Below are 144179 nucleotides of genomic sequence, written 5' to 3' on the forward strand. Positions count from 1 at the left end.
ATCTCAGGTGTGCTGCTGGGAAGGGTGACTTGCTATCATGGGGAAGGCAGCAGTGTTCTCTCTTGCTGAGCCTTGACAAGGTTTGAGCCCTCCCCAAGCCCAAGGTTGGTTTCTATACCCACTGCAATTCAATCTTTTCCAGAAAACCTACACACTTTTACAGGTCGTAAAAGGGCCCCGCCGTCCTGCGAGGAGAAAGGAGAAGATTCCACTTTGTTATTATTATTATTATTTTGAGACACGTTCTCGCCCTGTTACCTAGGCTGGAGTGTAGGGTGCAATCATGGTTCACTGCAGCCCTGACCTCCTTGACATCAAGTGACCCTCCCACTTCAACCTCGCTAGCTGGGATTATGGGCACCAGCCACGATATCAGGCAAATTTTGTTTGTTTCTTTTATAGAGAAAAGGTCTCTCTATGCTGCCCAGGCTGGTCTCAAACTCCTGGCTTCAAATGATCCTTCCACCTCAGCCTCCCAAAGTGCTGGCCTTGGTCATTCTATAAAACAGCACCTTTCATTGCCAGCAGAGATGGTTTTCAAATTTCCAGCCATGGAGCACAGCCTTCCAAGGAAGGACCCGTTGGAAGCAAAGCGTGTAAGCCAGCTCGTGCTGGGCTGCCCTGTCTGGGTGTGCTGGCCTGGAGATTAAAGCCCAATTTAATCTTCTTCTGCACCCTGCCATCATCAGGTGGCCTGGTAGTGGTGAAGCCCTAGGGGACAGTTTGATTGTGACAGGTTGAAATTTAACCTGAATGTTACAGGTTAAAATTAAGGCTCTTCCAGGGGTTTAAGGCTGCAGTGAGCTATGATCACACCACTGCATTCCAGTCTGGATGACAGAGACAGACCCTGTCTCAAAAAAAAAAAAAGAAAAAAAAGTTAAAGCTCTTTCACATGCCCCTCAACACTCAACACTGTTTACAATCTGGCCACAACCATTGCCCACCCTCCACCCCAGCCCATGGTCCACCCACATCAAAATGTGCCCCTGTAGGGTTACTGCCTCTCTCCTGTTCCCAGATTCACCCATCAGGGCTCTGCTCAGATGTCACCTCCTCTGTCATTGCTTCCTCAATGCTTTCTCCAGTGCCTTGTGTATATCTGGAATACAGCACCATTTACTCTGTTTTCTGAGGTCGGTTTCCCCCACCAGATCATGAATTCCTTCAAAACAGGAACTGGGTCTTACTGTTGGAATGTTTAAGGGATACTGGAAGAACACTTGAGTGTTGGGGGATGGGGATGGAGTTGAAAGAGGAAGCCTGAGCCTCATGGAGCTGACATCCTGGAGAGGAGAAAGACAGACAATAAACACGATAAACAAGAAGGGGGGGTAGCTTATTATAGAATGATCAGTGCTGTGGAGAACAAGCAGAGATGGGACAGCGAGTGTGTGTTGGGTGGGAGGAGGGCATTTCAGTTGCAAAGGGTGGTCAGGGAAGGCCACCCACGATGACCATGGGTATCAGCCTGAAGGTAGCAAGGGGGAGAGCAGTGTGGCTATTTGGGGGTGGGGGCATAGCAAGGTAGATTATAAAAAGTGGTCAGATTCTGGACATATTTGACCTACCATTTCCATTCTAGGAATTTATTCTAAGGAAATAGTTGCACAGTTGGCAAAGCTGTAGCTCGCAGCAATGTTCATCACAGCTTGTTCGTGATATTAACTTTGTAGAAAATATAAATTTACAAAAATGGCAATCTCATTGAATAAGTTATGCAATAATGAAATATAACATTATGTATCCACTAAAATAATAATGTAGAAATATGTTCATTGATGTGAAAGATGGTCACTTGATATTATTAAATGAAGTAAAATGAAAATGTAAAATATTTCTAATTTTTATTTTTAATTGTGGTAAAATACACATAATATCAAATTTGCCATCTTAATCTTTTTTTTTTTTTTTTTTTTTTTAGACAGAGTCTTGCTCTGTCGCCCAGGCTGGAGTGCAGTGGCGCTATCTCGGCTCACTGCAAGCTCTGCCTCCCGGGTTCACACCATTCTCCTGCCTCAGCCTCCTGAGTAGCTGGCACTACAGGCACCCGCCACAACGCCCGGCTAACTTTTTGTATTTTTTTAGTAGAGACAGGGTTTCACTGTGTTAGCCAGGATGGTCTCGATCTCCTGACCTCATGATCTGCCTGCCTCGGCATCCCAAAGTGCTGGGATTACAGGCGTCTGCCACTGCACCCGGCCCATCTGAATCATTTTTAAGGGCAAAGTTCAGTAGTGTTAGGTACATTCAGACTGTTGAGCAACAAGTCTCTAGAACTCTTTTCATTTTACAAAACTAACAGTCTGTACCTATTAAAAACTCCCAATTTCTTCCTCCCGAATTATCTGGGGACCACTATTCTGCTTTTGTCTCTGTAAGTTACTCTACACTAGGCATCTCATATGAAGAGGATTATGCCCTATTTGCCTTTTTGGGACCAGCATATTTTACTTAGCATAATGTCCTCAAGGTTCATTCATTTTGTATCATGCATCTGAAGCTTGTTCCTTTTTAAGACTGAAGAATATTCCATTGCATGGATATAACGCATTGTATTTATCCATTCATCCATTAATGGACATTTAGGTTGTTTCTTCCTTCTAGCTATTGTGAATAATATTTCTATGAACAGGGATGTACAAATATCTATTTTTAATTTTTTTTTTAAGACAGAGTCTTGCTCTGTCACCAGGCTGGAGTTCAGAGGCACAATCTTGGCTTACTGCAACCTCTGTCTTCCCAGGTTCAAGTGATTCTCCTGCCTCAGCCTCCCGAGTAACTGGAACTACAGGTGCAAGCCATCATACCCAGCTAATTTTTGTATTTTTAGTAAAGACAGTTTCACCATGTTGGCCAGGATGGTCTTGATCTCTTGACCTCGTGATCCACCCACCTCAGCCTCCCAAAGTGCTGGGATTACAGGCGTGAACCACCATGCCCGGCCTATCGTTAATTTTTTGAGTAACCATCAACCTGCTTTCTAGAAAGGCTACATTGTTTTACATTGCTATCAATAGTGCACAAAGGGCTGGGCGTGGTGGCTCACGCCTGTAATCCCAGCACTTTGGGAGGCTGAGGCGGGTGGATCACAAGGTCAAGAGATCGAGACCATCCTGGCTAACACGGTGAAACCCCATCTCTACTAAAAAAATACAAAAAATTAGCCGGGCATAGTGGTGGGTGCCTGTAATCCCAGCTAGTCAGGAGGCTGAGGCAGGAGAATGGCACAAACCTGGGAGGTGGAGCTTGAAGTGAGCCGAGATCACACCACTGCACTCCAGCCTGGGCAACAGAGAGAGACTCCGTCTCAAAAAAAAAAAAAAAAAAAGTGCACAAGTGTTCCTGTTTCTCCCCCTCATCACCAACACTTGTTATTTTCTGGTTTTTGATAATAGACATCCTAGTGGGTGTGAGGTGGTATCCCATTGTAGGTTTGATTTGCTAGAAATGCATTTTTATTGTAGAAATTATTGGCAATCAGTATACGTGGACTGGCTAAAATATTTTATAGAGACATTCCCAAAGATAAAAATAATATTCAAAGATTCCATTAAAAGTAAGCAAAGGACACAGAGACATTCCTCCAAAGAAGATATTCAAATAGGTGATAAACACAAGAAAAGATGCTTAACATCACTAATTATTAGGTAATGCAAATCAAAACCACAATGAGAAACAATTTCACACTCATTAGGATGGCCATTCTAAAAAAATAAAAAAAACAAAAAACAAAATAGCAAGTGTTAGTGAGGATGTGGAGAAATCAGAACCCTTGTGTACTGCTGATGGTAACGTAAAGTGTTGCAGCCATTGTGGAAAACAGTGTGGTGGTTTCTCAAAAAATTAAACATAGAATTACCATATAATCCAGCAATTACACTTCTGGGCATATACTCCAAAGAACTGAAAGCAGAGACTCCAACAAATATTTGTATACTCATATTTATAACCTCTTTATTCTCAGTAACCAAACAACCCAATTGAATTGAATTGAATTGAATTATTCTAAATTTGAAACAACCCAAGTGTCCACTGACAGATGAATGAACAAAAAAAGTGGTATGTGTATACAATGATATATTATTCAGACTTAGAAATGAGTGAAATTCAGACGCATGCAGCAACATAGATGAATCTTGAAGACATTATGTTAAATGAAATACGCAGGATGCAAAATGACAGATATTGTATGATTTTGATTATATGAGCTACCTAGTAGTCACATTCATAGAGTCAGAAAGTAGCGTGGTCGTTACCAAGGCTAAGGGAAAGCGAGGATGGAGGGTTACTGTTTAATGATTTCAGAGTCGGTTTGGCTTGGGATGTTGAAAAAGTTCTGCAGCTAGATCGTGGTGATGGTTGCAGAACAATGTAAATGTACTTAATGTCACTGAACTCTATGGTTAAAATGTTACATTATATGTTATGCATATTTTACCACTATTTTAAGAAAATCTGTTTAAAAAAGGAACCTCTTCAACTCATCTGAGGAGACCAGAAGTTGCAGTGTCTCTCACATTCTCAAGACTTAAATTTTGTCCTTGGACTATCAGAGTTAGAATAATAAAGTCTAATCTCTACATTGTCCAGCTGAAGAAATAGTGGCTCAGAAATATATCTGTCTTGGGATATCAAATTATGTCAATTTCTTGAGCACTTAATTATGTGTGATGGTTAATTTTATGTATCAACATGGCCAGGTTATAGCACCCAGTTGTTTGGTCAAACATCAGTCTAGATGTTGCTGTAAAGATATTTTAAAAGATATGGTTAACATATAAGCCAGTAGGCTTTGAATAAAGCAGATTACCCTTTATAATGTGTGTGAGCGTCGTTCAATCATTTGAGGGCTTTAAGAAAAATAACTGAGCTCCCCTAAAGAGGAACGGATTCTGCCTCCAGGCTGCATTCAGTCTCAAGACTGCAATAGCAGCTTCTTCTGGAATTTCCATTCTGCTGGCCTGCCTTGCAGATTTTGGACTTGCCAACCCCCACAATTGCATGAGCAGATTCTTCAAAATAAATCTCTTTTATTGGCTCTATTTATCTGGAGAGTCTTGACTAATCACCATAGAAAGGGCCGTGTGGGATGTACAAGTGGTTCAGACCTGGCTTTCAGGCCTTTTGACTGGTTCAACATCCACTTACCAACCAGACTCTAAACCAGAGCAATTGTTCGCTTCACAGTCATGTCATTCATAACATTGCTTGTGAATAAGTGGTTTTCCTGACACATTCGGCTTTTGGTGTGACAATTTCAAAGCACCATAAGCCAAAACCAAAATTAAACCCTTTGAATTTACTATTCTTCCCACTGTGCCACACTGCTCCTCTTAGGAAATAGCCTCACCAAACTTAGGCAGTTTATTGCTGACACGTCCCATCTGTTGTCCTCACAGTGTGAATGCCATGTGTTCGTCAAGTTCACTTGGATTTCTCCCACACACTCACACTCTGTATTCTGGGAATTAAGCTGAGGAAAGTATCCTCTTCCTCACCAGCAACTGCTAGAGTCAGCTTCCTTTAGTAAACAATGTCGGTGCAGTGAATGTTCTCAGTAAAGCCCTCTGGATGCGTTCTTTGCCTGTGTAGAGCCAAAGAAAAATAGCTGAAATGTGCAATCTCAGCATTTTTCTGTCTACTATTATCAGTGCTTAGTCTCTTCCGTGGAGATCCTGTGTGGGGATGGCTACGAAACAGGATAAATTTTTTGTCTTAAAAAATGAGCTGATATTACATAATGGAAATTATATATTGGTTAGGATTTCAGCTCCTATTCCCTTCTCCATGAGCTCCATTATACCAAACCAAACAAAGCAAAAAGGAAACACTTAAGGAAAAAATTTGAACAATTAAGGTTTGGGAGACACACACAACTTTCTTTGAATTCACTTAATGTTGCTTTTAAACAAGAACAGCTTTTTGATTACATCTTTCTGATTGCAGTCCTCTTTCTCTCTTCCATGATGACCACTAGCTCCTGGTTCAGCCATGGGTGATGGAGCCACTGGCTTAACAGGGTTCTCAAAGGATAAAAGGAGACACTCAAACCACGGGATTGAGAAGACTCGATGAGCCAAAAAGCAAAGTCTGTTTCAAGTAGCTAAGAGGTGAATCACATTTGCAGAAAGCAAAGAGAACTGGAAGTAGGAATTGAAAAGCTGGGACACAAAGCTAGAATTTAGGATGAATCAGATAAAGTGACCAGCTAGAATGCACCCTCGTTTTCCTAGCTTAACTTTGCGGTACATGCATTTACTGTAGAGTAGAGGGCTTTTTGAAGAATGAACAAAAGAAAACTATTCTGCTTTCCTTATCTTCTCTGTAATTTCCTGCTAGTGCTCCCACCCTTGGCTACCACCCACCCCCATACTAACCCAATCAGTAGACTGGCAAGACTCATTCCTCATGCATTATTTAGAGCGCACGCTGGTGGTGTTAGAACTAGGTTAGGCAGCTGTGAAAACCTAGAGGCTCCCTTGCGATTCTGATTTGCCTTTTTCTGATTCAACTGTGTTGTTCCCTTGTGATGTTCCCCAGAATCCAAAGTGAAGCCTTGGGATGATTCCTGTAATTTTTTTTTAAGGCGAAAAATGTCCCTGCGATAGAGATGTGAGACCAGCTGTTAAAGTTTATGTGAGAATCTGTTTTTAGGAGACAAAATGTATCCAAGATACATGTAAAAGTTGAAGAGAGAAGACAAAACAACAATGATGAACGTGTGGAAGACAGGACAAAAGGATATTGAAGCTGGGAAAAATATGATGAAGCCCTTCAGGCTTTTATTCCCAAGATACTTGTGATGAGATCCCATAGAGCTGCTAAACGGGGATTATAAATTTGGCTTTAAACACTTTAGAAGCCAGGCTAAAATGGGACCATATAATAAATTATGTGACTGGGGGAGGGGTGGTTAGAAGAGAAGTACTACTGCTCTTGAAATAGAGATTAGAGAAAAATCCATTCTCCTACCACCCTTATCACCCACTCACAACTCTCCCTGGGGAAAACATGAAGACCACAGAGGGTGACTGTAGTGGTTTATGCCTATAATCCCAAGACTTTGGGAGGCTGAGGCAGGAGGATTGCTTGAGTCCCAACCTGGACACCAGAGCCAAATTATCCAGGGGTGGTGGTGCATGCCTGTAGTCCCAGCTATTTGGGAGGCTGACGCAGGAGGATCACTTGAGCCCAGGAGTTTGAGGCTGCAGTGAGCTGTGGTCATGCCACTGCACTCCAACCTGGGTAACAGAGTGAGCCCGTCTCTAAAAATAAAAATAAAACAACACTACTGTGCAGTAGTCTTTCTAAGCACATTTTCTAATGTTCTTACAACGTAAGCATCAACCTTCTCCAAAGGCTGGGACTGTAGGGATACGAGATGATAGGCTTGCCTTCAAGAATTTTCTGATTTAATGAGAAGGGGGAGTATGTTATTATCTATTTGATGGAGGGGATTGAATTGATGGCTCTGGGTGCAAATTTCTGTAGCAGAGAGATTTTTCCACATTTGAAGTAGGGTGCACATGATCTTTCTACAGTGCAGTTCTGCACAGAGACCTGCAGCCACTCCAGGATGTGTCTTCTGGAAAACACGAAGTGGCTAAGAGAGAAATGACCTGTGAAAGGGATCAAATGTGCCTCTGTTGGGGTTACAATAATTCATACTTATGAGAAAAGCGTGAAACCCATGAAACCAGATCGTGGCTCCTCAGTGAAGCATGGAGAACAGCATTAACTCCCAGAGAACAGATCACAGGGAAAGGCGGAGTGAAAGGCTGATAGCCCATGTCCCAGGACTGGGGACAGCAGCTGCATCACAGAAAAACACTAGAAGCTTGCCTGGGAGATGCTGCCCTACTGCAGAAGACACATTCCTTCAACATCAACAACAGCAGCGTCTTGCTGGGATAAAGGACAGAGGAAAACAGGGGAGGAATTTATTCCAGGGAAACTTTCTCGAGTGAGTAGCATCGCATTTATTTCCCCCATGGCAAAGTGCTTTTCAAATTAGCAACCGCACCTGGCTAATTTTTATTTATTTTATGTTTTGAGATGGAGTCTTGCTCTGTCACCCAGGCTGGAGGGCAGTGGTGCAATCCCGCCTCACTGCAACCTCCACCTCCTAGATTCAAGCGATTCTCCTGCGTCAGCCTCCTGAGTAGCTGAGACTACAGGTATGTGCCACCAGGCTTAGCTAATTTTTATTTTTATTTTTTTTTAGAGACAGGGTTTCATTCACCATGTTGACCAAGCTGGTCTTGACTCCTGACCTCAAGTGATCTGCCCATCTCGGCCTCCCAAAGTGCTGGGATTACAGGCGTGAGCCACTGCACCTGGCCTTAACTAGCTAATTTTAAAAATGTTTTTAATAGAGATGGGGGTCTCACTATGTTTCCCAGGCTGGTCTCGAACTCCTGGCTTTGGTCTCCTAAAGTGCTAGGATTACAGGCATGAGCCACCATGCCCAGCCTATTTTTTATTGTCATTTGTCTGGTTTTGCCCTAGATACCCGGGTTAGGTAAATACTGGTACAGATGAAAAATATTAGTATGTTCTAGAAGCAGCTCTGGAATGCCCCAAAGCAGGAATAATAGCCAGCTCCTGAGTGTCAGTGTAAGTTGGGTATTTCCATCAGGGTAATGGAAACTTCACATTACAAACAGCTGCAGTTCCATCCTTGCCCCCTTCTACCACCATCCTCGGGCAGAACAAGTGGCAGCTAGGAGCATCAGCATCCTACGTTGGCCCCCAGCAGGACAGAGTGGCTTCTTTTCCTGGCCTCGGCTTTTCTTAAGTGATTTCCTCCCAGTAACTTGCTATTCCCCCTGGGAGACTGGCCAGGCTTCATTCTACCTAGCGCCCTTTCTTCCCCTTTTTTTTTTTTTTTTTTTTTTTTTTGAGAGGAATCTCTCACTGTCTCCCAGGCTGGAGTGCAGTGACACGATCTTGGCTCAGTGCAACATCTGCCTCTTGGGTTCAAGCGATTCTCCTGCCTCAGCCTCCCGAGTAGCTGGGATTACAGGCACCTGCCAGCACACCTGGCTAATTTTTGTATTTTTAGGAGAGACACGGTTTCACCATGTTGGCCAGGCTGGCCTCAAACTCCTGACCTCAAGTGATCCGCCCGCCTCGGCCTCCCAAAGTGCTGGGATTACAGGCATGAGCCACTGCGCCCGGCCAGGAGCACCCCTTTCAAATACAAGCAACCTTGCTTTCTGTCCTCTTCCTCTTCCCCAGCTTTCTAGGGCTATTGCAATTCTATGGTAGACAGATTCTCACTGGAATCTTCAGTCATCCCACTTAGGATGTAGTGTTATGCATGCTGGATGCACAAATGTGACACCTGTTAGGTTGGGGCCGCCTGGCTACTGGCTCACCCTGTCATGCTCAGTCGCATCGATTTATTTTTATGGTTATCACAGCACTTAACATTGTTGGAAGTTATCAATTACCTTGTATGTTAATTCACTTACAAGTTTACTGTCTGTTTTCTCCCTCTAGAATAGAAAGTCCACGAGACCAGTGACCGTGCTTATCTCATTGACTTCTGTATTTTCAATGCTTTGAACAGTATTTGGCACATATTAGGTACTCAATAAATTTTCTTGTTGTGAATAGAGGATATACTACATTCTATTTTATTTTCTGTTCATTTATTTATTTTTGAGACAAGATCTCACTCTGTCACCTAGACTGGAGTGCAGTGGCGTAATCACGGCTCACTGCAGCCTCCATCTGCCGGGCTCAGGTGATCCTCCCATCTCACCCACCGGAGTAGCTGGGACTACAGTCTCACACCACCATGGCCAGCTAATTCTCATTTTTGTTTCTGTTTTGTAGAGACAGGGTCTGGCTATGTTTCCCAGGCTGGTCTGGAACTCCTGAGCTCAGGCGAACTTCCCACCTCTGCCTTTCAAAGTGCTGGGATTACAGGTGTGAGGCACCACACCCTGCCAGGATATAGTAAATTTTAAATCAGAGAACTTAAAGAAATACAACTCTACTGAATGCTGCAGAGAACTTAGAGCGGACAAAGGTCACCAGGAGCTGGAGAGCTGAGGAAACAGGCGTGCAAAGGTATAAAAAGGAGCTGAGGGCAGTGGTTCTCAAAGTGTGCCTCAGACGACTGTGGGGTGGTATCCCTGAGACCATTTCAGGGAGTCTGTAAGGTCAAAACTACTTTCATAATATTAGGATACTATTTGCCTTTTTCACTTATCTTTACATTTCCACTGATGGTGCAAAAGCAAAGGCTGTACTTTCAGGGGTCGTTTCTGTAGTTCATTAATACAGTTTTCTGAGCATGTAGAGCACGAAAAAAATAAAAAATATATATATTTTACAAAGCAAAAGGGGGTAAAACTGCTGTCATTTTAGCATGGCACCAAATTATTACCACACACTTATAATAAAATTAATGTCAGTTTTACTTAAGAATATCCTTGATACATTAGTACAAATTAATTTCATTAAGCCTTGACCTTTATGTTCATATCCATTTAATATTCTGTGTGGCCACATGGGAAAGGCACAAAGCAATTCTGCTGAACAGTGAAGTATATTAGTTTTCTTCAGAAAAAAAACACTTGGTAATTGAATTGTGAGTTAACCTAACCTTTTTTTTTTTTCATGGAACACTGTTTTTACTTTAAATTACGTAAGACAAACTATGGTTATTTTACGCTTAAATATTTCATAAACGCTTCCTCAAAAATGAATAAAGTGAGATTGTCACCTCAAGTAAAATAACAAAGAGTATTTGCTGCCAAAGATAAAATCTGAACTCAAGAGAAAATAAGAACTATAGAAAACTTATATCTATCACAGTGAGCTTGACAGCTTCCTTATAGAGATTATTCTGATGAGACTGGTGGTAATATTGTTAAAAATTATTTTTGATGTTGTATAATAAAATATGTTGAAATTGGAAGATCTATATAACTCAGTGACCCAATATCTTCCAAATGTTACAAAATCATGCATAGATAAAATGTATTCAAAGTGCAAAATAAATCAATGGATTTCCTGTAACAGAGGAAAAACTCCATTGTTAAAGTTGCAGAAAACTCCATTATTGAGGTTGCAGATTCCACACTGAAATTAACTTCTAAGAAACTAGTACTTACTGAACTTAGGTATAGTACCACACGGTAAGCACCAATACCTAAAAAAGCTATTAAAATATTTCTCCCATACACAGAGGCTAATTTTTCTTCACGAACTTCCACTAAAACAAGTTATTACAACAGGCTGAGTGTAGAAGCAGAGTGGCTATGAGAATCCAGCTGTTTTCTATTAAGCTAGACATTAAAGAGATCTGTAAACTGTAAATGACATCACTCTCCTCACTACATTTTTGTTTTGTTTTGGAAAATACATTTTTCATAAACTGTTATTTATATTAACATGTAATGCATTACTTTTACTTTTATATGAATAAATAATTTAAGACTTTCTCAGTATTGTTATTTTATTTTGAGGTGCAGTCTCACTGTTGCCCAGGCTAGGGCGTGGTGGCACGATCTCAGCTCACTACAAACTCACCTCCCAGGTTCAAGCAATTCTCATGCCTCAGCCTCCCAACTAGGTGTGATTACAAGCGTGCACCACCATGCCCAGCTAATTGTTTTAGTTTTAGTAGAGATGGAGTTTCTCCACGTTGGCCAGGCTGGTCTCGAACTCCTGACCTCAAGTGATCTGCCCACCTCGGCTTCCCATAGTGCTGGGATTACAGGCGTGAGCTACCACGCCCAACCCTGAGTATTATTTGTGAATATAGTAAATGTCAATAACCCAGACTTAAAAACTGTTGTGGGGTGGGGGGAGGGGAGAGGGATAGCATTAGGAGATATACCTAATGCTAAATGACGACTTAATGGGTGCAGCACACCAACATGGCACATGTATACATATGTAACAAACCTGCACATTGTGCACATGTACCCTAAAACTTAAAGTATAATAAAAAAAAAAAGCCATGTGGAATCCTCAATTTGTAAGAAAGTAGGTGGGTTCTGAGACCCAAATATTTGAGAACCTCAGATGTAGATTAGGCCTAAGAAAACTCACCAGTGGCTCCACTGTAAATGAGGCATTTTCTTCTCACTTTTCTTTTTGAGGCCCAAATCCGCACAAATTAAACAAAATAGAACAATTAAATGGGGCCGAGCGCAGCGGCTCATACCTGTAATCCCGATGAGAGGTGACAGCTTGCTGGCACTCCTCACAGCCCTCGCTTGCTCTCGGTGCCTCCTCTGCCTGGGCTCCCACTTTGGTGGCACTTGAGGAGCCCTTCAGCCCACCGCTGCACTGTGGGAGCCCCTTTGTGGACTGGCCAAGGCGGGAGCCGGCTCCCTCAGCTTGCAGGGAGGTGTGGAGGGAGAGGCGCGAGCGGGAACCCGGGCTGCGCGCGGCGCTTGCGGGCCAGCTGGAGTTCCGGGTGGGCGTGGGCTTGGTGGGCCCCTCACTCGGAGCAGACGGCTGGCCCTGCCGGCCCCGGCAATGAGGGGCTTAGCACCCAGGCCAGCGGCTGCGGAGGGTGTACCGGGTCCCCCAGCAGTGTCAGCCCACCGGCGCTGCGCTCTATTTCTCACCAGGCCTTGGCTGCCTTCCCACGGGGCAGGGCTCGGGACCTGCAGCCCGCCATGCCTGAGCTTCCCAGCCCCTCCGTGGGCTCCTGTGCGGCGGGAGCATTCCCGACGAGCTCCACCCCCTGCTCCACAGCACCCAGTCCCATCGACTACCCAAGGGGTGAGGCGTGCGAGCGCTCGGCGCAGGACTGGCAGGCAGCTCCACCTGCAGCCCCAGTGCAGGATCCACTGAGCGAAGCCAGCTGGGCTCCTGAGTCTGGTGGAGATGTGGAGAACCTTTATGTCTACCTCAGGTATTGTAAACACACCAGTCAGCACCCTGTGTCTAGCTCGAGGTTTGTGGGTGCACCAATGTACACTCTGTGTCTGGCTGCTCTGGTGGGGCCTTGGAGAACCTTTGTGTCAATACTCTGTATCTAGCTGATCTGATGGGGACATGGAGAACTTTTATGTCTAGCTCAGGGATGGTAAACGCACCAATCAGCCGCCTGTCAAAACAGACCACTCGGCTATACCAATCAGCAAGACGTGGGTGGGGCCAGATAAGAGAATAAAAAGCAGGCTGCCCGAACCAGCAATAGCAACCCACTCGGGTCCCCTTCCACGCTGTGGAAGCTTTGTTCTTTCGCTCTTTGCAATAAATTTTGCTACTGCTCACTCTTTGGGTCTACACTGCTTTTATGAGCTGTAACACTCACCGCGAAGGTCTGCAGCTTCACTCCTGAAGCCAGCGAGACCACGAGCCCACCGGGAGGAACGAACAACTCCAGACTCACCGCCTTAAGAGCTGTAACACTCACTGCGAAGGTCTGCAGCTTCACTTCTAAGCCAGCGAGACCACGAACCCACCAGAAGGAACAAACTCCGAACCCATCCGAACATCAGAAGGAACAAACTCCGGACGCGCCATCTTTAGAACTGTAACACTCACCGCGAGGGTCCGTGGCTTCATTCTTGAAGTCAGTGAGACAAAGAACCCATCAATTCCGGACACATCAACACTTTGGGAGACCTAGACAGGTGGAATGTTTGACTTCAGGAGTTCAAGATCAGCCTGGGCAACATGGTGAAACCTCATCTCTACAAAAAATACAAAAATTAGCCGTGTGTGGTGGCGTGCCTGTAGTCCCAGCCACTTGGGAGGTTGAGGTGGGAGGACGACCTGAGCCCAGGGATATTGAGGCTCCTGTGACCCATGATTCTGCCGCTGCATTCCAACCAGGGCGACAGAAGGAGACTCTGTCTCAGGGCAAAAAAAAAAAAAAAAAAAAAATTATATGTATATCTATCCCTGAAAGAAACGGCTAATATTTACTGACTGGTGTGTCTTCGTGCCATAGAACATTGACTGTCTCTTTTTTTTTTCTTCACATGCAGAAAAGAGGCTTCATTAAGAAAAAAATAGGGAGCGCTTGACGAATTTGCGCGTCATCCTTGCGCAGCGGCCATGCTAATCTTCTCTGTATTGTTCCAATTTTAGTATATGTGCTGCCGAAGCAAGAACACAACATTGACTCTCATTTTCACTTCAGAACTATTCTGGAAGGCAATAGTTAATCAGTCCCATTTTGTTAGAAGAAGGAAGAGGCTCAGAACAGTTACGTAAGTTGCCCAAGGTTACAGAGCTAGTAAGTGGATAATACCCCCATAGGTTTTCTCAGCATTTCCCATGAGACCAGGATGCATCTGATGATTATTGGAAATATTTAGGTACAAAATACTTTCGCCTAAAGTATAACCACAATTGAGTTAAAATATGCCTTTGATTTGTTTGAATTATCCCCATAACTGCCTTGGTATGGCTACTTTCCTGGGCCGGGGAAAACAATGGTATCACAGAGGTCCCCAAATTTCCTGCAGAATTCTATAAACCAGCTGGGTCTCTCTCTAAACTTCTTGGTATAAATCCTCTTCCAAAGGAAAAGGATGGTTGGAGTTATTTTTTTTTCTTTTCCTTCTGTTTTTGTTCTGGCATTCTTTTGTGAGTATGGAACTGATTACTAAATACGGTCAAACAGCTTGAGACAGGCTTCCTGTGTGAATGTGAACAGTGCTGATTTCCAGCCTTGCGTTTGATATGTTATCTGCGGCAGCTGTGCCCGACGTTGAAGTTTCAGATGGCTTCCTTCAATTTCCTGTATTGTTATAATGGTGGCTGTGTGTGCACATGTGCACGTGTGGACAGAGAAAGCAGTGGAGACAGAAGAGACGATGTTTCCCTGGGTTTACTTGGATTTTGTGAAAGGTTTTTAGTTAGATATTGAGAGGGCCACATGTTTCAATGGAAAGAGCCCTGGTTAGCAAAAATGAAGGCCCTCTCTTGTCTGCCACTAATTGCCTGTGTGGTTTTTGGCAAATATTTAGTTCTCGGGCCCAATTCTGCTTCCTTATAAGGCCTCTTCCAGCTCAGAAATTTTGTAACTCTGGTTTCTACTCAAAGCTTCACTTTCCAACTCCCCACTCCTGGCTGTTCTAAAACGTTTGTTTTTCCTCCTGATTTTACTTTTCAGCCCTTTTTTGTTCTCCTCCACTTTCCATTACTATCCCATAGCCTTTTGGATTTAAGTTCATCTAGAAAAGTTCTTCCTTTCTCAGCTCTTATTTTTCAGCTGCCGTTGTCTCTGAAAAAAATATTACGAATGGTCGAATTTATCTTGGAAAGAAGATCCAGAATGTGTTGGCTTCCTGTTTTGTTCGTGAGACGTCTAGAGCTTGGAGATTGGACTGTGGGTCAGGATTCCCCACTAAGCCTTATGTGAGATAGCTCAGAGCTGCTGGGCTGGCAGTCACTTTTTTATCTCTGCTCTATTTTTATTAAACACAATTAACTTTAAATATGCAGGATAGGCCAGGCGCAGTGGCTCACGCCTGCAATCCCAGCACTTTGGGAGGCCAAGGCGGGAGGATCACAAGGTCAGGAGTTCGAGACTAGCCTGACCAAGATGGTAAAACCCCGTCTGCTAAAAACACAAAATTTAGCTGGATGTGGTGGCGCACTCCTGTAATCCCAGCCACTCAGGAGGCTGAGGCAGGAGAATCGATTGAACCCGGAGGCGGAGGTTGCAGTGAGTTGAGATCCCGCCAGTGCACTCCAGCCTGGATGACAGAGCGACACTCCGTCTCTCTCTCTCTCTCTCTCTCTCTATATATATATATATATACATGCAATAAAATATAAATATATATGTGCAGGATAATGGCATATCTAATTCATTTGCTTTTATGGCGCAGTATGAACGTTTAAATGGAACCCGGAAATGAAACTAATCGTTTTTCATCAGCTTCTAGTCCCACGCTAATGGCGCCCCCAGAGCCTCCACAAGTGTGTCTAGCGCCATCTGGTGGTAGGATTTGCTGATGCTTTGCTGCCTGATGGACAGACAAGACAGTGCTTAATGAAGAAAACCTGTTGACTGAAATGCACGCAGAAACTTAAAGGACTGGTGACATTTGCAGCAGATGACTCAGTAGCCCAAAAGTTCAAATTTGTTATTAAACATGCAAATTTGTGAAAGTTACAGAATCTTTGGGACCATGCAAAGTGAAGATTGATAGGTGTGTGCACTTTAGGCATGAGGCATGTTCAGTTTGTAACTTGGTAGTGAGATGTTTGTGTTCTTAGTACGGAATGCAGGTGTTGTCTGCTGGTAATTTATGCTCCTGTGCAAAACATGGGCAAATTGATCAATTTTTATCAATCTCATTTCATCTTGTTCTCATCTGTAAAAGATCATGTCTAAGGACCCTTACAACGCTTTAAAAACTTTCAAAGAACCTCAAACATTGCAGTATTCTGATTTCCTCTAGTGATTGCATGTGTTTCACATCCATGCTTTCTTCCATCCTCCAAGAGTTTAATGTTAACAGGAGGTGTGGAAGTAATACTAAGAATTGTCATTTATTGGATGCTGCTATGTTTGTTATATTATCTTAGGTAGTTTAACATTTTTAAAATTCTGGCTTACAGAACTCTGCAAGATAAGTATCACTGAGCTCATTTTACAGATAAGGAGTGTAAAGCTTATCGCACTCTGCTTTCCATGTTTACAAATGAAAAGATAAACGAGAAACAAGGAAGAAATATGCTAATTGTCTTTATAATTCAGCACAACACCATTTACAGTGCATTTACAGCTCAGAGTAATTTGCCACTTTCCAACAATACAAAATGTCAAGTATGCAAGCCACATCATTGCTGTATCGTCACATACTGATAAAGCTGCTGCCGTACTGCAATTGTAGGAACAGTTTTAAAAATGCGTTTTCCAGGGAGCCAGGGGGAAACAAATATTGCCGAGAGCAGAGCTGGTATTTCACAGATCTGTTTTCCGTGAGCTGAGGAATGAGGAGAGGTGGAGTGACAGGCCTTCGAGTGTAATTACCATGTCCCAGATGCTGATGCAAGGATGGCGAGTGGCAGAGGACTATTGGCAGGTGTCTCGGGCATGACACCACAGCATCACTCTGTTTCTGTTGACCGGTTTCTTTGGCTCTTCCTTTTAAAAGTTGGGCATCCTTTCCCAAAGAGTGCTCTGTAAGGCATTCATACATTTTATATGGAAAATAAAGATTTTGAGTGAAATATTATGACAAACAAGGGACTGAATACAGTTAAATGGGTTTCTTTGCTCTAGTGTAGGACTTCTTGAAACCTTTCATGTTTCAATGTGTACTTTTAACATAATTTATAAATTAAATGTATTTTATTATGTAAATTAAATACAGGTGATAGGGTTTGGCTGTGTCCCCACCCAAATCTCATCTTGAATTGTAGTTCTCATAATCCCCATGTGAGTCGGGAGGGAACTGGTGGGAGGTAATTGAATCATAGGGGTGGTTAGCCCCATGCTATTCTCATGAAAGTGAGTTCTCACGAGATCTGATGGTTTTGTAAGGGGCTTTCCCTGTTCTCTCAGCTTTCGTTCTTCTCCTTGCTGCTGCCATGTGAAGAAGGATGTGTTTGCTTCCCCTTCCACCATAATTGTAAGTTTCCTGAGACCTCCCCAGCCATGCAGAACTGTGAGTCAATTAAACCTTTTTCCTTTATAAATTACCCAGTCTCAGGTATGTCTTCATTAGTAGTGTGAGAATGGACTAATACAACAGGTCAAGGTTAAATAATTCAAATAACCCCGATAGCTGGAGATAAGGCAGAAAATGTAACTCTTCTCCCAGAGCTAGGAATCCTTTGACTTAACTATTTTAGCAGACTTGTGTGTATGTAAATTTCCAAAAAATATCCTAGTAGCATCACCTCGCTTATGTGGCATAGCGCATTAAACCTGATGAATGTTGAAATAATGCGCTGTAGATGTCAAACAGCAGCCCTGGTCCACGCTTACATAGGGCAATAACGAACTCAGTAGCAGCTGCTCTTTTGAGGAGGGCTTGTGCTCTCTAGGTGGTACACCCCTCCTGCCATCCCACCCTTAGGTCACCCACCTGGCTCCTGAAGGCATTGGGGTTTGTTTCCAATGGTTGAAATGAATGATCAAACCAACACTGACTTGATATCCAGGCAGGATTTCCTATATCATAGATATTAGTCATCAAAATTTTAGGGCATAAATCATATGTTTCAGAAGTCTATAGAGAATTCCGAGGCTGCTAAACATTTGGGAAAATTCTAGACCAGGATGCATTGCATCTTACCATTTTTTTGTTTTGTTTTTTGTTTTTTGAGATGGAGTTTCGCTCGGTCGCCCAGGCCGGAGTGCAGTGGTATGATCTCAGCTCACCACAACTTCTGCCTGCCGGGCTCAAGCAACCCTCCTGCCCCAGCCTCCCGAGTAGCGCCCACCACCACACCCGGCTAATTTTGTCTTTTTAGTAGAGATGGGGTTTCACCATCTTGGCCAAGCTTATCTTGAACTGCTGACCTCGTGATCCACCCACCTCGGCCTCCCAAAGTGCTGGGATTACAGGCATGAGCCACCGCGCCCAGCCGCATCTTACCGTTTTAATAGCAACATCTTTACTTTGTGCCTGGAAATTTACATGCAGAAACTTGATGAATCCTCCCAGCAGCCCTATAAAGGTTGGGGCATGTAACATCTTTGATGTGTGGAAGATGAACTGAGTCAGAGAGTAGTTAAGCAACTTTCATCCCTACACAACTTCTGGAATCTCTTAGTGACTCCTACTATTTCCCCTAGTTAGCATTTGATTCTATCCATGAGATCTGCTGTCAGAACTTCAGCTGATCCTGATGTAGCCTTACTGACCTATGGAATTTACCTTCATTCTCCAATGCTCACCTCTCATTAGGACCCGTGGGTCATTGCTCTGAGCATGACCCACTGGGACAAGTGTCTGTGTCAAACTTTGTAAGACGTTTCTATATTAAGATATAAAGAGAAGCAGAAGGCCAACTTTTATGTACACTCTGACTTCAGTTATGGGAAATGCATGGAAAAGAAGGCTGGAAGGAAAGACAGTGATGACATTGCATTAGAGTTGTAGGGCAATGGATTTTTTTTCTATTTTCTTAGTTTTATGAAATATGGTATATCAGTTATTAAATGAGAAAGGTTTACCTTTTTACTAATTTAAATATTTCTTTCCCAAAACTGAAATACATCTATCAACTTAGATGGTTACCATGCAATATCACAAAATATGCAATAGTCTTTTTTTTTTTTTTTTTTTTTTTTTGAGACGGAGTCTTGCACTGTCTCCCAGGCTGGAGTGCAGTGGCACTATCTCGGCTCACTGCAAACTCTGCCTCCTGGGTTCACATCATTCTTCTGCCTCAGCCTCCTGAGTAGCTGGGACTACAGGTGCATGCCACTATGCCCGGCTAATTTTTTGTATTTTTATTAGAGATGGGGTTTCACCATGTTAGCCAGGATGGTCTCCATCTCCTGACCTCGTGATCTGCCCATCTCAGCCTCCCAAAGTGCTGGGATTATAGGCATGAGCCACCGCGCCCAGCCAATATGCAATATGCTTTAAAATAGTTACCATTTATCAATTGCTTAATAATTGCTAGGTATCTTACATATGTAATCTTGAATCCCTGTAAGAACGGACCAAAGCAGCTATTATCATTATTATCATTTTTGAGACGGAGACTCACTCTGTCGCCCAGGCCGGAGCGCAGTGGCACAATCTCAGTTCATGGCAACTTGTGCCTCCTGGGTTCAAGTGATTCTTCTGCCTCAGCCTCCTGAGTAGCTGGGTCTACAGGTGCACACCATCATGCCTGGCAAATTTTTGTATTTTTAGTAGAGATGGGGTTTCACCATATTGGCCAGACTGGTCTAGAACTCCTGACCTTGTGATCTGCCCACCTCGGCCTCCCAAAGTGCTGGGATGCAGGCGTGAGCCACTGCGCCCGGCCCAAAGTAGCTATTATCATACATCTTTTGAAGCTGAGGAAACCAAGGCCTAGAGATGCGCAGTGATTTTTTCCAAGAACACGTTGCTGGATTTACATGGCCAGGCTCATCTTACTTCAAAGTGATCATCATCAACTAATCATTCATCTGGTAGAAACTTATTATTTCCATTTTCAGGGTACCCAGAAATTTTGTTACTCTATCAAGATCACAGGAAGACTGTTTGAGACATCACCAGAATCTACAGCTTCTGATGGTGCTCCTGGGTTCAGCTTCTAGCTTTACGAGTGTGCCAGCTTGTCTCCAAGATGGTGCCTGTGAGCCCTAAATTCCTGGATTGATGCTCTTGCCTAGTCCTCTATTGTATCATATCAGGGTTGTTCTGATTAACCAACAGAACACAGCAGAGGTGATGGCATGTCACAAAGTTAGGTCATAAAGTACATCATGGCTTCCATGTTGCTGGCTTCCTCTTGGATCACTTCCTCTGGAGGAAACCAACTGTGTGTTCTGAGAAGATTTAAGCAATCCAGGGAGAGGTCCACATGGTAAGGATTGAAGGCCACCAGCCAACAAACATGCTGGTGAGGGATTTTTAGAAGCAGGTCCTCCAGCCCCAATCAGGCCTTCAGATGACTGCATCCCACATTGACTCCAACATTGTGAAATGACACTGAGTCAGACTCATCCAGCAAAACCACCAAACTCCTGACCCACAGAAACTGAGATAAATGTTGTTTTAAACCACAGAGTTTTGGGGGTAGTTATTTACACAGTGATACTTAATTGATAGACATTGCAGATAACTTGTCTCTTTAGTCCACAAGACTTTAGACAGAGAGGAACTCTAGTTGAAGATCTGTTCTTAAAGAACTACACCTGGTCAGGCACGGTGGCTTATGCCTATAATCCCAACACTTTGATAGGCCGAGGCAGGATGATTGCTTCAGCCCAAAAGTTTGAGAACAGCCTGGGAAACATGGTGAAACCCCATCACCACAAAAAAAAAAACTTTAAAAATTAGCCAGCCATTGTGGTGTGTGCCTACTTGGGAGGCTACTTAGGAGGCTGAAGCAGGAGGACTGCTTGAGTCCAGGGGTCAAGGCTACAAGTAAGCTGAGATTGCACCACTGTACTCCAGCCTGGGCAACAGAGTGACACTCTGTCTCAATTAAAAAAAAAAAAAAAAAAAAAAAAGAACTACAGAACTACACCTAAGAAGACTTCTCTGTATTGGGATCTGATTTAAATAATTACATCTTGGACTTCAAACCTGGACATCTCACACAAGTTTGAGACTTTTGGGAGGAGTTGAGAGGAATGAGAGTATTTCACATGTGGGAGAAATAGAAACAATTTGTGGCCAGATGGTGGACTGTGATGATTTAAAATACGTCCACAAATTATTTAACATTCCTTTCAAAAGATGGTACCTAATTCCCCGCCACCTGAATTTGGGCTGGTCTTAGTGACTCCTTTGTAGTGAATAGAATGTAGAAGTGATCATGTGTGATGTCAGAGACTAGGTCATAAAAGCGATGGTGTCTTCCGGCTTGCTCTTACTCTTGGATGATCTGCTCTGGGGAGAGTTGTGAGTAGGCCTCCAGCCCACAGCCATGTGAGTGAGCCTTTTGAAGAGTGGATCTTGCAGGCCCAGTCAAGCCTTCCGATGACTGCAGCCCCAGCCAACATCTTGTGAGATCCTGAGTCAGAAACCCCCATTAAGTCACTTCCAGATCCCTCAGTCTCAGAAACTGAAGAAAAAAAAAATGTATGTGATTTTAAACCCTAAATTTGGGACGTAATTTGTTATGTTGCAATAGATAATATGTCTGATATGGTTTAACTGTGGCCTCACCCAAATCTCACCTTGAATGGTAGCTCCGATAATTCCTTCATGTTGTGGGAGGGACCCAGTGGGAGATAATTGAATCCTAGAGTGTTTTCACCCGTGCTGTTCTCATGGTAGTGAATAAGTCTCACAAGATCTGATGGTTTTATAAGGGGAAACCCCTTTCGCTTGTTTCTCATTCTCTTCTCTTGTCTGCTGCCATGTGAGACATGCCATTCACCTTCCACCATGATTGTGAGGCCTCCCCAGGCATGTAGAACTGTGAGTCCATTAAACCTCTCTCTTTTTTTTTTTTTTGTAAATGGTCATGTCTTGGGTATGCCTCTATCAGCAGCATGAAAATGGACTAATACAATGTCATTGCTGAAAATTTACCTCATAATATTTTCATATTTGGATGAGAAAAAAGATTTTGGATAAATCCAAGCAAACTCTTTTCACCCTAAGGTAACAGAAACAGAGTAATTTGCCTCTATTCTTGCTCGTATTTTGTCCAATATAAGCCCAGAAATGCCTTTTGTCTTTATTGTCTGATTTTTTATTGCAGAAATTTATTTATTCAATCACTATATTTAGTTTAGACAAGTTTGCTATAAACAGAATGTTCAAAAATTTTTTTAAATATATATTTTCCGAATAGCTACTTTATCATGTACACTGGGCATCCAGAGACTATAAAGATGAATGAGGTGCAGTTCTCATCTTCATGGAATTTAATCTTTTCATGGACTATTAAATAATTAAAAAACAATAATATATATTAAAGTACAAAACGATATATATTCATATATTCTAAATTGTCTATTACCCTTTTACTCCTGTCTTTTCAGCTTAGCCCTTACAAGTGAATTCTTTGCTAAATTTTAAGTACATTTTATTAAAAAAAAATTTTAGAGATGGAGTCTCTAAAAAGAGTTCAGACTGGTCTTGAACTCTTCACCTCAAGCAATCCTCCAGCCTCAGCCTTTCAAAGTCCTGGGATTACAGGTGTGACCTACTGCACCCAGCCCATTCACTTATTTAAAGTTGAATATACCACCAGGTGTGGTGGTGTACACCTATAGTCCCAGCTACTCCAGCTACTCATAAGGCTTTGGTAGGAGAATCCTTTGAGCCTAGGAGTTCTGGGCTGCATTGCAGCCTGGGAGACAGAGCAAGACCCCGTCTCTTAAAAAAATGTATATATATTATACAAACACAAAAGCTCACATATCAAAGTGTGTACTCCTGAATTGACACAGTGACACACCCATGTATCCACACAGTGACCCACCCCTGTATCCACAATTAGATTTGGGAGCAAAACATTACCCAGCCCATATCCTGAGGAGCTGTTATTCTGCCTTCCATCGCCATACAAAAATTTTGCCAGTTTTTGAAATTTGTGAATGGAATGATATATGTGATTTTTGGTTTGGCTTCTTTCACTTCAGTTATGCTTTGAGATTTACTTTTGCTGTTCAGGGTAGCAGTAAATTCCCATAGCTCTATTACATTAAATTATGTGAATACGCTTACATAAATACTCTTTTCCATTCTACTATTGATGGATAATTCGATGATTTCCAGGTTTGGGCTATAATGAAAAGTACTGCTAGGAACATACATGTACATATCTTTTGGTAACATAGAACTCTTTTTATCTGGTCTACACTGGCAGTAGAATTGCTAGGTCCTGGCGTACTGTCTTAGATTGGACTTTTAGCTCAGCTCTGTCTCCCTCTCTGTGTCCTTGCTGTCTGGCTTTGCGGTATCTCCTATTAGTGGAGTTTCAAGTTTTTCCACATCTTGTTCCACATCTGCAACAACATTCGATATTATAACACTTTTTTTATTTGAGATATTCTTGAGTGTTTTATTATCTACTTTTTACCTAGCTTTTCTCCTGTGCTTGATAAGTCTGAAGGAATTACAGAGAGAGAGACCGTGTAAAATATAAACTGTTTCTGAGTCTGAAATAGGATGCATTAGAAGATGTAACAACTTGTTTGACAGACCCTTGTTCTCCCCAAACAACCAGATTTGTCCGAATTCCTACCTGGTTACCAAGTTGTTAGTTACCAGTTGTTTGTTAGTTGACTAGTTAGTATCAATTCAGCATCAGTCGGTTCTGTATGGATGTATATGTATATATGTAAGATATATACTTAAATATATATCTTATATATATTTATATATAAGGAGATATATATATATATATATTTTTTTTTTTTTTTGAGACGGAGTCTCGCTCTGTCGCCCAGGCTGGAGTGCAGTGGCGCGATCTCGGCTCACTGCAAGCTCCGCCTCCCGGGTTCTCGCCATTCTCCTGTCTCAGCCTCTCCGAGTAGCTGGGACTACAGGCGCCCGCCACTACGCCCGGCTAATTTTTTTTGTATTTTTAGTAGAGACGGGGTTTCACCGTGGTCTCGATCTCCTGACCTCGTGATCCGCCCGCCTCGGCCTCCCAAAGTGCTGGGATTACAAGCGTGAGCCACCGCGCCCGGCCTAAGGATATATATTTAAACGTGCTGATGGCGGGGTGTGATGGCTCACACCTGTAATCCCAGCACTTTGGGAGGCCAAGTTGGGGGGATCTCTTGAAGCCAGGCATTTGAGACCAGCCTGGGCGACATAGTGAGACCTCCTCTGTACAAACAAACAAAATAGCTGGGTATAGTGGCACACACATGTAATCCCACCTACTCAGGAGGCTGAGGCAGGAGGATCGCTTGAGCCCGGGAGATCGAGGTTACAGTGAGCTATGATTGCATCATTGCACGCCAGCCTGGGCAACACAGCAAGACCCTGTCTCTGAAAATAATAATCATAATAATAATAATAAATTGTCCTGGGCAGATGAGGAATTTGATTCAGCATCTGGCTTTTATTCTCCAGAAGAGGGCAGCCTTGTTCCAGGTTTTGTCTGTAGGCCTCCCTGCAGACACCTCCCCACCTCCTCTGTTTGTTAAAGGGCATGCTTTATTTGTTAAGCACACTACAGCCTCCTGGGCAGCCAGGTGGGAACTTGGGAGGTATTTTTTCTCTTTGTTCTTTCTGGCTCTCTAACCAGATTCTAGTTAATTCCACCTGAGGTCTGGACGTGTCCTAGTTTCATTTCTAGACCTGCTGTCCCAGCTCCCTACTGTGTCTCTCAAATTCATGCTGCAGACCCCTCAAATCTCAGACCCTGCCCTCCCCTTCCTCACCTTCTCTCTTTTCCAGAGGAATTTTTCCAAAGCATGTGCTCAAAAACGTTCAAAGGCTGTCTAGCATTTGAAGAAATAAATACGTGTGATTAGGTTGAAGTCTAAATCCCCTGGTGGCATTCTTGGCCCCTAAGAATCAAACTGCAATCCGCTTCTCCACTTTCCTCTACTTGTGCTGCCCTCAAAAAACCCACGTTTCTGTGGAGTGAGCAGAACTAGGGTTTGAACAACTCTAGGTCTAAGTCCAAATATAAAGCTCAATATCTTTACTTTCCATCCACAGGACCGTGGCAAGGAACTTAACCTCTATGAACCCTGGTTTTCATATCAATAGATGGGGCTCAGTGGTACCTACCCCTCATGGTTGGTGTAACAAATAAACGATGCTACGAATGTGAGAGTTCCTGGCATAAAGTGACTACATGATAAATGGTACTATCATTCTCATCATCATCAATTTACTTAATTTACTCTAAGCTTCGCTTCTTCTCATTGTCCAAATTCCCTGCCCTACTGAGATTTCATCTTGTGAGGTCCAGCCTTGTGCACCTCCTTTATGATAACTGTCTTCCTTCCCTGGGGTCCCAGTGTTCACTGCTACTTCTGAGCACCCTCTTTCAGAGCCAGGTAAAAATTCATTCACCCAAGTTTACTGGGCACCCCCAACAGCACCAGCACTATGCCAGGTACTGTGGGTACTACAGTGAAAGAGGCAGAGAAATCCCTGCCATGGTGACAGGTATACTCTGGCAGAGAAATATGCTTAAATAAATAAATAAATAAATGTGTGTGATGAATTTCAAAAGCAAATTCACATAACTCTGGGACCACAGAGCAGGAAAATAACTTAGTGTCTCTTCTATATTAGGGGCCGGGGCCCCAAAGGCTTACCTCGGAAAGGCACATCGAAGCTGAGATGGAAGCATGATTAAGTCAGGCCAACTGAGGAGTGGAATAATATTCTAGAAAGAGAGTCAGGCCAACTGAGGAGTGGAATAATATTCTAGAAAGAGAGAACCGTGCCCATCTTATCTGTCCTGCCAGTTTTAAATTCTCCAAGATCAGACACTGAATTTTTTTCCCATAAAATCTCCAACAGCACCTGGAAAGTCCCTTGGCTATAGGAATTGTTCAGAAATTGTTGAACAAAAAATGCAAAGAAATGGCAGTTTTTAAAATTGAAGTTTTTAAAACGATAGAGAAACAAGCTCTTTCTGTTCCTGTGTTTTCTGTTCCTTTCTCGGGGTGGTTACATATTTTGAGTCCCAAGATGATATGGTAGTGAAAAACTCTAGTTCTTCACAGATTGCTTCTTTTGAGGGCCGAGAGCTCACAAGATGATGGCCTGGGTGAGGGTTGCTTCAGAACAGCTTTTTACCCCCTGAAGCAGGAGAGTTCTTCCTGTGTGAGGTGTGCTTTATCCATCACACTGAAGTTCCTTCCTTAGCTAAACAAAGGAGTTATAGGGTTGAGTTAGACACCCTAGCAATCACCTTCTCCTGGAGTCATCTTATTTCATGGAACTTTGGGGTCCAGCTACATTTCTTTTAATGAGAAATTTTAGTTGCCTCTGGGGTGGGGACAGTGATGTCCCATGTAGCAAGAACCAGGCCTGTGGAAGTGGCCCCCCTATGCAGTTTGAAGGTGGCAGCTCCACTCACTCCGTGCCAAGCATGGACACAGGAATCCTCGCCAAGTTTCCCAGGCAGGCAGGCCAGTGCTCAGGCTCAGCGCCACATCCGGGGCTGTTCCAAGTCACGTTTCTTCCACTCCTGGGCAGCGTCTGGGGGTCACAGCTGCAAACAGCTGCTGGCTAGTGGGGCTGTTCCCATCCTCCCCTCAATGCAGCAGCCTCCCTGGGTAAACCCTCTGAGGGCCCTGGCCTCTCAAAGATGGGTGGAGTTCACTGCAAAATGGCTGTGAGTTCTCTTCTTGGAGCAAAAGACCTCTAACAGAGGCCTGCCTACCCTGATTTTTCAGGGGTGGGATGTTGGCAAGGAAGGGATATCTCTATCTCAGCTTACCATGCCCTTCATTTTCAGTTATTATGAGCTGTTTCTTTGCAAGAGAAATAAAAACTTGTAACTGATGGTCAGATATCATTCACTGGTGGTTTTCGTTTTTACGCTTGGACGATTAACCCCGAGGACCAAGCCCACATGATTAGTTTTCATCAGTATTCACACAAAAATCTAGCAAATAAATAAAAACATATTATTCACACCTGAAGTCTCAGAGAAGGCTGAGAGAGGGGACTTGGATCTAAGGGCCTGAGAGGAGAGGTTATCTCCTAAGAGGAGACTTACGATGCAGGAAGTCAATGAAGCTGGGACATGACCCTCCATTGCCAGCTGATCCCAGGAGCTGAGTTCCATCAGCCAGGGCCAGGACTCTTCCTCCCCACAACGCTGAAGACAGGCAGGGAGTCAGTGGTGGGCGGGAGAGCTCTTCTGTTGCTCATTTACAGTAGGTCCTTTAAAATGGCAAATGACTGTTTCCGGAGGTCAGGGGTGGGGTGACATGGAGGATAAAAATACTGTGGTCCCTCAATATCCATGGGGAGCTGGTTCCAGGACGCCCTGGGATACCAAATCCATGGATGCTCAAGTCCCTGATGTAAAAATGATGCATAGCATTTGCATATTACTGACACACATCCTCCTTTATATATTAAATCATCTTCAGGTTCCTTATAATACATCACACAGTGTAAATAGTTGTTATACTCTATTGTTTAGGGAATAATGACAAGAGAAAATGTCTGTACGTGTTAGCACAGACACAATCTCCTTTTTTCAAATGTTGCTTGAATCTACAGAGGTGGAACCCAGGGATCTGGAGGGAGGACTGTGCTAGATAGAAAAGTGACTGGAGCTGGAATGGCCTTAGTCAACTATCCCTCTTAACAAAAAATTGGTAGAGACATAAGGGAAAAACTGTGGATGATGCAGAATGGATTTTTAATTGCTAAATTGTAAAGGTGTAAAACGAGTAGTGCTGTAAAATACCCTAAATGCAAAGGGCGTATGGTGAAGGAGAAGATCAGCACGGAGCTGTGGGATCAGGGGCATTTCTTTGAAGATGGGACCTGAGTGGGCTGCAGTGTGACAAAGATCTGGATGGATGTATAGGACAGATACCTGGAGGAATGCAAACACAGGTGTGTATGGAGGAATGCAGAAAGAAGCATATGGATCTGGTTCTTGGCTTTGCAAGTCACTCCTTCTCGGAGTCAGTGGCTCCCAAGATTTCTGGTATCCCAAGCGTCTGCTGCTTTTCCTAGCACACACGTGCACTTGCATGGGGATTATCTTCTGTGCCTTGCATCCGGGATGGGGTGGGGAGTGAAGTGTTCTGACGTTGACACTTTCCTTCTGATTTCACCCATTGAGAAAACTGTAAAACCCACTATACATCTGTTAAGTATATAATTTTAAAGCTAAATTTGTGCTTAGATATTTCAAAAATGGAAAAGGAGCACGAAGATGGACGAGATGGCTTCTAAAGACAATAGCTAGCAGTTTTTAAACTGGGAGGTTTCTGGCAGACTACAAAGCACAGGACTGAGGTCTCACTGATTCTTGCCAAAAGGTCAGCACGGAGTGTATTTTATTGGTGATCATTTTTGTCTTTCAAGCAGCCACCTGAGGGCCAAACTGATGCTCAGGGAGGTGGAGTATCTTCCTCCATCACAGGTGAGGAGCCGTCAAGCTGCCCCATGACAGGGCACCATCTGCTGCAAGATTGCATCCCCTCTAAGTGGCATGAGAGCCACAGCAGGGAGGGCACAAATCCTCCCTCGCTCCACACCCCCATGCTGATAATGAGCTGACGAGCTGCAGATGGAGCAGGTCAGGAAAGAGAACAAACTTCCCTACCTCCCAAGCAACATACAAAAATGACATCCTTTCTAAATTAGGATCACATTTGCACGCATCCACTTTTGGATAGTCTAATACATCTTTATTAATCTCAAAATATGTCTTTTTGGTCAATGACATTCTTTTAATAACCATTAAAGATAATCTATTATTAAATGGTTAATTTTGCTTCCCTTAGATAAAGATAACAGAATTCAGATACGAACTTGCCCCATTCTGTTGAAGTGTACTGAGAGCTGACTGTGTGAACTGAATAATGCTTGTCCTGTACAGAATGGAGAAGAAAAGCAAAGTTTTGTTCACCTGGGAACACTTTTTTACAATACATTGATACCTAACTTAAATAATTGAATACATATCATAAACATACAAATTACACCATTTAAAATATACTTACTACAAAAAGATCCTGAACATTATTGGTTAATGCAAATAAAATTTCTTCACATTGTTATAAAAGTCAAAATATTTTACATCAATTTGTGCTTTTAAAACTATTGCTAGCTCCCCCTGGGAAAAGCCAAAATAACTGTATATTGTAGGAAAAAGTTTTTGCAATTTTGACCCAAATACACATATCAACACAAGAAGAGGCACACTAACATCTAATAATTGTTTTAAATTTCCCTGACACAAACAAACAAAACCTATTTATTCAATGAAATACATTTCTATGGTAATTGGTAATTTGATGTTTTCACTCGTTCACAAAAGAACTACTTTTTCTTGGTCACTAAAGACAGCAAACACTAGATGTCTAGGAATATGTATACATGTGTTATATATATATTTACGTACATACATATTTAAGAGAGCATATAAAGAAAATAGGACAGTTTGCACATACATATTCAAAGCCTCTCAGAAATTCCACTTAGGTCCACATTAGTGAGCCTTAATGTATTGCCAGCGTTCTGTGTAAATAACCAGAGAAGTAAAACAAACTTTAGCAGTGGAGTCCCTCCTTGTACATTAATAGAAAATCTAGTTAGAAGTGGTATGATTAGCTCATAAGAGGTCAGGAGTTCAAAACCAGCCTGGCCAACATGGTGAAAGCTCGTCTTTACTTAAAAAAAAAAAATACAAAAATTAGCCAGGAGTGGTGGCATGTTCCTGTAATCCCAGCTATTCAGGAGGCTGAGGCACGAGAACTGCTTGAACCTGGGAGGCAGAGGTTGCAGTGAGCTGAGACTGCACTACTGCACTCCAGCCTGGGCAACAGAGTGAGACACTGTCTCGAAAAAAACAAAAAAAGAGGAAAGAAAAGAGAAAAGTGCTTATCACTTAACCTAATTCTTTCTAAGGGAATGTAAATGTACCTTCTTCAGGGAATTCAACATCAAGGTACACTGGCTTAACTGCAGTGACTCACTTATTTTTCAATGTAGAGGTAATATTCATAGACAAATCAATATTCCATGTGGAGAAAATGTATTTTTCCTGTGGATGAATTAATGATTAATTGGGTTGGAGTAAACTTTACTTTCTGCAGCTCTAGTATTTATGCGTCGAATGAAGATCCAGTTTGACAATCAGCTCTTACAAATGGTCCATCAGATTGGTCAGATATTCTACAGCTCCACTCCCTCCCAGATAAGGTCATTGATTATCTGTGTATAATCAATTGGGGAAGACCCACATCAAGAGAGGACAGAGTATGTGCTGTAACTGAAATGATTGACACCCCTGTTAATGTGTCGTAGACCGTAGGATCCCTGGGGAATTAAAAATAGGACAATTCAGCTAGAATCTTCTGTTTCATCAACTCTCTTTGGTTTCTGATTGTGCTCTCATGCTGAGCCCTTTTTATTTGCATTACAATTTCAATCCTTGGTTGGTGAGAGTTCTTTTTAAATGTTTGTGCTTCAGTGTTGTAGACAACTGAGGTTGCAGATATGGAGTTTATACTATCAAAACAATCATCAAATAATCAAAATAATCATAATTTTGAGTTAAGATTGGAACAAGAGCAGTTAAGCATTATGGTTGGTTGAGGGTCTGTTAATGCTTCTCTGATTCCCTTCCACTTCCGTGGTTTTCCCATCTGCTGGACGGGTGTATAATAACACTTACCTCATATGCCTCTTGATGGAATGAAGCCTGTATCGTGCATTTTTCTTTGGAGAAAGATTACAATTATGGCATTTGAAACCCAAGTATATATCCAGGGAACGTGGGAATTACTTGTCATTATGTAATTTCTTATGAAAGCTTTGTCTAAAATAGCAGATTGCAGAACAGAAAAAATCGGATGCAACTGCAGGAAATGAGACTGAAAAATAATTCAGAGTTAGTTTATGAAGGGCCTGAATGCCATCCAAAGGAGTCTGCATTTATTCTGTAAGACACATTATTTTCTGAAATATATGCCACAGAACACTTGTGCTACAGGATGTTAATACGTCTAGGGCAAGCTAGATTAAGTCCAAGCTTTACGGTAGTCCTTAAATATGCTAATGTTCGTCGTGATTCTCTAAGGGAGGGTTGTTTGTTGTTTTTCTCAAACTAAACAATATAACTTGGTAATAGGCACACAGGGAATATGAAGAATGTTTCAGCTTGGCACCTTCAGGTCAGTTAATTCTAATATTCTGGGTACCTTCAAGATGCCAGATAGTCATTACCTTGTATCATATGTATCCAGCACACAGCAGGGCTTAGTAAACAAATGGAGTGAATGAAATATCTGAATAGTCCTCAGCTGCCTTACTTATAAAATGGGACAACAATAATATAATTGTTGAAAATTTGAAGAGTTGGAGAAAAGTGGTCCCAGAATATTTTGCAACCAGGAGCTATTTTTTAATTCAAATCAAATTGAAACAGATTTATAAATGAAAAAAAGATAAAAGGGAAAATATGTAAGAGAGTACTATTGAATTATTGTCTAGCTGTTTAATCTTTGCTTAACTTTTCCAAAGCTCATTTGGAAAGGGGATAATCACGCTTACCTTGAAAGGCTGTAATGCTCTGCCAAGCAAATGAGCTGGGCCCAGGGTTGGGAGTATAAGGTGCTGTGGTTAAGAGCAGAGGCTAGGAGCAAGACCTGGGTTTGAATCCCAGCTCTGCCTCTAGCTAAATGTGTGATACCTACTATGTGTATAACCTTAAGCAGTTTAATTTCTTTCTGCCTCAGTTTTCCTCATCTGCAAAATGGGAACAATAAGTATACTTATCTTGGAGGGCTGTGGTGAGGACTGCATATAAAATAATGAATGTTGCATTTTTTAAAAAATCCTTTTATTACTCTTTTTTAACAAACAGCCCCAGGGACAGGGGACCAGGGGAAGAGGGAGGAGGGGAAGTGAGGCTCCAGCCCCACAACCCCTTCCCCCAATCCCTTCCCCCTTATATATTTATAATCTACATACAAGCCCCGGGGGTAGGGAGCAAGAGGAACTCCCTCAGCGGAGTCACAACAGGTCCCAGTGTGTGATGTTCCCCTTCCTGTGTCCATGTGTTCTCATTGTTCAATTCCCACCTATGAGTGAGAACGTGCGGTGTTTGGTTTTTTGTCCTTGCAATAGTTTAATGTTGCATATTAAGAAAAGTTCACAGCTATTCTCATTTCAGATTTTCTATGTAATAGGAAAGAGATGCTGAGGCCTGCCCTAATTTGTTCTTCTTTGACTTCAGCTGCTTGGCTGATGTTTGGTTCCCATTTCCTCCTTCCTCCAAAACTGGGTGCTCACAGCTCATATTTAACCTGTGCCCTCCCCTACCAAGTCCAACTACTGAGTTAGAACTTCTGTTCTCCTCCAAACTCATATATATGTATTAATTTCATTTAAAAATCCACCAGTACTTTTTTTTTGGCCACTAATATCCAGGGGCATTCATTTTCCTAGCTGGTTTATATTTGGATGGTTTTTTCTCTGGATTACTCCAAATTTTTGCCTGTTGAATTGATGGTCACTTAAAAGACAGAGGAATTATTGCCATGTAGAATTTGGAAGGAAATAGAAAGGCAAACGAGAAATAAGAATTAGCACTATTCTGCACGGAGATCTGTGATGAGAAGAGAGAACCAAACCAAACTCCAAGATGTTTGTGTAGCTAGTTTGTTAGTTACTTTGATATGCCGATGTCATATCATCACTATACTGGCAATTGGAAAAAATTTAAATAGGTGCTTGAATGATTCTCACTATAACTTTATTTTGATTCCATCCTTTGTCCACGTTAATGCACTTTCTCCCAAATCCTTTGAAGATTCCGTGGAATTTCTCAAATACACAGTGAGGCATCAGGAAGCCAACAAAGTTTTGTTTTGTTTTGTTTGAGATGGAGTTTCACTCTTGTTGTGCAGGCTGGAGTGCAATGGCACAATCTCAGCTCACTGAAACCTCCGCCTCCTGGGTTCAAGCAATTCTGCTGCCTCAGCCTCCCAAGTAGCTCAGATTACAAGCATGTGCCACCAACCCTGCTAGTTTTTTGTATTTAATAAAGACGGGGTTTCACCATGTTGGTCAGGCTGGTCTCAAACTCCTGACCTCAGTTAATCCACCCATCTTGGCCTCCTGAAGTGCTGGGATTACAGGCACGAGCCATCGCAACCAGCTGCCAAGCAAGTTTTTAAGAATCCTCCAAAAACCCCTCAAACTCTCCCTTCTATTTCAGATAGTGGGACTCTGTGCTGATGCCAGCAAGTAAAGAAGAAAGAATAAGAAAGACACTGTGTGATCTAGTATTAATAAGGAAGTAAGTGATCAAATTATTCCAGCTAGATCAGTAGAATCTATCATCAAGCAAGTTGAGGCCGACAGCATTCACAAATCAACTGTCTACATTTATACTCACTGATGACTTGTGTTTCCTTTTGAGGACAAGTAAGCTTTTTAAATGATCAAGATGTTTACATTAGTTTTGCTCTTCAATGGCTTTTTAAAAAAAAATCCAAAGGCAGAAGTTAAATTTAAAAGAGATTTCCATGTGACTACCCCAAAGAGAGATTATCAATCACCAAGTTAAATATTTGTATACAAAATAATATCTGGATGCATAGATTCTTATGTTCATCAGATGAAGAGTAAAAGACTTATTACTCACCATGCTTTATTTACACCCCTGTCAAAATTACATGAAAATATTTCTCTCCAAAGAACCATTCTAGAGAACCCTTTCATACAAAGTGGTGTGTGCACATCTAAGAGGTTGCTCAGACAGTTTAGCTCAAAGGCTAAAGAGTCTAGTAAACTGAGTTCCACCACGTCATGACTTTTAAGTGGTAGGCTACCACCAGAAAGAGAGGACTTCAAGTGCAGATTTCTAGCAGCAAGGCCAGGATTAAAATCCCATGTGACAGTAGGCTTCAGAGAGAGGAACAATCCATTCATAATTCAAAGGCCATCAAACCCGAGTTCTAAGAACGTTTTTGACTATGAGAATCTTTTCTTTTTACCAAGAAAATCCCTTACAGTCATGGTTTAATGTCCTGAATTAAGAAATAGAAGAGGCCGGGCGCGGTGGCTCACGCTTGTAATCCCAGCAGTTTGGGAGGCTGAGGCAGGCGGATCACGAGGTCAGGAGATCGAGACCATCATGGCTAACACAGTGAAACCCCGTCTCTACTAAAAATACAAAAAATTAGCCGGGTGCGGTGGCTGACTCCTGTAGTCCCAGCTGCTTGGGAGGCTGAGGCAGGAGAATGGCGTGAACCCGGGAGGCGGAGCTTGCAGTGAGCTGAGATCGCGCCACTGCACTCCAGCCTGGGCGACAGAGGGAGACTCTGTCACAAAAAAAAAAAAAAAAAAAAAAAAAGAGAAATAGAAGAAACCAAATTAATTTTTAATTTATACTCCACTTATATATGTTTTCAATCATCCACTACTGCAGGATGTACCCTGAACAGTACAAGTCGTATGCATCATTTTCACCAGACAACTTCATCTACCAAAATGGTGATAACACAATCTTATTTTGAAGCCAAAAGAGAGTTATAAACATCAGTCGTTTTCAGATATGCTTTAAAAATAGTTCTTTAAGTTTGTTCAAAAGTAACATCATTATTTTAAGTTATAGCACAATCATTAAAGGAAAAAAGAACCCAAGAACAAATGAAATTCATTATTATTTTAGTTACTTTTAGTGGAAAAAATAAAACAAGGTTTGGATTTTCATCCAGGATAAAGTAAAATGACTCTTGTCAGATGTCAATTTTCTCATTAATGAACTACTTGAGACTGTACTCCTGGGTCAACTTATTTCTGCTTCTTCTGTCTCTAGACCTGTCTTAATTATATTTTTGTCTCAGGATCCATGACATAGATTTAAACAGACCCATGGGCAAATCTAAACAGTGACCACACAGTGTCCAGTCTATTTGTTTCTCTACAAAGTGACAGAAATTCAACCTTTAATCAGTAGAAGTTGATTCTACCTAAATTCCTAATATAACTAATAAAATGTAGTCATCTTCAATAAAATAAATGCCCAGATACTATTTTAAAGGATACAGCAAATCCCAGTCATACCTCTACCAAGGCTAACTATGCTGTACCTTAATTTGTTTGTTCTCAGAGCTAAAATCAGTGCTTCACCTATATTCTCCTTTCCTAAAGAGTCCGTCAACGCAAAAGAAATGCCTAGTTCTTGATGCAGACTCATCATTAGTCAATCTTGGTCTTGGATATTCATGCTTCTAAAAAGCATGATTGATAACAATCTTGCTAATAAGCAATAGTAATATCAATCTTGACTATTTATGCTTCTAATAAGATTGGAAGAATACCACTTGGGTACTTGCATATAACTCCTAGTACCTACATACTCCACTCCTTACAAGCTAACAATGCCTTTATTATTATTACTATTATTATTATTTTGAGACAGAGTCTTGCTATGTTGCCCAGGCTGCAGTGCAGTGGTGCAAGCATAGCTCACTGCAGCCTTGAACTCTTGGGCTCCTATGATCCTCCTGCCTCAGTCTCTCGAGTAGCTTGGATGACAGGCATGCACCACCACAACTGGCTAATTTTATAGAGATAGGGTCTTGCTATGTTGCCCAGGCTACTCTTGAACTCCTGGGTTCAAGTGATCCTTCCACCTCAGCTTCCCAAAGTGCTGGGATTACAGGTATGAGCCACCATGCTCAGCCTAACAGTGCCTTTAAAAACCTCCTGGGCTACATTGAAAACCTTATTATCACATGTCAACTTACTTTGAAGCAAGTTTGCTTATAATTTAGAAAAGTCCTTGTAACACTTCTTGGTTCTCTCCACTGTCACTCAGTTTTCTGAAAACTTGAAGTAAAAGCAAGGCCTTGGCAACAAGATAACTCATCACATGGTTCAATGTATATCTGTGCAATGGATCAAGTTTACCTAGTATCTTGCACACTGCTCTCAATTATAAGCTGAGAACCAGAAATTATCCCCTCACTTTATAAAAATACTGTTTTAAAAGATTATTTAACAGCATAATCTTTTTAAATTGATGTGTAATACTGAAAAACACTATACATGTACTTTATCTCTCAGGGGTTAAACAAAATCTGAGCTGTACTGAAGGGCATTTTCTGTTGCTTCTTCAGATCTTTTATATTAACATTTAAGCACAAATACCCTTTGTCAAGTACTTTCAGTGCCAGGATCTGTGCTTATTCAAAGATAAAAACAAAAACAACCAAATAACTAATACTCTCTGCAGACCAAAGCATAAATAGATTAACAAATAACACTGAATGCAAATTCAGGTAACCATATCAAACCTAGTGAAAAGAATGTGGTTCATCTTTTGGAAGAGTTGTCTAAAAGGATCCAATCAATCACAACTTCCCTTTTTCTCTGCAATGATACACCAGTTACCATGATCATTCCCAGAACTCAGGATACGGAGCTCTGACACATTCTCCTTAAGCAGACTGCAGAGCTCCCCTTCTCGAAACACATGGTAGTAGCGCATAAAGGCTCTGGAGTCCAAAATGTCAGGCTGTGGATCTTCGACAGACATTGTATCATCTGGGTTGGAATCTGTGGAATCGACTGCAGAAATCCTTCTCAATATTTTAGTAGCAGAAGGATTATCATCTTGTAAGTTACCTGCATCCGCAAAATTCCCACTGGTATTAGTGCTATCCAGAAAATTTCCCCCTCCATTTCTCCTCATTTCTCCTTGATGGTCTCCATTTAAATGCTTCAGAGTGCCTGGTGCTCTCAGCCACTCCAAGTGTTTTCGAGAAGAAGATTCCACAAACACTTCCTCATCTAAGCTTTGCTCTTTTGTTGAAAATGGCTCTTGGTGATCAAAGTCTAAACTAGAGTGTCTGGAAGGCTGGATTGTTACAGTGCTATTGGCCCAAACTTCTGTGTTCTTCAAGGGTCTTACTCTTTCAATTTGCTTCCTCAGAGTCGATTCATCCAAAGATCTTGAGAAAAACCAGGAACGAAACGATTTTCCTAATGTGCCGTAGAATCCATATTCTTCCTCGCCTTCCTTAGAAATATTTGCAAAACAGGTTCTTGCCATAGGAGGTTCATAGTCCACACTGTGGGACCGTTTTGAACCACACTGCTCTTTAAAACAAACAGAACAGCTACACTCAGAGCAAGGAGGATGGTAGGGATGGCCTCTTTCTGGGTGTCCACACTGTCTCTTCCTCCCAGACTGGCTGGACTCTGAGAAGAGCTGGGAACACAGGGCCCTGTTCCATGGAACAAGCACGTCTTGCTTCTCAAAGCGACGGTTCTTTTGTTCCATTGCCCAAACGTAAATCATCAGCTGGCCTCCAGGAACTAAGACCCTGGCCATTTCTTTTATTGCTCTGATTCTTCTTTGTTTTGTAGAAAAATGATGTATGACTGAAAAAGACAAAACTAGATCTCAGTGTGTATGCACATACATAAACCCACACACGTATATACTGGTGTTTACCATATAACAATGATGAAATTTTGACATCTAATAAAACCTTCTTATTTCCTCCATGGCAACGATGATGACAGAAATAGCACAGGCCTGATTTTAGGAGAAACATAAATTTTGGCTTTGGCTCCTGTACTTTAATATTAGATGGCTGATCTTGGGCAAGATATTTAAGTTCTATAGATTTTAAGTTTCTTCCTCTATAATAAGAAGTCTAGAGTCCATAAATCCATAAAGTCTCTTCCAGTTCCAAAATACTATGGATTTTTTTTAATCAGGATGGTCAATGTGAATTACTAAAATTTGAAAGGGATATTAAATGTTCCCTTTGAATTCTATGAGGTAATTCATTGTTTTAATGAATAATTTGTACTTCTAAAGCAATAGCTGAGAAGTAGAGAAATATGTTAAAGACTGTTTCTCTGTTTAGATAATGCAAAGATCAGCAGCTCACCCCAAGTCCAATTGGTTGCTTATAATAAAGTATAAAATAGTTGTGTCTATTTAAAAAATCAGTGTATAGGTCATCATTTTACTTCCAATTTCTGCAAAGTCAAAATGAGCTTCAAGTAAGAGTGCCTTTATCAAGTCATAAGTGTGTTATTAGGCATAATTTTTTCCGCCAATAGAAAGTGCTAGTCTGTTAGTTCTTGAGGGAGTGTAATCACAGTATTTTGTTAAGAGAAAACTTCAAATTATTTCTCCCTACACAGACCCACCAATATATCAGGGAGGAAATTAATCTCAAGCAAAGTTGGAAGACTCCTGTTTGGATATGAGCTGTGAGGGCAGAGACAGAGACTGAAAGCGTTGCTCTAATGGTCAAAATAATCCAACTGTTACTGGTGATTTTAGGCAAACTAATCTTCGTAGTTTAACTGCCACAGAGACATATTAAATACCAAAAATGGGGTTTGCGTACAGATCAAACTAATAAGGAAATGCCACTCAACAGATACATTTTGTATCATTAGCAACCAAGTTTTCATTCCTATCAACAGCACACAATCCTTGGTATCTCTACCATGCAGCAATGTAAGGAAGCCAGCGGTGTGAGGGTGAAATGAGTTTGAAGAACAAGACACCAGTGTATTTCATTCTGCTAGCTCTTTCGGTAACTAGTTTTGTGATCTCTGACCACTCGCTCTATCCTGCTGGCCTCAGACTGCCGCCACCCACTCCCCAAAAGAATAGTCCTTTAATATGGCTCATTTGAAAGCTACCTTTCTAGAAGTAGAGTCCTGATTACTAAGCTAAGGAGGTATAGCAGTCAGGACTGAGAAAGACTCAATCCACTGCTAATGCTCACATGTATCCGTGGTTACTAAGAGCCATTAATATCTCCTGTGCCGCGTGCAGTGGCTCATGCCAGTAATCCCAGCACTTTGGGAGGCTGAGGTGGTGGATCACTTGAGGCCAGGAGTTTGAGACCAGCCTGGGCAACGTGGCAAAACCCCATCTCTCCAAAAAATACAAAAAACTAACTGGGTGCAGTGGTGTGTGCCTGTAGTTCCAGCTACTCAGGAGGCTAAAGTGGGAGGATCATTTGAGCTGGGGAGGTCGAGGTTGCAGTGGGCCATGATCATGCCACTGCAGTCCAGTCTGGCCAACAGAGTGAGACGCTGTCTCATATATATATATATACACACACACACACACACACACGTATATATGTATGTATGTATCTCCCATAACTTGCACCTAATTCACTTTGGAGCTTCTTCTATGGGTGTATTTTCTGAATACAATCCATCTTCATTATTCATGGATTCTGTATTTGCAAATTTGCCCACTTGATAGTCAATCGTCCCCAAATCAATACTCCCCAAATTGTAATCCCCCAAATCAATACTCCCAGACTTTCACAGTCATTCGCTGATGAATGCAGAAGCGCAACTTGAGCCTCTCAATGCATGTATTCCCGGCTGAGATGAAACAAAGCAATGTTCTTCCTTCTTATTTCAATTCTAATACTGTAAACAAGGGTTCTTTTTGTGATCTATTTTGTGCCACATTTTCTGCATGTTTGTGCTTCTTGTTGGTGATTTTGCTATTTGAAATCGCCTCCAAACAAAGTGTTGAGGTATTATTTAGTGCTTGTAAGCCTTGGAAGACTGTGATGCACTTTACAGAGGAAATATGAGTTAGATAACTTCGTTCAGGCATGAGTTGCAGTGCTGTTGGCGTGAGTTTAAAATGAAATAAACTGTCTTTAAACAGAAACACACATAAAACAAGGCAATATATCGTTCAGCTGACAAAAATGTTGTGACCAGAGGCTCACAGAAACCCAATCCTGTATGCCTCTTGGGACTCTATATTCCACTGAATGTATTAATTCAGTGTTCACAGAGACTTTATAGAACATTACTACTGTAGATAATGATAGTTGACTGTATTTTTTGGGGGGTGGTATAAGACCAATAAAATACCCATTAAAATGGGACTATTTTAATAAAGTAGTCTCTTTTCAGTAGAGTCATACATCAACATTCAGAATTTTATTGGGCTTCAAAGTATGTTTTTTTCTTTGTTGTTGTTTTTTTTTTGTTTTTCTGAGACAGGGTCTTTCTTGCTCTGTCACCCAGGATGTAGTGGCTCCATCTCAGCTGCAGCCTCTGCCTCCTGAGTTCAGGTGATTCTCCTCTCTCAGCCTCCTGAGTAGCTGGGACCACAGGTGTATATCACCACACCTAGCTAATTTTTGCATTTTTTATAGAGATGGAGTTTTGCCATGTTGCCCAGGCTGGTATCGAATTCCTGGGCTCAAGCGATCTTCCTGCCTCAGCCTTGCAAAGTGCTGGGATTACAGGCGTGAGCCACCACGCCTGGCCAAGTTTTTTTTTTTTTTTTTTTAAGAAACTCCTTATTTATTCATTTATTAATGCCTAAGTGACCATTCCTTTCTCATCAGATGTTACAGCATAATTTCACCCAGGAATATCAGTCTTTTATATTGTGTTTTATATTTATACTTAAAGTGTAATAAGTAACAGCCTTTAAGCCAAATGTTCTTAGGAAAAAAATAGCTGGCCAGGGATGGTGGCTCACACCTGTAATTCCAGCACTTTGAAGGGCTGAGGTGGGCAGATCACTTGAGCTCAGGAGTTCAAGACCAGCCTGGGCAACATAGTGAAACCCCATCTCTACCAAAAAATAAAAAAATAAAAAAAAATTAGCTGGGTGTGGTGGTGCGTGTCTGTGGTTCAAGCTACTCAGGAAGCTGATGTGAGAGAATCACTTGAGCCTGGGAGGCAGAGGTTGAAGTGAGCTGAGATCACGCCACTGTACTCCGACCTGGGTGACAGAGTAAGACCCTGTCTCAAAAAAAAAAAAAAAGAAAAAAAAGCTTACAAATGATTACTTCATTACGTAGTAAATGTATTACACATGCATACATATACATACTCTATTAAGAAACATTGTAAATGTATCTAAAATGGGAAGTGAGAATATATTTATCTGAAATATCAATGTCTGGAAACTATATTTAATTTTTAAAAGTCCTTTTTGTTTAAAAAATCATAATCACAACTTGTAAAGGCAAAAGTAGTACTCAATATATGTATCCTAAAGCAATATTTTCCTGCTGAGAGCCCTGACAGTAGGTAGGTTGAATTCAGTTACTGGATTCCAGATTCAGATGAGAAGTTACTCACAATCTCCTTTAATGTCTTGTTATATCTTGATATTTTATCATTTATTGACATTTAACTTTTCAACTCTCACCTCTCTAACCTTCAGCATTCAGAATCTACAGGTTTACGGTAAAGCAGGCTTCTTTAAAATATCAGTACGATTGACATTTTGGGATAGATAATTCGTTTTTTTGTTTTTTAGATGGAGTCTTGCTCTGTCGCCCAGGCTGGGGTACAGTGGTGTGACTTGGCTCACTGCAACCTCTGCCTCCCGGGTTCAAGCAATTCTCCTGTCTCAGCCTCCCAAGTAGCTGAGCCTCAGGCCTGCGCCACTATGCCCGGCTAATTTTGTATTTTTAGTAGAGACAGGGTTTCACCATATTGGCCAGGCTGGTCTTGAACTCCTGACCTCGTGATCCGCCCGCCTTGGCCTCCCAAAATGGTTAATTCTTTATTGTGGGAGCCCACTTACTAGATGACATTATACATACACATATACAAACATCCAGTTGCGACAATTAAAAATGTCTCCAGACATTGCCTATGTCCCCTGGGGTAAGGGGGAAGGAGCACCATAACCCCCACTTGAGAAGCACTAGCCTGAAGGGCATTGTTGATTGCTGCTATGTTAATACGCCACCACTTTTCCCTAGGATGTTTATCAGACTATTTCAAAGGTAAGTAAAACAATGTTTCTTTTTCTAGTCTGCCAGCAAATGAAGGCATAACCAGGTATGATGCTTATCTCACATTATTGTTAAAAGATGTGGAAAAGCAAACATATATATACATATATATTTCTTCCTGTTAAGCAAGAAGTGCTAACATACAGAATTTTAAATAGAGAAGTAAATATATACGGACATAAGAGAGACAGTCTATTGAAATTTCTCATAGTATACTTCCTTTTATATATATTATTTATATTTATATATTTATATATTTATCATAATATAGGTACTTATATATGTAATATAATACGAGAAATTTCAATAGATATGTCTCTTATGCCTCATTTTTAGTTATATAAACACATATATAATGTATATAAATATATATTTCATATTTATATTTATATATGTGTTTATATATATATGATTTTCAGGGACAGGGTCCCTTATGTATGTTATATATACATATATGTATAAATGATTTTTAGGGACAAGGTCTCACTATGTTGCCCAGGCTGGACTCAAACTCCTGGACTCAAACGATCCTCTCACCCCAGCCTCCCAAAGTCGCTGGGACTACAGGTGCCCGCCACCATACCTGGCTACCATAATATAGTTCTAAATGTGAAATCGAACTGAAAATAACCACATCGCATTAATTCATAGTTACAGATCATAAAAACGCGTGCTGTTTTTCCACTCAAGGAAACATTTTTAATTCGAAGATGGTAACTAGGTGTGCTCCATTTTCTCTGAGGGCAACGCATGAGATGTAAACTGAAAATAGAGGACTTAGCCAGATATGCTGGCTGTTTCCCAAGCATAGGAAAGCTGATCTATATCCCCTTCCTTCACCAGTGGCTCAGTGGCATGGTCTGGATGTAGGTGGCCTTGAAGACTAAAACGAACTTAGCCTGGGCATGGTGGCTCATGCCTGTAATCACAGCACTTTGGGAGGCCAAGGTAGGTGGATTGGTTGAGCCCAGGAGTTCAAGACCAGCCTGGACAATCAGGCAACCCCATCTCTACAAAAAATTTAGAAAAAATTAGCCAGGCATGGTGGTGTGTGCCTGTAGTCCCAACTACTGGGGAGGCTGAGGCAGGAGGATAACCTGAGCCCGGGAGGTCGAGGCTGCCACTGCACTCCAGCCAGGATGATAAGAGTGAGACCAAGAAAAAAACTGGTCTCACTTTACGCTAAACCTGCAGATTCTAAATGCTGTAGGTTAGAGAGGCAAGGCATGTACACTTGAAAAGTTAAATGTCAACAAATGATAAAATATCGAGATGTAACAAGACATCTCAAAACAAATTGTCTCAAAAAATAAAAAATAAAAAAAATTCTTGAATCATTAAAAAAATCCAATAACAATTTGAAGGTTTAAATAGTTAAAAAAATAAAAAATACAATGAGTGTAGACAAAAGAAGAGCAAAGAGTTCACACATTTCTTTGACTTTTTATTTTATTTTATTTTATTTATTTATCTATTTATTTATTTATTTGAGATGCAGTCTCACTCTGTTGTTTAGGCTGGAGTGCAGTGGCATGATCTCGGCTCACTGCAACCTCCTCCTTCCGGGTTCAAGCAATGCCCTGCCTCAGCCTCCCGAGTAGCTGGATTACAAGCGCTCACCACCATGCCTGGCTAATTTTTGTATTTTTAGTAGAGATGGGGTTTCACCATCTTGGCCAGGCTGGTCTTGAACTCCTGACCTTGTGATCCACCCACCTTGGCCTCCCAAAGTGCTAGGATTACAGGCGTGAGTCACCGTGCCCGGCCCATTTCTTTGACCTTTCTCCAATTTCTAGTTAAGTGGAATGACCAAACCAAAACCTTTTTCCACTAAAGATTCAAAGCATTGTATAGTGTTGCTTAATTCAACAAGGTTTCCTTCTGGTTATAGACTGAATGTTTGTGGCCTCCAAGGCCCATATGTCGAAGCCCTAACCCCCAGTATGAAGGTATTAGGAGGTCAGAAATTTAGGAGGTTTAGATGAAGTTGTGAGAGTGGGCCCCCATTATGGGCTTAATGGCCTGTTTATAAGAAGAGACCAGAAAGCTTGCTCTGTCTCTCTCTTTCTCCCCTTCTCCTTCCAGTCTCCTGCCACATTCCACGTGATGATACAGCAAGAAGTAAGCCATCTGCAAGCTGGTAGGAGGGTCCCTACCAGAACCTTACCCTGCTGGCACCCTGATCTCAGATATCCAGCCTCCAGAACTGTGAGAAATAAATGTCTGTTGTTTAAGCCAAGTCTATGGTATTTTATTATAGCAGGCTGCAAAGGCTAAGACAATCCTCTTAATGCTTACAACCAAAATGGATCTAATAGTTTCAACTGCAAATAAGACTATCAGAGAGCGAGTATCCATGGCAACCATCTCTTGCCAGTCCTTACTAGTTCCAAGGTTACGGCTTCCAGGTCTGCCTCCCTCACCATATGAAGAAACAGTCCCCACCTAATGTTGGATAAATCAATCTTTCATCTATTTTAGGAAAAGAGCAAATCATCTTATTCTGCAATTTTATCATGAATAACTCCATTTTATAAAAGATCATCTTTCTTGGATAAAACTTGTTATTCAAATAGTATTTTTGTTTTGTTTTGTTTTGTTTTCTGAGATGAGTCTCACTCTGTCATCCAGGCTGGAGTGCAGTGGCCTGATCTCAGCTCACTGCAACCTCCGCCTTCCAGGTTCAAGTGATTCTCCTGCCTCACCCTCCTGAGTAACTGGGACTATAGGCACTTGCACCATGCCCGGCTAATTTTTGTATTTTTAGTAGAGATGGGTTTCACCATGTTGGCCAGCCTGGTCTTGGTCTCCTGACCTCATGATCCACCCTCTTCGGCCTCCCAAAGGGCTGGGATTACAGGCGTGAGCCACCGCACCCAGCCAAATAGGTTGATTTTTAAGAGTGTATTAGGACAAGTAATTTGCTTTGCAAAATATTTTTCCATTGCAAAACAAACAAAAAAACCTTGTCATAGGGTTCCATTAAATATCAAGTTTCCCTGCATATTTAAATATGGCAGGTGTCATGTATTCTTTACCTGCATGTATTTCAGGCATGCATTTTTTCCCCCATTTTTTGGCATGTGTGTTTTCTGGGCACACTTGTTGGGAGGATATGAGAAACACATTCCCTAGACTCATGAACAATCTTCGGCAGTAAATGAGCAGAGTGGCATTATAAAAACAATGCAATCCAAGACCAGATGGGACCTATCTTCTCCATGAACTTGAGTACCAGTGAGTGGCAGATTGGTCCAGGTGACATTTAGTGTGTTAGCCCTAGAATTCTCTGTTAACAAAGGCCACTATTTTGGCCTAAAAAAAGGTAATATAACTTCTGAAAATCTACTTTGCTTTGGATGAATCTGGCTTCATTTAAATAAAATGAAGTGCTATTTTCAATGAGTAAGATTCCTCTAATCCTTTCTTACTCATAAATAAAAGAAATTGGAATGAATCATAAAAAAACTGCAATAACAATTTGAAGGTTTAAATAGTTAAAACAATCATATGTGCCATAAATACATTTTGGAGTTGAGTCAAATCACTCAAGTAGTTGAAACAATTTTTTTAAATTAGATAAAATAAATTACATTGACATTTCTACACAGAACGGATGTTGAGTCATGAGAACGGACTAAACCATGTCAATTATTCTCATGGCAAAGGGTGAATGTGTGATCCGGCTGCCTTACCTCCTATGGAGATGATGGCATCGAAGCCCTCATCCCTAAAGGGGAGATTAAGGTTGTCACATACCATGGCTTCACATCCTCTATCCCGGGCAATCTCTACCAGTGGCCCACAGTAGTCACAGCCCACGGTATGTACCTGGCTGTTCACTTTAAGATACTTTCCAGTCCCACAACCTATAAGAGAAAAACCTGCGTTACATGCTATCCTCAATGGAAAGTGTGAAATAGTTCGTCTCATAACAAGAAATATAATTAACTTTTTATATATATTTTTTGAGACAGAGTCTCCCTCAGTCACCCAGGCTGGAGTGCAGTGGCGCGATCTCGGCTCACTGCAACCTTTGCCTCCCGGGTTCAAGCAATTCTCTTGCCTCAGCCTCCCGAGTAGGTGGGATCATAGGCGCGTGACACCATGACCAGGTAATTTTGTATTGCTAGTAGAGACGGGTTTCTCCATGTTGGTTAGGTTGGTCTTGAACTCCCAACCTCAGGTGATCCGCCCGACTGGGCCTCCCAAAGTGTTGGGATTACAGGCGTGAGCTACCGCGCCTGGTCAACATTTTTTTTTTTTTAACTAACCAAGATAGAATACAACATGGTGTGAAAGTATTCACAAAAGCAAAAGAAAAGCCTTCAGCAAATACTTACATATTCTCATATAGAAGAGAGAAAGGCAATAGGAAAAAAATAACATTTATTGAATATTTAATGAGGTAATGTCCACAGGGGGTCAGTACACTGGCGCAACCAAGGCACGTTAGCTGGTCCACAGCAAGAAAAATAGTTCTAGTATCCCAGAGACCGTGTGTAGCCTCTAAGCTCACATCCATATTTCATTGTGTATATACGCATGTTACGGCCTTTATTCTCCTGTTGTCTCTCCAAAGATTCTTACCACTTGCTGACTGCAAAACAGACAACTGTCAACAACTTTTCAATTATTTATGCACTAAAACATGCCTTTCAAATTTTTAAAATTTGAACTTGAATTAGAAAAGAATTTTTAACATTGTTTTTATCCAATCTCTATTCATTGCTACATTTAAAATGATCTCTATGGGTCCAGTATACAACTCAGATTATAAAAGCTACTTTTTTCTTAAATAGACCATTTTTTTTTTTTTTTTTTTTTTTGAGACGGAGTCTCGCTCTGTCGCCCAGGCTGGAGTGCAGTGGCGCGATCTCGGCTCACTGCAACCTCCGCCTCCCGGGTTCACGCCATTCTCCTGCCTCAGCCTCTCCGAGTAGCTGGGACTACAGGCGCCCGCCACCACGCCCGGCTAATTTTTTGTATTTTTAGTAGAGACGGGGTTTCACCGTGGTCTCGATCTCCTGACCTCGTGATCCGCCCGCCTCGGCCTCCCAAAGTGCTGGGATTACAAGCGTGAGCCACCGCGCCCAGCCTTAAATAGACAATTTTTGATATTCACTTTCCAGCAGCAGAGACCTAAGTAATTCAGGATTTACAAAGCCCAAAGATTCAGATCATTGAGGTCTTACTGATGTTATGATTGAAGAAGGTAGTAACATGAATGAATAACCACCTTGAAACAAAGCCTTCTACAATCTAATACTGAGTATTATATTCTACCACAGATATGTAGTCTAATTCCTTTCCAGAAATATTAAAAGAAATCATTACAGCCTATATTTGTACCTATTGGCATTACCTATAAAATTTTTCTACCTGAAAAAATATCTACCACTGTTTAAAGATGATTAGTTTGCTGCTTCTGAAATACATCAGGACACTAATAATCCCTCCTTACTAGGCACTTTCAAAATTATTATGATACAATAAAAGCAAACTTAAGATTCATTAATGCCAGCTGAGACAGTGGAGAATATATTAATAAAAAATAAAATTTGGGGTCTGGCGCGGTGGCTCATGCCTATTATCCTAGCACTTTGGAACGCCGCAGCGGGTGGATCACTTGAGGGCAGGAGTTCGAGACCAGCCTGGCCAACATGGTGAAACCCCTCTCTACTAAAAATACAAAAATTAGCTGGGTGTGGTGGCAGGCACCTGTAATCCCAGCTACTCAGGAGGCTGAGGCAGAAAAAATCACTTAAATCCAGGAGGTGGAGGTTGCAGTGAGCTGGGGTAGCATCACTGCACTCCAACCTAGGTGATGACAGAGTTAGATTTTGTCTCAAAAAAAAAATAATAAAGAAAAAAGAAAACAATTGCAGCATTATTATTTCCATGTAAATGTGACCATATTATTTCTATGTAAATGTTTCTAAGACACAGTCGTGGTCTTAGAAACACCTTTGATCTCATAGCCACGTGGTTCCCAATAATGCTTATGAGAAAAAGTACCCACTATTTGAAGGCAATCATGGGGAAAATATAATTCACAAAGTATTTTAAAATTAAAATCCTGTGTATTTCAAAAGACGATGGTCCCATTTTAAGAAAAATAACCTTGCAACTCATTTGCTTTTTCATTGGCTCGAGGGATACTTTAGGAGAAATGAAAGGGAAAGTTACTTCAATGATATTAATAAAATCAGACTCATAGATCTTTAGAATGAGGAGGGCCTGTTCAGAGAGCATTTTGTAATAAGGAGGAAACAGAGGTCTTTTCTCCCGACAACGCTTCTAATGCCCTAGAAGTCTTGATTTGCTCCTATTCATTTCTAATGGCATTCATGTCTAAATCTTGAATTGAACGAAAAATGAATTTTAAATATTTTTTAATCCAATCTATTGTCTATTCATCAAACAGCTGATGATTTTAGCTAAGTGGAAAACCTAGCGACAAAAACCATTTCCTTTAGAAGACAGTCATATTATCATCTGTCTTTTCTTCTGCTCATCCCTTTGAACTTCTTTCTTTTTCATTTCTTTCTTCTTTAACTTCAATTTTATTAAAATGCATCTTTCATTTTGGAATGAAAACATGACCGTATTTATTGAATAGTTTAAAAAATGTATATAGTACAAAATTCAAAAGATACAAATTGGCAAAAAGATATTTACTAAAGATGTAGTTGTTGATTTGCACAGAGGTATTTAAGGAATATTATTTGTAAGACTTTTTTTTTTTTTTTGAAATAGGGTCTCACTATGTCACCCAGGCTGGAGTGCAGTGGCACCATCTCGGCTCACTGCAACCTCTGCCTCCCAGACTCAAGCTGTCCTCCTACCTCAGCCTCTCAAGTAGCTGAGGCTACAGGCATGTGCCACTATGCTCAGCTAATTATTTTTATTGTTGTTGTATTTTTTGTAGAGATGGGGTTTCACCATGTTGTCCAGGCTGGTCTTGAACTCCTGAGCTGAATGATCTGCCCGCCTCACCTCCCAAAGTGCTAGGATTACAGGTGTGAGATACTATGCCCAGCCTATTTGTAGTGTAATTTGTACTGGCAAAATACAACAAACAACATATGTTAAATGTTAATATGGCACTATTAGCATAGAATTCTAGGCAGCTTTTAATATTGGGTAGCTCTATAATAAATATAAATATGGAATGATTTCCTCAATATATTAAAAGTATAAAAAAACCTAGGTGTATAATTATAATTGTTTTTATAGCATACTACCATTAGTGTAACCAAAAAAGGGAAATTACCCATCACACACTCACAGACACAAATATGCTCATATTTACGGAAAACATCTCAAAAAGATCATACAAGAAGCTAATAGCATCAGAGGCCTCTCGTGTGGGTTGCTTGGTGTCAGGGACTGGGTTGGGAGAAGCTTTTACACTATGCATTCTTTTGTGCTTTGTTGCCAAACCGTTATCAGTGGGTTACCTATTAAAATACTTTTACACATTTTGAACTATTTGTTCACATCCTTTCACTGTTTTTCTTGTGACTTGTAGTTTTCCTTTTTTATTCTTTTGAACTTAATTCCTTTTGTTTGATGCTCTGAACCTTTTAACCAACATCTTACCATTTCCTACACCTACCCCACCCGCTTCGACACCCCAGCCCCAGGTAACCACCATTTTTATCTCTCCTTCTATGAGTCCAACTGTTTTAGATATCATAAATAAGTGAGATCACTGGGTATTTGTCTTTCTGTGCCTGGCTGATTTCACCTAGCATAATATCTTCCAGGTTCCTCTGTGTTGTCGCAAATGACAGGATGCTGGTCTTTTTTTACAGTGATATTGAAGAATGCTTAGTAGATTAAAAAAATTACCTGCCGGGCGTGGTGGCTCACACCTGTAATCCCAGCACTTTGGGAGGCCAAGGCCGGTGGATCATGAGGTCAGGAGATCAAGACCATCCTGGCTAACACGGTGAAAACCCATCTCTACTAAAAATACGAAAAATTAGCCAGGCGTGGTGGCGGGTGCCTGTAGTCCCAGCTACTAGGCAGGCTGAGGCAGGAGAATGGCGTGAACCTGGGAGGCGGAGTTTGCAGTGAGCCGAGATAGCGCCACTGCACTCCAGCCTGGGCAACAGAGCAAGACTCTGTCTCAAAAAAAAAAAAAAAAAAATCTAGATTTCTATGACATGTGTTGCAGATATTTTTACTTAGTTTGATTTTGGTCTTTTGAATTGTATGTCTGCTAGATTTTTGTCTTGTGGAAGTTTTCCATTTTGATAGGGTCAAAGTTACCTGTCAATACAGTTAATCGTCATAAATTACAGCTTCCATATTTGCAGTTAATCTACCTGCTGAAATTTATTTGTAACCCCAACAACAATACTACAGCCTTGCATGACCATTATTAGACTTATATACTCACAGTGCAGCAAAATATTTGAGTCACCTGAGACCCACATACCCAGCCTCCTTTTTTCAGCTCCCATACCGTAATTAAGTGTCCTTTCCATAATCTACTTAGGGCTACAATTTCTCCATTTGTACAGTTTTTACCGGTGATTTTGCTGTTTCAAATGGCCTAAGCCTGGGGCTGAAATACCGTCCAGTGTTCCTGAACATAAGAAGGCTGAGATGTCTCTGATGGACAAAATATATGTGTTAGATAAGCTTTGTTCACGAAAGAGTTATAGTGTGTTGGCCGTGAGCCCAATGTTTATGAAATAATGATATACAGTAAACAAGGTGTCTTTAAATAGAAACACATATGCAACAAGCTTATACATTGGTAAATTGACAAAAATTTTGTGACCTGAAGCTTACAGGAGCCTAATCCAATATTTCCCCTAAAAACAATGATTCAGTATTTGCCAATTCAGTGTTTATGATACATATATGAAATGTAAGTACTGTGAATAATGGCAATCAACTGTATATTCTTTTATGATTTCTTGTTGTGTGTGTATCATACATAGGCATTTTGCCTCTGAGAATATTTTAAATACAATCTAGTTGTCATTTAGTCCTTTAATGAGCTCATTTTCTTATACTTAAATCTTTGCTTCATTTGGAATTTATTTTGATGCAAGGTGTGAGAAAGTAACTCTCTGATTATATATGTTGTTATCGCAAAGCCATTTACTGAATACTTCCTTTTCCCCACTGATTTTAAGATCCTGGTACGTGGCTTACTTAGATTATAGGTGGTAAGAGTTCCAAACTCACTGCACATTCTGAAACTAGATTTATTATTTTTTAATTTACATGATAGAGATATTTTTCAAAGACTCCCAATTTCCATGTGACATGCACCCCTTCCCCAGATTCCACATTACTCATACCATCTTCAGCAAGCCACAAGTTCTGGTATGTCTGTTTCTCTTACCAGTATTTAGAATGAATATCAAACTAGACAGACTTTGCAACTACAGACTTACGACTCATGGGTGCAGTCAGCATGCAATTGCTAGAACGCAGTTTTAGGTGGGTAAGCCTTGAGTGAGATTCCAACCACATCTTAAGTCTTAGTCCTAGATCTACTAAGCTGTGCTTTACCAGTTCTTGATTTAGGAGCATACTGAACCAACGTCCTCCAGACAAATAAGTTATTATTAAAATACTGTCTAATTAAAGATACACTCCTATAATGAAACACCTATAGAATAATTAAAGGAAAGGACCCATGAGATTCATAAGATATTACTGGACCTCTTCCATAATCCCACAATTCTATAGAAGGCATGTGAGCCACCCAAAGTGAGCCACCAGCAGAGAACACGTGGCAAATGTGAATATCTTTAAATTTACAGCAGTCGGTTTCACAAGCCATCATTTCCATCCTGATTTATTCAATCAGTGTCAGCTCCGTTTTGGTGGAGGATGTACACAAAGGCCCTGAAAAGCCACTGTCTAAATGTAAAGTTTGAGGCCAGGCACGGTGGCTCAAGCCTGTAATCCCAGCACTTTGGGAGGCCGAGACAGATGGATCACCTGAGGTCAGGAGTTCGGGACCAGCCTGGCCAACATGGCAAAACCCCGTTTCTACTAAAAATACAAAAATTAGCTGGGCGTGGTGGCGGGTGCCTGTAATCATAGCCATTCAGGAGGCTGAGGCAGGAGAATCAGTTGAACCCGGGAGGCGGAGTTTGTAGCAAGCTGAGATTGCACCACTGCACTCCAATCTGGCTGACAATAGTGAAACTCCATCTCAAAAAAAAAAAAAAAAGTTTGAGAAAGTTTTTTGTTTGCTGCTGACTTGACTGTCTGAGTTTCTGCTGTACAATAAATATTCTAGGTACTGGCATGCCAAGGGTGCAATTTCAAGATTCCTGTTAGAACAAAAATGAAAAATGAATCTGAAAAGCAAAGGCTCAATGGAAGGTATTTCATGCTACATGGCCCAATGCTGGGTTACCTATGTCAGCAATGAGGCTGCCTGGTTACCTATGTCAGCGATGAGGCTGCCTGGCTTCTGCTCTTGCAGGAACTGGCGGACACGAGGCCAGGCTTTGCTCTGCAGGTCGCTGAAGTAAGGGGCTGTGCTCTCGTACACATTGTGCACATGCTGCTTCTCCAGCTGGGCGGCTTCATGATCCATCCTGGAGAAAACAGGACCAACCCAAGGCATGCAGGTCAGCCTATGCATCATAGACGGCTGAAGGAGGATGCAGATTTCCTAAAATCTGGAACCTAAAACTGCAAAAGTCGTGCTGTTTACACACTTTCTTATAAGCTGCAAAGAACAATACCTCCACTGTAACCTTGCCATAGTTGCCAAAAGACTAGCAAATGCATGGTTTTTATCTGCTATGTTAAAGAAAACAATGAGCTAATTATTTGTTTGAGAATGAGCTATTTATTGTGTAATAAGTTCCTGTACAAGATGAATTCTTAATTTTGGAAGCATAGCCAAAATTCTTACCAAATGGTTTACTTTGGATAAGACCACTGTATGATGCTAAATAAATTTCACAATTTCATAACAGGTAGCTCACCATATCAACCACATAACAAAGCCCTGTTAATTCTCCCTTTTTAGTGTTTTGGTTCCAGCCATGTCTCTATATCACTACTGCTTTCATTTTAGTATAGGTGCCCATTTCTTTACTGAATTACTTCAAGAGCTGGCAAACAGTTCTCTTGCCCTTGAATGCTTTTCCCAATTTCAATTACATCATAATTATTTTTGTAAAATACAGGACTGGTTGTGTTGCTTCTTATTATTTATTTTTAATTTTTGTGGATACATAGTAGGTGTATATATTTATGGAGTACATGAGATGTTTTGATACAGGCATGCAAGGCGTAATAATCACATCAGGGAGAATGGGGTGCCCATCACCTTGAACATTTATCCTTTATGTTACAAACAATCCAATATACTCTTTTAGTCATTTAAAAATGTACAAATAAATTATTTTTTTACTAGAATCACCCTGTTGTGCTAGCAAATACTAGGTCTTATTCTATTTTTTTGTACCCATTAACCATCTCCACCTCCCTCCCACCTCCCCACTACCCTTCGCAGCCTCTCGTAACCATCCTTCTACTCTCTATATCCATGAGTTCAATTATTTTAATTTTTAGCTCCCACAAACATGTGAGAACATATGAAGCCTGTCTTTCTGTGCCTGACTGATTTCAGCTAACATAATGACCTCCAGTTCCATCCATGTTATTGCAAATGACAGGATTTCTTTTTTTTTTTTTTTTTTTTTGAGATGGAGTCTCGCTCTGTCGCCCAGGCTGGAGTGCAGTTGCATGATCTTGGCTCACTGTAACCTCTGTGGCAAGTTCCTCCAGGCCGTGGGCAGGTCTAGAGGTGCTGTCTGGGAGCCAGGGACTGGAGTCAAAAACCTTAGAAGTCTACTTGGTGTTCTATTGTACTGTGGCTGAGCTGGCACTCAAGCCATGAGATGCAGCCCTTCCCACTCTTCCCTCCCCTTTCCAAAGACCCCTTCCCTACTGTGGCCGAGCTGGTACCTAAGGTGCAAGGCAAAGTCCCCTTTCCTTGTCCCTGCACTTTTCTTAAGCAGGAGTCTTGCCCCATAGCCACCACAGCTGGGAATGTGCTGAGTCTCATCTGGAGCCAGCAAGACTCAGAGTCTCACCCAAGGCCCACAACGTACTACTTGGGTATCACTGCTGGTTATTCAGGGCCCAAGGGCTCTTTAGTCAGAAGGTGATGGGTCCTGCCAGGACTAGGTCCTTCCCTTCAAGACAGCAGGTTGCCTTCCGGCCCAGGGTGTGTCTAGAAATGTCAACTGGGAGGTAGGGCCTGGACAGAGGGCCTCAGGACACTCCCTGGGCCCTATCCTACCGCAGCTGAGGTGGTATCCAAAATACAAGACAGAGTCCTCTTTATTCTTCTCTTTCCTCTCCTCTCCTCAAGCAGAAGGAAGGGCTCTCTTTTGCAGCCAGGAGCTGTGCAGCCTGGGTTGGGGGAGGGGTGATGCAAGCACTCCCTTACCAGCCCTAGCTGGTGTCTTAGTAGGTGGCGTTCCCTCCTCCCCACCTAGTCCACGGGCTCTGAGGCCAGTTCAGCAGGAGGACTCACCTAGGAGCTGCAGTCCTTGTGGCCTAGACTGCCTTTCAAGTTTATTTAGTACCCCAGATCCCTTTAGCCTACAGTGGTGAGGCCTGCAGGCACTCAAGTTCAGACTGCTGGGATGTGCAATTCCCCTCTGGCTAGGGCTGATTTAAATGCTCCCTCTGTGGGCAGGTGCTAGCTGAGTTCAGCCACGTGGTTTTGCTTTCTACTGTGACAGGGCAGCACTGAGTTCAATACAGTGTTTCACAAATGCAGCGTTCTGCCTCCCCTAAGCACATAGTCTCTCTCCATGCCACATGGCTACTGCCAGGGGGTTGGAGGAGGGATGGCATGGGCAATTCAAGACTGTCTTGCTCACCCTCTTCAGGGCTTCCTTTACTGATATGAAGTCAAAACCAGGCACTATGAGTGCTCTCCTGATTTTTGGTTCTTATGTAGGTGCTTTTTTTTGCGTGTTAACTTTGGTCCTTGTCGGGAGGGTGGCGGAGCGGGGACACACCATCAGTGGAGCTTTCCATTTGGCCATCGTGCTCCACGCTACCCCCTCAATTCTTACCTTCAACTTCTTCAGAGGCATTTTACAGCTTGTCCCATTGGGTTCAGCTGGCTTAGGCAGGCTCATAAGGCTCTTTCTGATCTGGCCTCACCAGACCTCTTAAGGGTCATTTCTCACCATCTTTCCTCAGCATTAGCCATAATACCCAATGACCCATTGTTTCTCAGCGGTGGCACATACGCTCTCATCCAGGGGCCTGAACAGATGCTGTGCTTTCCCTGGCTAAATTCTAGTCATTCTTGGAAAAGGCATCACCTCCTCCAGGAAGGCTTCCCTGACCTTCAAGGCAGGATAAGGGCAACAGGAAAGGAGTAAGAAAAGCACAAGAGCAGGTCCCGTTTTGGGCTTAACCCTGTAATTATTCTATTCTATTTTGGCATGTGAGTGAGTGGTATCCCAGGGAAGTGGCCAGGGCTTGGGTTGTGGCTTTTACCTATCAGTATGAAAGTATTTTCAATCATTTAAGAACCCATTTGGCCCTACTGATGGCTATCAGCTATTGCATCCCATGCATACCTCTACAGGGATCACGGAGTCCTGTAATCGTTGAATTTAGATAAGATATTTTTCTCTGGCAAAGTCTGCTGGAAGACCCTGGAGAACAAAGACTTGTCTTGTTTAATACTGAGTCCACAGCACTTAGGACACAGCAGACCCCCAGCAAATGATCAAATAAATACACATAACGAGAACGGAATCTGGCTCTGAGTACAGAGGGTAGTATTGGCTTTGGTTAGCAGAGGGAGTGATCACCCTGAGGAGCTGGGGGAGGGAGGGGACCCTACACCTGCAAACTGGCAGATGGGAGTGTAACTGGAGAGAAGATACTGTCCCTGGACAGCCTCTGTCCCAGCACCTCTACCCCTATCCTGGGGAGTGGGAAGTACTTGGGTAAGATGGTATCTGCCAAGTTACTTCCCTGTATGGAGAGAGACTGTCAGATTATGCAAATATTGTTTCTTATTTGCTCACCCACCAGTTTTAGCATCTACCAGTGATTCTTGCCCCAATTATTACTACAAGTATCACCAAATGATGATAATATAATTCCATCATTCCTTCCGTTTCAAGGAAGCGCTGTTCAGGATTTACTCTTAAAATGTAATAGGTTGTCTTTAATCAGTATGAACCAACCCACAGCCCCTGCAAAAAATCCTAGCAAACTCCTAACTGTGTATAAATCTAATTTGTGAGGTCTGACTAAACTTCCACCCAAATTGAAACAGCTTATGTTGCACCTTCAACTGAAATTTACAAAGTAAACATATGGCTGGCTATAACTGCCCACACAAGAGAAAAACAGAAACACTGTGTGCTTTTCATTTAAATCAAAATCTCAGTAGATTTTAGTCTATTTACGTTTCCCCTTTCTCAAGGAGTCAATCAAGCAATAAAATTTAGAGAACACTAGAACAAGTAAGTTTTTCTTTATTGCACTTGCAAATGTTAAGCAGTAACCGACATAAACTGGGTTCCTTGCAATATGCAGTTTAAAAGTGACTCCAATTTCAAGCTCAGAATTTGTAATATCTGAACAGCACCCCCTGAGATCTTTCCCTAAGTTTTCTATGGCCTCTACTATCAAGTAACGTAAGAGTTATTTTTAAGTGTATAAGCAATATGAATCCATTTTGTTTTTCTGATATTTTACAGTTAACTTTATAAACACTGCAGATTTAAATTTCAAATGCTGTGGATTTAAATTTCCTACAATAGTTTCGACATGAATTTTATGTATACAAGCAAATTCCTTGTGAGTTTGAAAGTGTGACTAAGGTAATAAGACTAGTACTAAAACAAGAGCATGGGATTCCAGATGAAGCGAGAGATAAAGGGTTTGGATTAGCCAGGATTCCTAATCTGTGTGCTGTCAAATTCCAGACCCATAAAATAATCCACATAAAAAGTCAGTGTTTAAAGCCTCACATTGTGACCCTCCTTTGAGATTCAAAATGCACACCAGCACACTACGAGTTTTGAAAAATCTTGGAGAAAAGAGTCCCGATTGATGTTTTTAAAATCTGGCTTTTTTCTCAGAATTATTGGGTCTGTAATACTCTTTCTGTCTTTAAACACCTCTTGTCTTTTTAGGAAATAATATTCTGCAGAAGACAGTTTGGAAATGTTAATTTAACGTTTTCCAATTTAAGAAAGTCCCCAACACAAAGGAAGCATTTTTCCTGAGCATTCTTTTCCATTCATGTAGTTTTAGCGAAGTATGTTATCTATAAATCATAACTTCTAAGATGGTTTATAAAAGACTAAAAGTATGAGATGGTAAACATTTTAACTAGAAAGTCAGAAGGATGCGCATCAGAGTTGCTCATCACTGTCCATCCAAGAGAACCTGCTTCTGAGCGTTGTGCCTCCTCTTTCCAGGGATCCCCGCCTCACTGAGTGGACCCAGGTTGAAAACCAGACCTACAGGGAACAAGTCCATGGGTGAGACTGACCCAATTTTGAGACTTTGAACTAAAAGACCTGAGTAGTCAGATGACCGCACGTGGTTAGTTGCAATCACTTGGAGTCTGTGTTAGGGAGTCCATTTTTAGCCATGCACATACGGATGAACCAAAAGAATATTTTTCTGCAAAATAAATGTAGCTGTAGGGAAAGAAAAACAAGGTGAGAATCCGTGATGCTTCATAACACGGCGGGGGGGAAAGGCAGAAGGACTGGGGAAGTCCAGTAGACGATATTCTATTTCTAGTCCCTATGTGGGCTCTAGACAGGGTCTCAGGGTCACTCAACTCCAAGAAACCTGTTCATTTTAGAGTACCAGCCTTGCGTCCTGAGGTACTTCATTTCCTAACCTTGTATCTCAAATGCATACCCTGTTCTAGCCCTAAAATATTCTTCACTTGAACTCATTTCTGTTTCTTACAACCACACCTTTCCCAAGGCAGGCAAACTGCTTTTTTAATTAACATTTTGAAATGATTATTTTACACTTTAAATAACTAGTGTGCAAGGATGCTGACACATAACGTTGTAATATCTTACCTTTATTGCTACTTTTCAAGCAACTTGTAAAGCTTACAATGTAATCTTGAAACAAACCCCCAAAACTGAATGCTAACAATCAAAAGAAGTCGTGAATATGATGACAAAAACATAAATGAAACTGAGTAGACAAAGATACAACTAACTTTGCCAGGGGGAAGTTGATGTAGGCACAGCAGAGGAGACCTCAGACATTGAATCATCTTTGTTCCTTCCCTTGCCCCACAAACTCTGCCTATTTCTAGCATTTATTTCTTGGAGGATGGAAGAGAGGACAGAAAGTGACAGAAAACTAACAGGAGAGTTAGTGGCCTGGCATGTTTCCCAAGGCTAGAAAAACAAAGAGAAGGACATTGGCAGTTCCTGCTTCTAGCAACAGGGTTCTATTGAGAAGTCACAAATGTTTAGTTTTCCTGCCCTGGGCATGTGATTAGGCTAACATTTTTCTACCTACTTGAATTCAGGTAAACCCTATGTGACTTGCTATAGCATAAATGTCATCTGAAAAGATCAGGATTACCCCAGTGTGTTGCTTCCCAAGTTCCCTATCCCTTATGTCTGCAATGAAATGTTCCTTATCCTGGAGGCATCAGCCTGGGTCCTCAGAGCTCTTGATGGAGAGGTATCATGGGTATTCTAATCCCATCCACCAAAAGGAATAAACAGCTCCGTTCATCATATGAACTGCAGAATATCTAGATCATGAGAAAGTAAAAAGTATACATCAGTTTTTATTAGATGGCAACTTGTTACCATTTACGTTTCCCCCTTTTTTCTTTATAAAGATTAAAAGTTTTCTTTCTTGTAGGGATATATTATAATAAAATTGAGGGAAAACTGGATACAGTTTTGCACCCTACTTTTTTGAACTTAATACTGTGAGCCAAGTGGCAACTTCTACCTACAGTCTTCTCCACCTTCTCAAAGAAATATAACCTCCACACTCCCTAATTCCACAGCACTTGAAATATATCATGTGCTGTAAAGTATTATAATGGCTTAAGTATTTCTACTAGATTCTGAACTTCTAAAGAAGAAACAAGATTTCATACACATCTTTGGTTAGGCCATAGTATCTAGCACTGGGCCTAAATGTAATAGGTCTAAATACGTTTAGTGAATTCATGAATGACAGAACTCTAGCCAATTAAACAATATTTATTTAAAAATTTTAAATCATATTTTAACAGTTTTATTTAGGTATAATTGACATATAACAAACTGCATGTATTTAAAGTATATAATTTGATGTTTTTATGTACATATGTGTGTGCGTATGTGTGTATGTAAGTGTGAAACCATCAAGACGCTCAAGATAATGAACATATCCTTCCCCCAATAAATCACCCCTCCCATCTTCCCCCACCCTGAACAATCTTTCTTTTTTTTTTCTTTTCTTTTTTTTTTTGAGACGGAGTCTCCCTCTGTCACCCAGGCTGGAGTGCAATGGCATGATCTTGGCTCACTGCAACCTTCGCCTCCCAGGTTCAAGCGATTCTCATGCCTCAGCCTCCTGAGTAGCTGGGATTACAGGTATGTACCACCACGCCTAGCTAATTTTTGTATTTTTTACTAGAGACGGGGTTTCACCATGTTGGTCAGGCTGGTCTTGAACATCTGACCTCATGATCCACCCGCCTTGGCCTCCCAAAGTGCTAGGATTACAGCGTGAGCCACTGCACCCAGCCCCTGAACAATCTTTCTTAATGCTATGTTTCTGGGTAAAGAAACAGGGATAGAGAGGTGGACATTGACATATATATCCAACAACCACAATTTCAAAGGGAACTTTGAGTTTTTGATGTGTTGACAAATAAAAGTAAAAAGGTTTTTTCCCAAGTTTTTCCAACTTCTTAGTGATCACTGGAAAGCTACGCACATATTCACACCCAGAGGCAAATAGCAAAAATATTCCGAGGAACTGAAAAGGCTTCCAGGGAAAAGGTTTTTCTACTGCCTCATCAAGGAGATAAGACTCTGCACTTGACCCACAGGAATCTAGTGAACTCTCAGAAGGCTTTGTTTTGTCCCCAAGAGTGGGTCCTTGTCCCCAGGGAGGAGGTGCTATAACTAAACGTCCTCAGGACGGTGCTTTTTATACCCGCTTCTCCTAAGAAGTTAGCACAGAGACCGGGGTAATAGGCTATAAGCACTTAGCCCTATCATCAGAAGGGATTTCTCATTTGTTTGTGACGGGAACTTCCATTACCTCTATCTTGAGTTTCTTTCTGTACCACAATTTTCCCTGTAGTGAGTCCTCTATGTTTTAGCTCAATGGAAAACACACGTGGCTTTAAAACAGTTCTTTCTCCAAATACTGACATACATTTATGAATTAAAACCTCTTTCTATCATATAGAGCAATAAAGCTTTTAGAGGAAAATACAGAACATCTTCATGACCTTGGAGTAAGTAAAAATTTCTTACAAAGGGTCATATAAAGTGCTAACCATAAAAGGAAAAGTAAAGTAGACTACATTAAAATGAAGACATCATGAAGAAGGAAAATTCAACCCAGAGTGTGAAGAAGTATTCATAGTACATACCATCAATCCCTATATTAGTCCATTTTGTGTTGCTGTAAAGGAATACCTGAGGCTGGGTAACTTATAAGGACAAGCAGTTTATTTGGTTCACGCTTCTGCAGGCTGTACAAACATGGCACCAGCATCTGCTGGGATCCTAGTGAGGCTTCAGGAAGCTGTTACTCATGGTGGAAGGTGACTGAGGAGCACGTGTGTCACAAGGTCAGAGAGGGAGCAAGAGAGAGGGGAGGAGATGCCAGGCTCCTTTAAACAACCAGCTCTCGTGAACTGATAGAGCAAGAACTCAACCATTACCACGAGGAGGACCCCAAGCCATTCCTGAGGGATCCACCCCCATAACTCAAACACCTCCCAATGGTCCCCACCTCCAACATTTGGGGTCACATTTTAACATGAGATTTGGAGGGGACAAACATCCAAATGATATAAGTTCCATAAATATCATATTAAAAGGGAAGTCCACAAAAGAATACACACTGTAGGATTCCATTTATGGAAAGTACAAAAACATGAGCCCATAGATGGATCAGAGAAAGTAAAAAATAAAATAAAATAAAGAAGGTAAAAAAACAGATAAAACAAATGTGGGCCATTAGAAGTGGGATAGAGGCTGCCTGGGTTAGCACCTGGCAGGGAGCACTGGGGGTCGGGAGGTGGTCCTGGGGTGCTGGTAATGTTCTGTTTCTTGATCTGGGCTTGGGTTACATGAGGGCACTCAGGCTATGAAAAATTCATTCACTTATTTGTACATTTATGACATATGTACTTTGGTCCACGTATATTTCAATTAAAACCCCCTTTTGCTTTGAGGCAATTGCCTGTTATGTACTTTAAACCATGTTAGGGAACTTGAAACTGAGCAGAGTATCCTCTCTCATCTGTGTTCTGCCATTCCCATGAAGGATGAATGCCATCCAGCCAGTGCCTTCCAGGCAGCTAGAAACTGGAGATCACTGGGTTGAAAGTTCAGGTGAAATGTCAAAGCAGTATCCCCATTCAATAAGATTATGTCACAGTATGTACAGAAACTGCTCAGAGAGTTTTAGCTCAGAAGAAATCTAACTGAAGAAATAAGTAACTTAAATGAGATAATGTCCAATGCCAGATTATCCAGTAACCAGCCAAGAATAGAGTCCATTTGCTTCACTAAAGAAGTTGTTTCAGTTAGGGCAGCAGGTAAGTGACTCATCAGTATGATGAGAGGAAGGAAATTCATTTTACCTACCTTATATTTGTGATCTTAATACACGTTGAATAGCTTTACTCAATAACTCAAAGTGAAATTAAGGATGAATTGTGCCAGCCACAGCTTCCAAGTAGCACAACTATAATAATGTATGAGGATTACTGATCTCAATAAATAGATGGGAACATAAATTGTGTAAAGGTCCAGGAAGGAGGCTACATGATCCTCAGCTTATAGTAGCAGGTAGTTGCTATTGATGCTTACCTTCGTTCTCTAATTATCTTGCTGTTTCATGGTTACTGTTACTCGTTAAGACAATTCTCAGTTACTTCAGTACCTTATGAAAAATGTATGGACAAGTTAGTGTCCTCATTTATTACTCTCATGTGGATCATCTGTAATATTTAGTCTACTGTTTATGTGGCTCTTTATATGTGCAGTTATTGGAAAAATCTGCTGAGCTTTTTATTCTGCAGAGAATAAAGTCTGTCTGAAAAATGTTATAATATTTATAAGCCTTAGAACCTAAGACAACAAAGACTTGGGCCTAACTGGTATCTGGGTGGTTAATCTCCCGAAACACACACAACTAATAGAAGAATCAGTGTTCCCTCCAAAAAAGCCAAACCCAAAACAAAAACAACACAAAGAAGACAAAAATATGTATCAGTAAAGTTTTCTTTATAAAAATCAAGAAAAGGATCAAGACAGAATTACAAGGAAAAGAAGAAAGAAACCAGGGGATGTGAAAGGAGAAGAAACGGGGAAATCAATATATGTATTGAATGATTATCATGCAGTTCATGTATGTTAGTGCAAAGAAAGCCAGAAACGGAGAATAAGGAAAGCACACAAAGAGCTAAGAGCTATAACTTAATACATATAAAGAATAGAGACAAGAAAAGAAAAGGTAAAAAATATATAATTTTATATATATTTGTTTATATCTACTCCAATTACCACTCAAACTAGATTTATATAATCAAATATCAATTGCTCATATAACTTTTTACACATTTATCACTAATGGAAATTACATTTGGACAACTTCTAACTGCAGCTGAAACTTGCTTGAACCTTTGTGTTAAGAAACTAAAATCCAAAATAATGCCAAAGGATAACAATTCTTGCTCTAGAAAGTCTAGAGTTGTACTGTGTTGCAGTTTATTATGTTCATTTCCACAGTATTAGGAAATTATTAAAAAGGGAAATTTTCATGAGCCCTCTGTGTGTGTAGGCTGACACATCTTCAAATGAATGCATGAGAAGTTAGGAACTGCACCTTGGAACTCAGCCTAGAAGCGTAGGCAAGATTTGAAAATGTTCTTTTCAGCCAGGCGCGGTGGCTCACGCCTGTAATCCCAGCACTTTGGGAGGCCAAGGCAAATGGATCACCTGAGGTTGGAAGTTCGAGACCAGCCTGACCAACATGGAGAAACCCCGTCTCTAGTAAAAATACAAAAATTAGCCGGGCATGGTGGTACATGCCTGTAATCCTAGCTACTCAGGAGGCTGAGGCAGGAGAATTGCTTGAATCTGAAAGGCGGAGGTTGCAGTGAGCCGAGATTGCGCCATTGCACTCCAGCCGGGGCAACAAGAGCGAAACTCCGTCTCAAATAAAATAAGAAAATGTTCTTTTATTGTCATTTAAATTGCACTTGCAAGAAGAATCAATTCAAGGGTTCCCCAAAGGTGGACAAGCCACTGTGCTTTTAAGGTTCTCTTAGCCTGCTTTTCAGGGAAAGTAGCAAACTTGAGAATTCCAACATAGCTAAGGTATAAATTAAGTCACCTTGGGGCACTTGATGTGTTTGAAGAGCGGACCGCTACAGAAGGGAAGAAAGGAAAGGGAGAAAGAGAAAAGACACTTAATCCATGTAGCTAGAGGGATGCAGGCATAAAGGTATTGCCTAGTCAATACCTTCTAGTCAGTATCAGTATCTTCTTAAAAAATAAAAAAGCTTCTAGTTAATATCAGTATCTTTTAAAAAAAATAAAAAAGACATTAGTTTGAAAGAGCAGAGGGTCCATCAGAGGTAGCAGTGAAAGGAATTGTGGAGATCTAAGATTCTGGGGAATATCTGATCCGTTCCCAAGCCTAAGACCATGCACACACATATGACCACTATTTGCAATCGCAGATGTTTTAGAGATTAAAATACTTTTAAAATCCTCTGTTTGTCCTCTGTTCCTTTGGGGAACTGCATCTCTCTCAGACCCGAAGTGTCAGCGGGGCCTGCCAGGCACACTGACAGTGGCAGTGGGGTGGGCACATGATCCAATCTTGGACAGTTATTCTCTCTCGCCTGGGAAATTGACAAGAGGTTGGAGCAGAACTGCTGATGGCTCAGCCCTGAAGAAAAGATCCTCATACCTCATCCCAAGTTGTAACTTTCCCGAGGTTTGGTTTCCAGCAGTTCCTTTTATTGTGCCAGCTACTTAGGCACTCCCAACAAATCCTCCTTCTTGCTTTAGTTCATTTTGACATGTATAGCCAAAGGACTAAAGTATTACAAACTTGAATGCTTCTTCACAACCACAGCATGTACCCCAGTGGGGGCCACAGTGAAAGAGATGTACCATGGCCACTAGGGTTGCCAACAGGACTCATCACAAATGGATGAAGAGACTCTTGTTGGAGCAAAAGAACCTACTGAGATGGCAATGTGCTATTGGAATGCCAGCCTAGAAGATCAAAGTTGTCACAGTGCTGGCACCTTTGCCCCCTTTCTGTCTTTCTGTTTGTACCGCCATCCCCTAGTATCTCAGCTAGTCTAACTGGTCTGTCTGTTCCTCTTGCTGTCTCTGCACCCCCCACATCTATCCCCTCTAATATATTCATAATGATGGGAGTTGGCAACACAACCTTCTCTGTTAATGTCCACTTGGCTGGAGACACGACAGATTCCTGTAGTAAAAGGTAACTGCGTAGACCACATAGCACGCGTGCCATTCCTGTTTTACTGGCTAAAATTCATGATTTTTCTTCTATGAATTCAACGAAAGTTGGTTAGAATCTGTATTTCACGGCATTGCAGGGTTAATTTTTCTAAACAACCCATTGGATAATATTCACTCCTTCTTGAAAGCCCTTCACGGGACAGCACCTGCACTCCTCAGTCTGTCATGAAAACCCTCCCTGACCTGGTCCAGTCCACTTTTCCAGTCTTATATCCTGAAACTACAGTACCTCAAACTCTCAGCTCTACCCACACAAATCTACTCACTTTTTCCCGAGTGAGACTTGCTCAGGACCTTATTCAGGTCTTTGCTGAAGCCAGAGTCTATCCTCTCTCACCTGCAATGTTCTCCTATTACTTCCTCCTGCCAAAATCTTCCGGTCTGCAAAGTCTAGCACAGTTTCTTCCTCCTGCATAAAGGATTCATGGATAACTACAGATAAAAATCATCCAACCCAGGACTTATTATTATTATTATTATTATTGGAGATGGAGTCTTGCTCTGTCTCGCAGGCTGGAGCGCAGTGGCACCATCTCTAAACACTGCAACCTCCGCCTCCTGGGCTCAAGCAATTCTCCTGCCTCAGCCTCCTGAGTAGCTGGGACCACAAGCGCACGCCACACGCCCAGCTTGTGTGTGTGTGTGTGTGTGTGTGTGTGTATTTCAGTAGAAATGGGGTTTCACCATGTTGCCCAGGCTGGTCTCAAACTCCTGAGCTCAGGCAATCCGCCTGCCTTGGCCTCCCAAAATGCTATAATTACAGGTGTGAGCCACTGTGCCTGGCCCCAGGACTTCTATACACTGCAAATTTATTATCTCTATCACTCTTGGGGCATTTTTCCACATACTGTCATGAACTTTCAGCTCTGTATATGTTCCCAACTAGATGATAAGTTTTTGGAGGGCAGAGATGGAAATGTGGTGGTTTTATATATCTATATCTATGTCTCATCTGTACATCATGGAGCCTAGGATAGTGCAGAACACAGAGAGTCACTCAATAATTAATTGTAGAGCCAGTGAATCAAGGAGCTGTTTCTTAGCTCCCTCTGCAAAACAACAATACTTTACTCTGTACGAGCTGGTCCTTGACTCTTTGGTCATAAATCCTAAAGAGCCAGCTGTGAGTCAATGGGCACTGGGAGGAAAGCAGAACTAAGACTGAGCTTTTCCAGTTTTATTTTGTGTTTTCTGATTTGCTGCCCCAGAGGTCTGTTGTTGTTGTTTTTGAGACAGTCTTGCTCTTCTCGCCTAGCCTGGAGTGCAGTGGCGCGATCTCGGCTCACTGCAACCTCCGCCTCCTGGGTTCAAGCAATTCTCCTGGCCCAGCCTCCCGAGTAGTTGGGATTACAGGCGCCTGCCACCATGCCTGGCTAAGTTGTCCATTTTTAGTAGAGACAGGGTCACCATGTTGGCCAGGCTAGTCTTGAACTCCTGACCTCAGGTGATCCTGCCTCGGCTTCCCAAAGTGCTGGGATTACAGGCATGAGCCAACGCACCCAGCCAGTCTGTATTATAGGTACAATCTAGGCATACAATGGTCACTTTTTCATAACTAAAAAGAAATACAAATATTGGAAATGGCTCTCCTATTGTAAATGCCACAGAAGACACAGAATTAAAAAAGACAGAGCATAAAATTCTGCTTTAAATTTCAAAGACATACTTAAACTACAATTCTAAAGTGAAAATGCAAGTTGGTCAGAACAGTTAAAAGACAATTTATATTATAAAAAAGACCTGATTACAAAATGCATAGCTTTTTAATTTTACTTTCTTTTTTTTTTTTAAATATCTCAGGAAATCTTTTTTTTTTATTATTATTATACTTTAAGTTTTAGGGTACATGTGCACAATGTGCAGGTTTGTTACATATGTATGCATGTGCTGTGTTGGTGTGCTGTACCCATTAACTCATCATTTAGCATTAGGTATATCTCCTAATGCTATCCCTCCCCGCTCCCCTCACCCCACAACAGTCCCCGGTGTGTGATGTTCCCCCTCCTGTGTCCATGTGTTCTCATTGTTCAATTCCCACCTATGAGTGAGAACTTGCGGTGTTTGGTTTTTTGTCCTTGAGATAGTTTGCTGTGAATGATGCTTTCCAGCTTCATCCATGTCCCTACAAAGGACATGAACTCATTATTTTTTATGGCTGCATAGTATTCCATGGTGTATATGTGCTAATTTTACTTTCTAATACATGCAACTTCACACTTAACATCTATATATCATTTCCAAGTACAAATGATATTGTAAACTTTTGTGTGATAAAAATCTCATTTACAAATATGTTTAAGTCCTACAAAAGTATTTTGCTTTGTAAAAATGCTAAATATGTTCTTATAATTTTTACATACCCTGTACAACTACTTTCAAATACTGTTTTCCACCTCGTGCAAAAATAAATTCCAACTTACTTTATATCACATTGTCATAAATTTAAAATTATAGGGACTGGGAAGAATTAGGTTCACTGAAGATGCACATTGCTAAAAACACCTCAGGGTATGTGAGTTGCAGAAGGGCTGAAAGCTACTAACCTGAGTCATCCTGTGATTACAGGAAAATTACCTCTTGTCTTTGTGAATCACGGCAGTCTCCACCTCCAGAGAGTGACAGTTGCTTCTCATAACTTTCTCAATGTGTAACGTAAATGAAAACTTGTAGGAGTGAAATGAAATAGTGCGGTCCTTCTCATGATAAACCACTTGTGTGAGTCTCTGAAGGGAGCACAGGCCCTATCAGGAAGAAAACAAATACTAAATCTCATTTCGCATGATAAATATATGGAGCCAGCTACAGCCCAGGCTGACTTCCTGACCTATGAATAAATTACCCAGCCAAGTAGGGATTAGAAAGAATTGTTAATATATGGAGTGTGCCAGAATTATAAGAGCAGTTCAAATCAATAGGCCAATAAATCAATTCCTAAGCTTTCTATAAAACATACAATACTTTCTCCTAAAATTAAATTGAACGATTTCATCTTGTTCCGGGGAAAATTGCTAACATTGAGAGTCATCTCTGATTCTAGGGGCTTAATTAAATGTATACTACCTAAGACAATGTTACTAAATTGTACTAAATCATTCCAGTACAATTGGACTGCTCAATATTTTCCATGTTACCAGCTACTTTCATGTCACTTTGATAAGTACTCGCAGTTATTCATCATTGTTCACATTTTTCTTCTTCATAAGAGTTTGTCATGAAACCCATCAAAAGGCTTTTGGTTATTCAAAAAATAATGCACAAAGAACCACTTTGTAATATAGAGGTCTTGTGATATACAATGAGATCCCGAGAGATGCCTGATGTGATAGGAAAAGCCCATCCTGTAACACCTTGGACCCTAATTGCTTGTCTGCAAGTGGGGTGAATGGACCATAATCTATGGCACCACATTGCCACAAACCGTACTCCTTATTACACCCAGTGATTCTCACGATGGCAGGGTGCGTGTGGGTTTTCTACTCAGAGATGCACGTGCCTTCTCCCAACATTCCCCTACACCAGCCCCACCCTAGTCCTGGCCCCTATTTAAGAATCATTGATCTGGATGTGCTTTGGAAAGCTTCTCTCTAGTCTTCAGAACGTGCCTATAGATTTTAACCCCAGCTACGTCTCACTCATATTTAGGCACATGATCTGTGCCATTGAGAGCCACAGAAGCTAACTTTTTAGAAGTGCATTTAAGAAGCATTTTGAAAGAGCTACCAAAGCATCTTATCTTTCCTCATGCAATTTTAGAGCCTGCTTTAATTATAAGAGAGATGATGTTTGCTAACTGAGTCCCTATGACAGGGTGAAGCTAAAGACTCTCCATTCGGACTTACCCTGCCAGGCTCTGACCTGGGCAGTTGACTGTCATCAGACAATGTGGTTGTCTATGTGCCTTTCCTTCAGGCATTTGTGCCTAAATGTGTTAGACCCCTCAGATAAGCCACCGAAGGCAAAGTCTTCAATGCTCCCATCAGTAAAAGTACCAATGAGAAGAAGAATTGTAGCTAGCGTAGAAGTAGGAGGCATATGTGAGCTACCTGGGCAGGAGGCTTGTCTATATGCCCAAATCAGGCACCCAAAACACCTTCAAATATGACTGATTTTGCTTCATTTTCCTAAATTAGGATCCAAATTTGCCTCTGTCTAAAGTGCATGAATCATATCACCTTCTCCAAGAAGTTGCTGGGCAAAGATAGAATGGGGTCGTATATACCTAAAAGGAGTTGAATTCCAGTTGAGTCTTTTTATTAAATCAGTCATATTTAGTATTGAAAGAAACACATTTCTTCTTCTCTTCTCTTTGACTAAACCGGAGGCCATCTTCTAGGGAAAGGTCTGTATCTTAAACCTTCTGAAATGAGCCCTGCGTGTATTTTCCTGGGAAGAGGGTCAGCACCTCAAACCATGGCTCAGGGGCAAAGCCAGATTTTTGAAAAAAAAAAAAAAAATTTCTGTATTAAATTAAAAATACACATTCATCTTTTCAACAAATATTAACTGAATCTCTGGCAGATGTAAGGCACTAGGGACAGAGATAAAACAGCTCTCGCCCCATTTGGGACCCCAGAATTTAATATTTGAAGCGCACAAATAAATAGAAAATTAAAGAGTAATAGAACTTTACTTCTGGGATGGATACATCCTGAGCTAATGTGATTCCCCAAACTCATGCCTTGCCTTATTTAATACCAAAAATCAAGATTATTTGATATAATCATCTAAAAAATAATAGAATTGATATGGTTTGGCTGTGTCCCCACCCAAATCTCATCTTGAATTATAGTTCCCATAATCCTGATGTATCATGGGAGGGAGCTGGTGGGAGGTAACTGAATGATAGGGGTGGTTACCCTCAGGCTGTTCTCATGATAGTGAGTGAGTTCTCACGAGATCTGATGGTTTTATAAGGGAGTTTTTTCCCTTTTGCTTGGCACTTCTCCTTGCTGCCGCCATGTGAAGAATGATGTTTGCTTCCCCTTCCACTCATGATTGTAAGTTTCCTGAGGCCTCCCCAGCCATGCTGAACCATGAGCCAATTAAACCTCTTTCCTTTATAAATTATACAGTCTTAGGTATGTCTTTATTAGTAGCCTGAGAATGGACTAATACAATAATCATATATTCATACAATCATTATAAAATAATCATTTTGTGTCATTGCAAACTATTAAGCATCATGGACCTTTAGGTCACTTACAGTGTTCAAAATCACAATGTCAATACCCCTTATCTGGTGTGATGAATGTTATGATGTGGGTGTGCACCGGTGCTACAGGAGCACATAGGCGACTAATCCAGCCTGGAGTGGGAACGGGGAGTGAAGGCTCCCTCAAGGGGCTGACACCCAAACTGAAGTTCAAAAGATGAGTGGGGTCAGCCAGGTGAAAAGGAGAAGTGGGTGAATCCAGGCGTATGAAACAGCATATGCAAAAAGAAAGACACAAAGCCAATAAATGAATAACAACAGCAATAACAGCAACACACGCAGAGAAATATATACAGATGGTCCCAGACTTATGAAGGTTTGACTTTATGATGGTGTGAAAGTGATATACATTCAGTAATAATTGTGCTTTGAATTTTGAATTCTGATCTTTTTACCAGGATAATGACATGCGGTGGGATCCTCTCTCACAATGCTGAGAAGCCACAGAGAGCCACATCTCCCAGCTGGCACACCATCATGAATGTAGAAAACTGAGATGCGACAGTGTTCCTTTTGCCAGGTGATTTTGCCCAGCTGTCGGCTAATGTAAATGTTCTGAGCACGTTTAAGGTAGGCTAGGGAGGTAAGCTATGATGTTCTGTACGTTAGGTGTATTAAATGCATTTTTTTTTTTTTTGAGACAAGGTATTCATTCTGTTGCCCAGGCTGGAGAGCAGTGGCACCATCACAGCTCCTGCAGCCTTGACCTCCCAGGTGCAAACGATCCTCCTGCTTCAGCCCCCCCAAGTATCTGCGACTATAGGCGTGTGCCACCACATCCTGCTAATTTTGTTATTTTTGTAGAAATGGGGTCTCCCTACGTTCCCCAGGCTGGTCTCAAACTCCTGGGCTCAAACAATCCTCCTGCCTTGGCCTCCTGAAATGCTGGGATTACAGAAGTGAGCCACTGCACCAGGCCTAAGTGCATTTTTGACTTATAATATTTTCAACTTGTAATGGGTTTATTGGGATGTAACCCCATCATAAGTGGAGAACTGTCTGTATTAATTATTTGCTATTGCCCAGGCCCTGTCGTAAGCATTTAACACATTGACTCTTCCCAATAATTATATAAAATAGAAACTACTACTTCCCGCATTTTACAGATAAGAAAACTGAGGCATGGAGGACCTAAGTGACTTTCCCAAAGTTACATAGCTAGTAAGTGGCAGAACCACGATTTGAACCCAGACAATTTGACCCTAGAGTTTGCACTCTATACAGATGGCGAGGAAAAAGGGAGGCAGGGAAGCAAATGGTGAAATAAGAGGCTGGAAGAGAGGGTAGGAGTCAGATCATATAGGGCCTAGTCCAGCTTCTGAACATCAGGGGGAACCACTGAATTATTTCAAGAAGAAGAATGACAAAAGTTGATCTGGGTTTTAGAAATTGCCTCTGGCAGTAGTGTAGACCGGCACTGCATGGATGGGTCCACAATGAAGACAGAGAAAGAACTTGGTTAAATATGTCAGCAAAGAATGATATTAATAATGCTTAGAAAGGATTCAAATGAAGAGATATTCAGGAGAAAGAACCAAATTAATAGGACGTGGTGACCCATGCAGAGTTAAGGCAGGGAACATGCTGAAGATGAAGCTCTGATAATAAGCCTGATACAGTACAATGTACCACTAGTATCCTAAAATAGGGAAGAAGAAAGAATACAAGGTAAAGCAAAGGAAACTTTAGTAATGGCCATATTTAAACTCTAATAAACCCTTCTTTTGTAATGCATGTGAATACATCCAAATTAGTTTACTTAAGATGTATGCATTTGCGGGAAATATGATATAAGAAGGACTAGATACTGGTAACTGATTTTGAAATGTCATAATGGTCAGCAAGGCATTGTATTTTATATTACAGTATGAGCTATTTGAACATACGTTCCATAATTGATGGTAGCACTTTCTAGACAGGGACAATATGTCTTATGATCTCTGCATCTTTTTTGGTATTTTTACAATGTTCAGTAAATGTCTACTGTATAAATACGTGAAGAACAGAAAAGAAGGATGGCCCCAGGGTAGACAGTACAGTGGTTCACCATCAGAGGAAAGGCGATAGGAGGTGGAGGTTTTAGACTTGGGCATATTGTCTCTGTGGTATCTGAAGGACAACAAACTTAGATGGTCATGAATCTCAGGAGAACTTTATTTAAACATCATGATTGGGCACAGTGGCTCATGCCTGTAATCCCAACACTTTGGGAGGCTGGGATAGGCAGATCACCTGAGGTCAGGAGTTCAAGACCAGCCTGGCCAACATGGTGAAACCCCGTCTCTGCTAAACTTACAAAAATTAGCCAGGTGTGGTAAGAAGTGCCTGTAATCCCAGCTACTCAGGAGGCTGAGGCAGGAGAATCCGTTTGAACCTGGGAGGCGGAGGTTGCAGTGAGCCAAGATCATGCCAGTGCACTCCAGCCTGGGCGACAGAGTGAGACTCCATCTCAAAAAAATTAAATAAATAAAAATAAATAAAAATAATCATTATTCTATTACATAGCCCATTAGGGACATTACAGTATATTAAATCAAAAAAGAATACACACAGTAAGAAAAGAAATGAAGCTAGAGGAGGAAGGATCACAAACTCTTAAGTCCCATAGATGTTAGCATTAGAGGAGAGGCTAGCCATTTATGATAGAGCTCTATTATAACTAAATTTAGTTTAAGAAATATTGACTAAGCACCTACTAGGCAACAGATGCTTTGGTAGCTGTAAGACAAACAAAGATGGGTGGTCCCTACTGTCTCAAAGCTACAGACTAATTCAGGAGTAACACAGAATAAGAGCTGAATAAGCACAGCCAGGGGTAAGCATATGACAGGTGGATACAAAAGCATAGACAGCAAGCAATATTAGCTTTTCTAGATTGGGGTGACACTTTGACTCTGGTTCTGACTCCCTCCGAATAATGAAGCCAGTGAAACAGCCTCAGAAATATTTTCTCCTTTGGGTAGAACTCCTTAATGATACGCCAGAGAGATTACAATGGAAATGCTAAGGAAAGGAACAGCTGGCATCTCTCCTTGAAATCCCATGAGCAGAACAAATTCAGAGCTTCAAAACAACAAAATATGTTGCACCGGGAGAATACGACCCTCTCTGGAATCCCACCAGGGACTAGAAAGTTACCTCCGATAAACATGTTGAAAGAAAGTGAACGACGTGAGGGGCGTTTATCTTAGGGGAAAGAGATCGAATACTCCCTGAGGGCACTTTGTTTTCCTCGAAAAATGTCAAGGAGTATGTGTCTAAATGGACTTCACTAAGAGTAGGATATTAGCCCCAAACACGAAATAGGGGAAATAAATGTGATAACATCTGGGTGGGGAATGTGAGCATGTGTGTGTGTTGAGGGGGGTGGTTGTAAGAGGATAATGTAAAAATCAGGAAGAGAGCTCACAGCTTAATATTGATTGTGGGATCAGTTACCAAAGGCCGTTGCTCCACAGGCAATGACAAGGCCATGTTCATTGCAACTATATTACAATTCATTTTGATTTTGTAGATGAAAGAATGTCCGAAATGAACAAGAAAATCAAACACGAGAGTGAAGAAAAATGAAAATATAGTGCCCAGCTTCCCCTAGGCATTGGCTGCTGGTGTCAATTTGACAAAAACAGCTCTCAGTTTGTGTTGAGATAAAAGCAATAGGTCCCCCAAAATAGCAGCGTGGAAGAAGACTGCTCTGCTATTACATATGAAAGACACTTCCAGAGAAGAAGTGGAACTTGTATTACTCATCCTGTTTTCTCCCAGGAAGGAAGGTTTAGGCAGGATAGAGGACAAGGAATCCCAAAGTCATTTTACTGAAAAAAGGTTGCTCAAGAAAGAGCTTTTAAAGGAAGATCATGGTTTTCAACCATGAAGCTCTAAGTTACCTAATGATTTTTCTCAGGCTGAGTTAAGGGGAAATGTGACGATGAATTATATATTAGTGTATTTCATAAAATAAATTCATAACACAGTTGATCCCAAAGAGGCACTCATGGGCTTATTACAGTTTGACTATCCCTTAACCGAAGTGCTTGGGACCAGAAGTGTTTCGGATTTTGGTTTTTAGAGGATTTGCATAGACAGAATGACATTTCTTAGGGATGAGACCCAAGTCTAAACACAAAATTCATGGATGTTTCATAATACCTTATATACACAGCCTGAAGGTGATTTTATGCCACATTTTTAATCATTTTGTGCATGAAACAAAATTTGTGTACATTGAACCATCAGAAAGAAAAGGTGTCACTATCTCAGCCACGCATGTGGATAATCTATGGTTGTGTGACCTCACCATCATTCCTGACTCTATATGCTTCTGATAAGCAATCATGTTCATATACTTATTCACACTTAAATACTTAACAGTAAAAATAGGACATATCATTAATACAGTTTAAAAAAAAAAGTATTCAGGGTAGCCAAGCAGCACAACATCAGATACCTGTGTCAGCTGTTAACAGCAACAAGTAAGAGCAGGCTTTCAGTCTCCATCTGCAATGCTGTTTTGATTAAAGGGCTACTGTACACTGTAGTTTATTTTTCAAGGCAAGAAGAAACATCAAACAGTTGAGAGACCAAGAAGAGGGGCCTCTAGGGATGAGGAGACATTCTGCTAGAAGGGTTTTATTATTATTGTTTTTTTTGAGACGGAGTCTTGCTCTGTTGCCCAGGCTGGAGTGCAGTGGCACCATCTCAGCTCACTGCTACCTCCGCCTCCTGGATTCAAGTGATTCTCCTGCCTCAGCCTCCTGAGTAGCTGAGATTACAGGCACCTGCCACAATGCCCAGCTAATTTCTGTAATTTTAGTAGAGACGGGATTTCACCGTGTTGGCCAGGCTGGTCTCGAACTTCTGACCTCAGGTACTCTGCCCTCCTCAGCCTCCCAAAGTGCTGGGATTACAGGTGTGAGCCACTGCATCCAGCCTGCTAGTGGCTTTTAAAAAATATTTCCTCCAGAGTCACCTGCCTAATTTAAGAATTTTTTTGTTTGTCTTGGAACTCTCTCTTTGATTTTATAAACTGACATGATTTCTTGTGTTATGGCTGCACACTGCTCTAGTCCTTCAATAAGCCCATCGCACCTTTTCACCATGCCATATCATTGGTGCCTGAACACATGCCATTTTATTACACTTTGTGAGTGTGCTCGCCTGGGGAAATCTGGGCATGCGAGGAAAACATAGATAGCATCCAAAGAGGGGTGGAAGGGCCTTTTGTCCCTTGGAGGCGCTGAAGAAACCATGTGTCCCGTGGCTGCATTTTGACTGCAACCAGTCACATGAAGTCAGGCGTGACTTCCACTTGTGGCATCATGTGGGCACTCAAAAAGTTTCAAATTTTTGAGCATTTCAGATTTGGAATTTCAGACTAGAAATATCCAACCTGTACTAAAAAATAAACGAAATAAACTCTGATTATTATTATTATTATTTTTGATGGAGTCTCACTCTGTCACCCAGGCTGGAGTATAGTAGTACGATCTTAGCTCACTGCAACCTCTGCCTCTTGGGTTCCAGTGATGTTCCCACCTCAGCCTCCTGAGTAGCTGGGATTACAAGCATGTGCCACCGCACCCACCTAATTTTTGTGTTTTTAGTAGAGACGGGGTTTCACCATGTTGGCCAGGCTTGTCTTGAACTCCTGACCTCAAGTGATCCACCTACTGCGGCATCCCAAAGTGCTGGGATTACAGGCATCAGCCTCCGTGTCTGACCCTGATTATGTATGTGAATTTCAGACAGTCCATGTGTATGCAAAGCATAGTAGAATCTGGTCTGTCAAGGATCTCATGGTGTGGATTCCAGCTCCGTCTTATCCCTCTTGTGAGTACCCCTGCCCCTTCCCTATCACCTCCGCCTGGGGTTAAGTCCTCACCTGGTCCAGGATTTCCCACTCTTGCAGACTGCACAGTCCAGAAAAATCTCAAAGGGACAATTGGAGAACTAGAGGGACCAGCTGATTTTTTACTTGAGGGCAAAGACATGGATAGGTATGTAGACAGATAGATATAATAGATAGATACAGATATTGTAAAGCCTATTATTTACTATTACCATAATTTCATAGACAAATGGACAATTTTACCCTCATAAAATTTAGGAGGTCATGATCTCAAACCAAAGGAGAGTCCTTTGAAATTGAACAGAATTTATGAAGAACTAACTATATCATGTTTAATTTTCTCATTTCACTACAGATTGATGAAAAAGTTATCACCTCCCAACACTGGCTTTGGGAAGCTGAGGCAGGAGGATCACTTGAGGCCACATGTTTGAGATAAGCCAGGGCAACTTAATGAGACTCTTGTCTCTACAAAAGATTGAAAAATAGCCAGGTGTGGTGGTGCATGCCTATAGTCCTAGCTACTCAGGAGACTGAGGCTGGGTGATTACTTGAGCCCAGGAGGTTGAGGCTGCAGTGAGGCATGATCACAACACTGCACTCCAGCCTGGGCAATAGAGCGAGACCCTGTTTCTATTAAAAAAAAAAGAAAAGAAAGAAAGGAAAGGAAAAATATACCAACACTAGAATAAAGAACTGAATTTGGGGAAGGAGATAATATAATGGTCTCCAATCGCACATGCTCTGTGCTGTCACCCTCAAGTCCTGAAAGTCATCCTCTATGTCGCCATTGTATCACTCTCCAGCTCTAAAGAGAAAGTCCAAACACCTGAGCATGTCACCCAAAGCCCCCCACAATCTGATCTGCATCTTCGCTCATGATGTCCCACCCCCAATTCGCACCCTGTGCTCTGCCAGCACCATTTGAATTAGCCAGCCAATGACTTCTCTGTGACAACGAGAGGAGGACTTTGCACCAGAATGTAAATCAACGCGTTGCTTCTATCATGGAGAAACTCTTGCAGTGATCAAAGAAATCAAAGAAAAAGGAATCCGCAGAATCACTTCGTGGATTTATATTCAAGCACAAGCTCCTTTTCTAAATCAACGTGTTGCTTCTATTATGGAGAAACTCTTGCAGTGATCAAAGAAACAAACAAACAAAAAAAGGAATCCGCATAGTGACTTCGTATTTATATTCCAGCACAAGCTCCTTATCTAAATCAATGTGTTGCTTCTATCATGGAGAATCTCTTGCAGTGATCAAAGGAACACAAACAAACAAACAAAAAAGGAATTCGCATAGTGAATTCGTGGATTTATATTCCAGCACAAGCTCCTTATCTAGTGCCACTGCTCTTCCCTCTGGACTTGAAATTCCCTGAATGCTTTGGACATTTGATACCTTCATGCTTTTTGCTCGTCTGTTCCCTCTCTGCCTGGAATTTCCTTTCTCCTCTACACCACCTAACTGACCCAAGTGTCTTTGAAGGTTCAGCTTGTGTCATGAAGCCTTTCTTGTCCCCCATGTAGGATTTGTCTGCTGTGCTCTCTTGTACCTCTCCTGTATTATATGGTAGGCTTTGGCACTAGTGCTGTGGTTGCAATCTTGATTTATTTTGGCTTTAATATCTCAGGACATTTTCTACTCAACTCTGTAGTGTGCAGTGCTGCTGGGATGCAGAGCCTTGCCTCTCACTATAGACACTATTTCCCACTCCCTGTCCCATAAGATGGTGTAGTCATACCATGACATGCCCATATCCTAACCTCTGGAACCTGGGAATGTGACCTTATTTGGAAAAAAGCGTTTATAGATGTAATTAAAGATCTCAAGGCGAGATCATCCTGGGTTATCTGGGTGGACCCTACATGCCAATGACAAGTGTCCTTATAATAGACAGGAGAGAAGACAGAAGGCAGAGATTAGAGTTACACTAGCACAAGCCAAAGAGTGCCTGGGCTCACTGGGAACCGGAGGAGGCAAGGAGGAATTTTCCTGTGGAGAATTCAAAGGGAGCAGGGCCCCGCTGACAACTTGATTTAGGACATCTGGCCTCCAGAGCTGCAAGATAATACATTTCTATTGTTTTCAGCCACCCAGTTTGTGGTCATTTATTACAGCAGCCCCAGGAAACAAATATAGATGCCTGGCCCTATGACCTAGATTCAATCAACCATGAACTCTCATCCTGGACTCTGAATGCAAAGCGAGTTATTCAAAGGCAAAGGCGGGGTGACAGTGTCCTGGCCACATCACTCCCACTAAAAGGGGCCCTTGTCCTTCTCAGATGATCAGGGTTCGAACCCATTTTCCAGCCCAGGTTCTTTTGATTCTGTACAGTCCCTACTGTATTCCAGAAAATGTTTTCTCTGCTTAAGATATCCAGAATTCCTTTCTGTTGCCTGCAATTCACAATTTTAACTAAATTTTAAAAAATGTGTTGGTCATTGTTCAGGCCATTCCAAGAGAAATATGAAGATTCTGAAAAACATCATTAAGTCCAGAATGGGACTCTGCAACTAACGGCGTACAGTAGCAGAAAGCTCATTTAACTAATCACCTGTAGTTGCAGGAATTAGGTATCCAAGTAGGGCAAGGCTTTGGGAGTTAACATCGTTCTCACTGGAGAATGCTACCAAGGGCATGAGGAATTAAAGAACGCAGGAAGGAATTTGAATGAACTTAAGAAAAAAAAAAAAACTCAGACACTGCATGTTCTCACTCATAGGTAGGAACTGAACAATGAGAACACATGGACACAGGAAGGGGAACATCACACACCGGGGCCTGTTGTGGGGTGTGGGGAGTGGGGAGGGATAGCATTAGGAGATATACCTAATGTTAAATGACGACTTAATGGGTGCAGCACACCAACATGGCACATGTATACATATGTAGCTAACCTGCACGTTGTGCACATGTACCCTAAAACTTAAAAGTAAAATTTAAAAAAAAGAAAAAGAAAAAAAAAACTCAAATCATTTTTTTTTTTAATTTTTATTTTTATTTTGAGATGGAGTCTTACTCTGTCGCCCAGGCTGGAGTGCAGTGGCATGATCTTGGCTCACTGCAACCTCCCATTTAATTCTTAACTCGACACAGGCCTGATTCTCTTATCTCTTGAAGCTGTAGTGCTAAGGCAGCTGAAATATAAACTCCAGGTTAGTGAGAATCTACAGGCTGCCAAATTACTTGAATTCACAGCCTCCCCAAATATTTTATGCGAAAGTCAAGGCATTGCCTGTAGGGGTCAAAACTGGGCCCTGAGAACAGGAATGAGAATTTTTGGATGCAGCACTCTGTCACTGCCCTGAAAAGCACAACCCTTACTTCCTCATAGGCCTGCCATTCCCCCGCCAGAGGGAGTTTCCTGTAAGAGGTAGAGAGCTCAGGCCATTCCACACCTCCACGTTCCCTCCCTTTCTCACTGTCCCTAAGTCTGTAACTGGCCACTTTCCTGAATGTTCCAGAGAAAAAATATTACAAAGTCAAACCCAGAAGGTTTACACACTAGATTTACAGCCCAATGAATTTAGAAGGCAAAGATCTGGGGTAAGTATCCACACATATGGATTCTGAAGGTGACTGCCAAAGAGAGAGAAATGTAATTACAGACTATACTGAGTTTATCAACATGGGTGAGCTTACCAGGGAATCTGGACTCCACGTGCCAACCTGGGCGACTGAATGTGGTTCTAGTAGCTTGCTCATCTGTCAAATCAAAACCTGGACTCAGTGGTGGCCTCACCAGAGTTGAGATGCTGTGTATTTCTTGGTTAAAGATCAACCAAGGCGTAGCAAGTGGGCCTGTTTCATGCCCTGCAGTGGCTACTATATTGACTGTTAGTGACACAGAAACAGTTTGGGGAAGAGTCATATAAATGAACTTCTCAGAATTGCTCATAGTGCAAGAATCTGTCTGTCTGTCTGTCTATCTATCTATCTATCTATCTATCTATCTATCTATCTATCTATCTATCTATCTATCTATCTATCTATCTATCTATCTATCTATCTATCTATCTATCTATCTATCTATCTATTGAGCTATCTATCATCTGTCTATCTCTCTGTCACAGGTGAGCAGCAACTGTCTCGGCCAGTGGTGCAGGTATAAACGAATTTACCAAGACAGTTGTAGGTAAAGAAAAGCAGATTTATTAGAGAAACTTGGAAAATATGTTGCCAGGTTGCAATGGGCAGAATCAGCAGAAGAGGAGCTGACTGCCAGGAAACCAAGGCTTGCTGGAGATTTTAGAGAACGGTTCTTGCGCTGATTGGTAACACCAGGCTAGCAGGGAGCTCACCTGCATTCTTCTGTCAGCCAAGGAGCTTGATGATAAATGGAAGTGTCTGATGATGAGCAGGAAGTTTGTGAGTTACACATGTTGCTTGCTCAGAGGGCTATAGGTCCTGGGCCATGAAGAAAGGCAGACTTATAGCTTATTTGCTTTCTCTCTTTGCTTTCCCCTGGTCCTGTCAGCCTGACTCCTTTTTCCTAATTAAGACTCCACACTATCCATCTATTTTTTTTTTGGAGACAGGGTCTCACTCTGTCATGCAGGCTCGAGTGCAGTGGTGCAATCACAGCTCACTGTGGCCTTGACCTCCTGGGCTCAAGCAGTCCTCCCACCTCAGCCTCCCCAGTAGCTGGGACTACAGGCACATGCCATGGCACCTGGCTAATGTTTTTGTATTTTTTTCTCTTTTTTTGTAGAGAGAGGGTCTTGTTATATTGCCCAGACTGGTCTTGAACTCCTAGCCTCAAGCCATCCTCCTGCCCTGGCCTCCCAAAGTGCTGAGATTACAGGCATGAGCCACTGCACCCAGCTGCAAGAATGTATTTTGTTTGTTTGTTTTTGAGACAGAGTCTTGCTCTGTCGCCAGGGTGGAGTGCAGTTGCATGATCTCAGCTCACTGCAATCTCTGCCTCCTGGGTTCAAGCTATTCTCCTGCCTCAGCCTCCAAAGTAGCTGAGACTACAGACACGTGCCACCATGCTCAACCAATTTTTGTATTTTTAGTAAAGATGAGGTTTCATCACGTTGGCCAGGATGTTCTCGATCTCTCTACCTCTTGATCCACCCGCCTCAGCCTCCCAAAGTGCTGGGATTACAGGTGTGAGCCACCATGCTCAGCCAAGAATATTTTTAACTCAAGAAAATAAGATGGTCATGGTGACCTCCTTGCTTGACACTCTAGGGCTTGCTCCACTGGAGTCGTGAATAGGTTGACGGCTATCTGTGTGCACAGTAACACATTGCTCTCCTCTCCAGGCTGATCTTGCGATTGGCACTGCTGAGTGCTCCATCGACCAGCAGAAGTAATAAACCCTAAGCCCACGGCATTATACAAAGCTTCAAGGGAATCAGCCATCTGTCTGACAGCAGGCTGATTGTCTGGGGTCACCTTCCATCCTGGAGGGGGCAGCAACTGGAGAGGGATTCAACAGAGTAGACATTTAATCTGCATTTGAATTTTCTCTTTGCCCACAATGCTTCTAGTTGCAACACCATCTGCTAGCAGCACCTCCAGGAGGCTCTCCAAGGAAGATTCTTTGCCCTCAGGCCTCCATCTGGGGCATGAGCAGGCATAGGCAGGATTTGGGAGGAGGCAGCAGGAGCAGAGGTCAAGTTAAGTATTACCCCAACTCCCTCCCAGATAGGTCTGGGTTGAACAATGGCTTTGTCCTTTGCCTGCAGATCGCAGCTCCTGCTGGGCAGCTCTTTCCTGGGGTTAAAGTTATGCCAAATTCTGGAATCCAGCCTTTCTGCTTTCCCTTTCAGGCTAAGGATGGTAATCCTGTGAGTGCTAACCCCAGGATGCTTTGCCATCTCTGGTTAGTTTTCTTAACCTTGCTGACACTTTGTGAATGGGCCTTTTACTAAACTCTCTTTAGTAACATTTTTTGAATACACCACTTTTTACAGAAATCTGTACTGATATGTTATTTTAATTTTATTTTTTATTTTTTGTATTTTTAGTAGAGATGGGGTTTTACCATATTACCCAGGCTGGTCTCAAACTCCTGACCTCAAGTGATCTGCCCGCTTCTGCCTCCCAAAGTGCTGAGATTACAGGCATGAGCCACTGCACCCGGCCCATATGCTATGTTAATGAAACTAATATATAGTATCTCACACAACGTTGCTGCTGACCAAGAAGTTACAGTGAAAAAAAAAAAGTAAAGCATAAACAATGCCCTCTTACTGATCCTACCATGTATTCATCACCTAAAAATCCCTGGCCTTTTATGATGGTGAAATGGTCTCTAAAAGGCTCAGTTAAGCCGCAAGTGGGAAAATCTTTGGAGCTGGGAAAGTGGCTTTGTACATATAGTCCTCCCAAGGGAAAACTAGGGCAGGTGCCGAGTGTGGCAGCAGGAACTCACCAGTGGCACTGGGTCCTGGTCTGACTGACTGTTGTACCTAAGACTCCTGGCATGGTGGAGCTTCCCTGGGGCACATTTACTTTCCAAGTCTAGTTCTCTGGCTTTCTATGTCTTCCACATTTCAATAAATTCCTGATCAGTCCAAACATCACGAGTCAGTTTCTGTTGCTTGTAATCAGCAACCATGGCTCACACAGAACTGAGAAAACATTATCGTATTCATTTGTTGCTTGTTTATTGCCCCCAACTTTTACTCTTTATGGACAGTGACCATACCTGTCTCATCTCTTTATCCGTAATGTCTGTCACCATATCTGGCAAATATGTTGGTGGTGGATTATCACCAGTTGAAGGAATGAATGCCTCCAAATAGCTAGAAGCATCAGTTTATTTATTTTTTATTTTTATGTTTGAGACAGACACTTGCTCTGTTGCCCATGCTGGAGTGTAGTAACACCATCTCGGCTCACTGCTACCTCCACCTCACAGGTTCAAACGATTCTCAGAACTTAGCTTCTGAAGCAGCTGGGATTACAGACACGTGCCACCATACCCAGCTAATTTTTTGTATTTTTAATAGAGACTGGGTTTTGCCATGTTGGCCAGGCTGGTCTTGAACTCCTGACCTCAAGTGATCTGCTCGCCTCAGCCTCCCAAAGTGCTGGGATTACAGGCATGAGCCACTACGCCTCCCCTAGAAGCATCAATTTGAAAGCATTTTTTTTCTTTCCTGCTACTTTTAGAAGAAAGGAACAAATAATAACTTCTAAATTTTATTCTGGGGTCAGTCTATACATGTTCAACAATTATGCAATCAACAAAATATCAAGCATATTGTTCAGGGGAGTGGACCACTTTGATTCCCATGGGCTTAAACCAGCAAATCTAGTAATCTATTTGTATCTCTTCTCATATACTCTTTCTTCCTGGAAGAGAGATGAGGATGAACTATGTGTACTTCTATAACGCAAACCCCACTGTACTTCTATAACGCAAACCCCACTAACCGTACACGGAATCTTATGTTCTGGACGATTAACAGCTTCTCTCCTGTAATTTTCTTCTCTCTCTTCTCAATCATCGATTTCCCCCATTAGTGTAAAAAATACACTTCAATATCTCAACCGAAAAAAAAAATCTGCTTATGTATGACCATAGATCATGACCCAGTCTCAACCCTAACTTCTCTGCTTCCTTTTATGGCAAAGTTCTCTTACAAATAATGCTGCCTCTATTTGTTGGCTTTCCTTTGATCTGAAAACTTTAGCTTTATGATCTTTTAGGGCATCATAAAACACCTGTCAACCACAGACGTGAAGAGGGGCACCTAGCAAGCTGTGTAACCAGGTGAGCTACTTCAAAAAACCAAAACAAAACAAAACAAAACCCTGTCTGTTGCTGTCCTGCCTCCTGTCCCTTTTCATGCAAGAGAACTGAAATGCTTTTATTTTACAAATAATGCAGTCGTTTACTTTTCATCAACCTCACAACATTAGTTTCACTGCAACGCAGGCAGTACTCCAGACTGCCACGTTTTGCTTCCAGCCTTCATCACCACTTGAAACATCTATTGGCCAACCTGTTGTCTGGAACGAGCAGGACTTGTAGGTGACTTCATATCCCTGGAAACTTATTCTGTTGGGGCTCATTCTTCCATTGCCCTTGAATGAAAATCAGGCAGGCTCACAGATTTTTCATAAATTTCAATAATAAGTAAATGCTCTCCAAATCACAAAACATTCTCACTTCTGATATTAAGATTGCTCATCCAGTATAAAATCCAGGCTCCAAGTTTCATCACCATTTGAAACTTCTCATCTTCAGCTTGGACCTGCTGCTATCAGGAAGCTTGCAGTGGGAAAGGTTTCTTCTCTTGGTGCATCCTTCACTCCCAGCTCAGTAGTTAATAGGACAGGGTTGCGGTGGTGGTGAAGGGAGCCGGCAAGGCGAGGTTAGGGAGCCAGAAAAGTCCTTTTCTTTTCTTTTCTTAAGAGACAGTGTCTTGCTTGTCACCCAGGCTGGAGTGCATTGGTGCGATCATAGCTCACTGCAGCCTTGAATTTCTGGGCTCAAGCCACCCTTCCACCTCAGCCTTCTGAGTAGCTGGGACTACAAGTGCTTGCCACTATGCCTGGCTTAAAAAAAAAAATTTAATATATTTTTAGATCTCACTATAATGTTCAGGCTGGTCTCAAACTCCCGGCCTCAAGCGATCCTCCCATCTCAGCCTCCCAAAGTACTAGGATTACAGGTATAAGCCACTGCATCTGGCCAAAATGTTCTTTTTGACTGGTACTGGTGTGAACTGAGTTCACTGATCTCTGGGCATGGTTGGAACTAAAGGCTGTTCTCGTTCATGAAGCGTTTTTGTGGACCTCATGGAATCTTTCACTGGCTCTGTGCAGACACTCATGGATGAAGTCCTTTCACCAGCAGTTTTCTGAAACGGATAATCCACTGTCCTGCTGCCTGCCTATGACAGTTCCATGTCATCCACCCCTACACCTCCAACATGTTTCACCTGCCATCTCTTCACCTCTCCAGATGAGATCCTAGCCAATGCCATCTGTCTTTCGTGGCCCACACCTAGTCCAAGGAAAACAAGCACCTTTATTCTCTCTTCAGGGAGAGCAGCAGTTACTTCCCAAACAATATCCTCTCTCTGCTGCCATAGGTTGCTTCTACCAGCCTTTAGATTTTTTCACGCATAGCTCGGTCCAGACCACTGTGTCTGAGATCTCACCTGCAGTGGCACATAGCCAGCTTTCTGTGTGGTCCTCCTGAAGTCCCTGTCACTTGACTTGAGGATCGGGAGAAACACCTTCTTCTCTCCTCCCACAATGCTGTGAGCATGTTGGCAAGGGAAGGGGCACCCAGAGCACGCCAAAAAAAAATCTTCCTAAATACATCTCCGCAGTGTCCAACTGGGTATTGGACTAAGGGTCACAAAACCAGATTTCCTATTATTCAGACTTAAAAAGCAATGCAATTCTGACACGTGCTACAAACCCGGATAAACCTGGAAGACATTATGCTCAGTGAAATAAGCCAGACATGAAAGGACAAACACTGCATGATTCCACTCATGTGAGGTTCCTGGAACAGTCAGATACATAGAGACAGAAAGCAGAATGGTGGCTGCCAGGGCCTGGGGAGTCGTGGTAAAAGGAGCTTAGTGTTTAAGCGGCCTGGAGGTTCACTTTGGGAGGATGAAAAAGTTCTGGCGATGGATAATAGTGATGGTTGCACAAGACTTAATGTATTTAACGCCCCTGAGTTATATAATTAAAAATGGTTAAATGGTCGTTTTTATATTATGCATATTTTACCACAATAAAAAACATTTCAGTCTTTTCTTCTGCAAGTCCTGCTGAGGTAGTCTAGCAACTAGCTTCAGAACACGAGAGTCATTGTCACCTAGCGTATTTGGGACCATGCCTGTTATCAAGCCATTGTCTCTCCCCTCCAAACACTCCCTCCTACACACCGCTTTGTGTGGAGAGGGCGGGACTCTGTAAACAGCACTGCTAGTTTACTGTCTGTGCTGACAGGGGACACTATAGGAAGCCTGGAAGGACAGGGTGGGAGAGGGGGCTGGCTCCTCTCTGTTTGCTTCCTATTCCTGCCAGAGTTGGCCAGCAACAGCCCTTCACCCTGGCAGCGGCATTTGTTTCCAATAGCAGTCATTTTCCAGTTTCTTTCACTTTCCCAGGACTAGCTCTTTTGCACACCCCTAAAAGACACCTCACCCACATGCAAGGCTCCTCCCAAGAGTTCTGCCTCCCAAATCCTCAGGGACTCTCCTCTGAGCTCTCAAAGTCTCCGCACCAGTCAGCCAGCCCCGCCTCCTCGGGAGTCTGGGTCCCAGCTCTAGGGACCCCTCGTCCAAGCTTCTAGGTTCTGAGAAGCTCATTCTCTTTGTCCCCTCAGCACAGGGGGCAGCTGCTTCCTGCAGTTGTTCTTGCCATCCTGCCTCATTTGTTCCCTCTTTGCATTGCTCTCTCTAAACAATTCCTTATATTAAATTTTCTCTGTTTTTTTTTTTTTTTTTTTTTTTTTTGAGACGGAGTCTCGCTCTGTCACCCAGGCTGGAGTGCAGTGGCGCGATCTCGGCTCACTGCAAGCTCCGCCTCCCGGGTTCACGCCATTCTCCTGCCTCAGCCTCTCCGAGTAGCTGGGACTACAGGCGCCCGCCACCACGCCCGGCTAATTTTTTGTATTTTTTTTAGTAGAGACGGGGTTTCACCGTGGTCTCGATCTCCTGACCTCGTGATCCGCCCACCTCGGCCTCCCAAAGTGCTGGGATTACAAGCGTGAGCCACCGCGCCCAGCCTAAATTTTCGCTGTTAACATAACTGATGGGGTTTTCCCTCCCAGACTCTACCTAACACTGCTGTATTTTTGCAAAACATGAAAACAATAAAGAGTTCCTTTTCAGTATTTGGCTAGAGTTATTTATGGCTTGTCTCTCCCAGTGAGTTTGTAAATTCCATGAAATCACGGTTTGTTTTTTTTTGTTTGTTTGTTTTTTTTTTTTTTGGTTCACGGATGCTATGTTCTGCATTCTAAACACGGCCTGGCCCAAAGCAGGCACCCAATCTTATCTGTTGGACAAATAAATAGGAAATATTTAAACTTAAAAAAAGTAATTTTGGTCATGAAAATATGCTTATAATACGTAAAAGCGATAACCATATCTAAATATATTTGGAGGAAAATAAGTAGCTCAACTCTCTTTTTCTGAAATTTTTAGTAATATCCATTTTCTGCTTCCCCCGCCGCCCATTTTCTTGTTTGCTAATTTTTGTCAGTGGTGTTTCTCCATTTTTTCCCTGCAGATTAGGGCAAGTTGTCCACAAGATAGTCATTCAGCCAGTAAAACACATTTTAATGTCGACTGTATACTGGATATCGCACTAGATGCTGTAATGACAAGTTCATTTTAAATCCAGCTAGTACACAATTCGAAATTGGCACACCAACACAATATGTTAAACCTCACAAAGAAAACTTCAAAAGTAGAACTCAGAGGATTTCATTATTATGAAAAAATGCTGTACTGGGAGAACCCTGAGGTCACAGGCTCAGGCCCGTCGTTCCCTGGCAAAGTGACCCTGAGCAAAATATTTAGCTTCTGTCAGTACATGCTCTTTCCTCTTAGAAATAAAGAAATATCAAAATGAAAAACAAAACAAAAAAGAAAAAAATTGAAAAAAGGGGAAACAAAAAGAAAGAAAAATAAATAAATACCAGTATTTGATACTACAGCAGGGAAACGACAGTTAACAAAACTTTATTGCCTGTTTCAAAATAGCTACAAGAATTGTAATGTTCCCAAGGCAAAGAAAAGATACATGTTTGAGGTGATGGTATGCAAATTACTCAGATTAATCATCACATATTGTATACATGTGTCAAAATATCACATGTACCCCCAAAATATGTACAACTATGATATATCATTTAAAAATGCCAAAAATGAAGAAATACAGATACTTTCTGAAGTGCCTTTCCTCTTTTAAGACTGAGCCTTCATAGAGAAATATGCTTTAACATCCCCCAAATCACAACACAACTTTCGAGCATTGGCAGCCAATATGCAGACTTGAATTTCTTCTTATCACAGTTCCCAAACGCGTTACCCTGTACAGACTAAGAGACTAGAAAGACATGAAGTGACTGACAGGAAGCCAAAAGTGTCATAAAAAGCCTTGGTGCCAATTCCTATTTCCAGTTCCAAATAAAATTGTGATTTTCTGTAGCGATACTTTTAAAACTTGGCTGGATATTTTTAGGACCTTAATCCATGGAATAGTATTAATACTGACAGCTGCATTAACCATCTCACACATTTGAATACACTGCAAGCCTCAAAAAAGGTCAGCAGAGCTGGCTCATCTCTTTCACTGATGTAAATCTGTAGGACCGCCCAGAAGGCGTCTGCTCTAGATCTGAACAACAGAGTCCACATTTACCAAGAAGCCCTGCACCACGCCATGAAAGTGAATTGGAATCATGGAGCAATGAGAAGACGAAGGCACCTGCCATAATGTGCTCTCTTCACTGTTAGGTTGGGATGAAGAATACTGAATACATGACGACCTAAAAGTTGGGCAAATGCTACTTTGGAAATAAGAGTGAATAAATGAGGAGAAATAGGCTTACATAAAAAACAGGACCAAAAGTTCAAGGACAGTGAAGGAAGACACTGGTCTGTTTAATAATAACAGATGTCTACAAGCTAATGAAGTAAATTTGTTTTGTTTTGTTTCATATATTTTTGTTCACAGAAGTGAAACACTTTGCACATTCCTGGAAGAAAACCAAGTGGTATTGGAGTTATCACCAGGAGAGGGGCTAAAGGGAAGGGTTGTTCAGCAACAATGAGGTCACCAAGGAGCTCTAATAGTTCTGCCTCGTTATGTGTGGTTGGCCCTCTGTATCTGAGTTCCACATGGGCCAGTCTTACCAACTGTGTATCAAAAATATTTCAAATCAGAATCATGCCTGTAATTCCAGCATTTGGGGAAGCTCTGAGGTGGGAGAATGGCTTGAGGTCAGTTTGAGGCCAGCCTGGGCCACGTAGCAAGACCATGTCTCTACAAAAAACAGAAAAAAAAAATTAAAACATTAGCTGGGTGTGGTGGTGCAGGCCTGTAGTCCTAGCTACTTGGGAGGCTTAGGTGGGAGGATTCCTGGAGCCCAGGCGCTTGAGGCTACGGTGAGCCGTGATTGTGCCAGTGAACTCTACACTCCAGCCTGCGGTATAGAGCGAGACTCAGTCTCTAAAAAAAGAAGAAAGAAACAATAAAAAGAGAATTTTTAAAAAAGAAAAAATATTAGGAAAAAATAAATAATACAAATAAGAGATACATTATTACAACTACTTAGCACTTACATTGCATTAGGTTATTGCAAGTAATCTAGAGATGATTTAAAATAATGGGAGAATGTACCCAGGTTATATGCAAATACTATGCCCTTTTATATCACAGAGTTGAGCATCCACGAATTTTAATACAGGGGTGTGGGGGTAGAGTGGGTCCTGGAACCAATCCCCTTTGGATGCAAAGGAGTGACTGGGTGTGTTTGTATACTTATCTATATATACACAACACAAAAACATACGAAGGTAGATTTACAGGCCTCTGTGAGCCCAAAGGTAGCTAGCACTGTCCCAGAGACTAGGATGGATGGAAACCTGTGTAATCAAGAGACGGTGGGCCAGTTTTTTTGTTTGTTTGTTTGTTTTTAGACACAGTTTCACTCTCTCGCCTAGGCTGGAGTTCAGTGGCGCAATCTCAGCTCACTGCAATCTCCACCTTCCAAGCGATTCTCCTGCCTCAGCCTCCCGAGTAGCTAGAATTAGAGGTGCATGCTACCATGCCCGGCCAATATTTTGTATTATTAGTAAAGATGGGGTTTCACCATGTTGATCAGGCTAGCCTCGAACTCCTGACCTCAGGTGATCCACCGGCCTTGGCCTCCCGAAGTGCTGGGATTACAGGCGTGAGCCACTGCACCCAGCCCATTTTTCGGTTTTATACAAATATGTGTAAGAGCAGGCTTATGTGACCACTGTTGAAGGCCTGCAAATGTGTTGCTTCTCCATGGGGTGAGTCAGGCCAGGCCTGTGTAGATAATGAACAGCATGGCTCTCTACCCACCATACTTTACCTCTTCTAGTAACTGACCCTGTCAAACAGGACCACACCTCCTGCGAGAGGTAGAGGTACACTCTTGCGACACAGGGAGGGGCCTTCTGGGCTGCCAGCTGCTCAGGCTGTCCTTCCCACCCTGAGGACTGACTCCTCCCAGAGTTGGGAGCTGAACCGGGAGTCCACGTGGCCGTCGGCTCACAGCTCACGCCTCCAAATATCACTGTCTTAAGATTCCAGTTAACCTGATTGCATTCCATTAAAATGCAGACCTCCACTTAGAAAGCATTAAGGGATTTTGGTAATTTATTTAAAACTATGTAGCTCTTTACAACAAATATACCAGAAATTGCTAAAATGTCTGTCACTGGATAATGTCTGTTTATGAAAGGAAAAGTCTCCTTTTGTAGCAATTCCAACCAAACAACAAGTCTGAGGCTTTCTAGATTAAAGGGACAGAAACCAGGAAGATCCGCCCACTTCCTCACTCTTCTTGACCTCATCCCCATCACACAGGCCACAGGCCCAGAAAGTCACATACTCCTGTAGAACTTTATAGTCCCTTGGGATGTGTGTCTTCTGTGACTTGAACAGTATTTCATTTAAAATAGCACCTTTAGCCAGGTGGAGGCTCATGTCTGTAATCCCAGCACTTAGGGAGATTGAGGTGGGTGGATTGCTTCAGCCCAGGAGTTTGAGACCAGCCTGGGCAACATGGTGAAATCCCATCTCTACTAAAAATGCAAGAATTAGCTGGGTGTGTTGGTGTGTTCCTGTGGTCCCAGCTGCTCAAGAGGCTGAGGTGAGAGCCCAGTAGGTGGAGGTTGCAGTGAGCCAAGATCGTGCCACTGCACTCCAGCCTGGGCAACAGAGCAAGACCCTGTCTCAAAAAGTAAATAAGTAAACAAATTAGAAGACTGTTGTCTTTTTTAGCAGCTGTATAATAAGGACCTTCAGCCTGTCCGAAGACATGGGAAAATTAAACTGTTAACAATGCTTCAAAACCCATTTGTTAAGCTTTGTCCCACTGACCACTTTCATACTGACCATCACTATATGCATAAAGATGTATTTAATACTCTTCTGACATTCTAAGTGGATGAGTAATTATAATTCTACTATGGAAGTGACTACTCACTTAAAAAGAAAAATTGAAAACTCAAGAGGCTTTGCCATTGTTAAGGAGCTGCTTTAATTAGAAAGGATGCATTTAATTATTAGTTCATTGGTGGAGAAAAGCTAAAAACAATCTAAATGAAGAGGGTCCGAGTTGGTCAAATGCTAACTGGAGAATGTCATCCTTTTTAATGTCAACTTTAACCCAAGAAAAATCTCTGGGGTAAACAAATCATCGTTGTCATCACCCCTGCCATTTCGTTATGGTCTGGTGAGGTTCAGTCTTTGTAGGGGAGCTATAGGATGGAGTAGTAGTTCAGAAAAGGATTTTTCTAGACCTACAGTCCCAAGGTCAAGTCTCAGCTGTGCCACTGTCTAGTCCTATGAAACACATTTGTTCCTAATACCTTTGATGACTTTTTACCTATGCCTTTGTTCAACCCACTGGTATTTAACTTAACTGATCAAAGATTTCTGGAAATTGTGCATATCTTTGGATGATCATTTCAGAAAGAGAACAAATTCAGCAGATGACTTACCCAGGATCCTAGAGATATGTCTTGTTTGGACATGTAAAACTTGTAAAACTTTTCTGCTTCTCAATTTGAATTTTGTGTACCGTTAAAAAATGCCTAGAATGTCATTACCTATCCTTCCAACACCTTAAGAGTATTCAGCGTCGGTGTCTGTAAGGAATGTGAGTACTAGAGTACTACCTAACCTAAAATGCTTTTGGATTACAATCTCATAATGTAAACATGGAAAGGAACACTGTAAAATGGAAGCAAGGTAATAAGAATGTGGTAAAGCCTATTTTTTTGCTTCTCTGGGAAAACAAGGCCTGCAGACTTCCCCACTGCACCCAGCTCCTCAACAAACCCTACGAAGCCCAGGTCCCATCTCGAACAGGATGGTTCCCCTAACCCTATGTGCTAGAAATGAGGGTGCTCTGTGAGTTCCCACAGCACCCAGTTCTTACTCTCATACATTGGATGGCATTCATGCATGCCATCTCCTGTATTAATCAAAGAAGTCCCAGGCTAAATAAATGGCCACTGAACTAAAAATTTAGACCAATTTAAATAAATGCTGTGCCACATGACTAAACAATAGAAATAGCTGTATTATCATGGAAATCTTTCCAACACATGCTTTTATGTCTATCTAAATAGTCTATAAATAACACACTTTTTATTGGTAACATATGAGCTAATTATGACAAAGTATTACAGAACAGCAATGTCTAGCTTGTAAATAACACATCTTTATTGATAACATAGGGGTTATCCATAAAGATGACAAACTATTATACAATAGCAATGCTTTCCAGGGTTAACAAAGCATCTGCATCCACACTAAATGGCACATGGCTGTATTTGTTTGGAGTATTTCCTCCCCCCGCCCCCACCCTGAGCACAGAGACAGGGTCTTACTCTGTCACCCAGGCTGGAGTGCAGTAGCTCCTGAGTAGCTGGGGCCACAGGTATGGGCCACCATGCCAGGATACCGTTTTTTTTTACTTTTTGTAGAGATGGGGGTTCTTACTATGTTGCCCAGGCTGGTCTTGAACTCCTGGGCTCAAGTGATCCTTCTACCTTGGTCTCCCAAAGTGCTCGGATTAGAGGCGTACATCACCGTGCCTGGCCATGGAGTGCTTCTTTTTTTTTCTTTTTTTCTTTTTGAGACAGTCTTGCTCTGTCACCCAGGCTGGGGTGCAGTGGCACTATCTTGGCTCACTACTACTTCCGCCTCCCAGGTTCAAGCGATTCTCCTGCCTCAGCCTCCCGAGTAGCTGGGACTACAGGTGCCTGCCACCACACCCGGCTGATTTTTGTATATTTAGTAGAGAGGGGGTTTTGCCATGTTGCCCAGGCTGGTCTTCAACTGCTGAGCTCAAGCAATCTGCCTGCCTCAGTCTCCCCACATACTAGGGTTACAGGCGTGAGTCGCTGTGCCCCAGCCTGCCCCACCTTGCTGTTGGCTGTCACTTCTCACTCTCATTGTGTCTGTCTCCACAAGCTCCTCCACTTTCTAATTTCCTGCTTGTAGTCTACCTTGGGCTTAAAAAAAAAAATCAAACAACTAAACTTTTTGGGATCCTATCAAAAATATGAAGAAAAAGACTTTCGGGTCATCAGAGGGGTTAGCTTTCGATAAACGAGTTTGGTGACATCCTGTACTGACAGCTCACAGGCCACCTTGGTTCTGGACAGGGATCTAGATGCTGGGGAAGGCTGGCCACACCGTGTCTTCTGGCTAAGCCCTTGGGTAGTTGGCCTTCTGGTTGCCAGCCTTCTGCTTTTTAGCCAAATCTCCCTGCCACCATCTCTATGCTCTGTGTTCACTGTGATGCTAGCTGTTTCTTTCAAACTGAGCTCCTCAATAGCTTGGATTTTGTAGTTCCCTCCAGAGTCTCCGAATCCACACCTGCTTAATACCTACAAAAACCAATTCAGCCATATGGCTTGAATGCTTATATCACACACAGAGGCTTTTGGTTCTGAGTAAGTGCCACAATTATGAAAATTGCACTGAAGTAGGGAATAATGCCAGTTGAAAGAATGGCCTCATTTGCAGGCAGCTTGCACTGTATTTTATAAGAATGTGTTTGAAATTTTAACCTTTCCTGTGGCAGCAAATTGTACTTCTCCTAGTGGGAGGAGTTATTACGTCTGTGACCAGAAAAAACCAGACTGTTTTGGAAAGTTTAATTTTTTCGGTTTTCATATTCCATTTTATGACTGTGTTTGTTTTTTCAGAGATAAGCATGTGTATAAGAAAACAGTCTTATCTCTGAACCAAGCACACAGCTCACATCTGTAATCCCAGCACTCTGGGAGGCTGAGATGGGAGGATCATTTGAGGCTAGGAGTTTGAGACCAGCCTAGGCATCATAGTGAGACCCCCATCTTTACAAAAACAAACAAACAAACAAACAAAAAACATTAGCCTGGTGTGGTGGCACGCTTGTAGTCCCAGTTACTCAGGAGGATAAGGAGGGAAGATTGCTTGAGCCCAGGAGTTTGAGGCTACAATAAGCTGTGATTGTGCCACTGCACTCCAGCCTGAGTGACAGAGAGACCCCGTCTCAAAAACAAACAAACAAGCAAAAACAAACAAACAAAAAGCACAGTCTATTATTTAGAGTTAAAAACTACAAATACTATTTTTTAACCTCAATGAATTCTATCATAAACTGCTTTAAAAAAAAACAAATTAAACAGGAATACAGAACTCTAGCTCTAAATTTAAAATTACAAAATAAATAAGACAAAGCTTTCGACCTGAAGTCTCTGCGGCAGGACGGAAATGTTCTGGTAGATGGCTATAAAACATCTCACAGAAGCTAGAAGGCCATCTATTTTGTAAAATACACAACTAGTTTACTTATTGCCAAGAAAGATGACGATGTGTTATCAACTGTAAGATGTACCCCATGCCAATGATGTTGAAATGTAAAATAATGTTTTTCAAAAAGATGAAATACAATATTTTTGAAAAATAGCTTTAAAATAACAAAAGTAATGTCACAATAATGATATGAGTCTATTTGAGTTTCCTTAGAAAAGCCAATATTCTATCTTGATGATCAAATCTCTGTTTTAGGGCATCCTACATTGTTAGAAAATGAGAAGTTACACAGTTCATGTACGAGAAGACCAGAGTCAAAAACAGGTGAATGGATTACAAAACCAAAGCTGATGCGATTGGTGTCATTTATAAATATTTGGGAATCAACCAGTATGGAAACAGTATCATCACTTTCTCGAGGAGCAAGGACTAGAATCCATATGGAATGATTCCACATGTCCACAGATCTATCATGCCACGCTACAGTCTAGTTTAAATAATCAGAAAACAGGAATTACTCAGGCATAGCTTTAATGAAAGTAGCCATTGCACAAGGTTTTAAAAAACTTGTATACATTTTTGTTTTGTTTGAGGCAGGGTCTTCTTCTGCTGCGCAGGCTGGAGTGCAGTGGTGCAATCATGGCTCACGACAGCATTGACCTCCAAGGCTCAAGCAAGCCTCTCTGCTCAGCCTCCTGAGTAGCTAGAACTACAGGCACACTCCACCATCCCCAGGCTAATTTTTTTTTCGTAGAGATGGGGTTTCACCATGTTGCCCAAGCGGTCTTGAATTCCTGGGCTCAAGCGATCTGCTTGGCTCTGCCTCCCAAAATGCTAGGATTACAGGCATGAGGCACTGTGTCCTGTCAGTATACGTGTGTTGTTTTGTTTTGTTTTGTTTTGTTTTGTTTTGTTTTTGTGACGAAGTCTCACTCTGTCTCCCAGGCTGGAGTGCAGTGGCGCAATCTCGGCTCACTGCAACCTCCACCTCCCAGGTTCAAGCGATTCTCCTGCCTCAGCCTCCCGAGTAGCTGGGACTACAGATTCATGCCACCACACCAGGCTAATTTTTGAATTTTTAAAGTAGAGATGGTGTTTCACTATATTGGCCAGCTGTTCTCAAACTCCTGACCTCATGATCTGCCCACCTTGGCCTCCCAAAGTGCTGGGATTACTGGAGTGAGCCACGACACCCAGCCTCCAGTATACATGGTTTAGTGATTACTGTTTACCTATAATAAAAAGCTCCATGTAAAAATATAACATAATTTTTCCTCCATTTTTTAGTTATTCAATTATTCTTGAATTTCCTGCTTTAATGGATAAATCATAATACTCAGCGGACTGGGAAGAATTCAAACCCCCAAATCATGTGGCTACAAGTTTTTAACTTGACAATTGAGTTGACAAGCCCCACCTCATCTACAGCACAAACACACAGCCACAGCGTGAAGTCAGTCAGCTGTCAGCTGCACCAGTGGTAGGATTTCTAGTAGGTTCTGCCTTTCAAAGATTCACTCTCATTCTAAAGTGGTATGCTACACATAAAACCATCAATCTGGCCAGGCGCAGTGGCTCATGCCTATAATCCCAGTACTTTGGGAGGCCGAGGTTGGCAGATCACTTGAGCTCAGGAGTTCCGGACCAGCCTGGACAACATAGCGAGACTCTGTCTCTACAAAAAATATAAAAATTAGCTGGGTGTAGTGGCACACACCTGTGGTCCCAGCTACTTGGGGGGCTGAGGTAGGAGGATCGCTTGAATCCAGGAGGCAGAGGTTGCAGTGAACCAAGATCACACCACTGGACTCCAGCCTGGGTGATAGAGGGGACCCTATCAAAAAAAAAACAAACAAACAAAACCAATTTTATGCCAGAACACGTCATCTTAAGGAGAACAAAAATCTTCTGTATGCACATACTGCCAACACATTTTAAAAGGCCCACATTTTAACAAGTAGAATAGACAAATTATCAGACAAAAGATCATAAATTATATTGGCTGACAAAAATTGTTAAAATTATCTAACTCAACATTCTGCATGTAGGTTTCTACACATAATGTACATGTATGGGTGTGTCTACATAGCTTTTTGAAGGGAATGGCATATGATGAAGCCCATTTTTCCATAGTTATGATGGTGTGCTAGCAAAGCAAGAATATCAAGGTCTGCATGTCTGCCAACTCAATTCATAGCCCCAAGAGCTTCCTGCAGAGGAAAGCTAGCATGGAGAATCCAGTCCATGTCTGTAGGACAAAACATTAATGGTAGAAGGCTGGAGAAACTTGTGGATGGTTGGCATTGCAGCTTCAGGGCTGGCATTCTCTCTGGTTTCAGGTGTGTCTGTTAATGGATTCTGTGGTCTCTGACCCAAGTCTTTAACCAATATGAAACTGGATGGCAAGAAGGTGGTCTGCTGAAAAGTCTGATTGAATATATTCTCCTCGCCTGCTAAAAGCTTGGGTGAAATGTCTGCACTGAAGGTGCAGTATAGCTGATTAGATGTTTCCTCTGGGATTAAGGCAGCAGAGCTTCTCTGTTTTGTTAATTCCCTTGACTTGGAGCTATGTAGCCCAACATTTGACCTGCCGTCACTTGGAGCCCTGAAGGTAACGTTTTCTACAACTCCTATGCTAGCATCAAGTAAGGTATTTGTTAACTTTAAAAAAATATATGAATTTTTTTAAATTAAAATATTGCATTGGTGTGGTACTTGGGTTACAGCTGATGAACCACTATTGATATTTATTATTAAATAACATTCATAGGCTATATTAGGATTCACTGTTTGTATTAGACAGTTCTTTGTGTTTTGCCAATGCATAATGTCACATATCCACCATTACCATATCACACAGAATAGTTTTTTGTTTGTTTTGAGATGGAATCTCACTCTGTCACCAGGCTGGAGTGCAGTGGTGCAATCTCAGCTCACTGCAACCTCTGCTTCCCAGGTTCAAGCGGTTCTCCTGCCTCAGCCTCCCGAGTAGCTGGGACTACAGGCGTGCACCACCACGCCCAGCTAATTTTTGTATTTTTAGTAGAGACAAGGTTTCACTACATTGGCCAGGATGGTCTCTATCTCTTGACCTCTTGATCTGCCCGCCTTGGCCTCCCAAAGTGCTGAGATTACAGGCATGAGCCACTGCGCCTGGCCTAGTTTTATTGCCCTGCAAATTCCTGGTGTTTAACCTATTCTTCTCTTCTCCCCACACTTGACCAATGGCAACCACTGATATTTTTACAGTCTCTAGAGTTTTGCCTTTCCATATGTCAATTAGCTGGAATCACACAGCATTTAGCCTTTTTCAGACTGGCTTCTTTTACTTACTAATATGCATTAAGGGTTCCACGGTGTCTTTTTGTGACTTGAAAAATCATTTCATTTTAATCACTAAATCATATTCCATTGTAAGGATATACCACAATTTGTTTATCCATTCACCTATTGAAGGACATCTTGGTTGCTTCTAGTTTTTGGCAATTAGGAACAAAGTGGTTACAGACATTTGTGTGCAGGTTTCTGTGTGGGGCTGCCTGTTCATTTTTCAGTCTTCACCGATACAGGTAAACAAGGAGAGCTGGCCTGGGAACACTGTCCATTCTGGGCTGCCATAAGATACCCTGTGGGCTCCATGTTTCTGAAAGCTCTTTAATACCTGTTTGGCTCTCAGCTACCATTTCTGATTGTCAGGTAACTTCTGCAGATGTATTTTCTTAAGCTTGGTTACTACTAATGACTGAAATGTATCTATTTCTCTCAAGGCTGCCACTAAAAATGAGCAGATTTCCTCTGTTGACTCCTTAGGTGCTAAAACTGGCTCAGATAATTAAACAGGGGGAGCAATTCCCATATAGTAAATGCAGCAATTCCTTATTTGTCCCAGACGCATGGACATTACTTTCCAGGACTGTAAAGCTCCAGTGGAAATTGTATTACTTAAAACTTCCAATGAAGAGTTGCATTTTGATGTCTCCACTTCCATAAAGGGATTGTCTAAATTGAGATCAGCTGCACGTATGCTCTTGACACTGGCATTCAGATATCTACTTCCACAGCCAAAGGAAGAATACCAGTACCTGGAAGCTTCCTATTCTGCTGTAGCCTGTCTCCTTTCATCTCAGCTTCCAAATCAACAGATACAGATTAAGTATCCCTTTTCTGAAATCTTTGGGACCAGGCCAGGCGTGGTGGCTCACGTTTGTAATCCCAGCACTTGGGGAAGCTGAGGTGGGAGGATTGCTTGAGCCTAGGAGTTCAAGACCAGCCTGGGCAAAGTAGGCTTTTTGTGAGACCTAGTATATACAAAAAATAAACAAAATTAGCTAGGGGTAGTGGCATGAACCTGTGGTCCCGGCTACTTGGGAGGCTGAGGCAGGAGGATCATTTGAGCCCAGGAGGTTGAGGTTCCAATGAGCCATGATGATGCCACTGCACTCCAGCCTGGGCAACAGAGCAAGACTCTGTCAAAAAAAAAAAAAAATGAAGGAAAAAGGAAAGGAGAGGAGAGGAGAGGAAAATACAAAATGCTTGGGACCAGAAGTGTTTCCAATTCTGGCATATTTGCATAGACATAAACACAATATTCATTTATGATTTATATACAGACAGCTGAAGGTAATTTTATACAATCTTTTAAAATAATTGTATGCATGAAACAAAGTTTGGACTGCGTTTTGACCGCAATCTGTCAAGTGAAGTCAGGTGTGGGATTTTTCCACTTGTGGCATATCATATTAGTGCTCAAAAATTTTTGGATATTGGAGCATTTCAGATTTTGGATTTTCAGGTTAGGGATGCTCAACCTGTAGTTGTTAGACCTGTTCCCTTTCACTCAGGAAGTTCACGGTCCCCTGTGTTACAAAGATGTTCTTGGTCACATGGAGAACTCTTTTTTTTATTATTATTATACTTTAAGTTCTAGGGTACATGTGCAGAACACGCAGGTTTGTTACCTAGGTATGCATGTGCCATGGTGGTTTGCTATACCCATCAACTTGTCATTTACATTTGATATTTCTCCTAATGCTATCCCTCCCCCAGCCCCTGACCCTGACAAGCCCCAGTGTGTGATGTTCCCCGCCCTGTGTCCAAGTGTTCTCATTGTTCAATTCCCACCTATGAATGAGAACATGTGGTGTTTGGTTTTCTGTCCTTGTGAAAGTTTGCTGAGAATGATGGTTTCCAGCTTCATCCATGTCCCCACAAAGGGCAAGAACTCATCCTTTGGTTCTTTGTGCTACTGAAGGCCATCATTTTGTTCAGATTCTGACATTCTAGATGCTAGCCTTGTTCATTTAGAGACATACATTTGTGGTAAATGCATCATGGTAGTTGTGACAGAGAAACTAGCTTCCTTTCTTGTATGGAGATGAAATTTAAGATCTCGGGTGCTTTTTTCAACAGGGAGTTTGTTTGAATTACCTGCTTCTTCTGATGAATCCTACAAAGGCATAGCTGGGCACCAATCTGTTGCAGTACTATGCTGGAGAAACAGGATCGGAAATATCTTACAGAAGAAAAGAATGCTTTTCTTTTCCTTCCATTTTTAATTTCTTCATTTAAAAACCAATACTTGGGTATATACCTAAAAGAACTGAAAGCAGGGACTCTAAGAGATATCTGTACACTCATGTTCACGGCAGCATTATGCACAATAGGCAAAAGGTGGAAGCAAGCCATGTATCCGAACTGCAGCTGAATGGATAAGCATAATGTGGCATAAACAGACAATGGGGTATTCAGCCTTAAAAAGAAAGGAGATTCTGATATACACTGTAACATGGATGAACCTTGAAAATATTATACTACGTGGAATAAATTAATCACAAAAGGACAAATACTCTATAGGGATTCCACTTATGTAGTATATTAGTCGGTTTTCACCCTGCTGATAAAGACATAAAAAGAGGTTTAATGGACTCACAGTTCCACGTGGCTGGGGAGGCCTCACAATCATGGCAGAAAGTAAAAGTCATGTCTTAAGGGGCAGCAGGCAAGAGAGAAGCTGGGGCAGGGAAACTCCCCCTTATAAAACCATCAGATCTTGTGAGACTTATTTACTATCACAACAGCAGGGAAAACACCCGCCCCCATGATTCAGTTACCTCCTACTGGGACCCTCCCACGATATGCTGAGAATTGTGGGAGCAACAATTTGGGTGGGTGCCAAGCCAAACCATGTCATATAGGTTCCTAGAATAATCAAACTTACACAGGCAGGGTGATTGCCAGGTACTGTGAGGAGGAGGGATGGGGAGTTATGGTTTAACGCATATGGAGTTTCACTTTGAGAAGATAAAAACATTCTGGAGATGGATGGCAGCGATGGTTGCACAACAATGTGAAAATAAATGTCATTGAACTGTACACTCAAAAAACAGTTAAAATAGTATATTTCATTCTATGTATACTTTATTACAATTTTTTAAAACCAATGTTGCACTTAATGCTATCAAGCTATAATACTATCACCTTAATCTTGAGCGACCGTTAAGTCCTGGTCACCCCTAGGTTTGCTGAGGCAGTCTCCATTTATGCTTCTGTATTCAGGGCAATCACTAATCATTCCCTCTTCACTCTCAACAGTGTCCTGGCTTGAACAATAAGTCATCTGATCACCCTAGATCTATTTCATAATTGTATAAGTCACTGAATTGCCATCTTTGTATGCAAATGTCTTAACATTGAGAATGTACCTATATTTTTTTAATTAATCATAAATTTGATGTCCCATGGAATGTTATAGGCTGATAAAATTTTAAAGGCTTCTGATTACTTTCTGAACACAGATTAGAGCACCAAAAGCAGTCCTTATTTCTTACAAACACATTATTTCTCTAAACACTAAAACCCTCTAACATCTGTTAAGCTCACCTACTTCACTAGCTCTGTGTTAAAAGGAACAGAAAAGACAAGGACATGGTCCCAGACAGTTGCTACTTCTTGCTTCTCTTGGATACCTTTTTGTTGTTGTTAAAAATATCAACAAATATCCTTTGAAGTCAGAAATATGTTCATGTTTCAATTATTTCCATCTTCCACCTCACTTTGAGAGAATACACTACTTTCTCTTCGAGTAAGCTACTGTTCTGCACCTATAATAAAAGTACCATACTATCATAACCTTATTGTTATCCACCCCCTGGACGAATATCTTCTCTCATTTTCCAACTCCAAATATCAGAGGTAAATATAACACAATTTTGTTCAATAACCAAGACCATCCCTTGATGTGCTAATGTAATTTGTGAGTGCAAATAAACTGGTAATTTATTGCTTAAAAATAGAAGAGATCCAATCATATCTACTTCAATAGTTTGGAAAAAAAGGAATCTGACAAGCACCAGGATACGAAATAAGTAATTAAAGTGAATTCAAGCATACTCTTATGTTATTCTCCAATAAACAAGTCATGTCTATTTCTGTAATCCTTAAAATGAGCATGCTGAAAGTTACAGGGGAGAGAAAGATCCGGGAAAAACACAGATAATTCATCTAACGAAAGAACTAGCAAGCCGTTGCTATTATTTCTCTCTTAGGACATTACTTTCTTCCTTTGTATTGTGGTTCATTAAATGGGTAGACTATCTGTGGCTTTGAGAAGGAAAAATAATTTTTAAAAAATCATTTTCCTAATATTTTACCTTGATTATGAAACCAAACCTAAGGAACATTATTTCCATTCAATTAGTACCACATGCAGAGGCAGGCGCTTGGTAATTTTTAGTTATTCATTTGCTTGATGCTTTTTCCAGCAATTTCAGCTGCAAAACGATAACATCCATCTGTTTGAAAAGGTAACTGGTTAGCAACTAGCTCCTTTAAAAATTTTTTACAACATATCCTCTTACCTTTCCAAAGTCAATCTGTACCAGCTTTGAAAATAAATATTCTAGCCAAATCTCAGATGAAATATGTTTTAGATATGTGTTAGTCATGATGGATTGTCACACAACATTCACTCCTATCTCCTTCAAGTGTGCATCCCTCTACCTTTGAGGCTAGAAACCTATAAGCTGCATTTCCCAGAGTCCCTTGCAGCTAGGGTTCTGGGCACAGTGTTCTTCCAGGGAGATGAGCAGGGTAAGAAGGAAAGTGGAGAGCATCTAAGGAAAACATTTGCTTCCTTGTTTTTGTTGTTGGTAGCAATGTTCAGTCACTAGCTTCCTAGGGTGGAGAGGCATTTTGCAGCAGCCTCTCTGATCAATGGAACACAGCCCAAAGGTGCACCCTTGATGTTAGCAGTTCTAGTGGTGGTTCTTATTCCCAGCCCCCAGGCTGTGGCAATGACAGCAGCAACCCTGGGGGCCAATCAAGCTTGCTGCCTGGGAGCCAACGCATGAGGCTCAGGCCAGAGCCCCTCCTATACTTTCAGTTGCAACCTTCATTCCAACCTTCTTGCGAGCACCTAATTCTCATATTCAACCTCTTCCTGCTCGAAATAGTTAGGATAGTTTCCATTATCTGCAACCTAACAGAGAAGAACGAGAAGGTAGAAATGAGCACATTCAATACAGCAAGATGGGACGTAACACCCCAGAAGAACCATGGAAGTGGCAAAGGTTGTGCCTACTTGACATTCGCAGTTACACCTTTAAGAACAAGAAGTTCATAGGCTGCACCTTCCAGGACTACCCAAATCAGGACTAACAATCCTTTAGGGCCTAGGGTTGATGCCGAGACATATTAACAAAGGCTGGGAAATAATCGTCGGGACCCCTCGAGAGAAAAGAAGGGAGGACACAGAAGGGAACAGGGAAAAGCAAAGAGAATAAAAACAGGCATATGTGTGAAGCGGATCATACATCAAACTCCTCAACTGCCCTCCTCCCCCTACCACCTCATCGTCATCTCTAAAAACAACCACAGGTTACTTCTTTAACCTAGCTGAGTCAAAGGCCTGTCTAGTGTGGAGGAGATGCAAGTGTGACAGCCTCTGGCTCCCAAAGGACACTGATTACTAAGAGTACAGCATATTCTATACTCTATGCTATAGGAGTATACTAGGAGTATATTCAGTATACCCAGATGGGGGATTGAACCAGTGAACCAAATATTCAGTTCTAGAGTCAATTAGGCAGCAACCTCTCTGCAGCCTCCAGGAGATGATATTTGGTCAACACACTCCTACTTCTTGTTATAAATCCCTCTTTATGACTGCTCACAATGTGCCAACTGTGTACTCAGCATTTTACACCTATTCATTTGCTCCCCACAGCCACCTGGGGAGGTGTCATTATCTCCATTTACAGACAAAGAAATGGCTCAGAGCTGGGCTTTTTAATCCGGGTGATCTAGTTCAAACTCTTAAAATGTCTTCTTTGAGTGGTTAGAAGTTTCTCTGGATGAGAAGCGAGTATCCAAAATGAATGATGTTAACTCTTTTTGAAGATGTCTCAGGTAGGAGTTCTATGCAATGTACTTTCTTTATGGCATCAAGAGAAGTGAGTCACAAAAGCTGAAGGACATTTAACTGGCCATTTGGCATCACTCTTCAGTCTGTCCTTAAATGAATTCCCCAGTTATCTTAATGCTTTCATGCCATTCTTTTCAGAAGAATTCCTAATTTATCTAAGAGTAAAAACATAAGATTGCGCAGACAAGTGCTGACAGCCTAATTTCAATAATGCATTATACCAGGGGCTTAATTGCAATGAGAGCTTTCACTCAATTCCTGTTTAAAAATACAAATGAGAACAGTGACACGTAGTAAACACAGGCATTTAATTGCATTTTGCTCTCAATATTATGAGCCTGTATAGTGCCAAATATGTCTTGCTTGTGTCTTCTTCAAAGCAATGATAGAGCCTTCTTCATAAATGTGTTTCAAATTTTGGAGACTAGTTCTCTAAAGCAGCATGTAAATTCTTTACAAGTGAAATGCATTTAAGCATCCGCATATCAACCTATCAGAAATACTATAAGGTCTGGTCTCTTCTTTACAACCCTTACAATCTCCAGTAAGATTTGGCTGTCAAAGATACGCAGAGATTTAAGATTTACTGGGAAGATCCCCACTCCCATTGACCTTCCAATTTAAGGCAGAGTTAACCATCAACACAGGGTATTCCCAATTTCACATCACTCTGGTAAGTAAAATTTTACTAAAACCTTTGAACTACCTTGGAACTTTATCCATATTAAGATATACACGCAAAAAGGCACATTTCCAAAGAACATCATTATGGTAATTGAATCTTTCTAGAAATAAAATTTCTTTGGAGTTAGAAAAACAATGTATACAGAGCTCCCTTTTCAAATCTGATCAAATGCATTAATAAGACAGCAGTTCTTTGGCACAATTTCCTCAGTGACAAGATATGTCCTAACTTCTTAAAGGTCTTCTTTAAATAAGTTATAGGTAACCAATGACCATCTGAGAGCCACTTCCATTCTCCCAAGTGATCTTCTTCCTGTGAGCAACTCTAAGGCACCACTCACAATACTGGACAGTTCTTTACCCTGTATTCTCAGTCAGCCATCAAGGACAGAGAAAGCTCTAACTCTCCCCCAAAGTTCAAACAAGTTAACCATTCATTAGCTAAAACATAAAGGCTTCCAAGGTGGGTGGATCATTTGAGGTCAGGAGTTCAAGACCAGCCTGGCCAACAAGGTGAAATCCCCGTCTCTACTAAAAATACAAAAAAATTAGCTGGGCATGGTGGTTTGCACCTGTAATCCCAGCTACTGGGGAGGCTGAGGCAGGAGAATCGGTTGAACTCGGGAGACGCAGGTTGTAGTGAGCCAAGATCGCACCACTGCACCCCAGCCTAGGCGATAGAGTGAGGCTCCGTCTCAAACAAAAACAAACAAACAAATAAATAATAAAAAATAGAAAGATAAAGGCTTCCATTTGCTGATGTCACACGAATAATAGCACTTTTAATTGCTGAAACAGGGTGAAATGCCAATGGTTGGCTGTAATATTACCAATAATCTTAACCTCAAAACAATATAGATATATTTTAGCTCTTTCTACAAACTAAATTTTCAATGCACATTTAAATTCATGCCTACCACCTAACATAAAGCTGTGCAAGTAGACGTTTACAGCCTTATCTTCTTCTACATAGAGCATTGTGGGCTCACATCATTTATCACAAAGAACCCATGTAGTATAAAAAGAATCAGCCGGGCCCAGTGGCTCATTCTCAATAATTCTTTATCCATCAACTGCTGTTTATAAAGCACCTACTCCACGCCTGTAATTCCAGCACTTTGGGAGGCCCAGGCAGGCGGATCACGAGGTCAGGAGTTCAAGACCAGCCTGACCAACATGGTGAAACCCTGTCTCTATTAAAAATACAAAAATTAGCCAGGCATGGTGGCGGTTGCCTGTAATCCCAGCTACTCAGAAGGCTGAGGCAGGGGAATTGCTCGAACCCGGGAGGCGGAGGTTGCAGTGAGCCGAGGTCGTGCCATTGCACTCCAGCCTGGGTGACAGAGTGAGACTCCGTCAAACAACAAGAACAAAAAACCCCACAACATAGCAAGTAATATCATACAAATCCTTACCTTCCTATTTTGGCATTCCTTCTTAAACTGTATTTTCATTGTGGGCTTCGAAAACTTTCTGGCTTCAAGTTATCTTAGTTCTTTGCCTCTTACTAATTAAAAATCAGTTCCCCAGGGAAAGATACACGTGCACTCCATGAAAAAAATACAAATCCATTTTAACCTTTAAGGCACCAGACATGTCCTTTATCTCTGAATTCTGATTTATCCAATCTCACACTCAAAGCACATCCCGCAATCCCTTACTGCATGGCTGTCTCGCCTGTTTTGATCGTGTCTAAGTTTGCAAGGTAAACAGGCCACCCTGGGCTACTGGAAAGGCAAGGACGATTAGGAACTCACCCAGGCGGCCAGACCCGGGCGCGGGCTCCGGGGCACGAGCTAGACGACCTGTCGCGCCCCCTCCTCCCTGCGGGCGGGCGCCGAGGCAGCGGATCTAGGGCGGAACAGAGGCTTCTCTCCCCTCGCCTATGCAGACCATTGTCAGCCCCCCGGTCGCCGGCGCTTTCTGCACGGTGTGGGGACGGGCAGCAGCTCTCCCGATGCGAGTAGTCACAGCGCTGTCCCGCAGCCAGGGGCAAAAGCTGCTTTTGCATCAGAGCCGAGGGCTGCACCAAGTGTAATTTCCACCCCTTGACCTATTTTAGAGTGTGAGGATGAAAGGAAGAGGAAAAAAATAGACGGAGGGCGCGCGGGGGTGCGGGCGGCAGGGTGCGCGCGTGGCCGTGGGTGAGCGGGCGCGCGGGCCCGGGCTCGTGTCGGGGCTTCCAAAGAGAAGTTGCAGCGAGGCGCCCCCCGGCCTCCGGCGCCTGGGCCGGCTCCGGGGTGCTTCGCTAGCCCCTCCTCCCACCGCGGCCGCAGGCCAGCTTGGCCCGCCCTACTCCGGCGCCCCGCGCGGGAAGCGCAGCTCCCGGGGATCGGGGGCTTTGGGCTGGCCCCACGACAGCCGTCGGGAGACCGCCCGCGGCCCCCGCCCCCGTCGCCGTCCCCGCCTCCCCGGGCCGCCTTCACCTTTCGGGAGGCGGCGCTCGGGCACAGCTGTCCGGGAACCCAGGCCTGCGGCGCCTCCGGGCAGGGAAGGCGGGCTGGCGCGCGGCGGAGCCGGGGACTGTCGCCTCCCCGCCTCGTTCCCTGCAATCGCCCCGCCCGAACGTTCCCGGGAAGTGAGGCTGGGCCGCGCCCGCCCGGCCGGGGACAGGGGTGACCTTCCGGCCTCCCGCCTTGCCCTTGTTGCCTGCCTCTCCCGGCGTGGCCCTTCCTGCGTAGGAGAAGACGCCCCGGCGGGCGCACCTGGTCGGCCCGCAGCGCATCAGCGCAGTACCTGGGGTGACGACGACGCTTGGCTTTAGCGCGGCTCTTCTCACATAATTTTTACAGCCCCGGACTTCAGCGGAAATGCCCCTTTGGGGTCGGTCCATTGGGATAACTGGAGATGGGGGGGTTAAGTAGGGTGCCACGGCTTAGACGCTCCAAATCATTCCACTATACAGCATGCCTTATCTGTTGAGTTTTGCAAAACAAGCCCCGTCAAAAAAGCATCCATCAGAAGGCGGGGTGGAACTTAGAAGTTTTTGCCCAAAACTGGACACAAACCTTTCCTCCCCCCATTGCTTCTGTGACAATAGCGTTAACTACTTTCTTCCAGGTCCCTAACGTAATAGTATCTTCAACCGCCTATTATTAAACAACTCCGTTATCATCAGGCATCTACGCACTTTAAAAATGCACGTTCTCAGTGACGAAAAATGAGCACATTTAGTAACCGCTTTGCCGCCCTTTGTGTAGAGGTTCGTGCTCCTGATCCCCTGCGTAGGGGGTAGAGTTCACGTCGAGCTGTTTTTTTCCAGTCCAGGTTATCTATGGGGACCCAACTACAGATCTCACATAGACGCTGGTCTATAAAAGGTTATTTGTGAGGACCCAACTACAGGTCTCACATAGTCGCTGGTGTATTTCAGGTGCTAGTAAGAGGGCTGATGGAGATCAGCATATAGTTTCTGATTCTGGAATGGTTTTCTAGTGCCACACTATATTGGGTGGGGTGGAGTGGGGGAAACCTTTATTTGGGCTTCTCTTTATCGTCATGCCCTGGATAATCAGATTGACATTTTCTTTTCTGTAAAGGCCTCACATTCAAAAAGAAAGAAAGAACAAAAAGAACACGAGTCTGGTTTTACGTATTCTTGAGCTGAATGCCAGCTACAGAAATGCAACTGCTCATCCTTGCTTCCATTCACTGGAGCTACAACTACAATATATCTTTGGACACAGAAGACGTATTGCATACTATGATGTTCCTTGTCCTCTTCTAACAGTGCATTAGGAGACGAGGCATACCTAAAGTATAGGATAATGCCTGGCAAATAGTAGGATCTGATAAATACTTGTCTGGTGATTGACAGACTGTGATAAACAGGAAAGTAACCTAGCTTAACTTTTGCAGGAAAACATGAGGGAAATCAGTTATAGGTGACATCGTCAGGGAAGGCATCCTGGAAGTGGTGTCCAGTATCTGATTTAGATATAAAGAATTGGCTAAGGACTAGGTGAGGTGGCTCATGCCTGTTATTCCAACACTTTGGGAGGCTGAGGTGGGAGGATCGCTTGAGGCCAGGAGTTTGAGACCAGCCTGGGCAACATAGAGAAACCTCATTTCTGAAAGAAATGCAAAACATTAACTGCGCGTGGTGGTGCATGCCTATGATCCCAGCCATTCAGGAGGCTGAGGCAGGAGGGTCACTTGAGCCCAGAATCTTGAAGTTGCAGTGAGCTGTGCTTGCACCACTGCATTCCAGCCTGGGTGACAGAGACCCTGTCTCAAAATAAATAAATAAATAAATAGAATTAACTAGGGATTGGAAGTGAGAAAGTATAGTTGATATGCTTTCAAGATATAATACAGGCAGAGATTCTTAACCTTTTGTAGGTAATAGGCCCCTATGAAAATGTTGATAGAAGCTTTGGAACCCCCTTATATAATAAACAAATGTAAAATATTTGCATATGTTTTCTGAAAGTTCACTGACTGGCTGACGCAGATGTGTAGAATCCCTAGAGACTGGTGAACTGTGACATGAGTTACCAATTTCTTTCTTGTTTGGAGGCAGGTAGAAAAATAAAGATTTTTTTTTAGTTGAGACCATCATAAGAGGCATTTCAATGACTGCCAGTAGAATTTGCGTAATGGTTGTGGGAATGGAAAGAAAAATGTAATGTAAAGAAAATTTGTACACTAGAGAAACATAGCTAGACTTTTAAACCATTTATGTTATTTTTGTACCTGAGAATTTCACTTTCACATCGCAGCAAACTGGGGGAAGGGATAAAAAATGACTGTCAAAATATTGACAATTGCTGATGCTGGGTGTACACATGGGGGTTTATTGTATTATTTTCTCATTATTTGTGAGGTTTAACGTTTTTCATTTTTTAAAAATTTCAGTGGATTTTTACTCTTGGTAGTCATAACCAATCCTATAGCATTTCCTAACTTGAGTTCTTAGAATGGAGATTTTTGTATATAAAAAAAGAAAGAAAGAAAAGAAAAAGAAAACAATACAAATAGGCCAGTGATGCCACACATAAGATAGTTATCAATAAGTACAGTCTATGTAGAAACTACGTTTTCTCTGAGGAAGAATTATAAAGTGTGTTGGCCATAGTCTCAATAGAAATTAGACAACTATGAAACGTTGAGCACGTGTTTTTCTGGTTTTTTGTTTGTTTTTGAAATGGAGTCTTGCTTTGTTGCCCAGGCTGGAGGGCGGTGGTGCAATCTCGGCTCACTGCAAGCTCTGCCTCCCAGGTTCACACCATTCTCCTGCCTCAGCCTCCCAAGTAGCTGGGACTACAGGCGCCCGCCACCATGCCAGGGTAAGTTTTGTATTGTTAGTAGAGACGGGGTTTCACCGTGTTAGCCAGAATGGTCTGGATCTCCTGACCTCGCGATACACCCACCTTGGCCTCCTGAAGTGCTGGGATTACAGGCATGAGCCACCGTCCCCAGCTTTCTGTTTTTTTCTAACATTACACTTCACTGTATGTTGCTTAGTTAACTAAGTTTCTTTATCATTACATTTTATTATTATATCATACCTATAATTTATATACTTGTATATTATATATTCATATGCAGTGTAAATATATATGCAATATGAATATATATTCACATGTATTATATATTTTAATATATTTATATAATATAAATTATTGTATTACGTGTTATATACATACATATATTTATATGTAACAGAATATATTTTATATATATTATATATACAGATGTTCCTTGAATTACGATGGTTCATTTACAATTTTTCAACTTTGTGATGATTTGAAAGCAATGCATATTCACAAGAAGTCATACTTCTAGTACTCATACAACCATTGTCTTTCATTTTTAGTACAGGATTCAATAAATTACATGAGATATTCAACACTTTATTATAAAATAGGCTTTGTCTTAGATGGTTTTGCCCAATTGCAGGTTAATGTAAGTGTTCTGAGCACATTTTAAGGGTAAGCTAAACCAAGCTATCATGTTCAGTAGGTTAGGTATGTTAAATGCATTTTACAACACTTTCCATTTACAGTGGGTTTATTAGGATGTAACCTCCCTCATAAGTCAAGGAGCATCAGTACTATATAATATTATTATGACCTTCCTCAGTTAACTCAGTTTCTTTATTAGTCAACTCCCTGGTTCTGGCACACACCTCTTGAGGCTGCAGATGGCCAGCCATGATTCCTTGAGTGCCTGCCTTGCTCACTGCCTCTTTCTGAGCAAGGCAGCCACAGTGCTTCCTTATACATAGGCTGCACACTTTCCAAATGTGACCAATTCAATCAACCAAAGGAGCTATCTAGCATGTCCTGTGGACTACCAGGCCGTTGCCTAGCAAAGCATGAAATTTCTCCAGCTTATGAAATAAATACTCCACACCTGAAGTCTCTTAAGGTATAGCATTTAAGTAAGGAATTCACGTAAGTTCTTTTCCTAGAGCTTTTGACCATTATTTTACTTATCCTCATTGGCTATCACAGTCCTTGGCACTTAGAACTCAATGCACACATTTGCATTAATATGCATGTGTCGCCATAAGCCTCAAAATGTGCTGCATGATGCTTATGTCACCATTTCATTCACTTCAGCCTTGACCGTCTATTTTATTCAAGGACCTGGTCTAAGGTACTGACTCTTAGCCATTGAGGGTACTTACCTATTATTAGCATAATGGAGACTAACCAAAAAAATTACTGTATTTTTACCCTTTTTTCTCCACCTTTCCAAGTCATCCCATATTTTTTTAGTGATTTTAGCTAGTTTAGCATGATAACATCTTGATGCATAAGGAAGTGGAACCATCACCAGGCTGAATGGTAGACCCGGGTAAGCTTAGCTTCAGATTGCAGGAAGAAATTGTGAGGTGTGTTCCAGTCTCCCAGACTGATCTTTAGGAGACTGGAGACAAAATATTCCAACAACAGGGATAGGCAAAACTCAAGATTTATGCCCTCATTGGTTTTAAAGGATTCCCCGCAGTGACCCAGTCAGAATGGACTGAGAATCAAAGAGCTCACAGCTGTTTATTAGTCAACACAATTTAGAGACAGACATGAAAACCAAGAGCTGTCCTTGTCATTTTGGGATGTTCATGGGCTGGAGTTTCAGTAGCCATCTCCTAAACCCTTCAGTTCTTCAGCCATTTTGCTGCCAGAGAGTGTGTAGCTGCTGCCTTTATCCAAGGAACTGATATCCTCCACACCTGTGAAACCTGGAAGACCTTCTCAAGGCACACAGGGAACTTCCTGGCATTGGGAACAGGATGGTTTCTTCTCTCATAGGATTTTATGCACCAAAAAGAGAAATGCCACTTCTTCTCTGCCTTCCTGAACTTTTAAAAAACTAGTCCTGCCAAGTCTCATAATTTCTCAAGCACCTGTCCTTGGTCCTCTGCTTTTCTCTATATATAATCTCCCTGGACAACCTCATCCGCCTTTCTAACTGCAAGGAAAAACGCCGTGTAGATTTCTCAAAATTCTGTATCTCTGAATTGGTCTTCTCATAAACCTGCAGATCCCATGCTTGCATCTTGCTTGACATCTCCATCAGGGTGACCTCAACACATTGGAACCTGAGGTCCTTTGCCCTCCGTGCACCTAAAGCAGCTGCCCTTTTCTTTCTTCTACAATCTCCACCCTCCCATTCACCTGGCACATTCTTAGACTCTGCTTCTTCTTGCCCTTCATAGCCCATGGGTGACCACCATCTGACAATTTTGTATCTGTACTGCTTTTATTTATCAGCTCTGCTCCGTTCTTACTGTTTCTGTTCTAGTTGTTTATGTCTCATTACTTCCCACCTAGATGATTACAATAATTGCTTAATCTGCTCTTCTGATTGTCAAGGCCATCTCTTCCATAAATGATAATTCCAGACAAAAAGCTTTTGTCTAGATTAATCTTTCTGTCCTAAGAATTTATCAGTTCTTGATCTAGATCCCTCTTATAACATTTATCACTAACCTTTGTATAAAGTATTATTTTATTCAACAAAGATTCATTGCTGAGCAGTCTGTGAGAAAAACAGTTGGGAGCAAAACAGATAAGATATCTGCCCTCATGGCACTTATAGTCTCGTGGGATGACAAACATTAATCAACTAATCACAAATATCACAACTAAAATGTGCAACCCCAAATTGCAACACATACCTTGAAGAAAGACTGCAGAGTTGCTAGGAGAGCTCACAGGTTTCATCACTCTCCCAGAGGGAGGACTGTGTAGGATTCAGCCTTAGATCCTCAAAATTTACTCCAGAGCTCTGCACATCAAAGTGTTGAATAAGTTTCTGTTGAAGGAACATATGCATCAAGAAAAAAAAAATTCAAAACAAACTAACAAACAAAAAACACAAAAAACGAAAAAAGAACAAAACAAAGAAAAAAAAGCCAAAAGAACATACGCATCTACTCCTGACATATACGTGTGTGACCTTTTCTGTGCTACACAATACTGAATAAAACACACACCGGATGTTCCCCCAAATACTGTCCTCAACACATAGCCATGTTAGCTGTTTGCTTTTGTTTCCATGACTACAAGTCCATAGGGCATCTAATCTCTAAATACACCCTATTTTCTTTGCCAGCATGACAATATGTAGAAATTTGTTATCCCGGTAGCATTACCAAGAATAATTGTTGCTTTATGGTGAAAGTTCTTAGGCACGCTTTAATACTTTGCTGTTATCACCAACACAAACCCATCATCCCTGTTCCTTACAGTTGGGACTGTTTGCTGAAGATGTCAAACAACATTGTTTCTTTTGCCCCATGGGAAACTGGGTCATCCTCCAGCTGTCCTTTGTGTCATTCGCCAGCTTCCTCTCCATCTCCAAAGCTGTTTGTGTACTACCTCTTCATCCTCTCGGTCTTACCTTTTGTCTGTCACTCTTTCATCATTCTGCTATTTTGATCATGTAATTTTTGGAGTCAGCTTTTCGCTGGAACACTGAGTGACAAATATCACTTGACTTATTTTATCTCTATTTTTTTTCTTTTTACAATACTATTACATAATTTGTTTCAAGAAGCACTTTTGTGCATAGAATCTCAGGTCTGATTTGGGTATGTGTGTTGTTTGTTTTCAGCTTTGAACAAACAAGGACTGGAAAAGATGAGCTTATCTGTCATGGTAGGAAAAGAAAAACTGCAAAAAAATACAATAAATTTCACCAACAGGGAATGTGTTATATAAATAAGGGAGCAACTACGTATCAAAAAATGCAGAGCCATGATACTGAAGACAATTTAATGACCTGGAGATACAATGCAGTGTAAAATAAAAAGCATTTTCACCCCAATATTTTAACATTATATAGTATAGTTACATATATGTAGGGGAAAATACTGGACAACTATACAGAAATGTGACTAGTGGTTTTCTCTGGGTGGTGGAATTTTATTTTCATATATATATATCTTCATATATAGTATATATATATCTTCATATACAGTATATATATATACTATATATCTTCATATATAGTATATATATATACTTTTTTTTTTTTGAGAGGGAGTCTTGCTCCATCCCCCAGGCTGGAGTGCAGTGGTGCAATCTCGGCTCACTGTAATCTCTGACTCCCGGGTTCAAGTGATTCTCCTGCCTCAGCCTCCCAAGTAGCTGGAATTACAGGCACTCGCCACTAGGCCCGGTTAATTTTTTTGTATTTTTAGTAGAGACAGGGTTTCACCATGCTGGTCAGGCTGGTCTCAAACTCCTGACCTCAGGTGATCCACCCACCTTGGCCCCCCAAACTGCTGGGATTACAGGCGTGAGCCACCGTACCTGGCGTCTTCTATATATTTTTTAAAGGGAAAGGGATTCTATGCAGTTTGCAAGGAAAGCATGTCCCTATTTATAGCCACAACTCTTGTCTTATAACTTTTATTGCTATTACATCACTGTTCTTATCAATCAAGTATGTGAGGAGCAGTACCAACATAGTACTCTTTTGTTCTTTTTCTTTATTATTATTTTAAATTCTCAAGTGCATAAGTACAAGAAAGTCCAATTGTTTCAAGTGTAGAAGTCACAATGACCTCATCATTCTCATTGTAAAAAGCTATTTTATGTCTATGTCAAAAATAAATTACCTATTGTATTTACATCCTGTTTGTTAGGTGGAGGCAAATGTTGGCTCCCTGGCTAAGCGTCTTGATTAGATCTACCTATTAGTAATGGTAATCTTTGGTTTGTATGAAAGTCAGCTCTAGGAAAAATGGAGAAATAGAGTCACTTTGTGTGTGTGTGTGTGTGTGCATTGTGTGTACTTGTGCACTCACCTGCGCTCGTGTCATCCCTAGAGATTTGTAGAGTTGTAAAATAAAGAAGGAATTTGGAGCTTTCTTTATTGCATTCGTTTATGATCTAAAGGGTCAGTAGGAAAATTTCCCATTTTCCAAGCTGCATTTCAAAAGACTGGATGTGGAGTTAATAGTTGGTAGAAGGTTCTACTTAATTCATCCGAAAAATTTAGGAAGAACTTGTGAGATGCAAGAGGAAGGAGACTTATTCCGAGATGCTCCAGAGGGCAGACTTGGACCAGTGAATTCAAGTTATGAGGAAGAACATTTACACTAAACTAGAGGAAGAGATTTCTAAAGTTTGAAGTGCATAAAAGTAGAGCTTTTGCAAGAGGCACAACTCTTTGTCTCTGGATCGGCAGAGGAAGAGGCCAGCTCATTTACTGCTGACGTTTGTAGAGGGTACCCATACATCACACAGGAAGTCGTGCCAGACACCTCAATGTCCCCTCCTGGGCTGGGGTTCTTTGACGTGATGTGACAATGTACTTTGGGAAATGGCAGAATACACAGTCTTTTCAGGTGTTTAGAGAAAGAATGGGCTTAGTATTTTCACAACACAGCCTTTGCAGCTCTTATTTCTCTTTCCTGCTCCGATGGTGTCACCTTCTGTACTGGTGATGAAACTGGTTATGTTTGGAATAGGAGTCAAGTCAAGGTATAAGTAACACAAGAAAGAAATGCAAAGGTTGGTTTCATCCAATTTATTTGAGGGATCCAGCTGAGACCAGAACAGGGAATCCGCCTTGGAGACCATGAAGAATGTTTGCATGGATAATCCAGGAAAATGGGGTCCTAGTTTGGGCATAAGACTGCACATATCTGTTGAACTGGAATTTGTACTTTCTTCTTCCCATTGAATGTGAAGGAAGAAAAGGACACAGAATAAGCAAATGAGAAAGAAAAGAAACTTTATCTGAGGAATGCAAGCCTCCTGATCAGGCCCAGAGAGGCAAAGGAATGAGGCAGCAGTCAGGCTCTACTTCTCCCCTGGAGCTAAGCTAATCATCTCTTGAATCTGCTTGCTCTAGACTGACTATCGCCGCAGTAGCTGTAAATTAACCTAACAATGCCATGCACTGGACACCATAACTAAAATCCTATAGTTCAAAAATGTATAGCCAATTACTAATCATTGTCATTTCCGTAAACCAATGGGAATTCCTTACAACTTGTCTGCCTTGTTGCCTTTAAAAACCTGCTTGTAAGAAAGGTTGCATGAAGCTCATATCCAAAGTTACTCGGGTCTGAATCTTTCAGGCAGCTGTCCTCATCTTGGCTCAAGTAAACGCTTTAAAATTATATTTTGTGCCTTAGCTTCTTCCATGAGGTTACCACAAATAACGATTATCAGTAGGAAGATGACTAGAAGCATTTTAAAAATCCAACTGAGCAGTCGAAACAGCCACTAAAGGTCAGAGAAGGTATTTTTTCTTGTAGTTTGTCTAAAAGAAAAATAAATTACCATCATGAAACAAAAACAACAGAACAGGAGAAAATGCCATTCACAGGAGAAGACTGCAGGTGAAATAGCACAGAGGTTGAAGTCACTGCTCAGGGCCAGACAGATGGGAAGTTTCCTTGGCTCCTCTATTATTTATTTACTTATTTTTAATTATACTTTAAGTTCTAGGGTACATGTGCACAACGTGCAGGTTTGTTACATATGTATCCACGTGCCATGTTAATGTGCTGCACCCATTAACTCGTCATTTACATTAGGTGTATCTCCTAAAGCTATCCCTCCCCAGTCCCCCGACTCTCAGACAGGCCCTGGTGTGTGATGTTCCCCTTCCTGTGTCCACGTGTTCTCATTGTTCAATTCCCACCTATGAGTGAGAACATGCGGTCTTTGGTTTTCTGTCCTTGCGATCGTTTGCTCAGAATGATGGTTTCCAGCTTCATCCACGTCCCTACAAAGGACATGAACTCATCATTTTTTATGGCTGCATAGTATTCCATAATGTATGTGTGCCACATTTTCTTAATCCAGCCTATCGTTGTTGGACATTTGGGTTGGTTCCAAGTCTTTGCTATTGTGAATAGTGCCACAATAAACATAACTGTGCATGTGTCTTTACAGCAGCATGATTTATAGTCCTTTGGGTATATACCCAGTAATGGGATGGCTGGGTCAAATGCTATTTCTAGTTCTAGATCCTTGAGGAATCACCACACTGTCTTCCACAATGGTTGAACTAGTTTACAGTCCCACCAACAGTGTAAAAGTGTTCCTATCTCTCCACATCCTCTCCAGCATCTGTTGTTTCCTGACTTTTTAATGATCGCCATTCTAACTGGTATCTCACTGTGGTTTTGATTTGCATTTCTCTGATGGCCCATCATTTTTTTAATTGCAGGAGAGAATTCATCCATGATTTTGGACAGTGGCTCTTTTCTTTCCCCACCATTTACTATTTAGGACACATACAGGCAACTGTAAGGTAACATAGGTCACTTCTCTCAATTCTATCTGATTACAAACCGGATCAGCATAACCTGGAGCACAAAATTTAAGAAAAATGTCAAGCATAATTTTCCTATATTCAAACTTCATACATGTTAAAAGAAAATTTTGTTTACACAAAGATTAACTTGTAATTTTGTAATCATGATTCAAGAAATGTTCATGCACACTGTCTAGCCAAAAAAAAAAAAAAAAAAAAAGGCAGGCAGGCACAGAGGCTCACACCTGTAATCCCAGCACTTTGGGAGGCCGAGGTGGGGCAGATCACTTGAGCCCAGGAGTTCAAGACCAGCCTGGGCAACATAGTGAAACCCTGCCTCTACACACACACACACACACACACACACACAGACACAAAATTAGGCTGGTGTGGTGGTGTGTGTCTGTAGTTCCAGCTGCTCAGGAGGCTGAGGCAGGAGGATTGCTTGAGACTGGGAGGTCGAAGCTGCAGTGAGCCGTGATCATACCACTGCACTTCAGCCTGGGAAACAGAGGGAGACCATGTCTCAAAAAAAGAAGATGAAAATCCTGCCATTTGTGACAACATGGATGAACCTGGAGGGTATTGTATTAAGTGAAATAAGCCAGGTACAGAAAGACAAATAACATGTGATCTCACTCATATGTGGAATCTAAAAAAGGAATTTAATCTAAATTCCTTTTGTTGCAATTTGGTGGTGGGGACATAGGTCAAAGAACACAAAATGTCAGATAGGAAGAATGCCTTCAAGAGATCTATTGTAAATGTGATGACCATAGTTAATAACAATATCTTGTATTGTTGCAAAATGCTGTTAGTGAATGTTAAGTGCTCTCACCACAAAAATGATAACTATGTGAGATAATGCATATGTTAACTAGCTAGATTTAGTCATTCTACTATATATATACTACAGACAGTTTTATCTGTCAATTAAAAAATCTTTAAAGAAATGTTCATGCAAAAGATAAAGCTATTTAAAATGGAAACAAAAATGAACACTTTTTTTCAAGAATGCAATTTATACCTAAATGTATAAAGCCAAATAAATGTATGCATTCTGTATACCTTAGCTTCAGCTTTAAAGAAACTCTGCAATGGTTTGGGGTTCTAGAGTTTGATATCTCCCATTGTCATGTTTAAATGTCAGTAAAATTTAACGTTAGAAATTATTTGGAATTATTCCAATATGTATTCATTCAGGATCCAGGAAATGTTAGAGAAAAAAGGGGAAAAAATGAGGATTTGAAAAGGTGTTTTATGTTTTTACTATTGACTAAGAAAAAAAAAATTAGAAACAAACAAAAAACCTATTTGCTTCTCAGCAGATGAATTTTTAATGTTGCTGGCCAATTATTCCAAGGCAAGAGCAAAGTCAAGAGTTTCCTTGGGGAGGTCTTGTCTTTAGGAGAAAATAACAGATGGAATCACACCATGTTAATAAAGCAATTATGTATGCATACAAAGTTTAAGAGATGCAAGGGATTTTAGAAATAATACGATGGATGAAAATAAAAGAAACAAATGTTTACCCCTAAACTTCTGAAGATTCAGAATTGTATGACCCGGAATATAAAAACATCCATAATTCTACCGCCTACAAACATCATTGTTAATATTTTGGTGCATTTCCTTTCTGTCTGTCTGTGTCAATCAATCAAAGTTGGGATTACATTGTATTCATTTTTACTTTAAATTGCATTTTTTGTGCAACATATCGTGTTGTTAAATAATCTACAAAACATTGATTTTTAACATCCTCATAATCTTTCATTTAAAAAGTATTTATCAAGTGCCCTGTGGTGGACGAAATACAATGGTGCTTTAACTCATGCAATCCTCAGGAAATCCTGAGGAAGCATTAGTATTATTATTGTTATTATCCCTATTTTTTCACAAATGGAGGAAACCGAGGTTAAGGGAGGTTAAGGAACTTGCCCTAAGCCAACAAACAGCTGGGCTGTGACTCGAAATGATTTGCATCTAACTCTAACGCCAATATTCTTAATGATTATGGTAAACTTTCTCTAGGTGAGAAATGTAAATGATTCAAATGAAATGTCAAAATCTTTTTTTTTAACTTGTCAGGAGATCAAGTAACATTTTTCCGGTGTACTGACTAAATTGCCATGACAGCTGTGTGAATTGTATCTTTCCTTAGAGAGTAAATAATACTCTGTTTATCAAGGTCTTCGGTTTTCATTTGCACTTGTCTGATTTTTTAAAGGCCAATATATTTTGTCTATGCTTGGAGAATACGATAAGCCTACCTTAAAACTATGTAAGGAAATCCAAATAACAATATATTTTGCTTCTTAAGAATAGCATTATATGAATCATAAATTAAAATCATATAAAGTGTTGCTTTCTATATTGTCATTTACCATATGCCATATTGTACTATAATTCTCTCACTCTGTGTGTCCTCATCCCTGTCTAAATTGTAAGCACCTTCGGTAATTATGTCATTTATTGCATTTTCAGAGTCGAATGCATCTTGTAAAATAGCTATTCAATATTTGCTTCCATCCAGCTACTTGGGTGGCTGAGGTGGGAAGATCTCTTGAAGTCAGGAGTTTGAGGCTATACTGTGCTATGACTGTGCCTGTCAATTGCCATTACACTCCAACCTGGGCAACATATCAAGATCCTGTCTCTTAAAAAAAAAAAAGAAAATTAAAAAAAAGTTGTTTCCAACGTACGTACATAATATTGTTCATGTTTCATGTATCAATAACTAAATACGAATTAAACACTAAACAATAGTCCTCTTAAATAAATTGGTCTTTATAGATAATATTGTCTCTGTAGCAGAGATAATGTTAAGTGATGAACAAACTAGGCTCAGTTGCCTCTTGGGCACTCAGGAGACTACATAGCCCAGTCTCCTTTGTGTTTAAGTGAGACCACATCCATGTGACTTAGTTCTAGCCAATAGAATGTGGGCAGAAATGATGCATGGCAAGTTCTAGTCCTTACTCGGTACAGCCTCCTCTATGTCATGATCTCTCTTTCTTGCTCTTTCATTCTGTCTCTCTTTGTCTGCTGAATACAGGTAGAATTAGTAAGGAACAGAGACCCAAGAGATTCTTGAATCTCCATGTAGAAGATCACAGTCTGAATTCTAAATTTGACTGTGATGTGAGCTATTGAGATTTAGGGGTTGTTTGTGATAGCCTCTAGCATCCTATTGTGTTTATCACGTATTGAGTTTCAGTTGTGTCTCAGGTACATACCAACATACCCTCTACGATTACATTCTCTTCCTTTCCCTCATACTGTTCTCTCCCTTTCCCTCATACTGTTCTCTCAACCTGACATTTCCTCATTCCATATTTTTATCTATTAAAACTCTACATATGACAGAGTTCAAATGCCCCTTACATAAAGCTCTGTTTCATATCACAGGCAAAATAACCTTGCTCCACTGTAACCCATCACAGAATTTTCTTCCCTTATTCCACATCCATAGTTGAGTGCTGCTCACCATCGTATCCCTAATACCCAATCGTTGGCACTTATAATACTTATCCAACAAATGAATGAATTAGTGCATTTCATTTCTCTCACAGGTTTGATACATTCCCTGTGTGTAGGATCATGTCTCATTCATCTTTGTACTTCACAGTTACAAGCACAGAACTTGGAACATAGTAGATACTCAAAAAATGTCTGTGGAATGGCTAAAATATTATTAATGATGATTGAGAGAGGTGCATTTTTTAAATATAAGTGTTCAGAGTTTTATAATTCTTCAAGTATTTAACAACTTTCATAGAGGGGAAATTTGTCATTAAATTTAATCTAAATTCCTTTTGTTGCAATTTCAAGTTTTTAATGATTCTTGGTTACCTTCAGTCACAGCACTTCTGAGCAGGAAGAGGATCAGTTCTCAGAAGCTATTTCTGTCTTGACTGATATATTTACAGAAGGGGTGGTAATGATTCAACTGCTCTAAATCAACACTGCTGAATTATTTCAGGAGAGACAGGGTTTTTAGACACTTCTCCCTCCATATATTCTTTTTCCCTTATGGTTTCTATAATTAGTCACAAACTTATGCTTGTATGAAGGTGAAAAATTGAATATCATTATTTAGGGAGAAGTGAGGGAGATGGCAATTGGTGACGCCTACTCTATTGCTGAAGGCTCAGTAAGTAGTACTATAAATACAAACGAAACTAGGCCAGGCACGGTGGCTCATGCTTGTAATCCCAGCACCTTGGGAGCCAAGGAAAGAGGATCACTTGAGCCAAGAGTTCAAATCCAGCCCGGGAAACATAGTGAGACCCTGTTTCTACAAAAAAATTAAAAAATTAGCCAGAGTGGTGGCCTGTGCTTGTAGCCCCAGCTACTCAGGAGGCTGAGGTGGGAGGATCACTTTAGCCCAGGAATTCGAGGCTGCTGTGAGGTATGACTACATCACTGCATTCCAGCCTGGTGACAGGGTAAAACCTGGTCTCAAAAACGAAATAAATAAAATATTTATTTCCCAATTATAAAATTGAGAAATGTATATCATATGAGCAAAATGGTAAAAATTGCATGGAATTAATTATCAGGAACTTGTAATTATCCAAACTATAAGCACAATCTTCTGATTTCAGAAAATATATCTAAGTATTGAAAAAGCCCACCATGGTTGTTATTGCATTGAAATGACCTCCAACCATACCCTGGAATGCAAAAATATATATTTATTGCTAACTATTATAAAGACAGCAAACTAAGATTTTGTAGTTTAACTGTACAGCTAATATCCACATATATTTTTGTAAAAATTCAAACAATAGGGAAGATGTACAAAAGAAAGGGCCCTTTTGACAACCTCCTTCTCCCCTCACTTGCACTTTCCTTCCCAGAAGTAGCCTCTGTTAAGGGTGTTTTATTCCTCTAGACTTCTGTGCAATTGCAAAACAATTATGTCCTTATACAAATAGGATAAAAAGTAGCTTTTATATAAACATCGCTGAAATATTTTGGATATTTGTTCCCCTCCAAATCTCATGTTGACATGTAATCCCCAGTGTTGGAGGTGAGGACTAGTGGGAGATGTCTGGATCATGGGGATGGGTCCCTCATGAATGGCTTATCACCTTAGTGATGAGTGAATTCATGCAAGATCTGGTTTAAAGTGTCTGGCGTCTCCCACTCTCTCTCTCTTACTCCTGCTCTGGCCATGTGACATGCCTGCTCCTGCTTCACCTTCCATCACTAGTAAAAGCTTCCTGAGGCCTTCCCAGAAGCCAAGCAGATGTCAGCACCATGCTTCCTGTAAAGCCTGCAGAACTGTGAGCCAATTAAAGACTTTGTTAATTATCCAGTCTCAGGTATGTCTAGCAATGCAAGAACAGTCTAATACCGTTGCCTGTTCATTTCACTTCCCCTGATTTCATAGAGTTGAATATCTTTTTCTTACTAATTTCTAAGGTCTTTTTATTAATTCTAACCCTCCTTTTTTTGCTATAAGTGTTGCTAAAACTTTCTCCCAGCTATGAGACTTTTAAATTTTGTTTATGTATCTTTTGTCATATAAAAGTTTTCAATTTTTAAGGAGTCAAGCCTATTAATCTTTTTTATACAGTGACTTCTGGGGTTAATATTTTGTTTTTGAAATCTTTCTCCTTCCTATGATTATAAAAACGCTTGCCTACATTTTTGTGTAATGGCTTTGTTCTTTATTTATTTTTGCTATGGTGAGAGATAAGGATCATGTCATAAAAGCAGCATATCTCAATGACCATTCTGACTTTCCAGACTTCCATAGAACCAGCGTTTGGGGATGCGAGTCTCATTCTACCAGTCAGAGGTTCCCACAAGAGACTTTGATTTAAACTGAGTTATTTTGAGAGAAAGAAAGGGCATGTGGCATTCACTTTGCAGGCTTGGGTCATGGCGGAAGTAGCAAGGTCTGAAACCAACAACTATGGTGGCCACTTCTCATCAGGCAGATGGATTCCTGTTTTGGCAGCTTCCTGACAAGTGGTGTGGTTCTGAAGTCACTGCTGTGGTAGAAACTTCTGATCTTTGCAGCTTCCCCTTTTGTAGTATATGTACCAGTTCCTCAGGCTGTTTAGTTCTGTGGTTTGGTTTTGCTGGTCATTCCTTAAAATAAAGACTGGAATCTTTTTCTTCATGAATTCCCTGCAAGGATTGTGTACTCCATGTACCCTCTAATACGTTCCTTTTACCTTAAACTAGTTTGAAGGAATTTTATTTTTTGAAACTAAGAACCTCAACCAAAACAAGATATGACATTGTTTTTGCCACGAATCTATTTCAACATCATTTATTGTACAACCTTTTCCCTACTTAAAGGCCTCTTTTCATAAGTCTTCATAATTATATTTGAAAGATCAATTTCTGCATTTTATTTTATTGATGTGTTTATCTACTTTTGTACTGATTCCACACAGGTTCGTTTTGTTTTGTTTTGTTTTGAGACAGAGTTTCGCTCTTGTTGCCAAGGCTGAAGTGTAATGGCGCCATCTTGGCTCACTGCAACCTCCGCCTCCCAGGTTCAAGCGTTTCTCCTGCCTCAGCCTCCTGAGTTGCTGGGATTACAGGCGCATGCCACCATTCCCAGATAATTTTTTTTTTTTTTTTTGTATTTTTAGTAAAGACGGGGTTTCTCCATGTTGCTCAGGCTGGTCTCGAACTCCCGACCTCAGGTGATCCATCTGCCTCGGCCTCCCAAAGTGCTGAGATTACAGGCGTGAGCCACCGCACCCGGCTGATTCCACACAGTTTTAACTGCTATTTTTTTTATGTTTTATGTGATGGTTTACTATGAGTAGGGATGTTTCTTTCCATTGATTTACTTTTTCAGAATTTCTTCAGCTAGTCATGAACATTTTCCTTTCCAAATAAACTTCAGAATTATTTGGCTGAGTTGCATAAAATGTACCATCAACATTATGATTTTCTTTACATTAAATGTAGAGTGTAATTTGGTAAGATGCTTTAAAACAGTGGTTTTCAAATCTTTTGGTGTCAAGACCCCTTTATATTCTTGAAAATTGATAAAGATGTTAGAGAGCTCTTGCTTATTTAGGATATATCAGTTAATATTTATCATATTAGAAATGAAAACTGATAAAATTTAGAAATATTTATTAATATAACGATAAAATGTATTGTATGTTTATCAGGAAAATAACTATATTTCCCGAAAGTATTAGTGAGAAGAGTGGCATTATTTTACATTTTTGCAAATCTCTTCAATGTTTAGCTTGACAGAAGAGAAGTGGATTCCCATATTGGTTCAGCAATCAATCTGCTGTGATATGTTGTTTTGATTGAAGTATATGAAAAAAATCAGCCTTACACAGATATGGAATGGAAAAGGAAAGAGTGTTTTAATAGCCATTTCAGATAAGTGTGGATATGTTTCTTTGCTACTGCACCACAACTTGATAAGTGGTATTTTCATACAGGTTAGCTAAAATGTTGAATCTGAAAATTTGTCAATGAAATTTTTTTACTCGGATACTTTAAAAGCCGTTGATCTGTCTTGTACTTTTAATTAGATCTTTTATTCATGCATTTTGTAACATGATTCACTGATCATCTGGCAAACATTGGTTCACTGAGTTATGGTGATCTTCCAAATACTAACACATCTTATTATACAAAATCAGATAGCACATTCATTAATATTACTACTGATCTGATTAGAAAAGTCTTCAATCATTGAAAAGCTGACAAGCTCATTATGATAAATCCAAGTTACCCAAAATTTTAAGTTTCATTTAAAAGCTTAAATTTTATTTTATTATTATTATTTTATTATTAGAGGTGGGATCTCACTACATTACTCAGGGTGGTCTTGAACTCCTGGCCTCAAGTGATGCTCCTGCCTCAGCTTCCGGAGTAGCTGGGATTACAGATGTGAGCCATCCCACCTGACAAAAGCTTAAATTTTCTCATTAGCAATAAACACGGTCAGTTGTTTTCTTTGAAGCAACAGGCTCACTTCATTACCTTTTTTTTTTTTTTTTTTTGAGACGTAGTCTCGCCCTGTCGCCCAGGCTGGAGTGCATTGGCGCCATCTCGGCTCACTGCAAGCTCCGCCTCCCGAGTTCGCGCCATTCTCCTGCCTCAGGCTCCCGAGTAGCTGGAACTACAAGCGCCCGCCATCATGCGCGGCTAATTTTTTTTTTTTGTATTTTTAGTAGAGACGGGTTTTCACCGTGTTAGTCACGATTATCTCCATCTCCTGACCTCGTGATCCACCCGCCTCGGCCTCCCAAAGGACTGGGATTACAGGTGTGAGCCACGGTGCTAGGCCACTTCCTTCCCTTTTTTTAAAGAAAATGTCTGCCCAAATAACCAAGAGTTTTCTGTTATTTGTTCTTTCAAGTAAAAACAGTATTCCATGGAAAAAAAAAAGAATAAATTACCAGAAAGAAAAATTTTGTTTAAACTTTAAGTTGATGGAGCTTTCTGGAGGTCAGAATTGAGAATAAGGAAGGGTGGACCGGAATTACATTTACTTCCTTACTGATTTCTACATTTCATAGTTCACACCCGGGGGCTTATCATGATGGACTGAATAATCCGTTTATTCAGAAAAGGTCTTCAAGCAGTGGAAAGTGGACAAGCTCGCTAAGGTAAATTCAAGTTATCCAAAATGTTAAGTTTCACTGAAAAACTTGAATTTTGATTTTACTATTTTACTTATTTGATGTTTTTTCCTGCAAAATACATATCGAGCCCCTGCCATGAACTGAACCCTGTTCTTAGTCCTGGGTATAACTAAACAAAGTTGCAACCCTTACATTTTAATGAGGTTGAGAGACGACAACGTGCTAGCAGGCCTCGCTCGCTCTCGGCGCCTCCTCGGCCTCGGTGTCCACTCTGGCCGCGCTTGAGGAGCCCTTCAGCCCGCCACTGGGCTGTGTGGGCCCCTCTCTGGGCTGGCCCAGGCCGCAGCCGGCTCCTTCTGCTTGCGGGGAGGTGTGGAGGGAGAGGCGCGGGCGGGAACCGGGGCTGCGCGCGGCGCTCGCAGGCCAGCGCGAGTTCCGGGTGGGCGCAGGCTCCGCAGGCCCCGCACTCGGAGCGGCAGGGCGGCACTGCCGGCCCAGGGCAGTGAGGGGCTTAGCACCCAGGCCAGCAGCTGCGGAGGGTGCGCAGGGTCCCCCAGCAATGCCGGCTCGTCCGCGCCGCGCTCGAATTCTCGCCGGGCTTCAGCCGCCTCCCCGCGGGGCAGGGTTCGAGGCCTGCGGCCCGCCATGCCCCAGCCCCGCCCCCCGCCGTGCCCAGCCCCGCCCCCCGCCGTGCCCAGCCCCGCCCCCCGCCGTGCCCCAGCCCCGCCCCCCGCCGTGCCCCAGCCCCGCCCCCGCCAACCTATGTAAGACAGCAAGCAACATGAGCACTGGGGCAGAAACCTTTCTGGGCAGAGTGAACAGCAAGTGTTCTAGAAGCAGACGTGTTCTAGCAGGTTTCAGGAAATGAAAGAAGGCTAGGGTGGCCAGTGAAAAAAGAGCAAAGAGAGTAGAAGCAGAGCCTGCTGTCAATCAAGTCTACTAAGGACTTACCTTTTTCTCGGCAAGATGGCATGCTGTTTGAGGAGGGCCGTGAGCAGGGCGGTGACCAGCGAGGACTGTGTGTAACAGGGTGACTGTGGCTGTTGTGTGCTTAAGTAGGGGAGGGCGATGAATGAGTCCTGAGGTCTGGCGCTCAGGATCTATTCCAGCCTCTTTCTAGAGTGTTCCGCAGTCCTGCAGAGACCACAAAGAGAAAACCACATGCCCTGTGTAGCTGGGGTTCTTGATGGGACGCATGTAGGTTCCACCAATCAGAAGCGCTCACAGGAGATTCAGGAAGGTCAGTTCTCCCACCTCAACTTTCTGAGTAGCTAGGACTGCAGTTGCATGCCACCAGGCCCAGCTAATTTTTGTATTTTCAGTAGAGACGGGATTTTGCCATATTGGCCAGGCTGGTCTCGAACACCTGACCTCAAGTCAACTGCCCGCTTTGGCCTCTCAAAGTACTGGGATTACAGGCATGAACTACCATGCCTGGTATTGTTTTTAAAACTCAATAAACGTTTACTTCCCCTCCTAATGTCTCTTCTCAGTGGCCAGCCTGTTGTTCCTCCCTGGATGGTTCCTCACAGTCTCTTCTTCCCCTGTAGATATTCCTCCACTGTTCGAATCCTTTTTATTTCCCTCAGCCTTTCTTAAGCAGGGCAGTTCAGCTCTAGCATCTCTAATATGTAATGTGCTTCCACCCCACCTCAAGATCAGCAAACATCACACCCTCACGTGACCAGAATTTATGCTCCCTAGGTAACATTTGAGGGGCTTTAAAGGACAAAGACATTTTTCTTATATCATTCAACAAGTTAGTAAGACTGTTTACCTTTATGGATATTTGGAGGATTCAGTGAGATATCAAATGTGATCTGCCTGACTTAGTGCCTAGCACATAGTATGTGATTAATAAAAACCAGGCCTTTAAAAAATTTATAGACAGGGTCTTACTCTGTCACTCAAGCTGGAGTGCAGTGGTGTGATCCTAGCTCACTGCAACTTTGAACTCCCACCTTAACCTCCCCAGTAGCTAGGACTACAGGCACGTGCCACTACACCTGGCTAATTTTTTTATTTTTTTGTAGAGATAGGGTCTCGCTGTATTATCCAGGCTGTGCTCAAACTCCTAGCCTCAAGTGATCCTCACTCCTCGGCCTCCCAAAGTGCTGGGATTACAAGTGTGATCCACTGCACCTAGCCAGAAATCAGTTCTTGCTCTTCCTGACCTTCAGTTCTCGTTTATTACAATTTATGGTTTTGTCTTTTTTATGTTTTAAGATCATGGAAAATAGCTAATTCACAATTGGAAATCATTCCCAAGGAGGCAAAGTTTGACTCCTGCTGGTGTTTCCTGCCCTGTCGGCACATGGACAGGCACATATTAGTGTTCAGTGCATGCTGGTTGACAAGGACCAGCAAGTGGGTTGTGATTATTTAAATTGGTTGCATTGGGAGCCAAACATAGGGGACTATGCTGATGTATCAAAGCACAATCAAAAAGGTCTAAAAGTCTCCTTTGTTATATTTTCATGCCTATCTCACTGTCCTTATCAGCCAGTTCCCACAGAATAGCTAAGAGATTAAAAAGCTTAAACTTAATTTTCTTTCTTAAACTCAATGCTCCAAGAGCCTTCCAACCTGAGAGCCCTAAAATATTTAAGTCTATTAGTCTATGGTTCCAGGAATTTCAGAGAGATGCTTGTGTCAAATGATTTCCAGCAAGGACATATTAAATTGCCTTTATCTCATCTGTCTGTGAGGATCTTGAAATGGAAACTGTTTATTGGAGGGGTGCAGCCAGACGGTCAGAGTCCTTTTTGAAGTCCTCATCATCCAGCTCTTAGTTTATGACATTTGAAGCATTTACTTGCTGTCAGAGATGGAAGTTAGCTATTGATTCAAATGATTGGCAGTACTTAGCAGGACTAGGTACATGTAACTCAGACACTGGAATGGATTTTTAAATTAACCTCATTACTGGATCTGCTATTCAGCTCCCAGATCTGGGAACACACTACTTTAAGAATCAAATGCTAAGATTTCATTTTAAAGCTGCACCTACCTATTACAGTTCCAATATGGAAATTTTGCCTTGCTAAATCATATTCAGCCATTACTGCATATGTCTGCCAGCCACCAAATTACCCCAAATAATGCTCACTTCCTTTAGTTTAGATCTGTCTCCACTCTTGCTTTTTTTTTTCTTTTTTTTTTTTAGACAGAGTCTCCCTCTGTCACCCAGGCTGGAGTGCAGTGGCGCGATCTCGTCTCACTGCAACTTCTGCCTCCCAGGTTCAAGCGATTCTCCCGCCTCAGCCTCCTCAGTAGTTGGAATTACAGGCATGCACCACCATACCCAGCTAATTTTTGTATTTTTAGTAGAGACGGGGTTTCACTATGTTGGCCAGGCTGGCCTTGAACTCCTGACCTCAAGTGATCCGCCTGCCTCAGCCTCCCAAAGTGCTGGGATTACAGGCATGAGCCACCGTGCCAGGCCTTCCACACTCCCTTTCGAGATAGACCTTCTGCCTTATTCAATTTCCTAGCCGCCATAATGCACGTGCCTTTCCTGTGGCAGAGAGAATTCAACAAATATTTAAGCATAAAGAAAAAATTAAATATTAGATCCAAAATTTGGAGTTCACTGAAGTTGTTTGCAACTTTGGAATACTATTCTTGCGTTTAGGTTTTAACATCCTAGGAAGCAGATTGAAGCTGTTTGTGGAAGAATATCCCGATTACTCCTCCCCCAAAATCTTCTGTCTTCTCATGGGAAAGCAAAGTGGCCTCAGAGAATGCTTCACTAAATTATAAATATGGCCCTGTGTTTAGGGCTATCTGTCCTACCTCCTAAAGATCACTGTACCAAGTATAACATGTTCCTCTGAGTCCAAGGTCCAGAAGTTTGGACCAAGGGCCATGGTCTGATTGTATTTTCTCAGTAAGGAAATTCTCAACCCAGTCAACGTGTTCTACAGCCCATAAACCAAACTCCACATTCATAAACAGGCCCACCAGGACATAGCCATGTAGGAGCCATAGAATCAGAATAGCGAAGAGACATAAACATCTAGGATATTACATTGCAATCCACTGTCATTAAGAAGTCGGATTAGGCCAGGCATAAATTTAATTATATGGGTTGATAGTAATGATGGCTAAGAAATCCTCTTAATTGAGCTAGGTTTCTTTTCCCCTTCCTTCCCTTCCTTCCCTTCCTTCCCTTCCTTCGTTCCTTCCCTCCCTCACTCCCTCCTTCCTTCCTTCCTTCCTTCCTTCCTTCCTTCCTTCCTTCCTTTTTAAATCTGTAGAAAGAAACAAATAAAACTGTATTACTATGCTGTGCTTGGGAGCCATATGCATTTTTCGGATCATAGCCTTCTTGTTATTGTGATGCAATTTTTTAATGAGCAAATGACATAGTAGTCCTGGTGGATTCCTCTGACCAAGATTTCTATTAAGTTAATAGAAGAGATTAAATCAAGGTAATTGAAAAGATTTGTACTCTCCCTAATGCAATCACTCATTTGTAAATCTAATTACAGTGACGAGCGCTGGGCTTGAGTCACCCTTCTCTGACAGGGAGGTTTTAGTGCTAGGCAGGGCCCACCCCTGAAGAAGGCGGAAATATCAGTGGTGTTTTCAGTAAAATAGATGCAGCGGAAGCAGGTTAGCACCTTCAGGTGTTCATTGGTGGTAACTACTAAAGAGATCATGGTGGAGGGAGAATCTTTCCTGCCCTCTCCTCATACATTCTGCAAATGGATAGGCTGACATAAAGAGAGTTCCCAGCTGAAAAATTAAAAATATTGCATAAATAACCATATCATCCAGGCTAGCGGGAACATTTCAGAAAGGACGGCCTTGTGTTTGAGGCGGATGATGGGGTTTGGAGGAAGAAGGGAAGGGCTGCCCTCTGACAGGGATAGAAGGTGGCCTGGAGTGGGAGAGCCTCTCCATTGCACATCCACCTGTTCAAAAATTCTACTTGACTTGTCTCCTCTTTCTCTTTCTATCGGTTGGAAATAATAGTTTGCATGGAAACATTTGAAATGCAGATAACTCTGGGAGTCTGTAATCACTGCTATATCCGTGGAACTTATTCTAATCACTTTAATTTCTCAATGTGATGGGGCATCGGGGCAGAGAGAGGTAGTGGAAGGTAGTCTAACTGTATATTTCTCATCTTTCATGTAGATACTAAATTTTTCATTCAAAAAATCAATAAATGGATATATTAAGTTGTACAATTTACTACCAAAAACACTGTCAAATAGAAACTGGAGAAAGTGGTGCCTTCGGGGGAATGGAACAAGATGAGGAGATTCTAAACTTTCCCTTTTAGAAGCTTCTAAATGGCTTGATTTCCTTTTCCTTCTGTCACATACAGGTATCACTTTAATGAAAACCAAAGAACTAGTTTAAAATAATTTTAAAAGTTCACTGTTGTTAAGAAGTGGAATTGCTGTGTTAAAGGGGTATGTACCTTTAAACATGTTAAAAATCCTGCTCAATGACCTGCAAAAAATGACTATAATAACATTACTCCTACCAATACTGTAACAACGTTCTTATTCCACATCATCAATGTAAGATGTTTTCAATTTTTAAATTGCCACTTTTCAGGTCAAAAAAAATGTTGTTCTGTATATATTTCATTGTACAAATTTTCCCTAAATATTTGATGATGATTGGTTATTTTTTAGCCTGGTTAGTGAGTTTAGTATTTTTTTTAACCCTAGCTTATCTGCAGAGTTTGCTAAGAAAGTATGGGATATGCTGCTGGGTCTCAAAAGCCAGTAGTTGGACTCCTGGACATGAGGACTGATGATTCTGTAGTGTATTGGTTGGTGCAATTGGGGAGACAGGAAGTGGCCACCTGGCCTAGATGCTCTTTTTGCTGTGCCCCAACTGTTATGTTTATGGTTGCCTCCCTCTCTCTCCTGCTCTCCAGTCACCACCTCTAAGCTCAAGGTGCATTGCAACCCAACTCCCACTCCTATGCTCTGTTACTTATGTTTTAGGCTATGATCCGCCACTCAAACATTTCATCTCTTTTAGGCATTTTCCATAACTTTTGTTCAATTGAGACCATACTGTCTTATTTACTGGCATATTAAAAATATATACTTAATGTTATTTCTAGGGAATTAGATGCAGTGGGTATATGAGTCCATTTTGCGTTGCTATAAAGAAATGCTTGAGGCTGGGTAATTGATAAAGACAAGATGCTCACCATTCTGTCGGCTGTAAAAGCATGGCACCAGCATCTGCTTGGCTTCTTGTGAGGCCTCAGGAAGCTTTTACTCATGGTTGAAGGTGAATGCAGAGCAGGTGTATCTCATGGTGAGAGGGGGAGCAAGAGAGAGAGAGAGAGAGGAGAGAGAGGAGGAGTTACTAACCTCTTTTTAACAATCAGATCTTGCAGTAACTGATAGAGCAAGAACTCTTTCATTACCACCATGGGGAGCACAGCAAGGCATTCCTGAGCAGTCTGCTCCCATGACCCAAACACTTCCCACTAGGCCCACCTCCAACACTGGCGGTCACATTTCAACATGAGATTTGGAGAGGACAAAACATCCAAACTATAGTAGAGGGATAGGTTGCTCAGTCTGCCATCTTTCTCTAATCTCCTGGTGGTACAATGCCATCCCATCAGGGGTGCATTTGAAATAGACAGATAGATGGGTAAACGCATATTGATTTCACACCATTCCAGTCACAATCTACTCAATGATTGTTTACTCAATTGTGAGGACAAAGTGGGAATTGAAAACCAAGTGGCCCACAGAATGAGCTTCTGGCTGTGCTCATTGTGAGTCTAGGGTTTTAAGATGTGTACTTTTTGGGGTACAATGTGACCTCTGAATGCAAGCCAACCACTTCGTCTGGTGCTTAGCTGAAGAAACAGTGACCTTTTCCAACATGGAGGAACAGCTATGCTGGAATTACACAATTACCATAGGTCACTCTTCAATGTGGTGGCTTCCTACAGAGTTCTCAATGGTAGTTTTGACTATAGGATATTTCACCTTTACACATTGGCTTTAGAACCCACCCTCCACCGACAACATGAAAGGCATAACTCTATTGTATGAGAATGATCATTTTGAAAATTTGAAAAATAATAAAGTATTTGAGAAAAGCATCTAGTCAAGATCATTGTAGAAGAAAATTTTGTTCTGAGGGCAAGATACATAGAGAAATGAGATAGGAAGTGATTTGGGAGCATGAAAACAGTAAGTCAGAGAGCAGTGGCAGGTGGAAACTGACAACTCAGGAAAGGAGTTGAGGTTCCCACCTGCAACCTAATGGGAGTCCCACCAGACACGAGCTAGGGTAACCCACAACTCCGGAATTGACCAAATAGGACTTTGGGGCTTGGTCTGAAAACCATATTACAATCTTTTAAATTTAATTTTGTTTTTATTTTTTGTAGATAGGAGGTTTGGCTGTGTTGCCCAGGCTGGTCTCATAGTCCTGGCCTCATGAAATTCAACTTCATTGCCCTCCCAAAGCACTGGGATTACAAGCATGAGCCACCACACCCAGCCCATATTATAATCTTTCATGTTATATTTATTGAAAAATATATTCTGAGTTCTAGCAACCGTCTTTATTTAGTCAACGTATTGGCTATTTGTGTTTTTGTTTCCAGATTCCTGTCAGCAATTTAATACTGATTTTTGCCATCTATCACTTAGCTGTGTCTCTCAGATTTGTTTCAACTATGAAATTGCTACAGATGTACTTATCTAAATCATAGATAAAAATGTTAAACGAGGCAGAACAAAGATGAGAGTTGTGTGATGCTTTGCAAGAGGGCATCCCACCCCCTGTCGTTTATAACCTTTAGAATTTTTTGGAATTTCAGAACACTGAATGCAACATACTTATTGCTGAGACACAAAGACCTAGAAAGTGGGTTGACTGGTTCAATGTCGTACAACTAGTTATCCATTTATTAAGAAATCCATGTGTGTGTATTTTGTTTAATCTCTTATGTGAACTGCCTTTTGGTGGAAAAGCCTAGATACTCCCCAACACCAAGGCCAGGGCTGTTTTCCACTGATTCCTTTCAATAATGCATAATTAATCGTCACTGTTGAATAGAGTTGTTTATGTAGTTCTTAAAGCCCCTGACATGGTTTGGCTCTGTGTCCCCACCCAAATCTCATCTTGTAGCTCGCATAATTCTCATGAGTTGTGGGAGGGACCCAGTGGAAGATAATTGAATCATGGGGGAAAGTCTTTCCCATCCTGTTTTTGTTATAGTGAGTAAGTCTCACGAGATCTGATCATTTTATAAAGAGGAGCTCCCCTGCATGGGCTCTCTCTCTGTTTGCCTGCTGCCATCTGTGAAAGATGTGACTTGCTTCTCCTTGCCTTCCATCATGATTGTGAGGCCTCTGCAGCCATGTGAAACTTTAAGTCCAATAAACCTCTATTTTTTGTAAATTGCCCAGTCTTGGGTATGTCTTTATCAGCAGTGTGAAAGTGGACTAATATAGCCCCTATGTCACTTTTATCTATACTTAATGATATCATGGAATATTCTACGAAATATTTTGTTAATATTAAGATAAATTTGTCTGTACCCTTCTCCTGCTCTAATAAGTAAATGATTATATGGATTTAACTTGGCATTGCTTGGATATTAATGAATTTGTTTTTCACTCCATCTTTGTCCTGTTCCATTCTGCTATTCATTAAATTGAGGAAATCTTACCCATTGTGATGATTCCCAGAAATATATCCTCAGCCCCTATGTTTCCTCAGAGGTTCAAACTTTTCTCTTCCTATCTGTACTGCAGACTTACTAGAGTTTGGATGTGTGTCCCCTCTGATCTCACATTGAATTGTAAATCCCCAATGTTGGTGGTGGGGCCTAGTGGCAGGTGATTGGATCATGGGGGCAGAGTTTTCCTGAATGGTTTAGCACCATCCTCTTGGTGCTGCCCTTGTGACAGTGAGTTCATGAGATCTGGTTTTTTGTTTTTTTGTTTTTGTTTTTGTTTTGAGTCAGGGTCTTGCTCTGTCACCCAGGCTGGAGTTCAGTGGAGTGCATGGCTCACTGCGGCCTCAAATTCCCAGACTCAAGTGATACTCCCACCTCAGCCTCTATGGTAGCTGGGACTACAGGTGTGCACCATCAGGCCTGGCTAATTTTTTTATTTATTGTAGAGATGGGGTTTTACCATGTTGCCCAGGCCGGTCTCAAACTCCTGGCCTCAAGTGATCTGTCTGCCTTGGCCTCCCAAAGTGCTGGGATTACAGACGTAAGCCACTGCACCTGGCCAGATACAGTCTTTTCTGCTTTCTCTATGGGAAGTGCCTGTTCGTACTTTACCTTCCACCGTGAGTAAAAGCTTCCTGAGGCCTCCCCAGAAGCAGATGCCAGCATTATGCTTCCTCTACAACCTGCAGAACCATGAACAAATTAAACTTCTTTTCTTATAAATTACCTAGTCTCAGGTATTTCTTTATAGCAATGTAAGAATGGCCTAACACAAGACCTCAAGCTCAATACATTAAAAACTAATTATCTTCCCTTTGCCAATCCCACTTCTAGATCTCATTTCTGCTGTGGTACCATCAAATTTTTTTTGACCCAATTTTTTAGGCTAAAAACCTGTTCCAATTGCCTGCTTTACCTATTTGCTCATCAATTTGTATCAATTCTATCTCCAAGAAATTGTAATTTAGGTGCTAATTTTGTCAAATTTTGATAGCCACAGTAGATTTTTAATTGATTTCCATGTTCCCATGGCTCCAGCCTCCATTGCCTTCTCCAGAATGTTCTTTCTACAACATCAACTCAGTTTTTGCTAAACTGGGCACCTCTAAAACCTCTAAAAATTTTGAAATATGCTAAAAGATTTTCCATTAAAAAAAAAAAAAGTCAGGATTTTAAGATGGATCTCCAAGATTCCTGATCCCTGGTTTCTCAATCAAATACTAATCTACTTACTGCTGTGAAGGGATTTTGCAGATGTGATTAAAGTCTCAAATCCATTGGCTTTAAGATTGGAGGATTATCCTGGTGGACCTGACCAAATCACATGAATGCTTTGCAAGCAAAGTTTTCCCCATTGGTCAGAGAAGGAAGGACAGAGACATGTGCTCCAGTCAGTCCAGAACGTAAACCTCCATACTGTGAAAGGGGCCTCTAAGAGCTGAGATCAACCCCCAGCTGACAGCCAGCAAGTAGATCGAGATTTCAGTTCTACCACATCAAATAACTGATTTCTGGCACTATTCACAATTGAAAAGGTTTGGCATCAGCCTAAGTGTCCATCAAGGCGTGAATGGATAAAGAAAATGCAATACAGCTGGGCTCTGTGGCTCACGCCTGTAATCCCAGCACTTTGGGAGGCTGAGGCAGGCAGATCACCTGAGGTTGAGGGTTGGAGACCAGCATGACCAACATGGAGAAACTCCGTCTCTACTGAAAATACAAAATTAGCCAGGTGGGGTGGCACATGCCTGTAATCCCAGCTACTTGGGAGGCTGAGGCAGGAGAATCACTTCAACCCAGGAGGCAGAGGTTGTGGTGAGCTGAGATTGTGCCATTGCCCTCCAGCCTGGGCAACAAGAGTGAAACTGCAAAAAAAAAAAAAAAAAGGAAAAAGAAAGAGAGAGAGAGAGAAAGAAAGTGATATATATGTATTCTTACTTGTAAGTGGGAACTAAACATTGAGCACACATGGACATAAGCATTGGAATAATAGACATTGTGGACTACTAGAAGGAGGAGAGAGGTAGCAGTGATAATAAGGTGATGTCATCTAAAATAAAAGAAAGAAAACATGGTAAATATATATATATAGTGTGGTGTGTATATATATATATATATACACATTCAAATACATATATATACAGTGTGTGTATGAGTATATATTTTTATATATATATATACACATATATACACATTATCTTAAGTGAAACAACTCAAAAACAGAAAGTCAAATACCAAATGTTCTCACTTAGAATTAGAAGCTAAACAATGTATGCACAAGGATATCCGGTGTGGAACAGACATTGGGGACTTGGAAGGGGGGGATGGGGTGAGGGATGAGAAATTACCTAGTGGGTACAATGTACATTATTCAGGTGATGGCTACACTAAAATCGCAGGTTTCACCACTATGCAACATATCATGTAACAAAGCTGCACTTGTACCCCTTAAATTTATACAATTAAAAAAAGAGAATGAGCTTGGTGGTGAATTTTCCCCCAGAGCCTTGGAACACGAACTCCCCGTGGCTCACACCTTGATTTTAACTTTGTGAGAATCCGAGCAGAGCAACCCATGATGCTGTGGCAGACTTCTGACCTGAAGAACTGTGAGCTACTAAGAGAGCTTTTTTTTTTTTTTTTTGACAGAGTCTTGCTCTGTCACCCAGGCTGGAGTGCATTGGTACAATCACAGCTCACTGCAGCCTCGACCTCCTGGGCTCTATTGATCCTCCAGCCTCAGCCTCCTGAGTAGCTGGGACTACAGGCGTGCGCCACCACACCTGGCTAAATCTTTTTTGTATTTTCTGTAGAGATGGGGTTTCACCATGTTGCCCAGGCTAGTCTCGATATCCAGGGGTCAAGTGATCCTCCAGCCTCAGCCTCCTGAGTAGCTGGGACTACAGGCATGCACCACCACACTTGGCTAAATCTCTTTTGTATTTTTTGTAGACATGGGGTTTCACCATGTTGCCCAGGCTAGTCTCAAAATCCGGGGGTCAAGTAATCCTCCAGCCTAAACTTCCCAAAGTGCTGGGATTACAGGCATGAGCCACCGTGCCTAGCCACAGGCTTTATTTTAAGCTGCTAAACACGTGGTCATTTGTTACACACGGTTAAAAGACTAATAACTACATTTTATACATACTGAGTTAAGCTTAGCAGATTTCTTTATTTCAAAAATTCTCAAGTTTTTATCGATGCTTATTAATGTTCTTATGAGTTTCCGAGAAGGCAATCCAGTATGACGTGTTTCTTAAACCATACTGACCAGAGCACTGGGAAGGGACACTGTCCTACAAACACCATTTTGGGAAACTTCCTGTAGAATCATTCTCCTTCCCTTAATTTAATACCTGTGATGGCTTTCTATCATTTGCCCAATAATATTTAAATATCTTAATTTGGCTCTTGGGGACCTGCACACTCTAGTCTAGTCCCAGCCTACATTTCTAGCTTTGGCCCCTCTCGTTTCCCCACATCTATCTGGGCTCGCCCTTCTAGACCAGGTTGTATCCGTTCAAACTTCTCTGACTTTACCCATCTCATTTTTTGAGACACATTCAAATATCACTTTTGTGATACGTCCCCCACACTCCCAGGCGGATAATGTTTGCCGTGCTTTTAAAGCTTCCCTTATGCTTTGCATATAGAGCCCTTATGTTCATGTCGTGTTGTGTAATAGTTACAGTTCACCTCCTGCTACCTAACTGTGAGCTCCTTCGGGGAAGAGACTGTATTGCACTCATCTCGGCATCCTTCATGACAGACACGGACGTGAGGCTTAATTATCTGTCCCTGGATGTATTGCTTTTTCCTTTATAAAAATTGAGGTAGCATTAACTTGTCTTTAATCATCTACCTCTTTTTTCCCTTGAACTAAATTTTCAAGGTTTTTCTTTTTTTTTTTTTTTCTTTTCCAGTGGTGAGCAACTAGGAGAAGTGGGTAAAGCAGAGAAATGGAGAGTGAGGAATATTGAGGCAATCTTAGGGAATAAGAATGAGGGAAAGATCGACATGTGAAAAAGAGTTTTTTTTTGTTTTTTTTTTTGAGACAGAGTCTTGCTCTGTTGCCCAGTCTGGAGTGCCATGGCGCCATCTTGGCTCACTGCAACCTCCATCTTCTGGGTTCAAGTGATCCTTTTGCCTCAGCCTCCTGAGTAGCTGGGATTACTGGCACCCGTCACTGCACCCAGCTCATTTTTGCATTTTTAGTAAGATGGGGTTTCTCCATGTCAGCCAGGCTGGTCTTGGACTCCTGACCTCAGGTGATCCACCTGCCTAGGCCTCCCAAACTGCTGGGATTACAGGCATGAGCCACCACACCCGGCCCGAAAAAGAGTTTCTGAAACTGAAAATCTTACTCCTCTTGTCCCTTTCAGAAATGCGTCCGCCTTGAGCATTGTTCTCTCTTTCACACCCCAACTTTGCTGCCTGTTTACTTTTTGTCTCTTGCTTCACAGGGGCCATGCATAACTGACTTTATTTCAGACTGAGACCGTCCCTGCTGCCTGTTCCACACGTAGCCACCTAAGAGTGTTTCACATGTTCTGAGTAAGAATTAGTGCCCTTCTGATATTCAGTGTCAAAGCCATGTCAAGCAAACAGAAAGGGTGCACTATTAAAATAATCCCCTTCCTCACTTGTTTTTCTATTTTGAAGACTTATTTTAAATGCTTCTATCTAACATAGAAGCTGATGATGCTGACCACACCTCCATTGACTTTTCTACATGCCCAGCTTCCTTTGCAGTTAAGCTGACTGTAAGTCTGCCCATTAGAATCCGGGGAGAAGTAACGAAAGTTGCTTTAAGTCTTGGTCCATAAGAGATCCCATACACTCCTTCTAACCTGTCTTCCCCTGCCGCAGTGGACTTGGAGGCCCTGTGTTCCAGAAAGCGTCATGGCTCAAACCTGTAATCCCAGCACTTTTGGAGGCCAAGGCGGGAGGATTCCTGAGGTCAGGAGTTCGAGACCAGCCTGGCCTACATAGTGAAACCCCGTCTCTACCAAAAATATAAAAATTAGCTGGGTGTGGTGGCACATGCCTGTAATCCCAGCTACTTGGGAGGTTGAGGCAGAAGAATTGCTTGAGCCCAGGAGGTGGAGGTTGCAGTGAGCCAAGATCACGCCACTGCACTCCAGCCTGGGTGACAGAGCGAGACTGACTCAAAAAAATAAACAAAAATAAAATAAAATAAAAGAGAGCCAACTGATCTAAATGACTTTGTGCAAAGTTGTTACTGATTTAACGCCACCAAATTTGGGGGGGCGGGTGGCTCACACCTATAACCCTAGTGCTTTGGGAAGCTAAGATGGGAGGATTCACTTGAGGCCAGGAGTTTGAGATCAGGCTGTCAACACAGGGAGATCCCTTCTCTACAAAAAAAAAAAAAATTTAAAATTAGCCTGGCATGGTGGCGTGTGTCTGTAGTCTCAGCTACTTGGGAGGCTGAGACAAGAGGATCACTTGAGTCCAGGAATTCTAGGCTGCAGTGAGCTATGGTTGCACCACTGCACTCCAGCCTGGGTGATAGAGTGAGACCTTGTCTCTTAAAAATAATGAAGTAAAGCCGCTGAAATTTCAGGGTTTTGTCATTCATATAGCAGAGCCAAGCCAGTTTGAGCTTAGCCTGACTTATACATTTAAGTAAATGTACACTTATACATCAAAATTGTCCACAAGAATTCACTGGTTGCAAATAAAAAAAGTAAAAATAGAAGATTACTTGGAAAGAAGTTGTTCAAGAATCTCTGCAATTTTTTTTTCAAGTGAAGCTTTGTTGTTAAAATTTTAATGCTAAACAAATGCTATAGACGCTCCAGATTACAATTAAAGCATCGGAAGGAAATAGATTTCCCACGCACAGATATAAATTTATCCAAGAACTAGGTTGTATCCCTTCCAGTATTCTTTCAAAACTCTTAATTATAGAGATTACTAGCTCAAGGAACAGGAGGTTAAACATCTGCTTCCTCAAATGAAGCCAAAAACTTGAAACAAATTGGCTGAATCATACTTAAAGGAAAGAATGAGAGGCTAAAATTAAACGTCTCCACCAGCATCTCATGCTTCTTTTGATGAAATAGTCTTATACATCAAGTACTTAATGGAGAGGGGCACAGTTAGGTGGTGGGGGCACCTTTGAGAGAAGCCTTCATGAATCAGTTTATTCTGTTTCTCTCTTCACATACGCAGTCTGATCATTTCGCCATCTTTTGTGAACATCTTGTAGTAGTTTCAGACCTGAACCCTTGTCTGGCTCTCGTCCTTTGAGAGCCTTGCACCAGAGACAGCTTTTTCTACACTGCGATTGAAGAGATGGAGAATGTACTTCGTCCTTGGTTCCTTCTCTCTCTGGCCTTCCTTTATCTGGTACCTGAAATGTCAGTATTTATTACTTTGGTAATAAAAGTTAAAGGTTTTTGATTTATTTTCTTTTCTTTTCTCTTTTCTTTTCTTTTTCCTTCCTTCCTTCCTTCCTTCCTTCCTTCCTTCCTTCCTTCCTTTTCTTTCTGTCTTTCTTTCTTTCTTTCTTTCTTTCTCTCTTCTCTCTCTCTCTCTTTCTTTCTTTCTTTCTTTCTTTTCTTCTTTCTTAGATGGAGTCTTGCTCTGTCAATCGGGCTGGAGTGCAGTGGCATTGTCTTGACCCACTGCAACCTCCACCTCCTGGGTTGAAGTGATTCTCGTGCCTCAGCCTCCCAATTAGCTGGGATTACAGGCACTCGCCACCATGCCTGACTAATTTTTGTATTTTTGTAGAGACAGGGTTTTACTGTGTTGGCCAGGCTGGTCTCAACCTCCTGACCTCAAATGATCCACCTGCCTCAAGCTTCTAAAATGCTGAGATTACAGTGTGAGCCACTGAGATTGGCCTATGATTTTTGAAAGCTATGATGAGAATGCATGTATCACTGCCTATGAGTTACACATCACAGGAGATTTCCACCCATCTGGACTGGCACCTGAAACAGAAGGCTAAACAGGAATGCTGGAAACAAGGGAGGGAGGGCAGAGAGAGGATGGAAAGAACAGGACGGAGGAAGGATGAAGGATGAGGATGATAAAGTCAAATTCTTGCCTTTCGCAGTCTTACCCTGGGATTTGGAGTGTGATGGTGATGTGCTGCCTGTCCCAGAGAAGGGCCACAGAGCTGTTTCCTCAATGCTGAGTCGTGCTTTCCTTTGACACACCTATAGGTTTGATTTTCATCATGGAATCTCAGAAATACCCCAAATGCAAAGGGCTGGAATTATAGAAGTGAGCCACTGTGTCTGGCAAAAGACGACATATTATACTCACAGGCTCAAGAGATAGGAGGTATGGCAGGTCATGCAGGGTCACATGGGGAAGCCTCAGGGTGGTCAGGAGGTAGAACACAGGAGCAGGGGGAACGTGGAGGCTACAGCCTTATTGGATTCTGCGGGAAAGTCAAGGCAGGAAGGGAGAACAATTTACGACTGGCTAATTGGAAAAATTTCAGCAGCTCTAGGCTATAGGTTATAGGGGTGGTCCTAATTGCCTGGTAGTTCTCCTGGGATGATTAAGGCAGAGGACTGCCGCCTCCTGAGTTGGAGGGGTTGGATGGAGGAAGGTGGCTCTGGATTTGTTAGTTTGAATAATAAGGGTATGCTCTTCCTGACTGACCTTTGCTGTCTCTAAGAACTGACTAGCTCTGGGAAGGGTAGTTTCTCCCTAGCCAGAAAAGTTTTTAAGATGTCAACCCATCCTAATATACTGAAAATAAAAAAGTATAGAAACAACACAAAATCAAACAATACAGAAGCCTAAAAATGAAGCATGAACAATCTTATCCCCACCTTCCCCAACGCCCGTGTGCAATTCCATCTCGTGTGAAGTTAAGTTGGCAGTTGAATGTGTATTCTTGCACATATGCCCCATGCAAACACAGGTGCACAAACATCTTATACCCAAATGTAGGTTTTTAAAATAAAAATGAATTCACGCCCTGTACATCTCTCTGCTACTTACTTTTCACTTGAGTTTGTTTCATGAACAGCCCTTTACATTAATACAAGTAGATATAACTTTACTTTTAATCAATGCTTATAGTTTATAGGGTGGGTATCCTAATTTATGCAACCATTGTCTCTTTGCAGACATACAGGTTATTTTCAGGTTTGTTTCCTTTAAAAAATAACTACACATAAGCTTCCATAAATACCTGTGTTCATAGATCCTCATGTTCTCATGCCTCCCTTTTCCAGTGGGATTGTTGCATCAAGAATACATTGTAAATGTTGATTGATAGAGGAGATAGTGACAGATTTCTTCTCCAGAATATTTTAGCAATTGAACCTGAGATCAGCAGTATGTGGAAGTGCCAATTTTTAAATTTTTTATATTTTTTAGAAGGGGATCTAGCTCTGTCACTGAAACCGGAACGTGGTGCTACAATCATGGCTCACTGCAGCCTCCAACTTATGGGCTCAAAGGATCCTCCTGCTTCAGCCTCTGAAGTAGCTGGGACTAAAGGCATGTGCCATCACGCCCAGCTAATTAAATTTGTTTTTAGAGACAGGATCTTACTATATTGTTCAGGCTGTTGTTGAACTCCTGGTTTCAAGTGATCCACCCACCTTGGCCTCCCAAAGTGCTGGGATTATAGGCAGGAGCCACCAAGCCTGGCTCTGAAAGTGTCAATTTTATTAGTTTTACCATATCCTGGTTATCACTGGATGTTATAATGTTTTAATGTTTACAAATCTGATGCATGATCGTTTAGAATTTTTCTAATTTACGTTTTTCCAACTACTAATAACTCTGAGCATCTCAGGCAAAAAAAAAATAAACAAAACAAAAAACAAACAAAAAAACCCTTCTCCTTAATTATAGCTTATAAGACCTATGATAACCATATTTTTCTTTTCTTTTTTATTTTTTTTGAGAAGGAGTCTCACTCTGTTGCCCAGGCTGGAGTGCGGTGGTGTGATCTCAGCTCACTGCAACTTCCATCTCCTGGGTTCAAGTGATTCTCCTGCCTCAGACTCCTGAGTAGCTGGGACTACAAGTGCATGCCATCACACCAGCCTAATTTTTGTATTTTTAGTACAGATGGGGTTTGACATGTTGGCCAGGCTGGTATTGAACTCCTGGCCTGTGGTGATCCACCTGCCTCAACCTCCCAAAATATTGGGATTACAGGTGTGAGCTGCTGTGCCTGGCCAAGAACCATATTTTTTCTCTTTATTTATTATGTATAAGAGGCCAAGAGAAAAATAAAGTTTATTTGCCTTGAGGAAGCTGCATGTTTTACTGCACAGCACACGTAAGTGCAGATGCTTGCTTTTGCCTGACATGCCTGTGTTATATATCTTCTGTCTTTCTGCAATAAGATGAAATAAAACTGGCTATTTCCAAATTCATTTGATCTAGGCTGTGTACAGGATATTTCAAAAATTCTGTTTGTTATTTTTCCATCTTGGGAGGTAATGAAAAGAAAACTGCTATCGGTTTCTTCCTTCTGACTGTTGTAATTTATTTTCTTTGAGGAATTAACATTACATTGAGTCTGTTTTGCTATTGACTATAGTTTGGTTTACAGCATGCCATAATTTTGTTCTGTCTTTGAGACCTGATGACAACAGTGGTCTGTGACTCTCGGAATTGTTAAACCTTGTCTCATTGCACAGTA

At 41.6% G+C, this 144179-nt stretch overlaps 1 protein-coding gene, 1 long non-coding RNA gene and 1 other non-coding gene across 11 annotated transcripts; 1 reads left to right on the forward strand and 2 right to left on the reverse strand.

Annotated features, from left to right (window-relative positions):
* Window positions 1-13993: 13993 nt before the first annotated feature.
* LOC116473916 (U6 spliceosomal RNA) lies at window positions 13994-14102 on the reverse strand. Its single transcript, XR_004249479.1, has one exon. It is a non-coding gene; the product is annotated as a U6 spliceosomal RNA (small nuclear RNA).
* A 15057-nt stretch (window positions 14103-29159) lies between these two features.
* Window positions 29160-78588, forward strand: LOC131383970 (uncharacterized). The gene is made up of 3 exons (XR_009214396.1): window positions 29160-33558; window positions 70441-70562; window positions 76246-78588. It is a non-coding gene; the product is annotated as an uncharacterized LOC131383970 (long non-coding RNA).
* TRMT9B (tRNA methyltransferase 9B (putative)) lies at window positions 34078-107311 on the reverse strand. 9 transcript variants are annotated; one of them, XM_032162434.2, is made up of 5 exons: window positions 107252-107311; window positions 67405-67571; window positions 52472-52626; window positions 45739-45912; window positions 34078-37655 (listed from the first exon to the last, which is right to left on the reverse strand). In XM_032162434.2, the coding sequence occupies exons 2-5, from the start codon at window positions 67461-67463 to the stop codon at window positions 36619-36621; spliced, it is 1425 nt and encodes a 474-aa protein (XP_032018325.1). In that variant the 5' UTR covers window positions 67464-67571; window positions 107252-107311; the 3' UTR covers window positions 34078-36618. The 9 variants fall into 9 exon arrangements, with proteins under 9 accessions (XP_032018325.1, XP_058297986.1, XP_032018323.1 ...); XM_058442003.1 differs by lacking the exon at window positions 67405-67571 and adding an exon at window positions 106273-106568 and having other exon boundaries at window positions 107252-107260; XM_032162432.2 differs by lacking the exon at window positions 107252-107311 and adding an exon at window positions 105931-106364.
* Between the last annotated feature and the right edge of the window lie 36868 nt (window positions 107312-144179).

This window comes from Hylobates moloch, unplaced genomic scaffold (assembly GCF_009828535.3).
Source record: "Hylobates moloch isolate HMO894 unplaced genomic scaffold, HMol_V3 SCAFFOLD_8, whole genome shotgun sequence".
Classification (NCBI taxonomy): Eukaryota; Metazoa; Chordata; class Mammalia; order Primates; family Hylobatidae; genus Hylobates; species Hylobates moloch.

Coding starts and splice junctions, on each gene's coding strand:
- TRMT9B (XM_058442003.1), bottom strand. CDS start 106,526: ATGCAAAAGCAGCTTTTGCCCCTGGCTGCGGGACAGCGCTGTGACTAC. Junction 52,627..106,272: donor GCCCGGGTCTGGCCGCCTGG/GTGAGTTCCTAA, acceptor TGTTTTCTCCAG/GATGGATCATGAAGCCGCCC. Junction 37,656..45,738: donor TGCCATCATCTCCATAGGAG/GTAAGGCAGCCG, acceptor TGTCTTTTTCAG/TCATACATCATTTTTCTACA.